At 49.1% G+C, this 136681-nt stretch overlaps 10 protein-coding genes and 1 non-coding gene across 30 annotated transcripts in view; 6 read left to right on the forward strand and 5 right to left on the reverse strand.

Moving 5' to 3' along the window:
* The window catches only part of ogdha (oxoglutarate dehydrogenase a), a 27687-nt gene extending 21730 nt beyond the window's left edge, over positions 1 to 5957 (forward strand). For all 4 annotated transcript variants that reach the window (XM_008419418.2, XM_008419416.2, XM_008419417.2 and 1 more), the window contains 16 exons: positions 16 to 106; positions 218 to 397; positions 505 to 633; positions 926 to 1105; positions 1179 to 1331; positions 1433 to 1535; positions 1620 to 1748; positions 1832 to 1982; positions 2128 to 2255; positions 2318 to 2496; positions 2571 to 2642; positions 3739 to 3864; positions 3940 to 4012; positions 4117 to 4280; positions 4830 to 4984; positions 5064 to 5957. In XM_008419418.2, the coding sequence (XP_008417640.1) occupies positions 16 to 106; positions 218 to 397; positions 505 to 633; positions 926 to 1105; positions 1179 to 1331; positions 1433 to 1535; positions 1620 to 1748; positions 1832 to 1982; positions 2128 to 2255; positions 2318 to 2496; positions 2571 to 2642; positions 3739 to 3864; positions 3940 to 4012; positions 4117 to 4280; positions 4830 to 4984; positions 5064 to 5181 (2131 nt within the window). In that variant the 3' untranslated portion in view covers positions 5182 to 5957. The remainder of the gene's footprint in view (positions 1 to 15; positions 107 to 217; positions 398 to 504; positions 634 to 925; positions 1106 to 1178; positions 1332 to 1432; positions 1536 to 1619; positions 1749 to 1831; positions 1983 to 2127; positions 2256 to 2317; positions 2497 to 2570; positions 2643 to 3738; positions 3865 to 3939; positions 4013 to 4116; positions 4281 to 4829; positions 4985 to 5063) is intronic.
* Positions 5958 to 10197: 4240 nt separating this feature from the next.
* On the forward strand, positions 10198 to 25265 carry LOC103470759 (zinc finger MIZ domain-containing protein 2-like). Of its 2 annotated transcripts, none has more exons than XM_008419410.3 (21): positions 10198 to 10594; positions 16853 to 16941; positions 17037 to 17151; positions 17281 to 17477; positions 17563 to 17722; positions 18113 to 18319; positions 18488 to 18629; positions 18707 to 18816; positions 18885 to 18977; positions 21901 to 22084; positions 22189 to 22330; positions 22399 to 22477; positions 22548 to 22679; positions 23241 to 23346; positions 23416 to 23573; positions 23654 to 23721; positions 23807 to 23875; positions 23993 to 24276; positions 24344 to 24621; positions 24695 to 24862; positions 25033 to 25265. In XM_008419410.3, the coding sequence occupies exons 2-21, from the start codon at positions 16892 to 16894 to the stop codon at positions 25135 to 25137; spliced, it is 2847 nt and encodes a 948-aa protein (XP_008417632.1). In that variant the 5' UTR covers positions 10198 to 10594; positions 16853 to 16891; the 3' UTR covers positions 25138 to 25265. The 2 variants fall into 2 exon arrangements, with proteins under 2 accessions (XP_008417632.1, XP_008417633.1); XM_008419411.3 differs by having other exon boundaries at positions 18888 to 18977.
* A 2567-nt stretch (positions 25266 to 27832) lies between these two features.
* Positions 27833 to 30793, forward strand: ppiaa (peptidylprolyl isomerase Aa (cyclophilin A)). The gene is made up of 4 exons (XM_008419409.3): positions 27833 to 27994; positions 29981 to 30100; positions 30169 to 30341; positions 30399 to 30793. The coding sequence occupies exons 1-4, from the start codon at positions 27926 to 27928 to the stop codon at positions 30529 to 30531; spliced, it is 495 nt and encodes a 164-aa protein (XP_008417631.1). The 5' UTR covers positions 27833 to 27925; the 3' UTR covers positions 30532 to 30793.
* A 1906-nt stretch (positions 30794 to 32699) lies between these two features.
* LOC103470795 (uncharacterized) lies at positions 32700 to 36452 on the reverse strand. Its single transcript, XM_081611064.1, has 3 exons — positions 35497 to 36452; positions 33743 to 33854; positions 32700 to 33676 (listed from the first exon to the last, which is right to left on the reverse strand). The coding sequence occupies exons 1-3, from the start codon at positions 35617 to 35619 to the stop codon at positions 33363 to 33365; spliced, it is 549 nt and encodes a 182-aa protein (XP_081467190.1). The 5' UTR covers positions 35620 to 36452; the 3' UTR covers positions 32700 to 33362.
* A 4036-nt stretch (positions 36453 to 40488) lies between these two features.
* slc18a1 (solute carrier family 18 member A1) lies at positions 40489 to 48942 on the forward strand. Its single transcript, XM_081611042.1, has 16 exons — positions 40489 to 40647; positions 41278 to 41507; positions 42266 to 42390; positions 44022 to 44080; positions 44158 to 44241; positions 44459 to 44551; positions 44646 to 44735; positions 44811 to 44854; positions 44953 to 45013; positions 45214 to 45309; positions 45384 to 45462; positions 47399 to 47450; positions 47552 to 47615; positions 47698 to 47817; positions 47896 to 48029; positions 48623 to 48942. The coding sequence occupies exons 1-16, from the start codon at positions 40491 to 40493 to the stop codon at positions 48740 to 48742; spliced, it is 1608 nt and encodes a 535-aa protein (XP_081467168.1). The 5' UTR covers positions 40489 to 40490; the 3' UTR covers positions 48743 to 48942.
* A 1709-nt stretch (positions 48943 to 50651) lies between these two features.
* On the forward strand, positions 50652 to 57151 carry tti2 (TELO2 interacting protein 2). 3 transcript variants are annotated; one of them, XM_081611044.1, is made up of 11 exons: positions 50802 to 51019; positions 51122 to 51306; positions 51431 to 51914; positions 51992 to 52158; positions 52246 to 52303; positions 52638 to 52766; positions 52970 to 53062; positions 54812 to 54993; positions 55918 to 56061; positions 56135 to 56294; positions 56790 to 57151. In XM_081611044.1, exons 2-11 carry the CDS (start codon positions 51260 to 51262, stop codon positions 56877 to 56879), a joined length of 1554 nt encoding a protein of 517 aa, XP_081467170.1. In that variant the 5' UTR covers positions 50802 to 51019; positions 51122 to 51259; the 3' UTR covers positions 56880 to 57151. The 3 variants fall into 3 exon arrangements, with proteins under 3 accessions (XP_008417624.2, XP_081467170.1, XP_081467169.1); XM_008419402.3 differs by lacking the exons at positions 50802 to 51019; positions 51122 to 51306 and adding an exon at positions 50652 to 50791; XM_081611043.1 differs by having other exon boundaries at positions 50802 to 51306.
* On the reverse strand, positions 56657 to 66558 carry LOC103470755 (uncharacterized). 8 transcript variants are annotated; one of them, XM_081611052.1, is made up of 15 exons: positions 66421 to 66547; positions 62982 to 63129; positions 62809 to 62897; positions 62127 to 62234; positions 61958 to 62062; positions 61058 to 61158; positions 60708 to 60816; positions 58595 to 58697; positions 58431 to 58531; positions 58291 to 58355; positions 58080 to 58209; positions 57801 to 57868; positions 57600 to 57740; positions 57441 to 57504; positions 56657 to 57376 (listed from the first exon to the last, which is right to left on the reverse strand). In XM_081611052.1, exons 2-15 carry the CDS (start codon positions 63109 to 63111, stop codon positions 57269 to 57271), a joined length of 1422 nt encoding a protein of 473 aa, XP_081467178.1. In that variant the 5' UTR covers positions 63112 to 63129; positions 66421 to 66547; the 3' UTR covers positions 56657 to 57268. The 8 variants fall into 8 exon arrangements, with proteins under 8 accessions (XP_081467178.1, XP_081467172.1, XP_081467177.1 ...); XM_081611046.1 differs by having other exon boundaries at positions 56657 to 57504; positions 62982 to 63139; positions 66421 to 66558; XM_081611051.1 differs by having other exon boundaries at positions 56657 to 57504; positions 62985 to 63129.
* Positions 59407 to 59479, forward strand: trnaa-agc (transfer RNA alanine (anticodon AGC)). The gene has a single exon. It is a non-coding gene; the product is annotated as a tRNA-Ala (tRNA).
* Positions 66559 to 74883: 8325 nt separating the features above from the next.
* On the reverse strand, positions 74884 to 97377 carry c5 (complement component 5). 2 transcript variants are annotated; one of them, XM_081611008.1, is made up of 42 exons: positions 97038 to 97377; positions 95948 to 96143; positions 95000 to 95153; positions 94848 to 94918; positions 94673 to 94770; positions 94516 to 94598; positions 94354 to 94444; positions 94171 to 94279; positions 93957 to 94089; positions 93777 to 93892; positions 93384 to 93572; positions 92193 to 92396; positions 91906 to 92118; positions 91676 to 91825; positions 91458 to 91584; positions 91327 to 91392; positions 90786 to 90989; positions 90631 to 90712; positions 87032 to 87117; positions 86798 to 86937; positions 86408 to 86641; positions 86260 to 86320; positions 86085 to 86174; positions 85800 to 86012; positions 85641 to 85716; positions 84161 to 84320; positions 83056 to 83157; positions 81966 to 82137; positions 81314 to 81438; positions 80741 to 80821; positions 80496 to 80648; positions 80353 to 80415; positions 80188 to 80281; positions 80059 to 80098; positions 79887 to 79989; positions 78572 to 78646; positions 78160 to 78265; positions 76979 to 77062; positions 76811 to 76900; positions 75664 to 75753; positions 75218 to 75356; positions 74884 to 75137 (listed from the first exon to the last, which is right to left on the reverse strand). In XM_081611008.1, exons 1-42 carry the CDS (start codon positions 97259 to 97261, stop codon positions 75005 to 75007), a joined length of 5220 nt encoding a protein of 1739 aa, XP_081467134.1. In that variant the 5' UTR covers positions 97262 to 97377; the 3' UTR covers positions 74884 to 75004. The 2 variants fall into 2 exon arrangements, with proteins under 2 accessions (XP_081467134.1, XP_081467133.1); XM_081611007.1 differs by having other exon boundaries at positions 74884 to 75140.
* Positions 97378 to 104031: 6654 nt separating this feature from the next.
* On the reverse strand, positions 104032 to 109493 carry prdm12b (PR domain containing 12b). 3 transcript variants are annotated; one of them, XR_014089072.1, is made up of 7 exons: positions 109212 to 109493; positions 108410 to 108475; positions 108161 to 108285; positions 106800 to 106955; positions 105322 to 105436; positions 104333 to 105213; positions 104032 to 104276 (listed from the first exon to the last, which is right to left on the reverse strand). XR_014089072.1 is itself a non-coding variant. In XM_008402802.2 (6 exons), exons 1-6 carry the CDS (start codon positions 109453 to 109455, stop codon positions 104699 to 104701), a joined length of 1191 nt encoding a protein of 396 aa, XP_008401024.2. In that variant the 5' UTR covers positions 109456 to 109493; the 3' UTR covers positions 104032 to 104698. The 3 variants fall into 3 exon arrangements, 2 of the variants coding, with proteins under 2 accessions (XP_008401024.2, XP_081467193.1); XM_008402802.2 differs by having other exon boundaries at positions 104032 to 105183; XM_081611067.1 differs by having other exon boundaries at positions 104032 to 105213.
* A 3672-nt stretch (positions 109494 to 113165) lies between these two features.
* On the reverse strand, positions 113166 to 130114 carry LOC103460562 (far upstream element-binding protein 3-like). Of its 4 annotated transcripts, none has more exons than XM_081611069.1 (19): positions 129988 to 130114; positions 124665 to 124773; positions 122295 to 122328; positions 122010 to 122056; positions 121867 to 121938; positions 121737 to 121794; positions 121492 to 121654; positions 121321 to 121419; positions 121060 to 121161; positions 120875 to 120977; positions 120588 to 120688; positions 120379 to 120517; positions 118811 to 118971; positions 118651 to 118721; positions 118014 to 118093; positions 117809 to 117877; positions 117503 to 117574; positions 116648 to 116745; positions 113166 to 116569 (listed from the first exon to the last, which is right to left on the reverse strand). In XM_081611069.1, exons 1-19 carry the CDS (start codon positions 130075 to 130077, stop codon positions 116561 to 116563), a joined length of 1677 nt encoding a protein of 558 aa, XP_081467195.1. In that variant the 5' UTR covers positions 130078 to 130114; the 3' UTR covers positions 113166 to 116560. The 4 variants fall into 4 exon arrangements, with proteins under 4 accessions (XP_081467195.1, XP_081467194.1, XP_081467196.1 ...); XM_081611068.1 differs by having other exon boundaries at positions 118014 to 118120; XM_081611070.1 differs by lacking the exon at positions 117809 to 117877.
* Positions 130115 to 136681: the final 6567 nt, after the last annotated feature.

Here is a 136681-nt window from a genome sequence, read left to right on the forward strand (position 1 = left end):
TCTCGGTGTTTCCAGGGGTCGGCTGAACGTCTTGGCCAATGTGATCCGTAAAGAACTGGAGCAGATCTTCTGCCAGTTCGACTCCAAGCTGGAGGCGGCCGATGAGGTAAAAACCCGAAGCTGCTGATCTCTAATCCGAGTTTCAGTGGTTTCAGGGATTATGTCGTTGGCTTCAGTATGTTACCACATCCTGTGTGAACCTGCTGCGATTCCTCAGGGCTCCGGAGACGTGAAGTACCACCTGGGCATGTACCACCGTCGGATCAACCGGGTCACGGACCGGAACATCACCCTGTCTCTGGTGGCCAACCCGTCCCACCTGGAGGCCGTGGACCCCGTGGTCCAGGGCAAAACCAAGGCGGAGCAGTTCTACTGCGGAGACACCGACGGAAACCGAGTGAGTCTGAAAGCAGGAAAGGCCTGCAGCACCGACCCAAACCGACCCGACCGGCCTTATCGATCCGATCGGTCTGACGCCGATCTACCTGTCTGCTCCGTGTCCAGGTGATGTCCATCCTGCTGCATGGAGACGCTGCCTTCGCCGGCCAGGGCATCGTCTATGAGACCTTCCACCTGTCGGACCTGCCGTCCTACACCACGCACGGCACCGTGCACGTGGTGGTCAACAACCAGGTGAGGCCTGCCGGCCAGCGGGGGGCGCAGCGCGAGACCGGCCTCCTGTCGCTGCAGCGCGAGACCGGCCTCCTGCCGCTGCAGCGCGAGACCGGCCTCCTGTCGCTGCAGCGCGAGACCGGCCTCCTGTCGCTGCAGCGCGAGACCGGCCTCCTGTCGCTGCAGCGTGAGACCGGCCTCCTGCCGCTGCAGCGTGAGACCGGCCTCCTGCTGCTGCAGCGCAAGACCGGCCTCCTGCCGCTGCAGCGCGAGACCGGCCTCCTGTTGCTAACCGTCCCGTCTCCATCTGCAGATCGGCTTCACCACCGACCCGCGCATGGCCCGCTCCTCTCCGTACCCGACGGACGTCGCCCGCGTCGTCAACGCCCCGATCTTCCACGTCAACGCCGACGACCCCGAGGCCGTCACCTACGTCTGCAAGGTGGCGGCGGAGTGGAGGGCCACCTTCCACAAAGACGTGGTGGTCGACCTGGTGAGTGTCCCCGCCTCCCGCAGGGCGGCGCCGCGGCCTGACCTCTGACCCTGTCGCCGTGCCTACCGCCCAGGTGTGCTACCGCCGGATGGGCCACAACGAGATGGACGAGCCGATGTTCACCCAGCCGCTGATGTACAAGCAGATCAAGAAGCAGAAACCGGTTCTGCAGAAATACGCAGAGAAGCTGATCGCAGAGGGAGCCGTGAGCCGGCAGGAGTACGAGGTGAAGCCTGGACCGGAACCCTGGACCGGACGGTCACAGGTTCTGTTGGAGCAGGATAAAGGTTCTGCAGAACCTCTGATGGGTTTTGTGTCTGAACGCAGGAGGAGATCGCCAAGTACGATAAGATCTGCGAAGAGGCGTTCGCTCGCTCCAAAGACGAGAAGATCCTGCACATCAAGCACTGGCTGGACTCTCCGTGGCCCGGTGAGCTCGGGGGGTTCTGGGTCGGTTCCGGGTCGGCCGGCGGTGCAGAAACCAGAACCTTGACGTCCTGAATGTCGTCCTCAGGTTTCTTCACGCTGGACGGGCAGCCCAAGTCGTTGAGCTGCCCGAGCACCGGGATTTCTGAGGAGAACCTGAACCAGATCGGACTGGTGGCGTCCTCCGTCCCCGTGGAGGACTTCACCATCCACGGAGGTCCGCTCCAGAACCGGAACCGCAGCAGCCTGTGCTGGGCGGAACCGGCCCCTAAACGGACTCTGTTGTTGTTGTTGGCCCAGGTCTGAGTCGCATCCTGAAGGGCCGGGGCGAGATGGTCCGGAACCGGACCGTGGACTGGGCTCTGGCCGAGTACATGGCGCTGGGCTCCCTGCTGAAGGAGGGCATCCACATCCGGCTGTCGGGTCAGGATGTGGAGAGAGGAACCTTCAGGTGGGAGGAACCTCCGACCCAAACAGAACCAGGACCGGACCGCAGCGCGTCTGTAGGCTCTCCGTTGGTTCTGGTCGGGTCCGGTTTGTTCAGAGCAGCCCTGGTTCTGTTGGATGGGTTCTGTAACCTTCTTGTTCCCTCTCAGCCACCGTCACCACGTCCTCCACGACCAGAACGTGGACAAGAGAACCTGCATCCCCATGAACCACCTGGCGCCGGACCAGGCTCCCTACACCGTCTGCAACAGCTCGCTGTCCGAGTACGGAGTGCTGGGTGAGTCGCTCGGGTTCTGCCGCCCGGTCCTGCGTCTGAGGTTCTGACCCGGTTCCCTGCAGGCTTTGAGCTGGGCTTCGCCATGGCCAGCCCCAACGCGCTGATCCTGTGGGAGGCCCAGTTCGGAGACTTCCACAACACGGCGCAGTGCATCATCGACCAGTTCATCTGCCCGGGTCAGGCCAAGTGGGTCCGGCAGAACGGCATCGTCCTGCTGCTGCCGCACGGCATGGAGGGCATGGTGAGGCTCCGGAACCACAACCGGGTCCGGCCTTCAGAACTTCTCCTGAAACGCCGCTCTGCTCGCTTCCGCAGGGTCCAGAACATTCCTCGGCCCGGCCCGAACGGTTCCTCCAGATGTGCAACGACGACCCGGATGTCATGCCGGTGGGTTTACAGAACACGTCAGCAACGAGGCAGTTCAGTTCGGTTTGGTTCAGTTCAGTTCAGTTTGGTTCAGTTCAGTTCAGTTTGGTTCAGTTCGGTTTGGTTCAATTTGGTTCAGTTCAATTTGGTTCAGTTCAGTTTGGTTCAGTTCAGTTCAATTTGGTTCAATTCAGTTCAGTTCGGTTCAATTTGGTTCAATTCAGTTCAGTTTGGTTCAGTTCAGTTTGGTTCAGTTCAATTTGGTTCAGTTCAGTTTGGTTCAGTTCAATTTGGTTCAGTTCAGTTTGGTTCAGTTCAGTTTGGTTCAGTTCAGTTTGGTTCAGTTCAGTTCAGTTTGGTTCAGTTCAGTTCAGTTTGGTTCAGTTCAGTTCAGTTTGGTTCAGTTTGGTTCAGTTCAGTTTGGTTCAGTTCAGTTCAGTTTGGTTCAGTTTGGTTTAATTTGGTTCAGTTCAGTTCGGTTCAGTTTGGTTCAGTTCAGTTTGGTTCAGTTCAGTTTGGTTCAGTTCAGTTCAGTTTGGTTCAGTTCAGTTTGGTTCAGTTCAGTTTGGCTCAGTTCAGTTTGGTTCAGTTCAGTTTGGTTCAATTTGGTTCAGTTCAGTTTGGTTCAGTTTGGTTCAGTTCAGTTCAGTTTGGTTCAGTTTAGTTCAGTTCAGTTCAGTTTGGTTCAGTTTAGTTCAGTTTGGTTCAGTTCAGTTCAGTTTGGTTCAGTTTAGTTCAGTTTGGTTCAGTTCAGTTTGGTTCAGTTTGGTTCAGTTCAGTTTAGTTCAGTTTGGTTCAGTTCAGTTTGGTTCAGTTTGGGTTCAGTTTGGTTCAGTTCAGTTTGGTTCAGTTCAGTTTGGTTCAGTTCAGTTTGGTTCAGTTCAGTTCTGTTCAGTTCAGTTTGGTTCAGTTCAGTTCAGTTTGGTTCAGTTTAAAAACACTTTTGATCCCAAAGGAAATTAAAGGTTCAAAGATCTTCAAACTGGGAAACAGGAAATAAACATTACATGGTTCTGATAACAGAACCCGAACTGGTACCGGTACGGCGTTTGGGTCGGCCGACTCTGGTACCGGTACAGTGTTGGGTCTGTAGGTTCTGACGTTGGTTCCGTTCCAGAACCTGACGGAGGACCTGGCGGTGCGGCAGCTGTACGACTGTAACTGGATCGTGGTGAACTGCGCCAGTCCGGGGAACTACTTCCACGTTCTGAGGAGGCAGATCCTGCTGCCCTTCAGGAAGCCGGTACCGCCCACAGCCTTCACTTCCTGTGTGGGCTTTTATTTTGAAAACTGACCTGTTCTGTTCCTGTTTCTTCAGCTGATCGTTTTCACTCCCAAGTCTCTGCTGCGCCATCCTGACGCCCGCTCCAGCTTTGACGGCATGCTGCCCGGTAACGCCGCCGCCGCCGCTCATGGTCTGATGCTAGCAGCTAGCCACTAGCCCGGGTTGCTCAGCCTGACCTTCGGCCCTCCTCCTCTTCCTCCCTGTGTGCAGGAACCCACTTCCAGAGGCTGATCCCGGACGACGGGCCGGCGGCGCAGCGGCCCGACGCCGTGAAGAGGCTGATCTTCTGCACCGGGAAGGTTTACTACGAGCTGACCAAAGAGAGGAAGAGGAGAGGCCTGGAGGAGACGGTGGCCATCAGCCGCATGGAGCAGGTACCAGGACCGGCCCGCTGACCCCAACAGAACCCCCTGGACCTCCAGTGTGCCTGGGCCGGGTTCCAGCGCCAGCATGCAGGCTCTGCAGGCTGTAATGTGAAATCTGCCTGGGATTCAGACAAACACCAACCGGAGCTCAGGAAACGGGCTGGTGCTTCCTGGTGGCACCAGCAGGGGGCAGCGCGTCTCTTCAAAGCTGTTAGCAGGACTTTTATTTATCTTTGATCAGATTTCATTTAAAACAACCAGAACATGATGAATACAACAAAATGAGAAACAGGAGGATGTCGTACAGTTAGCGTGTAAATAAACTACAAAACCGTCACAAACTCAGACAGTTTCATATTTATCCCAGATCTGTTCATCCAGGGAAACTTTGAGTCTGAAAAATCCAAACGAATCTTTAATCCCACTTTAAAGGAACCTGCTGGAGGTTCTGCATCCGACCCGAATCAAAGGAATAATAAATGTTTCCGGTCATAAAGGTGGTGTTTTTGCTGAGCCAGCAGACGGTAAGCCCCGCCCCTCCCTCCCTCTGCCCTGCAGCTGTCCCCGTTCCCGTTCGACCAGGTGAAGGCGGAGTTTGAGCGTTTCCCCAACGCCGACCTGGTGTGGTGTCAGGAGGAGCACAAGAACCAGGGTTACTACGACTACGTGAAGCCGCGCATCAGGACCACCATCAACAAGGCCAAGAACGTCGGGTAAGCGCCGCGCCGCCTCGGTCACGGCCGGCGGCTCTGACTCCGCCCCCTCTGACTCCGCCCCCTCTCTGTGCCTCAGGTACGCCGGCAGAGACCCGGCGGCGGCACCGGCCACCGGAAACAAGAACACACACCTGGTGGAGCTGCGGCGCTTCCTGGACGCGGCCTTTGACCTGGAGGCGTTCAGCGAGCAGTAGACCGCCGCACTGGACTCACACACACACACACACACACACACACAGATTAACACACACACTCAGTCTGCAGCAGGTTCATCGTTTCCTCGTCACGATTCATGCAGAATCGATCAGATTTATCCATAAATTCAGTAATTATTGAGTTGAAGTCGAAGCAGCAGAAACATTCGGTTTGAAGTTTCCTCTGAAATCGGCTGATTTGACGTCGTCACAACAAACTCCACACACACACATCCCTCCGTCCACACACACACACACACACACACACTCCAGCTGCAGATAACCGTCAGAGTGACGCCTCCTGTTTCCTCCACTCTCTCAGAGGATCGGAGCTGCTTCTTCTTCTCCTGAGTCGTTTTATTTTAGCTCTAAGGCTCTTTAGCATCGTTAGCAGAGATCAGAGGGGGTTTGATGGAGCTTCTCTTCTTTGTAATTAGTCACCATGGTAACGCCAATCACTGAGATTTCCCTGAGGGTGTGTTTGGGATGAACCAACCACGCGCCGCTGATTTAGCCCCGCCTCCCACGCCGGTCTGCGTTCATCTCGTGCCAAATTGCGCCGCCGTCAGTTTTTCTGTTTGGTCATTTTTCTGGTCGCAGCTGAACCGACGGCGGAAACCGGAAGAGTCGTCAGCAGAGGAGGAAGTCGGCTGCAGGTGGCGATCCGAGCTTCTGACACACAAAGATTAAAAATCATTTATTTATTTTCATATTGGGGGTGGAAGTCTGCTGCGTTGTTTTGCTTCATTCAATAAAGAAATCTGTGCTGAACAGACTGCCTGGTTCAGGTTTTTATTTCAATCTTTGTTCACCTTTAAATCAGATGTTTCCGTGGAGACCAGAGCAGCAGGAGGTCTCCCTCTTTTCTTCATTCTTATTAAACGGCACATCTTCACGCCTCCCTTCAGAAAGAGACCCCTAGTGGCCACCGGAGGGAAGACAGGAGCTTTAAACTGGGTCAAACCGCCTTAAGTTTATTTCTAAAGCCCATTTCAGCAGTGAGGCAGTTACACTATAAAAACATAACCAGTTATGTTACCACTTATTTAAACAGCTGACTTTTAAAGGGTTTTGCAGTTTTCTGGAAGTTTGTTCCTGAACATCCAGATGTTAACTGAGCGTCTCCTCCAGAGCTGTGGAGGATTTGTGAACATCACAGACCGACAGCAGAACCCAGAACCGATTCAGACGGTGGAGAAAAACACGGAGCTTCATTAACCTTTGACCTTTCTACATGCCGTCATGGATGAAGCCAGAAACTACAAGAAGCATAAAAAGCTACAGGCTGATCAGTCAGCAGCGATGACTGGACAGACTTCAGACAACACGATTGTAGCAAATTATTTTCTGATATATTGTCTTAATCTGGGAATATATGATCAATATGACTGCAGGATTGTTCTGTAGGAAACCCGGCGGTGGAAAAAGCTGTTCCGGAAACGGCGTCCGGGAGTCTGACGCTCAAGTCTCTGGACGTTTCAAAGTTTCGTGGAGGGACGGCGTGTTGGTGAGGCGTCGGCCGCGGATCGGACTCTCTAGAGAAAGAAACTGGAAATGATTGAACGGATATTTGGGAAGAATTCAGAGAAATTCACCGTCATTGTTTTGACTGGAGGAGCCATCCTGAAGATTAAAGACCTCAGAGGAAACTGCAGGACGTCTGATAACGACGGCAGAGAACCGAACACAAGAGCCGCCATCAAAGATCTACACCAACCAGATGCTGCAAAAAGCTGCAGCTGCTCGTTGCCTAAGTATTACATGTCCATCCGCTAGGGGGCGCCGTTCTGCCAGGAGCTCCTCAAAGCAGAACTGGTCTGGGCCAGATGTGGCCCCCAGCTGGTACTGACATCTGGCCCACATGGTGCAATGAATGACGGCCCCCTGGTCCAGTGCTGGTTTGCCAGATGTGGCCCATGTGCAGCCAGAACCGGGCCAGATGTGGACCGGTTGAGGACACCAGCGGGCCCATTAACTGCTTCATCTGCGTTTGCTTGAGTTCCTGGCAACAGCGAATCAGCTGGTCTTCACGTCCAGGCAGATGTTCAGATACAGAGACGCACCAGGATGTTTGTGTGAGTAACGACGCGTCGTTTGATGGACGGACGCGTCGTTTGATGGACGTGTTGTTTGATGGACACGTCGTTTGTTGGACGCGTCGTTTGATGGACGCATCGTTTGATGGACGCGTCGTTTGATGGACGCGTCATTTGATGGACGCGTCGTTTGATGAAGCAAAGGAAAATGAAATGAGAAGCTGGAAACAGAACCAAGTGTTTGAAGAAATTGAGGACAGAAGTGTCTCCACTCGTTGGTGTGAACTCAGGGACTGAACATGAGGCAGGTTGGAGATCCAACCTGCCTCAGAGTCGCTGAGGCTCCTGGTGGCAGTTATATGTCAAAGTCCATGGGAACTTCACTCAGTGGACATTAAATCTCCCTTTACAAGGAATGGAGCCGTCATTTTCATCAAACCTGCCCCAACAGCACAGGCTTTGGAAATGTGTGTCTGGTTCAGCTGATGCTTCGCTGTGTTGGGGCAACAGGGTAAAAAGCATCATGACTGCAGGCGTCACGTCTCAGGCTGACCTGCAGTTTCCTATTGGCTGGATGAGGCCAACAGTGCGGCTGTCATTTCATATGGGCTGCATCACACAGTCCGTCACCTGAGGTCAAAGTTTAATGTCGGTCGTGAAGCACACATAGTTTTTCCTATGTGGATCTTGTTCCTGAAGGTAGGAAGGTTGAAATGCACCAAGAGTCCAACATTCAGCTCCTGCAGCAGGAGCTTCACTTCTGACCGAATGGAGACGGAGCAGCTCAGGTCGCAGATGGAGCAGCTGCAGTGTGTGGCAGGACAGCAGGCCTGGTGTCATGTCTGATGCTAGTGATTTAGCATCTCGTCTCAAACAGGCTACAGTCCAGACCATCCATGAAGCAAACAAATTAAATTTTCAACATCTTGGAGATGTTGCTTAGTGACCGTAAGTTGGTTACGGTCACTCATGCCGTAACCATGAGTGACGGCATGAGTCTGGACCCCACAGATGTTCTGGGTCTGGTTCTGCTCTGCATCCCCAGAACCAGAACCAGACGAGGAGAAGCAGCACTCAGTTTCTATGCACCACAGATTTGGAACAAACTTCCAGAAAACTGTAAAACAGCTGAAACACTGAGAGCCTTTAAATCTCAACTTAAACCCACCTGTTTATAGTTGCTTATGGCTAAATTAGGGTTAGAGTGGGTTTTGATGTCTTCCATGTTTTTATGTCTTTAACGTTTTTAATTTCTTCTTCTTTCTTTTCGACGTTTTAATGATGTAATGTTTTTTGTTTTTTTGTTTTTATTTATTTAAATCTCTCTCTTTCTCACTGTTTATATTTTTATTTTAATTATGTAAAGCACTTTGAAATGCCTTGCTGCTGAAATGTGCTATACAAATAAAATTTGATTGATTGATTGATTGATTGATTGATTGATTACGGCCGTAACCAACTTAAAGATGGTTACGGTCACTCATGCATGTTTTGTGAATCTTTCAGATGGGGTCACTCTGCGCTGGTTGTTGGATGGGGGGCAGTGGGCGGCTCTGGCCCACTTCACAGCAGCCAGTCGAGGTCAGAAACACTCTGGCAGTGAAGCCGTGTCTCAGGGGGTTGATGCCGTTTTTCTTTCCACTCTTTTCTAACTCGGTGCTGGCAGCATCAGTTCTACCTGCGCTGATCATTTCTGTCTTGCTGATGCTCTTCAGTCTGTTGCAGAGAAAAGTTGCACCTTACAGAGCGGATTCAAACTCAGACAGTTGATCAGGTGCTGAGCAGCTGGGAGCCTCACTGCTGGATGTCTGGGTTGCTCAGTGATTCATCCACATGTTTCACAGTGAAGCTGTTCTCACTAAACCCTTAACGGTTTTATCAGGAGTCTCATCAGACGTTGGAGGTGATTCAGATTCAAATGTTACGTCATCATCACTGAATGTTAAAGCAGCTTATTGTGTTTTGGTTCATTTATCTCTTTATCTTTTTGTAAACGTTGTTGAACTTGTTTGGTTAAAAATGATTAAAGGCAGTGGAAACAAGCTGTTTGAAAATGTGTGTTTTTATCTTATTAATTTCATCCTAACCAGAAAAGCATCATCACCATCCTGTCAGCAAACAGCTGAAACTTTCAGGACCTAAAATAATTTCAACAGAAATCAGAACTTTTGTCTCATTAAAATGTCACTTTGTTGGTTTATTAATGAGGAAATGTGAAGAAAATAATAATTTACAATGAAATTATTCTGAGTTTCCATAATCTCTGATCCGTGGTGAAAAAATGAGGCCATCTAGTGGCCAAGGCAGGAAACAGCAGCACGAACAGAAACGATCCGGCAGAACCGGAACCCGCTTCGTTCCTCCGGGTTCCGGTTCTGCTTATTGCGTCCTGACATAAATCCATTCTCCGAGATCTCTGACGTCATATCCCAGGGTCTGAATGAGCAGAACTGATGACGTGTCCGGTTATTCCAAAATGACCATTTAATGCTTGAATTTGATCATCTGTGATCAGATCAGAGTAACACGTCATTCTGATCAAATACAATCTATAAATCATGCTGATCATTTAAACTCCACATGTGGGAATGTTTTCAGAGTCCTGCTTGAATTTTATTCAAAAAGCACAACTTTTTGAATAAAATTAATAAGTGCTAGATTCTTTCCTTTTTGTATTGCGTCACAGACAACAAATGTCCTGTCAACCAGTTTAGTGAGTTAGTGACTCTGCTCCATTTACATACTGGCGCGGCAGGCGGAGCGCCTGGTGGGCGGGGTTTGGACGCCGCTCTAATTCCCTGTTTCAACTCCAAGATGAATCATGTTGTAAACTGACTGAACCTGCTGAAAAACATCCGGTTAGCAGCAGGTTACAGGAGGCGGGTCACTGCTCTGATTCACCGTCCTCATGTTAAACCGGAGGAACTCCGCCCCTGTGGCTTTAACCGGATCCTTCTCCGGCGGACTGCTAGGGAGCGAACCCCCACACACACCGTGAGCAGTGAAGCAGAGAAGGAAACGCTAGCCGCTGCTAACCTGCTCTGTGGTTAACCCTCGTTGTTCCGGTTCGTTTCTCTGGATTTCTGTGTGAAACTCAGCCAGAGCTCCAGCGGATTGCGGTTCCTTCCGAGGCCGGATTATCAGCCGCAGAAACCGGCTACAAGCAGTGTGAACCGGCCGGAGCTGAATCTCTCGATCCCGGATCTTTACTGGATTTATTCTCTGAACATTTTGGGATCTTTCAGGGCGCCCCGCGTCTTCAGTCGGTGCGACCGTGAAGGCTCATCGGGCTCTCGGTTCTTGATGCCTCGGAGGCCCCGAAGAACTCAGACTGCGGAGCCCCGGAGCAGGGCTCGGACACCGGGGAATTAAAGGAGGTATGTCCGCTGTGTGACCGGAGTTCTGCCGGCTCCTGGGTGTGTGTGATCGGAGTGTGTGAGGTGTGTGTCCGGTGGACCCGGGAGGTCTGCTCGATGGAGGCTAACTGGGAGACCCTCAGCTGAAGGTTTCATGCTGGAGAATCGGCTGCTGCTAACCTGTTAGCATTCCATTGTCACCGCTAGCTGGGCTGCCATGCTAACTGTAAAAATACAATAATTGTATGTAGAATATGTCAGGTTGAACGTATAAACAGGTGTTATTGTGGATATTTAAACCACATAATTTTATGTAGCATTTATCGGTCGTGAACTTCCGGTTGTTGTTGTTTTTCTGTTAGCATGCTAATGCTAATGTTAGCATGCTAGTCCTAGCTTCCATCAAAATGTCTCCGGTGGCCGTCATTGTTCCTGGGGGAGCCGGAGGCAGAGGGGCGGCTCACGGAGGAGACACGGCCCGCTTTGGACACTTTCCTGTTTTCATTATTAATTAAACGGTTGTTATTAATAACATTAATGTGTCACGATCGCGCTGGCAGTGGGGTTGGTAGTTTAAAACCCGTCCAGGGAGCAGAGCAGTAATGAAATGAATTCAGCTTTTATTCTCCGTCATTACGCGCGTGGTTTCACACTCAGATACACCCACGGCTGCTGTCTGACCTCTGACCTTTACAGTGAAACATGCTGACTGATTCCTGGTGAGGCAGCCCAGGTTACCCAGCAGGAAACTAGTTAACAACCTTAGCTGGTCAGGGTAACCAGCTATGGACCACTAACCCGTAACCATGGGAACCAGTTAAGGACCACTAACCCGTAACCATGGGAACCAGCTAAGGACCACTAACCCGTAACCATGGGAACCAGCTAAGGACCACTAACCCGTAACCATGGGAACCAGCTAAGGACCACTAACCCGTAACCATGGGAACCAGCTAAGGACCACTAACCCGTAACCATGGGAACCAGCTATGGACCACTAACCCGTAACCATGGGAACCAGCTAAGGACCACTAACCGGTAACCATGGAAACCAGCTATGGACCCTTAGCTATGGTTAGATATTCCTGCAGTTCAGCTTTTGCCAGCGTTGCTATGGAAACATTCCTATGCTGGTTCTGGTCAGAGTGGATGGTGTCGCAATCCGGTTCTGTTGGACCTGCTGATGGCCTGGTTCTGGTTCTGATGAGGCTTCAGTGTCTTCCTGGTTTTACTGCAACAAAGTTAGTCTTAAACCGTCTATTTTACTGCAGCAGGACCTAGTTTTAAATTGTTTGTTTGTTTGTTTGTTTGTTTGTAAAGTGTCAGTTTTTTATTGTTGTGTTTTAATGTCCAGCACTTTGCATCAGCCGGTTGTTTTAAAGTGATGTACAGATAAAGTTGGTCTGGATTGAATATTCATCTGAAATGTTCTGGTTCTGACGAGAAGAACCTTGAGAAGCCGGGAGCGGTTCTGGTCTGTCTGAGCGGTTCTGGTCTGTCTGAGCGGTTCTGGTCTGTCGGAGCGGTTCTGGTCTGTCTGAGCGGTTCTGGTCTGTCTGAGCGGTTCTGATCTGTCTGAGCGGTTCTGATCTGTCGGAGCGGTTCTGGTCTGTCTGAGCGGTTCTGGTCTGTCTGAGCGGTTCTGGTCTGTCTGAGCGGTTCTGGTCTGTCGGAGCGGTTCTGGTCTGTCTGAGCGGTTCTGGTCTGTCTGAGCGGTTCTGGTCTGTCTGAGCGGTTCTGGTCTGTCGGAGCGGTTCTGGTCTGTCTGAGCGGTTCTGGTCTGTCTGAGCGGTTCTGGTCTGTCTGAGCGGTTCTGGTCAGTCGGAGCGGTTCTGGTCTGTCTGAGCGGTTCTGGTCAGTCGGAGCGGTTCTGGTCTGTCTGAGCGGTTCTGGTCTGTCGGAGCGGTTCTGGTCTGTCTGAGCGGTTCTGGTCTGTCTGAGCGGTTCTGATCTGTCTGAGCGGTTCTGATCTGTCGGAGCGGTTCTGGTCTGTCTGAGCGGTTCTGGTCTGTCTGAGCGGTTCTGGTCTGTCGGAGCGGTTCTGGTCTGTCTGAGCGGTTCTGGTCAGTCGGAGCGGTTCTGGTCTGTCTGAGCGGTTCTGGTCAGTCGGAGCGGTTCTGGTCAGTCGGAGCGGTTCTGGTCAGTCGGAGCGGTTCTGGTCTGTCTGAGCGGTTCTGGTCTGTCTGAGCGGTTCTGGTCTGTCTGAGCGGTTCTGGTCAGTCGGAGCGGTTCTGGTCTGTCTGAGCGGTTCTGGTCTGTCGGAGCGGTTCTGGTCTGTCTGAGCGGTTCTGGTCAGTCGGAGCGGTTCTGGTCTGTCTGAGCGGTTCTGGTCTGTCTGAGCGGTTCTGGTCAGTCGGAGCGGTTCTGGTCTGTCTGAGCGGTTCTGATCTGTCGGAGCGGTTCTGATCTGTCTGAGCGGTTCTGGTCTGTCTGAGCGGTTCTGGTCTGTCGGAGCGGTTCTGGTCAGTCTGAGCGGTTCTGGTCAGTCGGAGCGGTTCTGGTCTGTCTGAGCGGTTCTGGTCAGTCGGAGCGGTTCTGGTCTGTCTGAGCGGTTCTGGTCAGTCGGAGCGGTTCTGGTCTGTCTGAGCGGTTCTGGTCAGTCGGAGCGGTTCTGGTCTGTCTGAGCGGTTCTGGTCTGTCTGAGCGGTTCTGATCTGTCGGAGCGGTTCTGATCTGTCTGAGCGGTTCTGGTCTGTCGGAGCGGTTCTGGTCTGTCGGAGCGGTTCTGGTCAGGCTGGGTGTGAAGTACAGCTGGACCGGGTCACAGGGTTGGTTTGTTTTAGAACCAGGAAGACTCTTGGTTTTATTTCCTGCTTCTCAGAGCTACTTCCTGTTTCCTGCTTCCTGCTTCCTGTTTCCTGCTTCCTGTTTCCTGCGGTTCCACCCAGCAGAACTTTGATCTGTTGAGCTGCTGGACCTGTTTGGCGGTGAAACTGGAAGCAGGTCGGGTTCCGGTCCGGTCCGGTCGGGTGACTCGGGTGAGTCAGCTGCAGGTGTGATCGGGCGGCGCCGGTTCTGCTGTTGGACTGGTTTTAACGTCGCTGTTCTGGTCAGAACCTCCCTGAGGGACAGAAAGGTGATTGGACTGGACCGATGGGAGAACCAATCAAATGCCTGCAGACAGAGACCATCAAAGCTCCTGTGATTGAGGAGGTCTCACTCCTCCCACTGGTTCTGATCCGACTCCACCTGAAAACATCCTGCAGGGCGGCTTCCAGCTGGATCAGGAACTTCCTGGAGGCGGAGCCTCCGTTGTTTACTTCCTGTCCTCAGCCTGCAGGTGAACAGGCTCACCTGGAGATCAGGTGACCTTCCAGGAACAAGGAAGAAATCGACCAAAACAGCTGATAGTTTCTCCAGATTGAGTTGATGCTACCAGCTAGCTTAGCTAGCGCTGACAGGTTGAGCATCTAAAGCTTTTCCTCTGCCTACATCTCCCAGAATGCTGTGCGGTTCTGGATCAGAGTTCAGTGAAATATTCCATTAGACGTATTGATTGATATTAATCGTATTGATATATATATATTGTTATTGATTTATTGGTCAGCCCCACTTCCTGTTTTGTTTCTGTCATTTGATCTTAAATCAAAGAAGTTTGTTGAACTGACAGTAAAACTCTTTCCTGCTTTAGACAGAACTGAAACTTAGATTTAATAATTTAACGTCATATAAAGTCCTAACAGCAGATTAGTGTGAATGTACCTTTATAAAGTTCATAACGGAACAACAGATTAATAATAATAATGTCTGGCTGTTGATAATGAAACATTTATTACTTTATTTATTAGGCCAATAATTTTACACAGTTTGTGATTTTAATATTTTATGAGGTTCTCAGTTTATGAGCCAAAATGATTCCTAAAAATGTAACTTCATTTATTTACTCTACTAGATTATCATTAATGGTTGTTATAATAGAATAATATACTTTACCAAAAATCATGAATTTTATTTAATTACAGTTTATAGATTATTTGGTAAAACTTTATTTGAAGGGGGTGAATAAGACTGTAATGACACTGTAATAAACATGTCATTAACATGAATAAGCCTTCATGAATATTTATGATTGTTGTCATAAAGCTTCAATCGGTAAATTATGACACTTTTATTACAAAGTTGACTTTATTCAAAATGTCTTTATGACAACTTGACATTAACCAATAAATCATTACTGATTAAACTTTACCTTTAATAACATAAAGTTACCTAATTTTTAAAGTGTAATCAGTAATACTTTTATTACAAATTTACATCAGTTATGATTTATTGGTTAATGTCAAGTTGTCATAAAGACATTTTGAATAATGTCTTAATAACTTTGTAATAAAAGTGTCATAATTTACCGAAGGACACTTTATGACAACAGTCATAAATATTCATGAAGGATTATTCATGTTAATAACAGGTGTTATGACATGTTTATGACATGTTTATTACAGTGTCATGAGTCTTATTCCCCCCTTCAAATAAAGTGTTACCTTTATTTTATAGTAGATTATTTAATTTTATAAGTTCAGGTTCTTCAACCCCTTTACTCTAACCCCCTAAATCACCAAAATGGCTGAAAAGAAAAACCCAAATGAAATGAATTGAACAATTTGGAGTACAAACAAAACCTTGATCTCTTCATGAAGAAGACAAGATAAATTTTCCATTTTTGCTGCCAAAAATACTGTAAGTAGTTTGTAGCTATTATGTTTGTAACGCACAAAAAATGATTTTGCTTATTTCTTGTAAATACACGTCGAGTTTTGAATGCATGGACTGGAAAACACAATAAATCTGTAGAATAAATTATTCTGCTCATGGATTTCAAGATTGATCGAAATGGCACAAAAAGAAATGTCATATATTTCTTTATGAGGATGTACAGGTGTTGTCCAAGTGGCCATGTGGACAACACCTGATGACCTCAGTCATCAGTGAGGCTCTAATGAAAGATGATGACCACAGGAATCCTCTGGTCAGGTCATTTTATTTATACAGCACATTTTCAGCAACGAGGCAGTTCAAAGTGCTTTACATGATTTAAAAGGAAATGCAAACAAAATAACAAACCTAAGAAAAGAGTAAAGGACACATTAGAGATTCAGACAGAACAAAGACACGAGTGAAGGCGGTGACATCACAGGGCCATGAAGCCACGTCTGATGAAGGTGTTGCTATCCAGGAACGTCCTTGGGACCCTCAGCTCCATGGAAACAGCAGGGGGTGAGGAGGGAAGAGCGTCATGTTTACATGTCTTCAAGGAGATTAGAGATATGCAGCCCTTCCAAGGCCACACGGGGGAAGCCGATTCAGAGACAGAATGTCTGACGTCGGGAAGATTATGAATTTCAATCTTCCCTGAAGTCTCTCCGATGCATCTCAGTTCCCAGTTATCCAAATTAGTTTGATGGTTCCACTGAACCAAAACTAGCAGCTTCTCCAAGATCGATTCCATCCGGTTGAGTTTTAGATTCCTCAGCTGGGCAGCGAGTCTCAGCAAGACTCACATCCAACTCGACTCTGTCCACCAACAGTCTGAGTGTTCGCCAGTTCAACCAAATCCGTCCCCAATCCGTCCGCCTCCGTCCACCTCTGTCCCCAATCCGTCCCCAATCCGTCCGCCTCCGTCCACCTCTGTCCCCAATCCGTCCCCAATCCGTCCGCCTCCGTCCACCTCTGTCCCCAATCCGTCCCCAATCCGTCCGCCTCCGTCCACCTCTGTCCCCAATCCGTCCGCCTCCGTCCACCTCTGTCCCCAATCCGTCCGCCTCCGTCCACTCTAACGCTAGTCGGTGGCTTTAGGTTTAGTTTCCGAGTTGACCAGTCAGAAATATTCCAGGAAGAATACAGGCATGTCAAAACGAGCTAAAGTCGCTCCCTGGACATTATAGGCTTGGAAAAAGCCATTTCATAACATCATTGGTCGAATGCGATGTCAATCAAAAGTGGGGGCGGGGCTCCAGGCTGCCCAATAAACGCGTCATAATGGACACCGGCAGAGTTTAAATATCCTCCCAGAAAAGAAAAAAGGAAAAACGTCACGCAGGCATTCCGGTTAAGGCTTATTGATCTGTGATCAGGATGATTTGTGACATTTTAACTTAAATTTACAGTAAAATGTTTAGTTCTGAGCCCTGAGGGACTCCACAGGTAAATATCAGCAGGTTGAACAGACAGTTTCCAGTTTCCTGTTTTTATCGTAGCAGAAACTGGTTCTGGTTGTTGCTGAGCGGGACCCAGGTGGCTGATGGGAAACGTAGTTTGACACGGCCTGTCTCTGTGCGCCAGGGTTCTGTTTGCTGGATCGGGCCGCCGGTTCCGTCTGCCATGAACCCGCTGAACCAGATGAAGAGCGGCCTGGGCGCCAACCCTCACAGGTAGGTCCGGTTCTGGTTCTGGTTCTGGTCGGAGCCCAGACCCGGTCTAACGTGTCCCGTTCTGGTTGCCATGACAACGCTCTCCGTCTCCACAGTGACGGGTCGTACACCTACGACCCAGCCAGCTGGCAGCAGCCCCCCAACCAGCCCACCGGGTCCCTGTCGGTGGTCACCACCGTGTGGGGCGTCCCCAACCCGCCCACCAGCCAGGTATGACATCACCAGGCGTCTGTGACATCACCAGCAGGCGTCTGTGACATCACCAGCAGGCGTCTGTGACATCACCAGCAGGCGTCTGTGACATCACCAGCCTGGTCTGATCTGTGTTTGTGTCCCCAGGGCCTGGGCGGAGGCGGGATGGGCCCCGGGGCCAGCGCGGCCGGGGGCCCCATGATGCAGGGCTCCGGGGGCCCCGGTATGTCGGGGGGCCCCGGGGCCTACCTGGGCCAGCCGGGCTACGGGGAGCCGGGGAAGGGCTACCTGTACGGCCGGACCGGCGGGGGGTACGGCGGGGCCCCGGGGGGCTACTCGGGCAGGTGGGGCCCTCATTGATCGATTGATTAATTGATTTTTGGTTCCAGATCAGCAGTAACCCCCCCGCTGCGGTTCTGTCGTCCCCAGCTACCCCCAAACCCCCGGAGGGTCCAGAGGCTCCGAGTTCACCCAGGCTGCTGCCGCCGCCGCCGTGGCCGCCGCCGCCGCTGCCACGGCAACCGCCACCGCCACGGCAACCGTAGCCGCCATCCAGGAGAAACAGAACCAGGAGATGAACTACGGACAGGTGAGCGGGCCGAGGCGCCCCTTCTGGACGCTTCGGGTCACCAGAACCAAAGTTTTCATTAACTGGAATAAATAAAAACTGTAACTGACTGGAACTTTAATGTCTATAAAACTAAAACACACTGGAAGACAGATATGACACGCTGAAGCTGATGTTTACGTCAGCCGCCGGCTGCTTACGGCTCCTCCTGGTGCTTGCGCTAGGCCGCAAAATGGCGACAGCAGAACTCCTTAGAATGTGCAGACAGCTGCCTGTTCAACGCCAATGTGAACATCTGATCAGTCCCATCAACGTAAAATGATCAAGAAGAACCAAAGAATCAAACCCTGAACAGAACCAGAGCTGGTTCTGCTGGTTCTGCGTGTTGAACCCGTTTCCTGTCCGTCTCAGATGGCGGCCCCCGGCTACAGCAGCCAGTTCATGGGCCTGTCGGGCCCCCGCGGCCCCGGCCCCACCAGGGGCCCGCCCTCCATGGGCTCCATGTACGGCCCTGGGGCGGGCCAGCAGAGGGTTCCCCAGCACCCAAACTACGGCGCCGGCCCCCAGCAGGGACACATGCGGCCCCCGCAGGGCCTGAAGCGGCCCTACAGCGCCGAGGTGAGACTGCATGACGAGCCGCCAGGTGGCCGGTTCTGTTGGCTAACTGACCCGGTTCTGTTGGTTCTGTTTCTAACTGACCCGGTTCTGTTTCTAACTGACCCGGTTCTGTTGGTTCTGTTTCTAACTGACCCGGTTCTGTTTCTAACTGACCCGGTTCTGTTCCAGTCGTTCCCAGGAATGTCCCAGCAGTACGGCGTTCCCCCCGGGGTCAGCGTGATGAGCGGCCCTGGAGCAGCCGGGGCCTCTGGTGGAGCCGGACCCGCGGGGCCCGGTCCGTACTCTGGACCCAACATGCAGTACCACCCAGGTATCGATCATTCAGAACCGTTTTCAGTCGATTTGGACCGAAATGCTGAAGTTAAACCGGCTGGTCTTCCTCCTCAGGGCCCGGCGGTCCAGGCTCCGCCCCCCAGTGCTCTGGCTCCGCCCCCTCCTATAAGATGCCCCTCCCACAGTACCCGCCCTCGGGAGGCCCGAACTCCCAGTTCTACAAGGTGAGCTCCGGGTGTGATCCTCAGAACCGCTGGACCGGACCACATGGCTAATACTGGGTTCTGTTCAGCAGGACCAGTTCAACGGCCCGACTGGGAACCTGAACGCTCTGCCAGCAGGGGGCGCCGCAGGCGGCTACAACGCCTTCAACCAGCAGGCAGGGGTGAGACGCTTCACACTGACCCAAACCGTTCTGGTTCTGGTTCTGGTTCTGGACGTTTTCAGTAAAGCAGCTATAATGTCTAATTGGTTTAATCGATCTGAAGGATGGGTCCGGTGAATCCTTCACGGCCCACCATATCCCATGATTCATTGCGGGTCCAGAGCGAAGAGCGACCGATTAGCTACGATGCACTTTAACTGACCCAGCGTGGTTTGGTACAACGCTTTCCCCAAAGCGGCTCCGACGTTTCCGGACCCGCTGCGTTCACAGCCTCTTCTTGTAGAACATTTTAGAATCAGAAATCAGTAATGCATGAGTGAAAAACGAACTCCGGCTCCGTTGTTTTCCTGCTCCGCTCTCTGCTTCACGCCGTCACGGTTGCTAGGCAACATGAGCTACGCCGAGGTGGGGGCGGGGACAGTGGGTGAAGGCTCACCTGTCCGAATCTTTTCCCTGCGGGTCGGCGTTCCTTCGCGGCCTGTGAAAGACCCGTCCTTCCTCCACCCTGAATTCAGACACAGCTCATGTTTTAAAAACATTAAAAGTCGACAGGAAATATGAAAATATGTGTGATGGGAAGACATTATTGATAAGAGACACAATAAAATACATTTTATACATTTCAGTTAAATCCTAATTATTTAGTCAGCCAGTTGATCTTCAAACAGTTTGATTTATATCTCCAGTAACTCCCACCTGCAGGGGGCAGCACTCCTGACGGTCTGATCGATGTGGAGAGAAGCAAAAACGACATTTACCTCTTTGAATGAGCGCAGAGCAAATTATCCCGCTAATATTTCTGCTTGAGACTGGTTTCCATAGCAACAGATTTGATCCGGGTTGAGACAGAACCGTAGAGCCGGTCTGGACGAACTGATCCGGTCACGATGAACTGATCCGGTCTAAATGAACTGATCCGGTCTAAATGAACTGATCCGGTCTAAATGAACTGATCCGGTCTAGATGAACTGATCTGGTCTAAATGAACTGATCCGGTCTAAATGAACTGATCCGGTCTAGATGAACTGATCTGGTCTAAATGAACTGATCCGGTCTAAATGAACTGATCCGGTCTAAATGAACTGATCCGGTCTAGATGAACTGATCTGGTCTAAATGAACTGATCCGGTCTAAATGAACTGATCCGGTCTAGATGAACTGATCTGGTCTAAATGAACTGATCCGGTCTAGACGAACTGATCTGGTCAAGATGAACTGATCCGGTCTAAATGAACTGATCCGGTCTAGATGAACTGATCTGGTCTAAATGAACTGATCCGGTCTAAATGAACTGATCCGGTCTAGACGAACTGATCCGGTCTAGACGAACTGATCTGGTCAAGATGAACTGATCCGGTCTAAATGAACTGATCCGTCCTAGATGAACTGATCTGGTCTAAATGAACTGATCCGTTCTAGATGAACTGATCTGGTCTAAATGAACTGATCTGGTCTAGACGAACTGATCTGGTCAAGATGAACTGATCCGGTCTAAATGAACTGATCTGGTCAAGATGAACTGATCCGGTCAAGATGAACTGATCCGGTCAAGATGAACTGATCTGGTCTAAATGAACTGATCCGGTCTAGACGAACTGATCTGGTCAAGATGAACTGATCCGGTCTAAATGAACTGATCCGGTCAAGATGAACTGATCCGGTCTAGATGAACTGATCCGGTCTGGACGAACTGATCCGGTCTAAATGAACTGATCCGGTCTGGATGAACTGATCCGGTCTAAATGAACTGATCCGGTCTGGATGAACTGATCCGGTCAAGATGAACTGATCTGGTCAAGATGAACTGATCTGGTCTAAATGAACCGATCCGGTCTAAATGAACTGATCCGGTCTAAATGAACTGATCTGGTCTAAATGAACCGATCCGGTCTAAATGAACTGATCTGGTCTAAATGAACTGATCTGGTCTAAATGAACTGATTTGGTCTGGATGAACTGATCTGGTCTAAATGAACTGATCCGGTCTAAATGAACTGATCCGGTCTAAATGAACTGATCTGGTCTATATGAACCGATCCGGTCTAAATGAACTGATCTGGTCTAAATGAACTAATCTGGTCTAAATGAACTGATCTGGTCAAGATGAACCGATCCGGTCTAAATGAACCGATCCGGTCTAAATGAACTGATCCGGTCTAAATGAACCGATCCGGTCTAAATGAACTGATCCGGTCTAAATGAACTGATCCGGTCAAGATGAACTGATCTGGTCTAAATGAACTGATCCGGTCAAGATGAACTGATCCGGTCTAGATGAACTGATCCGGTCAAGATGAACTGATCCGGTCTGGACGAACTGATCCGGTCTAAATGAACTGATCCGGTCTGGACGAACTGATCCGGTCTAAATGAACTGATCCGGTCTGGATGAACTGATCCGGTCTGGATGAACTGATCCGGTCAAGATGAACTGATCTGGTCAAGATGAACTGATCTGGTCTAAATGAACCGATCCGGTCTAAATGAACTGATCCGGTCTAAATGAACTGATCTGGTCTAAATGAACCGATCCGGTCTAAATGAACTGATCTGGTCTAAATGAACTGATCTGGTCTAAATGAACTGATTTGGTCTGGATGAACTGATCTGGTCTAAATGAACTGATCCGGTCTAAATGAACTGATCTGGTCTAAATGAACTGATTTGGTCTGGATGAACTGATCTGGTCTAAATGAACTGATCCGGTCTAAATGAACTGATCTGGTCTAAATGAACTGATCTGGTCAAGATGAACTGATCCGGTCTAAATGAACCGATCCGGTCTAAATGAACCGATCCGGTCTAAATGAACCGATCTGGTCTAAATGAACTGATCTGGTCTAAATGAACCGATCCGGTCTAAATGAACTGATCTGGTCTAAATGAACTGATCCGGTCTAAATGAACTATTCTTTCTTCCCAGCCGGGTCGAGGGTTACCCGGTTACCCGTCCTCTCCCGTTCCCGGAAACCCGACGCCGCCCATCACCCCCAGCAGCTCCATGGCTCCGCCCTACATGTCGCCCGGCAACACCGACGTGAAGCCGATGGCGTCTTCCTACCTGCCGGACATCAAGCCCAACATGGCGGCCCTGGCGCCTCCTCCAGGTAGACTCCGAGATCAGCTGATCAGTCATTCAGGACGGTCCTCCAGCCGTCCTGAATGACTGTGATGTCACAGGAAGGGCTCAGATGTGTGACTTCCTGTCTAGGTAACCCTAGCGACGACCTTCGGCTGACCTTCCCGGTGAGGGACGGCGTGGTTCTGGAGCCGTTCCGGCTGGAGCACAACCTGGCCGTCAGCAACCACGTGTTCCAGCTGCGCGAGTCCGTCTACAAGACGCTCATCATGAGGTATTGGTCCGGTTCTGCCCCGGCTCTGACCCGGGTCCGGCCAAATTCTGACCCGGTTCTGTCTCCAGGCCCGACCTGGAGCTGCAGTTCAAGTGCTACCACCACGAGGACCGACAGATGAACACCAACTGGCCCGCCTCCGTCCAGGTCCGACCTCGCTGCTGGTCCTGCCCTCCCTGTGGAGGTCAAAGGTTAACGGTGTGTGTCCGTCTCTCAGGTCAGCGTCAACGCCACGCCGCTCACCATCAAGCGCGGAGACAACAAGACGTCCCACAAGCCGCTCTACCTGAAGCAGGTCTGCCAGCCGGGCCGGAACACCATCCAGATCACCGTCACCGCCTGCTGCTGCGTAAGATCGCCGATCAATAACAGCCGATCAATAACAGCCGATCAATAACAGCCGATCGATAACAGCCGATCAATAACAGCCGATCAATAACAGCCGATCAATAACAGCCGATCGATGGGTGACACGTTAACCCTTTCCAACCCACCAGTCCACAGGAAACGCCTGATTTCACTCTTCATGATGCTACTTCCTGTTAGCACGTTTATTACAAACAAGTTAGAAACGACAGAAACGGGAACAAAATCAATTAGGCAAGAGAGACGAGGGCCTTTTGATATGTGGGCCCCTGTGGCCCCCAGCCTAACGGCCCTCTCTCCCTGTGGCCCCTAATCTAATGGCCCTCTCTCTCTGTGGCCCCCAGTGTAACGGCCCTCTGTCTCTGTGGCCCCCAGCCTAATGGCCCTCTCTCCCTGTGGCCCCTGTGGCCCCCAGCCTAACGGCCCTCTGTCTCTGTGGCCCCCAGTCTAACGGCCCTCTCTCCCTGTGGCCCCTAATCTAACGGCCCTCTCTCCCTGTGGCCCCTGTGGCCCCAGCCTAACGGCCCTCTGTCTCTGTCCCCAGTCCCACCTGTTCGTCCTCCAGCTGGTCCACCGTCCCACCGTCCGCTCCGTCCTGCAGGGCCTGATGAAGAAGCGGCTGCTGCCCGCTGAGCACTGCGTCACCAAGAGTGAGTCCTCCTTCATCGCCGGGAGCCTCTGTGTCCTCCTGACCTCTGACCTCTGACCTGTTCTCTCAGTTAAGAGGAACTTCAGCAGCGGCTCGATTCCCGGGACCCCCGGGTTGAACGGAGAGGACGGCGTGGAGCAGACGGCCATCAAGGTGTCGCTGAAATGTCCCATCACCTTCAGGCGGATCCAGCTGCCCGCCAGGGGCCACGACTGCCGACACATACAGGTGAGTGCGGCAGCCAATCAGAGCTCTGGCTGTGCTGTGATGTCATCGCGTGCCCACCCTGCTGCCGTTTGTCTCCGCAGTGCTTCGACCTGGAGTCGTACCTGCAACTCAACTGTGAGAGAGGAACCTGGAGGTGTCCGGTGTGCAAGTAAGGAGCTCGGTCCATCAGAACCCGTCCAGAGTTCTGCTGACCCGACCCGACCTGACCCGACCTGACCCTGTCTGTGTTTCAGTAAAACGGCTCTGCTGGAGGGACTGGAAGTGGACCAGTACATGCTGGGAATCCTCATCTACGTCCAGAAGTGAGTGACTTCTTCTCCTCCTGTCCTGTCGGCGTCCGGTACCGGGTCCTGTTTGGTTCCGGTGCCTGGTTCGGTACCGGCAGAACCTGACTCTTCCTCTCTGCTCCTCTTCCTCAGCTCCGACTACGAGGAGATCACCATCGACCCGGTCTGCAGCTGGAAGCCGGTTCCGGTGAAACCCGACATCCACGTGAAGGAGGAGTCGGACGGGCCGGTTCTGAAGCGCTGCCGGACCCTCAGCCCGAGTCACATGGTGCTGCCCAGCGTCATGGAGATGATCGCATCACTAGGCCCCGCCCCTTCGTCCTCCATGACGGCGCCTCCTGCCTCCTCTTCCTCGCCGATGCCCTACCCCTCCCTGCCACCAGGAGGCAGCAGCACACCAGACTTCCCGGCAGCAGGTTGGTCACGTGACCCCCTCTGATGCAGGTTCTGACCCGGTTCTGATCCGTGTCTCTCGTCCCTCAGCTCCATCCTTCCCCGCTTCGTCTGCCGCCTTCTCGGACTTTGCCGGGCCCGGTTCTCCCAGCATTCGGACCTTCACCGCCGGGCCCGGTTCTCCCAGCATTCGGACCTTCACCGCCGGGCCCGGTTCCCCCAGCATTCGGACCTTCACCGCCGGGCCCGGTTCCCCCAGCATTCGGACCTTCTCCTCCCCCGGCCCGCCGCCGCTGTCCTACCAGCCGGACCTGTCCAGCGCCCTGCTGACGCCCGACAAGGCGCCGCCTCACCAGCTGGGCCCGCAGGTACCGCTGCTGGTTCTGCTGGTCCATCAGAACCAGTCGGTGTTCTGGTTCTGACTTCCTGTCCCTCCCTCAGGTGCCGGCCCGTTTGGACTCCGTCTCCCATGGTGCCTCTCTCTCCCAGCAGCAGCAACAGGGTCTCCATGGCAACGGTCAGATGATGCAGCGCGGCAACCCTCGTCTCCAAGGCGACGGCTCCTTTGGGCTCGGCGGGTCCACGGATGTTCCAGAACCTTCTCTGGATGTGAGTAGAACCGAGTCGGTCCAAAATGTTCAGAATCGGGGTTTTTAAAACTCTGGACCATGTTTGATTGACCGGGTCGGATCAGAACCAGCTTCAGCTAGCAGTAAATGCAGGGTAGACCAGAACTCTGGTTCTGGTTCTGACCCGCTTCCCAACCCGTTTGTCTGCAGCTGCTTCCGGACCTGACGAACCCGGACGAACTGCTGTCCTACCTCGGACCTCCGGACCTGCCCAACAACAACGACGACCTGCTGAGTCTGTTCGAGAACAACTGAGGAGTCCAGAACCGGACCGGACCGGACCAGAGGAACTGCTCCCTCGCAGACGGAACCGCACAGACTGCAGAACTTTAAATCGTTTGGACCTGGTTCTGTGTGTAACTGAAGTCGTTCTCATTTTACTGGTGTTATCTCCTGGTTCTGGTTCTGACCCGTCGGCCCGGCTGCAGTGCCGTGGACTGGTTCTGGACCTGAGGCTGGTTCTCGTTCTGACCCATTGAGCTACAGAACCAAAATGAGGTCCAGTTCTGGTTCCAGAACCTGGGATCTGGTTTAACTGTTAACTGGTTCCGGTACCGTGGACCCGCTCAGAACCAGCGCCTGCTGGCTGCTCTCAGCCAATCAGAGACTCTTCCAGAACAAGCCCCGCCCTCTGGGAGCTGATTGGCGGGGCGTCTGTGTGTTGCCGGGGCAACAGCTGTGATCCAGTAACAACATTAACATAAAGAGTCATGAGACGAGTTCATAACCTTTGTAATTTAATAAACGCTGGAAAGACGCCAGTCTGCCGAGTGTTTCAGTCTGCAGGTCAAAGGTCACCAAAGGTCTGGGGTTCTGGGAATTATACAGTTTCCCTTTGGGTGCGTGACTGGAGGGGTGTAACCATGGCAACACAGAACAACCAACAGGATCAGCAGGAACAAGGTAACAAGTCCTGGTCTGCTCCGGTCCAAGTCCGGGTCCGGTTCTGGTCCAGGACCGGGTCCGGTCTGGGTCCGGTCTGGTCTGGTTCAGGTCCGGTCCGGTTCTGGTCCAGGTCCGGTCTGGATCCGGTCCAGGTCCGGACCGGTCCGGTTCTAGTCCAGGTCCGGTCTGGATCAGGTCTGGTCTGGATCTGGTCCCGGACCGGTCCGGTTCTAGTCCAGGTCCGGTCTGGATCCGGTCCGGTTCTGGTCCAGGTCCGGTCTGGATCCGGTCCAGGTCCGGACCGGTCCGGTTCTGGTCCAGGTCCGGACCGGTCCGGTCTATTCTGGTTTTCATGGTGTTTCAGTTTAACTCAGAGTTTATAAATTCCCAGATTCTTTTCTAAAGTGGCTCCGGTCAGAGGCGCCTTCAGGTGTGCTGTAACACAGACTGCTGCAGGAGATCCATCAACATGTATTGTTCCTCTGGGATTATTTTTAATTTGAAAGGAAATATTATATGATGTATATAATGTTAGTTACTGCAGTTGGATCATGTTTCAGTTTCCAGTCAGGATTATGTTAGAATTATGGATTAAAACCCTGATTTTAACCCTTTAACTGGACCGTTCTGGACCTCGCTGCAGGATGTCAGAACCTGAGCAGGTTGGATCACTGGGAGGAGAATCGAAAATGGCTTTTCCTCTTTTCGGGGTACAAAGTTCTTCCTTCCACTAAATCATCTGGATTTGGTTCACCGTGAGCTCATACCTGAAGACCTTTGGGTCAAACGGAACCGCATCTGTCTGCTAAAGCTGCTGCTGGTTCAGTGGCGTCCTCTGGTGGCGAAGAATAAATACTGCAGTTCTCTCTGAGCATGCGCAGATCATCCTGAGGTTCGAGTCAATGCAGCGGAAAACCTCAATGAACTGATGACCTGAACTGTTTGGGATTTTTAAAGAAACTTTATGGCAGAAACAGACAAATCTTACAAACAAACATCCTTCTTGTTCCAGTATGTTGAGTAACAACTCGGTGGTTAAGAGAAGAACCAGAATAACATGAAAGTCATGAGAGACGATCACTGATTGACATTAGAAAATACAATAAACACAAAGTGTAATAAACTGAAAGCTGGAGTTTGATGGGTCAAAAGCCAAACAGGAGTGAACTTCAGCTGCCTTACCAGGGGAACCTGCAGAGCTACGGGGTTCCATTGGTCCCAAACATAAAGTCACGTGTAACTCGCTGCTGACTTGCAGCATTTCTAAATAAAGCCTTAATTTCTTCAAGCGTTCAGATAAATACCTGGGAATATTTAGTTTCTATGGAATGAAAAACATTCAGTTCAGCTCAAATTACCATTAATTTGAATAACAGTGTAGGAAAAGTATTCGCCCCTTTGGATGTTATACCCTCTTACTGCTTTACTAAATTAAATAATGATTAATAAAATGTGGCTTTTTATCCCAGTTCTGAGTGGTTCTGTCCTGGTTCTGGGCGGTTCGACCCGGTTCTGGGTGAATTTATCTCACCCAGAATGCTCTGGGTCTTTAAGCCCCTGTGTTTCTCTTTCCCGGTGCTGTCTGATTGGCTGTCGGTGTTCTCTGTAATTTCCCGGTTATACCGGGACGCGCGCACTAACTTTGTTCTAATTGAACCGGGCCGACCGACCGACCGACCGCACCCTGAGCGCGTGACCGAGCAGCCACATTTTCGCCCTGGCACCGGGCGCGCGCCTTCACTGCGGGGCTCTGCGTGAGCGCGCACACGTCTGTGACGCTTGGCGCGCATTGCCCGCTCTGCTGGGAGTTTAACTCTGCGACCGGGATGTCTCAGCGGGGCGGGGTTTGACGGGCACGTTTGAAAACGTTAAATGCGTCTCCGAGCCGGTGTACGCCGTCATAACAATGCAACACACTCAAAAATGTGCGTCGCTATTAAAACGCTCGCGTTTACTGTTGCGGATGCTGATTAGCTCAAAAACGTGCCACTCACTACGTCCCCATAACTGATTGGCTGTCTGAAACTAAGTCCCGCCCACCAGGGTCTTATATAAATTTGCTCGGAGCTCGGCCATCTTTTTCGGTTTCCTGTGGCCTGCCTCGTCCTCTCGCCGGAAAACTCCTTGGTCCAGCCATTCCAGCCAGCCTGCAGACATCATGGCCAAGCCCAGAGTCTTCTTCGACATCACCGCTAACGGCTCCCCTGTGGGCCGCATCGTCATGGAGGTAAGGCGGCTGGCAGCCGGCGGATGCCGCTGGCTGGTGTGCGTGGGTGAACCTGGTGTTCATCGGGGGTTCGCTCGGCTTCACGCCGTCCTCCAGCCGCCTCTGTCAGGCAGCCTTTTCCGGAGCTTTCCGCGGCGGCTGAACCGAAACCGGAGCCCGTCGCGGCTCCAGCCGCGGATGCTGGCGCTCGGTTCCGGTGTCGGTCATTTTAGACCCGCGGATATAACGGGACCCGTCGCCGTCACGCGCAGCCTCACGAGGCGCGCGAGTCTTTGTTGCAGGGTCGCGCGGCCTACTTCCCGCGGCTGGAGCTGCGGTGCGCGAGGGCCGCTGCGGTGGTTTTTCCCGCGTGTGATCTGGGCGGGACCTCAGCGGCACGACACGCTCGGCGTGCGGGTCGGCAGGCGCGGCCGCTGCGGGCCCGGCCCGGTTCTGGAAAGTTCCACTGAGCTGGCGCGGTGCGGTGCGGGAGGGGGAGGGGCGCCGACTGAACGCTGCGAAATGCGGATGTAAGTAGGAAGATCCAGTTAAGCCCCCGTTCGGTTCGGGGACACGGAGCGGTTCAGGAACGTTCTCGCGGAGCCGGTCTGACTCATGAGGTCCGCTGCTGTTGAGCCAGGCTCTGGGCGTTCCTGACCCTTGACCCTTGGATCCTGCTGAGGCTCCGGTTACCTCCCGGGCCGCAACCCGGCCTCCTGCAGCTGCTGCAGCCATGCGGCGCTGCAGCAGCTGCAGCAGCTGAAGTTGGCCTCCGATTCGGCGATGGGAACCTAATCTCCTAATCTGCTCAGGATTATTCTGCTCTGGGTGCAGAATATTTAAAACGCTTTATGGCCAATTATCTTTTTCTGGCTTTTCACCAAATTAGAAACTCCAGGAAAATTTATTATCATTTAGTTAAAAATCTGAAGTTTAAAAACGGGCACAAGTTGAACTAGACGGAGATGCGAGGAAGAAAGTTTATGTTGGAATAAATTGATAAACTGTCATTTTGCTTTGTTGCAGATTAAAACATAAAAAATCTAAAACACAAAGTTAAACACCTGAACTGGACAAACCTGGTCTGGATTATTCTGCAGAATGTTTCAGGTAGTTTGTCGTTAGACACTAAGAAGGAAATGAGTCTGTTTTTATTCCTCTGGACCAGATTAGAAAGAATCCAGACCTACAGCAGCGAGACTCTTATAATCTGGACGGGATTATTCTGCACTGACTGCAGTGAAACGTTAAAAGTCAGATTAACGGGTTAATTTCTTTACATGTGGATCAAAGCAGAAAAGCTTCAAAAAGCACAAACTGCCTTTTATTGACGTTTCAGGATCTTTTTAGAATGTTCTGCTGTTGGTGTAAAATAATCCCGTTCAGGTTTTTAACCTGAAGCAGGTGAAAGACGCTCCAGGTGAGTCGACCAATCAGAAGCTGACTTCGTCCAGAACCTCTGGGTTTGAATGAAGCCGAATCATCTGGGTTCTGATCAGAGACCTGGGTTCTGGTCGGGCTGCAGAGGTTCTGGTTCTGTTGGACTTGATCCTTCAGGGTTAGATGGTTCCTCCATGTGAAACTTGAGGCCCGTGGGCCGAATCTGGCCCTCCATGACTCTGACCTTTAGACCTGGAGCCTAAAGCGGCAGGAAAAACCATCGTTTTCTCTCCGCACTAATCAGTTTATCATCTTACGCTGTCATGGCTTCTGGTTTTAGTTTCCGGGATGATCCGACCGTAAACTTGTTAGCCTCTCGCTACGCTAGCGTAAAGAGCGAAACGGCTAGCTACCAAGTCAAAGATGAACATGGAAAATAACTTTCCAATAAAGTGTTAAAGCTCATGTTTGATTGATTAGCATTTGTTGTAAATGTAACGTTTTGTCCTCTAGGCGCCCCCTGGTGGCCATCGCTCTGAAAGGTTTAACCTCTAGACTCAAAGGAAACGTTGATCGGTTTATTGGGTCGTTGCTAAGCCGTGTTGCTAACTCTGCGCCGCTCCGCAGCTGCGCGCTGACGTGGTTCCCAAGACGGCGGAGAACTTCCGGTTGCTGTGCACTGGAGACAAGGGCTTCGGCTACAAGGGGTCGTCCTTCCACCGCGTCATCCCGGAGTTCATGTGCCAGGTGAGGCCGCCGCTCCGGGTCGACCCGGGTCGGTCCGATCACGCCTCTCACCTCTGTCTGGCCTGCAGGGCGGCGACTTCACCAACCACAATGGAACCGGCGGGAAGTCCATCTACGGCAACAAGTTCGCCGATGAGAACTTCAGCCTGACGCACACCGGGCCGGGCATCCTGTCCATGGCCAACGCCGGGCCCAACACCAACGGCTCGCAGTTCTTCATCTGCACCGCCAAGACCACATGGTACGGCGCCGCCCGCCGCGCGCTGGGCCTCGGCTAATCCCTGCTCTTTGTCTGCAGGCTGGACGGGAAGCACGTGGTGTTCGGCAGCGTGGTGGAGGGAATGGACGTCGTCAAGAAGATGGAGTCCTACGGAAGCTCTTCAGGGAAACCCCAGGCCAAGCTCGTCATCGCCGACTGCGGCCAGCTCTGAGCGCCATGGCGACCACCCCACACGCCCCCTGCTGACCCTGTAGTCTGGCCCCGTTAGGCTCCGCCCCTCCATAAATCAACATTCCTATCGATGGAGATTCAGCAGATTTCGTCCTGTTTGTGTTCAGTCGACTGATGATGTTGCTGCATCTGTGACTTTGCCTTCCTGAAGTTTCTTTTGCATTAACGTTTTTCCACAAAGTCCTGACGGTTTTTTTGTTAAATCAAATGAGATGAATAAATAAAAGATGCCTTGATAATTACACCGGTCTCTGGGTTTCAATGCTGCTGATGCTGCCGCCTGCTGGAGGTTTCCTGGAACTGCACCTGAACGACGCAGTGACGTCAGCGGGTGTCTGAGTGAATCTTGGTTTCTGATTTCGACCCGAGTCGGTTTCCTCACAGGGGTGTTTCTGCCGCACTGCATCCTGGGTAAGTGGAGAGCGCTAGGCTAGCTCCGTCCAGCTGGAGCAGTGATTTTATTGTAACTCAGTTTGAACCTGAGCCTTGAAATGAGGATGAAGAGGACAAACGGAGGAAGAGGAGGGAGGAAGAAGCTGGCTGGAAATGCTAATGGGACGGCTAGCTGCTAAGAGGAGCTGCTAATGGGACGGCTAGCTGCTAACGGGACAGCTAGCTGCTAAGAGGAGCTGCTAGCTGCTAAGAGGAGCGGCTAGCTGCTAAGAGGAGCGGCTAGCTGCTAACGGGACGGCTAGCTGCTAAGAGGAGCTGCTAGCTGCTAAGAGGAGCGGCTAGCTGCTAACGGGACAGCTAGCTGCTAAGAGGAGCTGCTAGCTGCTAAGAGGAGCGGCTAGCTGCTAACGGGACGGCTAGCTGCTAAGAGGAGCTGCTAAGAGGAGCGGCTAGCTGCTAACGGGACAGCTAGCTGCTAAGAGGAGCGGCTAGCTGCTAACGGGACGGCTAGCTGCTAACGGGACGGCTAGCTGCTAAGAGGAGCGGCTAGCTGCTAACGGGACGGCTAGCTGCTAAGAGGAGCGGCTAGCTGCTAAGAGGAGCTGCTTCCAACCCTCCATGTTTACGGTAAACGGGTTAAAACGTCACCTGTTCACAGCTGAACACTAAACTGACTGAAACTTATGCAGTTTCTGATAAATTTATGTCATTTTGTAAACTAAACTTTTCATTTTTAACCCTTTCATGCACATTGGTCACTACAGTGGACAGCTGAAGTGGAAACTAATGCGTCATAAAATACACCATAAACTACTGGACATCAACTGCAAATCCAATATGGCCGACCGACCCAGTCCCTCCTTCTACATGACAGGTAAAAAAAATATTGGTAGAGCTGCTGCCTTGCAGCCAGAAGGTTCTGGGTTCGATTCCCGGTCTTTCTGCATGGAGTCTCCATGTTCTCCCTGCATGGTGGGTTTTCTCCAGGTACTCCGGTTTCCTCCCACAGTCCAGAACCACGTCAGGTTAACTGGCCTCTCCAGATTGACCCTAGGTGTGAGTGTGTCTCTGTGTTGCCCTGCGACAGACTGGTGACCCGTCCAGGTGACCCGTCCAGGTGACCCGTCCAGGTGACCCCGCCTCTCACCCAGAACGTCAGCTGGAGAGGCAGCAGCTCCTCCTGACCCCTGAGGAACCAGGTGTAGGAAAATGGATGGATCAGATACTGTAACCCCTAAAGAAAAATACTACTGATATATTTTTCAAATAATAACTTTGTATTTGGTGAAAATTAAAATTGATCACCTAAAAAAAACATTTTTTTTTTTTTACAAAAAATGTTTTTTCCTACGTTTTTTATGCCTTAAGAAAACTTATAAAATAAAATAAAATAAAAACTTATAAAAAAATCCTGACGCAGGATCATAATTCATGCATGAAAGGGCTAAAAAAAGTTTATATTTTTATAAATCAAAATATAATTTTTGCTCCTGATTCATAAAATCGAGTGAAACATGGAAGGAGTTGAACTTTTTACAGCCTCTGAGTTTAATCAGAATCAGATCAAAAATATTTAAAATCAGAATTTAATCGATTAGAATCTGAGATCAAAACAACCTTTAATTATTTACTGTTGTAGAAAAATTAAGTTTATATTCATTCAGTTTCTGACTGGAGTTCAAAGGTCAGCAGCAGTCGCTCCGCTCCTCCACCAGGGGGCAGCATTTACATGTTTTCCGCAGAAAAAGTCAGATATTCAGATTTATAACAAATTAACTTTTATTGAGATTTAATCAGAAAAATAACAGGACGATGCGAGTCATTTCTATATTTACAGGTGACCTTTGACCTCTGAATGACAGGAAAGTATCCCTGGTACCACCAGAACCTCGATTTGTTCATCTGAAACCGGGATGAACGCTCCCACAGTTTATGTTCAGATGGTGACCTTTGACCCCCAGCTGAGTTCTGGTTGGTGGTTTTAGAACCGTTTCCTCCGCAGTTTCAGCCTGGACCCGAGGTTCTGGTTCCGGTTTCATTTCTGGGTCCGACCTGCAGATTCACAGGTCAGCAAAACCAGAACCGGGCCGATGCTGGAGCGAAGCCGTTCTGCTGAACAGAACAGAACCGCTGTGTTTAATCCGGACCAGAACATCTTAGCCTTATGCTAACTGGAAACAGAAGAAAGGCTTCATGGTTCAGTCCCGTCTGGAACCAAACGGTTCTGGTTCAGCTCTGGTTCTGCCAGGTTGGACCAGATCAGGTGTTTGGGTCCACTCTGAGTTCTGATCCAGTTTTTGAGCCGCTCATGTGAACGTTTATTGGGTTTTCCCTAAAGAGGAGAAGAAGACGGTGTCCATAAGGTTGAACGGAGGGCCCGGTCACGGTCCCCAGGCCTCAGTTTGGACCCCAGTTCCCTCAGCAGCTCCGCTCTGCCGTCCTCTTCTTCTTCCGGCCGGAGTGTCTGGTCTTCCTCTGGGCCGGTCCGGACCGGACCACGCAGACTCCCTGCCGCTTGCTGCCGGCCTGGTCGGCGCCGCCCGCCGCGGCGCACGCCAGGCCGGCGGCGCAGTCGCAGCGGCCCAGGTTGCGGCGGCGCTTGGTGGCGCCCCGCAGCAGGCAGGCCTCGCCCTCCAGCGGGATCCTCTGGCACCGCTTCCCGGTCAGGTACCGGACGCAGCAGAGGCCGGCGGCGCAGTCCCCGGATCGGACGCAGCTCGACATCTCTGGAGCTAAAACATGCTAGGTGTTAGAGCGGGGCCGCAGGGCATGCTGGGAGTTGGAGTCCAGCCACCTACCTTTGGTTCTGTTGAAGCTGTCTGTGGTTCTGTCTTTGACTTGCTGTCGGTCCAGCTGTCGGTCGGTGTGGGAGGAGTGTCTCCTCTGAGCTCTGTTGCTGCAGCCTCCCCTCTGGAGAACAGAAGCGCATCGTCAGCATATCGACTGATGGCGGAACATCCGGCAGGTCGCTGATTAACAGCCGCTTTGGATTTAAATCAACACGAGCTGCTGAAAATAACTAAACTTTGTTTTATCCGGACAGAAAATCTGTTTACATGAGAAAAAGTAGCATCAACTAAGCTAAGCTAGGCTAAAATGAGCTAATAGAAGCAAAAATAATATGAGCTAACCTAAACTAAGTTACAAAATGTGCTAAACTAGAATGGCTAAACTAAAACACCAAAATAAATATCTATAATGCAAAGGTAGGATAAACACTGGGCTAATTACAAGTTGCTAACTGAAACAACAGAATTTAGTTAAACTTTGTTAACCCATTTAAAAAATCTAAGTTGGACAAACTAAGATATTCTAAATACAGACAAATAAATGAAGTCATGAAGAGCAAACAGGCTAAACTGAGTTAACAAGGCGAAACTAAAGCATGTTAACTAGAAAAGGTCAACTAGGGACACAAAAGACACAACCTTAAATAAACTAAGCTTAGCTTAGCGAACCAACGTTGCTAACTAATTAAACTACACAAAGCTAGAAAACGTAAAGTATCAAACACTGAGATAACAAGCTAAGCTAAATGAGGCTCGGTTAGGAAAAGGAGAAAAACTGGAAAACGTAAATGAAGCTAAGATATATTCAGCTAAGCTAACCCTGAGCTAAGACACGTTAAGCTAGGAAAGCTAAACAGAAACCCCGAACAAAAGCTGGCCTGATTAAAGTTAAAATGAATTTGTAATGTTTTTGTGTCGTTGGCTGGAAACGAGAGCTTTAAAAATAAACGTGTAAAAAGACGTCCAACGTTGTTGGAGCTAAAATCTCCTCTGACTCTGAATCTGTTTCATCTGTGGGATTTTCTCCAGATCACAGCTGTTCAAAGTGGATTAGATTTAATCCAATTTAGGACAAAACCACAACTTTTAAATTAAAATCTACTGACAAAGCTGCTGAATTAATGCGACACACGGCGGCCATCTTTTCCAGGCGCTCTTTCCTCTGGTTGCCATAGCAACTAGAAACGCGTCCTCATTGACTTATACTCTAAATTTCACCCTGGTTCTTCGGATCTGCTTTTAATTTCTGTATTTGGTTGATTTTGGCCCTGGAAGCTAAACGTCTGGACTCCTGCTTTAAATGAGCCTTGATGACTAAACTTTGAGTCTGAAACTGGATCTTTGATCATGAATCATCTTTGAGTTTAGCAGCTTTTCTATGAAAACACAGACAGAAAGCTGGATGAATCTCAGGGTTTTCCTTAAATTAATTGATTCATCTCCGTTTTCTCTGTTTGATTTGCATCTCGAGGACATTTGACCCGAATCGTTTTAAAATGTCTCAGCAGGAAGGAAACGAGTCTGGACTGCAGAACCACAAGAGAAAAAGATCATTTCTGGTGTTATTTGCAGATGGATTTGATCTGAGATTCTCAGCATCATTAGATGAATTTTTAATCAATTTTTACCTCGAATGATAAAAACAGGAACGAGGAGTCAGAGAATGTAAATACAGAGAGCAGTAAGATGAGCTGACAGCAGATTATCGGGCAGAAACTCCTCAGTTTGATTCCAGACTGGAGGTGTGAATACTTCAGCCTCACCTGCTGCTCGGCGCTCTGCAGCGCCGCCTCTTTGGACGACCGGATGGTGTTGGAGTCCAGCGCCAAACCGCAGACCAGCGACGCGCACAGGAAGCTGCGGTAGATCCACATCCTGTGATCCATCAGCCCACGCTTCCTCTGAAGACACTCCTCTTCCTCAGGATCTTCTCCTCTTCCTCAGGATCTTCTCCTCTTCCTCAGGATCTTCTCCTCTTCCTCAGGATCTTCTCCTCTTCCTCAGGATCTTCTCCTCCTCCTCTCTCCCAGCCAGCCAGGTGAGTGCTGCGCTGCCTTCAGGAGCCGTGGGGTTTTATAGCGCCGCGCTGCCTCTGATCCGTCTCCGCTGAGCCGGCAGGGCCTCAGAAGTCTGGCGTGGCTTTTGAAGCTCGACCGCATCAGTCGGCGGGACAGCGCCGCCTTCGCTTCCTTCCTGGAAGGCCTCAGGTGAGGCGGCCGTTTGAAACCCGACACCACAGAGACCGCAGAGAGATTAAAACACACCTGGGGAGCCGGGCAGGTAGCACTGCTGCGTTTGAAGGCGTGTGTGGTTTTCCCTTCATGTGGTCCTGAGGTCACCATGGCGACTCATCAGGCTGGAGCTGCGGCGCTCCAGCGGCGGATGTGCGGCTTTTTGCGGGCGATTAAAGCCGAGTTAACCGATGATGAAAACAGATTTAAACCTCAGGAGCTCTTCTAACGGAGTGAGGAAGTTTGTTTCTGTCAGCAGAGAAGAAGAAGAAAGGAGCGGAGCTTAGACGGGATTACAGGAAGCTGCTTTAATCTCCAGATTTAAACACAAACTCATTTAAATTAGCTCAAAAAACTGGAAAACGTTTCATGAAAGAACAGGATCAGAGAGAAAATCTGACATCCGTCCGTCTGGACTCAGAGATGAAAGAATGAAACTGAAGCTCTGCTTCTCCCAACCTCCTGCCTTTGACCTTTGACCTGATGAAAGCCTGAAGTAACGTTGGCTTGCAATATGATCTTGTTAAAACAACAACATTGTAACACTGACACACACACACACACACACACACACACACAATTACTGAACCTTACTGCAAAATATACACGCTGTTGTTGGTGTGATGTCCATATGGCAGCGTCTCATCAGGTCTGACCAACAAATCAACCGTCCAGATGCAGCTGATCCAGAAGCTGCTGCTGTTCTGACCAGAACCAGGGAGTTGGAGACATGACACCAGATCTACATCACCAAATCTACATAACACCAGATCTACATCACACAGATCTACGTAACACCAGATCTATATCACCCAGATGAAACACTGAGCTCCTGGTTAGTTGATCAGAAACGCATCGACTTAATGTGATGTTTTGATTATCAATTCTATGCTGCATGCCTTGGTGCTGAAATGTGCTGTGCAAATAAAATTTGATTGATTGATTGATTACATTTTGTTTATTTAGTTAATTTCATTAAACAAATGAAACTCACCATTTCATTAATATTTAGCCTTCACTACTTGTAGATATCTTTGAAAAATCTCCACAGTAACTTATTAAAACAGTGGTTGATGTTGATGCTCTTATTTTGAAATTTAATTAACAGATGTTAATTTTGTCCAATCAGATGTAGTCACTGAGAAACATCTATGATGACAAACCCAACTGGCCAATTGTTTTGACTTCGTTTTGTTCATCCAATCAGGTACAGCCTTTGAGAAGCGTCTTCCTTTGGCCCCGCCCACTTCCTCTGCAGATGAACCTGCAGAGGAGCCGGTTCTCCTCTGGTCTGGTCATTATCAGCAGCTCAGAACACCTGCTCTGTCAGGCTAATGTAGCTGGAGGCTCCTCAGTGCCCTGTTGTCTGGTTGCTGGGTGCCCCGGTGGCCCCCTGGTGGCCCTCCTGGTGGCCCCCTGGTGGCCCTCCTGGTGGCCCTCCTGGGGCCCCCGGTGTTCTGGGGCTTCCTGACATTATCTCCAGCCCTGTACCGCTGACCCAAACGGGGCTGCTGCCAGAAGGATGAGCAGTAGTGGACGATTTGGAAACTGATCAGTGCTGACGTTAAAACAGAGACATACTCGTCATCTGGATCACATCTGACCTTTAACCTTCTGCTACATCTCTTTAATCTCTGCTTGTATGTGGATCGTGTGCCAACACAACATACATGAAGTGTGTCCTGCTGCTGTGTAAGCAGAGCGGCAGCGTGTTGAGAAGGGAGCCGGAGATAAGATCTGAAGCCCGCAGGTTGTTCCAGGACTTCAATAAGAGAGGAGCAGACGTTCGCAATTACAAGCACACACACACACACACACACACACACACACACACACACACACACACACACACACACACACTCTGTGTCTCTCTCATACAAACACACGTTTGCGTGACTATCTTTGTGGGGACTTTCCATTTACTTCCATTCATTTCTATAACCTAAACCTTATCCTTACCCTAATCATTACATACCTAACCTTAACCAGAATTAAATTCACACCTTAGTCCTAAATCTAATCCCTGACCCAAAAGCAGCGTTTCCCCTTGTGTATGTGTCAGGAAAAAGGTATTACAAATGCATACACTCTCTCTCTCTCTGTCTTTGTCTCTCACACACACACACTCACAACAACACTGACACACGTCAGCCAGCCTCCTCTCTGTGGCTCTGACCCAAACATGGTTCTAATCTGAACCATGTTTCACTTGTTTTAATTCTGTGGCTGTACAGCACTTTGGTCAGTGGAACTGATTTAAAGTGCTATATAAATAAACTTGGCTTGGCTTGGCTTGAACCTGAAATGGAGTCGGACGTGTTAAACATCCTGAATGTCCCCATAATTCACAGAATCCTCACAACGACTGAAAAAGTCCCCATAAATGATGAAAGCAAGATTGTGGGGAGTTTAGATTTTGAGACTGTTTGTCTCCATGATTTCTGAGTGTATCCCGATCAGAATGAAAAAGAGGAAACATCCACCTCATCTCCTCCTCCCCCACCTCCCCATCCCCTCCTTTCTGGGTGGGTTTATAGCCGGACGTTCAGCTGCTGGACGGAGAATAAAAGAGCATCTCAGCTTCAGGTAGGACCACCTGTTTGCTTCTGACTCAGTGTTTAAACCTTTAATCTGTAAATAAAGCGTTAACAGACTGCAGAACATGTTTGTATTATGGCAATAAATAAGATTTTATTCTTTTTAAAAATCAAATTTGAAGGTTTCATTTTGACAATTTTTTAATATTTAGTGGATTTAAATTTTTTCTTGGTTATTTTATCTCAGGCTTTTTAACAGTTTTTACTTTAAATTGTAATGTTTACATTTATTTTAAAATGCTTTTTTCCATTTTAAGTTTATTATTATTTTTACTTTTAATTTTATTTGGATTTTCTACTTTAGTTAAATGTTTCTAATTAATTTATTTTAAAATAGTCTTTGCTGGTGTTATTTCTGAATCCATCATTTGTCTGTTAAAGGAAAGGTTTCTGTGAAGTTCAATTTCTGGAAAATCTTTAATTTCGTGAAACTCCAGCAGATGATCCGCTGTGTCCTCTTGTACCCAACAAATAACTGGAAAGAAAAATGAAATTTTACATAAATTTTGTTGTGTAACCAGGAGAGCAGAGGTAGAGTTGGGAAATGAGATGGAGGGCGATAAGAGAAGAAGGCGGCATGTGGATGTGGGATAATTACATTACGGAGGCAGGAAACAGCATCTGAAACAATCAGCAGACCCAAAGATCAACAAACCTGCTGCTGACGTTATGAGAGTTCATTTCTGGGAATAAAGTCATAATGTCACAATTTAGTTTTTACCCTCAATGTTTTACAACCAAAGATATTTAATTACTGCTTTTAACAGTTTTTAAATAGTTTCTTCATCCGACTCGTTATGATCCAGAGGAGTTTAATCAGAATCTGGTAACTATGATAGAAACTACCAAACACTGACGGATGTGCAGGAATAAAGGGCTGTGCATGATTTAAAGCTGGTTTTACAGTTTGTCTTTGAAATCAGATCAATGTTTGAATGTTTTCTCTGAACATTTTTAGCCTGGTGGTGAGTTGAAATCTGTAAATCTCCAATCTGGTTCTGGAACATTGCCACTGAAAAACACTTCAGCTGTAGAGAGCATTCAAACCCGACAATGAAACACGGAGGGAGAGCAGGAGGAGAGGAGGGTGATCACAGGACGTCAGACGCACCGAGTGAGAAATAAAGGACCAAAGCTGCTGACCGTCCAGCGTGTCGGGTCAGGCGCCAGGCGGAGCGGCTGCAGACGCGGGATCAGACTAATACCTGGATCCTGCATGATAACAGCCTGGCTTGGACTTTATTAAAGATCTGATGTGATATGCAGGAGCAGCACAAGCGATATGAAGGCAGCATGAATGGAAATAAAACAGAAATTCACTTTCATCAAATGATAATCTGACAGAAAACCTGGTGAAAAACAGGAAATGGTTCAAATTACACTGTAAAAACACAGTTTGTTATTATTATTGTCATTATTGTTGTTGTTTCCGCAGTGACAGGTTTTGATGTTTCTGTGTTGGTTCTGGTGTGTGCGCCTGCGTGTGTGTGTGTGTGTGTGTGTGTGTGTGTGTGCGTGTGTGTGTGTTTGTGTGTGTGCGTGTGTGCGTGCGTGTGTGTGTGCGCCTGCGTGTGTGTGTGTGTGTGTGCGTGTGTGCGCCTGCATGTGTGTGTGTGTGTGTGCGCCTGCGTGTGTGTGCGTGTGTGCGCCTGCATGTGTGTGTGTGTGTGTGTGCGCCTGCATGTGTGTGTGTGTGTGCGCGCCTGCATGTGTGTGTGTGTGCGCGCGCCTGCATGTGTGTGTGTGTGCGTGTGTGTGTGTGTGCGCGCCTGCATGTGTGTGTGTGCGCGTGTGTGTGTGTGCGCGCGCCTGCATGTGTGTGTGTGTGTGCGTGTGTGTGTGTGTGCGCGCCTGCATGTGTGTGTGTGCGCGTGTGTGTGTGTGCGCGCGCCTGCATGTGTGTGTGTGTGTGTGTGTGCGCGCGCCTGCATGTGTGTGTGTGCGCGTGTGTGTGTGTGTGTGTGTGTGTGTGTGTGTGTGTGTGCAGGCATGGCGTGGCTGCTCCAGAGCCGTGGCTCTCCCAGGTTGGTGCTGGTGGTGGTCTGCGTTGCTCTGCTGCTTGACAACATGCTGCTCACCGTCGTCGGTGAGGGAACGACGACACACTCTGAACTTTGACTAGGACCAGATCGACGGCTTCTGAAATCTGCTTTTCCATTCAACCCTCTGAGTCAGAACTACAGGTCCAGTCAGGTTGGATGCAGAATATCCCATTTAATGTCAGATTCAGGTCCAGACTTTGACTAGGCCGTTATAACCGCTGATCTGAACCATCCCAGGCTGGTTCTCCTGCTGAACTTTGACCCCAGTCTCAGGGATGAACTTCTATCTTTCACAAAGCATTCACCTTTAAATCTCTTTCCCCAGATCAGATAAATTTTTATTGCTCCAGACTGAAACATTTACTGTTTTATAAAATTCACCTGACTGAAATTTCCCGTCATAAATCTGATAAAAAACTCAGTTTTCTCTTTTCTGACGACTTCATTTAACCCGGCTGGGCTCCTGCAGAACCGCGCTCTGACCTGGCGGCTCTGCGCTGTCGCTCTCTGTTAGCCGCAGCGGCGCTCAGGTTCTGCAGGGGTCAGAGGTCACACACTCACATGTTTCCCCTCCTGAGCCTGAACTTTAGATCGGACTGTTCGGGCTCAGACCCGTCTCTCTCTCTGCTGGTTCTGGTGCCTCTGTCATCATCAGAACCGTTTTCCTCTTTCAGTTCCCATCATCCCGACCTTCCTGTACGCCATGGAGCATCCGGAACCGCAGACCGCCGCGCCCACCCGGACCTACAGCAGCAGAACCGCCGGCCCGGGTCCAGAGGCGCAGCAGAACCCCCGGCCGCCCCCCCTGGTGTCTTTATTTAACAATGTGACCTTTGACCTGCAGGAGAGCCGAACTGAGGTGACTGCAGAGCTGCTGCTGGCCAACCAGACCTCCAACTCGTCGGTGGGTTCAGCCGGGTCGGCTCCGAGTCCGATACGGCTTCATTCATTTAAACATCATGTTCCTTCAGCTCGCCAGCTGATGACCTTTGACCCGACTGAAACCTGACGTTCTAATAATTTGTCTCTGAGAATCTTACAGTAAAAATCAGGAATTAAAATTCTCCACTATAACCACTTTATAACGGTCCTTCCCTTCCTTCCTTCCTTTCCTCCCTTCTTTCCCTCCCTCCCTCCTACCCCCCCATCCCCTCCTTCCCCTCCTCCCTCCCTTCTTTCCTTCTCTCCTCCCTCCTTCCCTGCTTCCTTCCTCCCCCCTCCCTCCATCTTTCCCTCCCTCCCTCCTACCCCCCCATCCCCTCCTTCTCCTCCTCCCTCCCTTATTTCCTTCCCTCCTCCTCCCTCCCTCCTCCTCCCTCCTTTCTTCCCCCCCTCCCCCCTCCCTCACTCCCTCCTTTCCTCCCCCCCTCCCTCCCTCCCTCCTCCCTCCCTTATTTCTTTCCCTCCTCATCCATCCCTCCCTCCTACCCCCCATCCCCTCCTTCCCCTCCTCCCTCCCTTCTTTCCTTCCTTCCCTCCCTCCTTTCCTCCCCCCCTCCCTCCCCCTCCCTCCTCCCTCCCTTATTTCCTTCCCTCCTCATCCCTCCCTCCCTCCTACCCCCCCCTCCCCTCCTTCCCCTCCTCCCTCCCTTCTTTCCTTCCTTCCCTCCCTCCTTTCCTCCTCCCCCTCCCTCCCCCCCCCTCCTCCCTCCCTCCCCCCAGGCCTCCTCCTGTCTTCAGGACAGTGTTTTCCTGGAGGAGGAAAATGTTCGTGTTGGTTTGTTGTTTGCCTCTAAAGCTTTGGTCCAGCTGCTGGTCAACCCGTTTGTTGGTCCGCTCACCAACAGGTATTATTATCGCATTAATAAACCCTTTATAAATTGTGGAAACATTTATTATCAAGCTGTTATTAAGCTTAATAATAAAGCTGGTATTAAGCTGTTTATTAGCAGTTTATTAATCATTTTTCTGCTGTTCATCATCTGCTGCTCATTATCTGTTCATTATTGTTGATTAGCTGGTTATTAGCTGGTTATTAGTCGTTTATAATTCTGTAGAAACCTCCCAGTATTGGCTCTGAATTTTTGTTCAGATTGACGGAAACTGGGTCGGTGTTTGTTGATGATGTCGTTGTGTGTTTGCGTTTGTTGATGATGTCATTGTGTGTCTGCAGGGTCGTTTGTTGATGATGTCGTTGTGTGTCTGTAGGGTCGGTGTTTGTTGATGATGTCATTGTGTGTCTGCGTTTGTTGATGATGTTGTTGTGTGTCTGCAGGGTCGGTGTTTGTTGATGATGTCGTTGTGTGTTTGCGTTTGTTGATGATGTCGTTGTGTATCTGTGTTTGTTGATGATGTCATTGTGTGTCTGCGTTTGTTGATGATGTCGTTGTGTATCTGTGTTTGTTGATGATGTCATTGTGTGTCTGCGTTTGTTGATGATGTCGTTGTGTGTCTGCGTTTGTTGATGATGTCGTTGTGTGTTTGCGTTTGTTGATGATGTCGTTGTGTATCTGTGTTTGTTGATGATGTCATTGTGTGTTTGCGTTTGTTGATGATGTCGTTGTGTATCTGTGTTTGTTGATGATGTCATTGTGTGTCTGCAGGGTCGTTAGTTGATGATGTCGTTGTGTGTCTTTAGGGTCGGTGTTTGTTGATGATGTCATTGTGTGTCTGCAGGGTCGTTTGTTGATGATGTCGTTGTGTGTCTGTGTTTGTTGATGATGTTGTTGTGTGTCTGCGTTTGTTGATGATGTTGTTGTGTGTCTGCAGGGTCGGTGTTTGTTGATGATGTCGTTGTGTATCTGTGTTTGTTGATGATGTCGTTGTGTGTCTGCAGGGTCGTTTGTTGATGATGTCGTTGTGTATCTGTGTTTGTTGATGATGTCATTGTGTGTCTGCAGGGTCGTTTGTTGATGATGTCGTTGTGTATCTGTGTTTGTTGATGATGTCGTTGTGTGTCTGCAGGGTCGGTGTTTGTTGATGATGTCGTTGTGTGTCTGCGTTTGTTGATGATGTCGTTGTGTGTCTGCAGGGTCGGTGTTTGTTGATGATGTCATTGTGTGTCTGCAGGGTCGGTGTTTGTTGATGATGTCATTGTGTGTCTGCAGGGTCGGTGTTTGTTGATGATGTCGTTGTGTGTCTGCAGGGTCGGTGTTTGTTGATGATGTCGTTGTGTGTCTGCGTTTGTTGATGATGTCGTTGTGTGTCTGCAGGGTCGGTGTTTGTTGATGATGTCATTGTGTGTCTGCAGGGTCGGTGTTTGTTGATGATGTCATTGTGTGTCTGCAGGGTCGGTGTTTGTTGATGATGTCATTGTGTGTCTGCAGGGTCGGTGTTTGTTGATGATGTCGTTGTGTGTCTGCAGGGTCGGTGTTTGTTGATGATGTCGTTGTGTGTCTGCAGGGTCGGTGTTTGTTGATGATGTCGTTGTGTGTCTGCAGGGTCAGTGTTTGTTGATGATGTCGTTGTGTGTCTGCAGGGTCGGTTACCACATCCCGATGTTCGCAGGATTTATCATCATGTTTGTTTCCACCATCAGTGAGTTTTTCCTCTCAGACTCAGACCCGCCTGCGGTCCAGTGTTTCCGCGTGTCTCTGACTCCGGGGTCCTGTCAGTGTTTGCTTTCTCAGGGACGTACGCGCTGCTGTTCTTCGCCCGCTCGCTGCAGGGAATCGGCTCGTCCTTCTCGTCTGTGGCGGGTCAGAACCAACAAACACGGACAGAACCTGTAATCAGTCGACACGCAGCGATTAGCTTAAGTTAAACTATAAAACATTTGGGATCCGTTAAGGCAGAATCAGATGAAACCACAGGTCAGAGGTCACAGAACGTTAGAGACGGCTGCAGTTCCCACCCTGAACACTAGATGTCAGCGTTGGTGCCGCAAACGTCTCACTGCTCTGGTTTCACCTTCAGGTCTGGGGATGTTGGCCAGCGTCTACACCGACGATGACGAGCGAGGCGTGGCGATGGGCGTCGCCCTGGGAGGGCTGGCCATGGGAGTCCTGAGTGAGACACACACACACACACATACACACACACACACACTGCGACCAGGTGTGTGTTCCTCTGCGTGGGTTCATCATGTCCGCCTGTTTTTCAGTCGGAGCGCCGTTTGGCAGCGTGATGTACGACTTTGTGGGGAAGAGCGCCCCCTTCCTGATCCTGGCCTTCCTGGCTGTGTTTGACGGAGGTAAGAAGTGGCAGGAGGGAGTGGAGCCCCCTGCTGGTGGGAGAGCTGATGATCAGGTGCTTCTGTGTATTGCAGCGCTGCAGCTGTGCATCCTGCAGCCCTCTAAGATCTGCCCTGGGGTGAGTCCAGCACTGATGCACCAGATCCACCATCTGGGCTTTTCCCAGTTCAGTTCTGGTTCTGTTGGTTCTGACCCAGTTGGGTTTGTGTGTTTCAGAGCGTGGAGGGAACGCCGCTACTGACCCTGCTGAAAGACCCGTACATCCTGATCAGCGCAGGTACAGAAGCTCTGGTGCTTCACCTGGACCTACGCTGGACTCTGTCCAACTATCTGTCCAACTGTCCGTCCAACTGTCCGTCCGTCCCCCCGTCCCTCTGCTCCTCCATCCCTCTGCTCCTCCATCCCTCTGCTCCTCCATCCCTCTGCTCCTCCATCCCCTCTACACCTCTGTCCCTCCGTCCCCCCGTCCCTCTGCAGGCTCTCTGTGCTTCGCCAACATGGGGGTGGCCATCTTGGAGCCCACGCTGCCCATCTGGATGATGCAGACCATGTGTTCCCCAAAGTGGCAGCTCGGTACGACCCTCCGGCCAATCAGAGCTCAGCTTGCGGCCGGAGAGCTCTGATTGGCTGTCCTCCGTGTGTTGCAGGAATGGCCTTCCTCCCAGCCAGCGTCTCCTACCTGATCGGAACCAACCTGTTCGGACTTCTGGCCAACAAGATGGGACGGTCAGTACCTGAACTCCTGGTTCTGGTCCAGAACCTGAGCTGCTGGTTCTGATGGTCAGAGCAGAAGTATTTCCTGAAACTGAATCTCAATCAAAGTGATCCGACCCATTTCTGACCCGGTTCTGGCCCAGTTTTGACCCAGCTAAGACCCTGTTCTGACCTGGTTCTGGCCCTGTTCTGACCTGGTTCTGGCCCAGTTCTGACCCTGTTCCGGCCTGGTTCTGACCCTGTTTTGACCTGGTTCTGACCCTGTTCTGACCTGGTTCTGACCCTGTTCTGACCTGGTTCTGGCCCTGTTCTGACCTGGTTCCGGCCTGGTTCTGGCCCTGTTTTGACCTGGTTCTGACCCTGTTCTGGCCTGGTTCTGACCTGGTTCTGACCCTGTTCCAGCACGGTTCTGGCCCAGTTCTGGCCCTGTTCTGACCCTGTTCTGGCCCGGTTCTGGCCCGATTCTGGCCCAGTTCTGGTCCTGTTCTGACCTGGTTCTGGCCCTGTTCTGACCCTGTTCTGACTCGTTTCTGGCCCGGTTCTGGCCCTGTTCTGGCCTGGTTCTGGCCCTGTTCTGACCCTGTTCTGACTCGTTTCTGGCCCGGTTCTGGCCCTGTTCTGGCCCGGTTCTGGCCCTGTTCTGGCCTGGTTCTGACCCTGTTCTGACTCGTTTCTGGCCCGGTTCTGGCCCTGTTCTGGCCCGGTTCTGGTCTGGTTCTAGCCCTGTTCTGACCCTGTTCTGACTCGTTTCTGGCCCGGTTCTGGCCTGGTTCTGGCCCTGTTCCGGCCTGGTTCTGACCCTGTTCCGGCCTGGTTCTGACCCTGTTCCGGCCTGGTTCTGGCCCTGTTCCGGCCTGGTTCTGGCCCTGTTCTGACCCTGTTCTGACTCGTTTCTGGCCCGGTTCTGGCCTGGTTCTGGCCCTGTTCCGGCCTGGTTCTGACCCTGTTCCGGCCTGGTTCTGGCCCTGTTCCGGCCTGGTTCTGGCCCTGTTCCGGCCTGGTTCTGACCCTGTTCTGACCCTGTTCTGACTCGTTTCTGGCTCGGTTCTGGCCTGGTTCTGGCCTGGTTCTGGCCCTGTTCCGGCCTGGTTCTGGCCCTGTTCTGACTCGTTTCTGGCTCGGTTCTGGCCTGGTTCAGGCCCTGTTCTGGCCTGGTTCTGGCCTGGTTCTGGCCCTGTTCTGACCCTGTTCTGGCCCGGTTCTGACCTGGTTCTGACCCTGTTCTGGGATGGTTCTGGCCCTGTTCTGGCCCTGTTCCGGCCTGGTTCTGACCCTGTTCTGGCCTGGTTCTGGCCCTGTTCTGACCCGGTTCTGACTCGTTTCTGGCCCGGTTCTGGCCTGGTTCTGGCCCTGTTCCGGCCTGGTTCTGGCCCTGTTCCGGCCTGGTTCTGGCCCTGTTCTGACCCTGTTCTGACTCGTTTCTCGCTCGGTTCTGGCCTGGTTCTGACCTGGTTCTGGCCCTGTTCTGGCCCTGTTCCGGCCTGGTTCTGGCCCTGTTCCGGCCTGGTTCTGGCCCTGTTCCGGCCTGGTTCTGACCCTGTTCCGGCCTGGTTCTGGCCCTGTTCTGACCCTGTTCTGACTCGTTTCTCGCTCGGTTCTGGCCTGGTTCTGACCTGGTTCTGGCCCTGTTCTGGCCCTGTTCCGGCCTGGTTCTGGCCCTGTTCCGGCCTGGTTCTGACCTGGTTCTGGCCCTGTTCTGGCCTGGTTCTGACCTGGTTCTGGCCCTGTTCTGGCCCTGTTCTGGCCCTGTTCTGGCCCTGTTCTGACCCGGTTCTGACCTGGTTCTGGCCCTGTTCTGGCCCTGTTCTGGCCCTGTTCTGGCCCTGTTCTGACCCGGTTCTGACCTGGTTCTGGCCCTGTTCTGGCCCTGTTCTGGCCCTGTTCTGGCCCTGTTCTGACCCGGTTCTGGACCGACCCGGCCGGTTTCAGGTTCTGTGTGTGTCTGCAGGTGGCTCTGCTCCATGGTGGGGATGTTCATCGTCGGAGTCAGCCTGCTGTGTGTGAGTCCAAGCCCCGCCCATCGGTTACCATGGCAACAGCCACTTTCATCAACACAGACACACATTAACCGTCTCGTCATCCATCTTGTCTCGTCTCCCAGGTTCCCTTCGCCACCAGTATCTACGGTCTGATTGGTCCAAATGGCGGCCTGGGCTTCGCTATCGGTGACCTTGACCTCCTGACCTCCTGACCTGATGCGACCTGTCTTGGTGTGGCGCTGTGATGACGTGTGTTTTGCTCCTCCAGGGATGGTGGACTCCTCCATGATGGCCATCATGGCGTACCTGGTGGACATCCGCCACGCCTCGGTGTACGGCAGCGTGTACGCCATCGCGGACGTGGCGCTCTGCATGGGCTTCGCCATCGGTAACGGCACCAGGAGGACAACATGGTGGAGCGTCAGACTTCCTGCAGAACTCACCGTCATTCCCTCTGCTGTTCCAGGCCCGTCCACCGGGGGCGCTCTGGTCCAGGCGGTGGGCTTCCCCTGTCTCATGGTGTTCATCGGGGTGATCAACATCCTGTACGCGCCGCTCTGCTTCCTGCTGCGAAACCCGGCTGTTCGGGAGGAGAAGATGGTAACTATGGCAACCTGAGATGGAGGTCTGCGATTGGTCCAGATTAGATGGAGGTTTGTGATTGGTCCAGTGGGTCTGGCCCTACCTGGCCGATTAGCTGTAACCCTTCTGGTTCTGGTTCTGGAGGTGATCCTCAGGGATGACCCCCAAGCCTCTCCATGTTCCCTGATTTAGTGATGACCAAACGTCAGACCGTCCAATCAGCAGTCAGCCTGTTTTTCAACTGTCCAATCAGCAGAGAGCCTGTTTTTGGACTCTCCAATCAGCAGTCAGCTTGTCTGTGGACTGTCCAATCAGCAGTCAGCCTGTTTGTGGACCGTCCAATCAGCAGTCAGTCTGTTTTTGGACTGTCCAATCAGCAGTCAGCCTGTTTGTGGACCGTCCAATCAGCAGTCAGCCTGTTTATGGACCGTCCAATCAGCAGTCAGCCTGTTTTTGGACTGTCCAATCAGCAGTCAGCTTGTCTGTGGACTGTCCAATCAGCAGTCAGCCTGTTTGTGGATCGTCCAATCAGCAGTCAGCCTGTTTATGGACCGTCCAATCAGCAGTCAGCCTGTTCTCTGTCGCTGCAGCTGAGTGTTGTTGTGTTTCAGGCGATCATCGACCAGGAGTGTGTGATGCACAGGAAAAGCTACAATACGACCAGAGACAGCCGCGAGTTTCCTCTCAGCGACTACAGCGAAGAAGAAGACGAAGACGAGACGGAGGAGTGAGACGCTCGCGTCCCGCCATGGCGTCTCCCTAAGACACGTCTTCCCACTTCCTGTCCAGACAGGGCGGCTCGGTTCCGGCTGGAGGACATCCTGCAGGGTGTGAATACTTTAAAGACGCCTCAGCGGCTTCAGCTGCCGCTGCTTCTGGTTCCTCATGTTGTTCTGTGTTTGTGCAAAAATAACAGGACGATTCAACAGGCCTCATGTCTCCTGTCGTCTCTGAGCCGATCGTGTCTCACCGGGGTTCAGTCTTCACAGAAATGTCCTCTAAGTCCAGCAGAGGGACATCAGGGACAGCAGCAGAGTGAAGCCAGAGGAGGAGATCACAGATTTATACTAAAATAGTAAAAACAGGAAACCATTCACGACTGAGCCGCAATCTGCTGCAGCTGAACTGGTCCGGTTCGGTTCGGTTCGGTCCGGTTCGGTTCGGTTTGGTTCGGTCCGGTTCGGTTCGGTCCGGTTTGGTTCGGTTCCTCTTAAAGCGCTCACCGGACTCAGGGTGACCTGGTGAAACGTTTCTACTGAGGATAAAAATTATTTATGTTTTTAAAACCAAAATATACATTTTTTAATGATAGAAACATTTTAGTGACATTCGGGTTCAAAGGTCGGCATGTTGTGATTGGACAGGTCAACTGTCCCTTCATGACACCAGTGTGTGTGTGTGTGTGTGTGTGTGTGTGTGTGTGTGTGTGTGTGTGTGTGTGTGTGTCTGTGTGTGTGTGTGTGTCTGTGTGTGTGTCTGTGTGTGTGTGTGTGTGTGTGTGTGTGTGTGTGTGTGTGTCTGTGTGTGTGTGTGTGTGTGTGTGTGTGTGTGTGTGTAGCACCAGATTAAATGATCTGGATCCTCTGATTAATGATGAATCAGCATCAGATCTGCAGCCTGCAGCGACCAAAGCAGCCGCCTTGATGGAGCCGCTGACGGCTGGTTGAAAGGAGCAGGAGCCTCTGAAGCTGCTGACACACACACACACACACACACACACACACACACACACACACACACACACACACACACACACACACACACACACACACAGGTTCCTGCGACACTCGCTGCCGCCGCAGAGCCGTAAAAAGATTAAATGAAGAGATAGATTGTTGATACCACAGGAAATGAAATGAAACTCATTGTTTATTGCAGATGGTGAAGGTCCGGTTCGTTCTGAACCGAGTTCATGCTGATAAAAACCAGAATAATAAAACTTTGACCTCAGTCTGAAAGAAGCGGCTCTGGATTTCTGTTTACAATAAATAATATTTTTATTTGTATATTTCTACTTTAAAGGCGTCTGATGTTATTTTCAGGTCAACATTAATCAGATTTACTGAACACAAATACTCAAATCATCTCATTAAGCATGAAGTTGGTTCCGACAGGATCCAGCGGTCAGCAGCAAGAAAAACTTAAAATCTAAAAACGTTTAGTTCCCATTTTTAATGAATCAACAGGAAATTATTGTGATTTGACTCAGCCGGACTGTTCCTGCTGGAAGGAGCGCCACCTGCTGGACAGACAGAAGAACTGAACCCAGATGGCTGGAAGACGGAATAAAAAGGGAATTTTTAAATTTTATTTTAGGTTCATTTGAGGACTATAAAAAAAAATCAACTTTTGACTAAAAATCCATGTTTTCTGGTAACCTGCATTTATTCAGAAAAGACAAAATGGTTTAAAAATACAAAATAAATATTCACAGATTTTCTTCATGGATATTAAATACGTTAAAATTTACATTTTTCTGTTTGTTCAGTTTTTTATTTTTTCATAATAATTGTTATCAGCTGGACCGTCTTTATAAAGGTTCTGTTTAAATCCTGACCCGGTCCGGTTTTCCTCCCTGAGGTCCAGATTCTGGTTCGGTACCAGCAGGACTCCAGTTCCTGCTCCGTGTTTCCTCCGGAACACCAGGGGGCGGCACGGCGCTCCTCTTTAAGCCGGAAGTTTTCACCGGAAGTTCCCGCCAGCTGTACGCATGTTCGGCTCGGCCAGCAGAAACCGAACTGAAACCGAACCGGAGCGGCTTCTGGTTCCGCGGATCCCAGGTCAGTTAGTCCAGCAGGGTCCGGTTCATTTCGTTCCTTTGAGCAGTTCAGTTCTGACTCTTCAGATCCGGACCGGTACCGCCTCACGCGGGAAGTTTGGTACCGAGCGGCTGGAGGTTTCTCAGACCGGTTCCGGTTCTGGTTCCGTCAGAACCAGTGGGTCCAGTTCAGACTGTAAATCGGGTTCGAAATGAAAACGGTGTTGGAGTTCATTAATTTCTGTACCAGGTCCGTTTACCAGAACCCGACCAGAACCCCTCAGTGTAAATCACCTTGAGAAATAATGAGATTTGGTTAAACATGAAAACGGGATTTAAACATGTCATCCAGATGGATCGGAACCAGAGCTGCATTCCGTCCAGCTGGTCCACTGAGCTCCTGCTGGACGGAACCAGGCAGAGTCCAGTTCTTCTACACATAAACATGGTTATATAAGCTGCAGCGTGTGAGTGTAAGCAGTTCAAAAAGATGGAGGAAGAGAAACGCAGCATGAATCAGCTGTTTGGCTACTTCCGGTCAGCGGATCGGTTTCTCCTGTGTTTTATGGTTTATGTTTATTCATTTTGGTTTTTTTCTCCTCTTCAGATGACGATTTTTTTCTTCCTGCATCGTTTTAATTTTTCTTCTTCTTCTTATCAGGATGGATCTTTCACCTCTTCTTCATGACCTTCATCTCTCCTCCTCCTCCTCGGAGAAGCCACGCCTCTCTAATCCCCTCCCACCAATCACAGAGCTCCTCTCTGAGCTGCAGAAGAAGCTGATTGGTGCGGCTGAAAGCAGCCCTCTGATTGGCCAGGTTGAGCGTCTGTTCCAGGCTGCAGATCCTGATTGGCTGTTCCCTCCGCTGTTGGAGGACCAGGACAGCAGGTGGGCGGAGCTTCAGGCAGCGTACAGCTCAGTGATCAGTGCTCTGATTGGCTGTGCCGCGCTGCCGGTCTGCGAGGAGGACTGCGGTTCGTTAGACGCCTCAGCCTATCAGAGCGTCCCGAGGCGCGCTGCCGCCGTAAGCTCCGCCCTCACAGCACTGCTGGGGAACTGGGAGGAAGGGGGCGGAGCCAGAAGAGCCAGGCTGCTCCTCGCTGTGGCTCCGCCCATCTACCTGTTCTCTGTTACACATTTCCAGGTAAGTTGCTGCTGACATCAGCAGTGGTTCTGGTGGTTCTAGTGGTTCTGGTGGTTCTGATGGCTCCATCTCTGCAGGACAAGGTTTGGACCAGCGCCGCCTCCAGAACCGCAGCGCGGCGCCTTCAGGGGGCGCTGCTGAGGGCGGGCGGATGGAGAGACTCCGCCCACCTGCTGGCGGGGGAGGAGGAGGACAGGTGCATTCTGGGTGGAGTCCTGGATATCCTGCAGCCTCAGCTGACCAGGTAAGACCAGAACCTGTGACCCGGTTGGTTCTGTCGGAACCTCACCTGGCCGCTCGCCGTTCCTCTCACTTCCTGTTTGTGTCTCAGGGAGTCATGGCGACGGTGTGCCGCCCTGAAGCTGCAGTTCTCCTGGACGCTGCTGCAGGTTGGTCATCGCGTTGCCATGGCAACAACCCTGTGAACGTTAATGACGTAATGTCGTGGTGCTGAATATTATTGAACATTTTTCTTTGTAAAATAATAAAACTCTTAACATGAATATGTTTCTGAATAAATCAGCTGCTGTTTATTGGCCAATCAGATTTATTATAGATTCGTTAAGTTTTTCTTATGGGCGGAGTCAAAGCTAATAGCATTACGCCACCTGCTGGTAGGAAGCGTTTCCTACATAAACGATTCCATTAAAACTCTCGTCGACGTCAGTTTTCCTTTAAAGTGTCTGACGTGTGATCGGCCAATCACAGCTCTGGTTTTCACAGGTGACCCGCCCCTTCCTCTCCCCCTTCCTGCCTCGCCTCCTCCCCCCTTCGCTCCTCCTGAATGACGACTACAGGCCGGAGAACTGCATGCTGGGAGTTCGCTGTCTGCATCACGTCGTTCTGAACACGGTCAGAACTTTTCCACCTATAATTAGAAATTAATAGGAAAAGTTTTGAGAGCCTCACGACACACAGAGGGTTGAGTGTAGCTCGTTAGCATTAGCTTCCGCTGAATAGCGCCTTAGCGTATCTCAGGTTTATGGTTAACGCAGCTAACTTCAGCTTGTGGTGATGATGATGATGATGATGATGATGATGTCGTCCATGTCCAGCCCGCTGCAGACCTTCGTCAGTTTAACAGAGCCGAGGTTCTGTACCAGGCTCTGTTCAGACACCTGTACACGAGCGAGGCCGCCGTCATCCAGGTAGCGCACACACACACACACACACACACACACACACACACACACACACACACACACACAGTCGTGTTTTCATGTCTTGTGGGGACTTTACATTGACTTGGTCTGAACTCTGTAAAATTAACTAAAACAAAATACATCATCTATGTACCTGAAACCTGTAGACAAAATGGAAATTAAGGAAATGATTAATCAATATAACAATAAAAAATCAATGGACGGGAATGGAATTAAAATGTCACCTATAAAAAACATAATTGGTGATATTACATCTGCATCTTGTCATTCATAACTGTTTGAAAAATTGCAAAGGTTATTAAAATCTAGCGATGAGCATATTTTAATTGGTCTACCGTAGTCTAGCAACTAGCCGCCGACTGAAGAAGAAGCTAGCGGTGCATGCTGGGATAGTTGTCAGAACGCTGGTTTGTTAATAAAGTTTGACTGACCCATCTACCTACGACCTGATAATCAGGTCGTCTGCAGGTCACTCAGCACCACGGAGAAGGGTCACCATCGTCCACCTCGGCCCAGATTGCTCTCCTCGCCGACCCGAATCGGACTTTAGTGCAGCTCCATCTAGTGGATGCATAACGTAACTCCAGCCTCGACTGTAGCGTCTGTTCTATGCGCCTTATAATGCGTAAAATACTTCATATTTGCAGATGATACAAGGATCTCCTGTACTGGAGGAAACGTTCAACACTCAATACAGAAATAAAAAACCTACAACGTTGGTTCAAAAACAGTAATAATCAGTAAATTTAGATAAAACTAAATTCATGGTATTCGGAAACAATAAAAAACAAGAAAATAATCCAATTAAAATATCAATTGACAGTTGATTTACTACAAGTACATGACATTAAATTCTTGGGTGTCGTATTAGATAAGTTTATCTGGAACCACAGATCAGTAAAATCTAAAGTGTTGCTGTTCTGAGGGGAATTAGATTCATCCTGAACTGTAAATCTTTATTCTATATAACACACTCATTGTACCACATCTAGCATGTTGTGTGGAAGTTTGTGGAAATACATTCAAAACAAAGTTACAGCCATTATAAGTCTTACAAAATAAATCAATCTGAATACATAAAGTGGGACGTTGGGAACACAAACCAGTTATTTATTAAATCAAATAAACTGAAACTCTGGGACCTGGTAACATTTAAAACTTCACAATTCATGTTTAAGGTCAGAAATCAGCAACAACAAACAGGAAATGTTTGGTGACAGAGAGGAAGTTATAATTTAAGATGTGGAGGATAAAAAACAACCAGGAAGAGTTTGTGATTAAATGTGTGGAATGGATGATGAGTTAAAAAAGGTATAAATATAAACCAATTTAAAAATTATTTCACAATATGTTCTATAAGATGGTCCATAAATGCTATTGATGATATAAATAATAGGACATTATAAGACATTATATCTTCTACCGGCTCCTTTTCAAACAGAAAATATAACATTTGCAGGTCACATGGGCAGAATCATCTGTTTTACCTGTTTGTTTTATTCTATTTTATTTTTGGGTTTTTTTCTTTCTTGATTGTTTTTTCTGTGTGTTTGAAATAAAATAAATAAATAACCTCTGACCCCTAACCCAAGAACAGCTTCTCCCTCATGGGGACCAAGAAATTGTCCCCACAAGCAGCAGAGGGTTCAGAAATAGGTCCTCACAAGGATATAAAAACCTGGTTCACACACACTCTCTCTGACCCACTCTTCACCTCTGACCTCTGACCTGCAGCTCGTCCTCTCCTGCCTGCTCGACCTGCTGCTGGTTCTGGAGAAGCCCCCCTCCTCCGACTGCCGCAGGAAGCCATGTCGCCATGACGACGTGCTGCATCTGGTTCTGACCCACATGGAGGCGGAGCATAAGGTGGAGCTGCGGCGCGTCTACGCCTCGGCCCTGCCGCTCTACGTGGAGAGGTGCGTTTGATTCTTACACCTTGACTCCAGATCAGAACCAGAACCAAACAGTGGCCTCATGATGTGTTCAGGGTGGGCGTGGCCTCATGCTGTGATGTGGTCAGGGTGGGCGTGGCTTCATGAAGTGTTCAGGGTGGGCGTGGCCTCATGCTGTGATGTGTTCAGGTGGGCGTGGCTTCATGCTGTGATGTTTGGAGTGGGCGTGGCTTCATGTTGTGATGTTTGGAGTGGGCGTGGCTTCATGCTGTGATGTGTTCAGGGTGGGCGTGGCTTCATGCTGTGATGTTTGGAGTGGGCGTGGCTTCATGCTGTGATGTGTTCAGGGTGGGCGTGGCTTCATGCTGTGATGTGTTCAGGTGGGCGTGGCTTCATGTTGTGATGTTTGGAGTGGGCGTGGCTTCATGCTGTGATGTATTCAGGGTGGGCGTGGCCTCATGCTGTGATGTGTTCAGGGTGGGCGTGGCTTCATGCTGTGATGTGTTCGGGTGGGCGTGGCTTCATGGTGTGTTCAGGGTGGGCGTGGCCTCATGCTGTGGTGTGTTCAGGGTGGGCGTGGCCTCATGGTGTGATGTGTTCAGGGTGGGCGTGGCTTCATGCTGTGATGTGTTCAGGGTGGGCGTGGCCTCATGCTGTGATGTGTTCGGGTGGGCGTGGCTTCATGGTGTGTTCAGGGTGGGCGTGGCCTCATGCTGTGGTGTGTTCAGGGTGGGCGTGGCCTCATGCTGTGATGTGTTCGGGTGGGCGTGGCTTCATGGTGTGTTCAGGGTGGGCGTGGCCTCATGCTGTGGTGTGTTCAGGGTGGGCGTGGCCTCATGGTGTGATGTGTTCATGGTGGGCGTGGCTTCATGGTGTGATGTGTTCAGGGTGGGCGTGGCCTCATGCTGTGTTCAGGGTGGGCGTGGCCTCATGCTGTGATGTGTTCAGGGTGGGCGTGGCCGTGTGCAGACACCTGAGGCTGCTGGTGCCGGTGCTGTTGGGTTACCTGGAGGTCGGGGATCCGCCGGAGGAGTCGGTTCGGCTGAAGATGCTGGAGGTTCTGCAGTCAACCATCAGGTTGGCGTGGCCACGGTAACGGGAAACCTGCCGGAACCAGTTCTCTCTGAAGCGCCTGACCCTAAAGTCTGACCTCTGACCCCGTCAGGATGGCGAGCCGCGCCGATGCGCTGCTGCGCTCTTTGCTCCGGCTGCTGGTCGACGTCTCTGCAGACCCGGGACTCAGCGACTCGGTCCGGCTGCAGCTGATGGAGGGAAGCTCCGCCTCCCTGCGCCTGTTGGACGCCGCTACGCAGCGACGCGTTCAGGTGAGTCACCTGGTGGTGGCGCTGCAGCGACGCGTTCACGTTACAGCAATTAAACATTTTTGTTAGCCTGTTTTGATCCATAAAAATAACAAAATTGATGTGGAAAGATGAAAATATTCATTTATATGAAAATGTAATTAATTTTTTTTTGTTTTGTTCTTTTGCGCCAATTTACACCAAACTTTGACTGAAAGTACTTGGCAAAAATAATATCAATTCAACCGAACAAAACGGTGAAAAGATCAGGGAAAATGTGAAATGAGCAGAAAAGTGAATTTAAAATGTTCTAAAGAATAAATAAATATCCATTTAAACATCAGATGAACAAAATGAAACCATTAAAAACTAAATATAAACTGATGCACAAAGTAAAATGTTTATTTTTATCTATCATTTGTGTAAAAATGTTATTGTGTGCAATAAAAATACATTTAACGATAAATCATTTAGTAAATCCACTGAGCTGATTATTGATTCAGGTTTCTCTGTTTGCAGCGGCTCCTCCTGCAGGTCGACAGCCGCCACTGCAGCCCTCAGGTTCTCTGTTGCCTGGCAACCGTGACAGCAGAGCGAGAGCACACCTGAAGCACCTGGAGGCGGAGCTTTAAGAGACCGAGCAGCACAAACACCTGAACCGAGCTGGAGCCGAGTCCGAAGGTCGGCCCACCAGAACCGGAACAAAACGGAAGGCTGGGGACTCACTTCCTGCTGGGTCACTTCCTGCTGGGTTTTCAGAGTAAAACCCTGAAGGTCAGATCAGTCCTGGGGAGGCAGAAGGACCCAAACAGGCCCAGAGGATCAGCTGCACAAATCGAATGTTTTTTGGTTTCACGCAATAAAGTTTTTCTGTAGATCTTCCTCTTCGTCAGTCTTTTATAACCCCGCCTCTTCCATGTAGCTCCTCCCTCCAACGCGATGACCTTTTGTAGCTCCTCCTCCACTGTGGCTCCGCCTTCTTCTGCAGCTCCGCCCCCTCAAATGATGAAGGGCGGACAGGACGTTCTGGTCCCAGACCTGTCAGTGCGTCTCCTCCTGCCCTCCAGCTCTCTGCTGCCCCCTGGCAGCCAGACGCTGCGCTGCTCCTGCAGGAGAACCCGAGCTGTAAACGGCGCCCCCTGCTGAAGGTTCTGAACCTCCAGCAGTTACCTGACCGGTGAGAGAATCCAGGTGCTCCTGAGCCTCCTGACAGTCTGACAGCAGATCAGCTAGTCTGCACACACACACACACACACACACACACACACACACAGTGAGCCCGACTCCTGGCGGTTTTTATTGTGAAGGAGCTGCAGGTGCTTGCCTCACCTATTTGCAGCCCTGGTGACCTTTGACCCCAGCTGCTGCAGCTCCTCCTGTCGGCTCCTCAGCTCCTCCTCTATCTTCCTGAGGTGCTGCTCCTCTTCCTCCCTCTTCCTCCTCAGCACCTCCGCCCCCTCCTGCAGCTCCCTGAGGGGACATTCCAGCATGAGGAAGAGGAGGAGGAGAAAGAGGAAGAGATTAGTTTACCTGAAGTGCCATGTGGCCTCCAGCAGACAGGTGGCGCTGTCGTCCAGTCGGTGCTGCAGCGAATCAGCCTGACAGGAACAGAGCAGGTCAGGAGGTTCTGGTGCTCAGTGTGTCCTTGTACTTGATGCTGTGGGAACCAAACCTGGGCCCCACAAGGGGAAACGCTGTTTTTGGGTTAGGGCTCAGGTTTAGGACTACGGTGCGAGTTGAGTTTTGTTTAGTAGAAAAGAATGAAAAGTCCCAGCAAAGATAGAAAGACAGGTTTGCGTGTGTGTTTACGTCTCTCCTGGCCGTCCGGCGGCAGCTCTGAGCCTCCAGCAGCAGCCGGTCGGCCTGGCGAAGCTCCGCCCGTCTCTGCAGCAGAGTTTCCTCCAAACACACCAGCTCATCACACACCTGCAGCACACTCCTACACACACACACACACACAGGTCTGTCTCTATAGTTTCATCAGTCATTTATCAGCAGATGATCAATGTGAATCTGGGACCTGTGTCGCCGCAGGGACCGTTGCATCTTCTTCTCCATGCAGTCTGACACACATCTGCCTCCCTGCTGACACACACACACACACACACAGATGAAAACAAGCGCTCAGTGACATCATCTGTGCTGGTGTGAGACCTTCACCTCATCTCTACGCCGCGACATCCTGCCCCCTGCTGGAGGACCCTGGGAGGTCCCAGCAGAGACAACTTCAGTCGGGTCATGGGGTGCCGGACGAATTCGTCCTGCAGGAAATGCATCATCAGCCTGTGATCCCACTCTGCACACAGTGTCTGAGACACACCAACCTCCTGGAGGAAGCTCTTCCTGGTGTCGCCCCCTGTCGGGAGAACTGAGGTACTGCAGCTCCAAACCGGAGTCCTGAGTCCCTTGAGAGGCCAGACTGGGAGCCTGAGACACAAAGCTGAACTTTAACCTCTCAGCAGATAAAACAACACAAATAACTCTTGAACAAGTTTCTGAAACTGAGAGACGTTGGACAGCTGGAGTTAGTTAGTTGGGATAAAATGTAATGAATCGCAACTAAAAATAAAATAAATAAATAAAATAGATCAACTAAAAGTACAAAAAATTCCAGATATAATCAACGTGGTTCTGCTCTCTCATTCTAAGGTCCTGATCTATTTCTGTAGCTCTGCTGCCGTAGACCAACGGAGGACAACCTTCTCATCACTTTCTTCTCCTGCTACAATCCAGTTTATATATTTATTTAAGCTGTTAACTTTTTGTTTTCAGTTATTTTTCTGAGAAAACCAAAACACATAACCTGGCATAATGCTGCCATCACCTAATTGGTCTCCGTCTCTTAACTTTCCTTTCATGAACACAGAATGTACTTCTGGTTCAGTTCTACTTCTCTCTCTTCTCAAACCCCAGTTAGTCGTGGCAGATGGCTGCTGGTACCGAGCCCGGTTCTGGTTCTGCTGGAGGTTTCTTCCTGTTAAAGGGGAGATTTACTCTGTCTCCCCCTGCTGGTCCAGTTCCTTCTGCTGAAGGACCAACAACATCCCAGCTGACGGAAACAAACTGAACCCAGAACCTGTGGGTCCGATCCACCATGGCTGCGGTTCTGTTACCGGCCACCAGCAGAACCACAGCAGGGGAATTAGCTCAGATGGTAGAGCGCTCGCTTAGCATGTGAGAGGTAGCGGGATCGATGCCCGCATTCTCCAGTGACCTTTTGACCCCTGCTGGTGCAGCCTGAGGACCCTGGATCAGCCCGACGTCCTGCTGGAGAACCACAGGAAGGAGGAATGTCCCGTTTCCCATGATTCAGGTGCTTCTGTGGCTCCCGGCTCTCTGAAAAGCCTTCAGGGTTATTTTTAGACTCAGCAGGAACCTGATGCTGCCCCTGAACTGAACCTCCTCCAGGATTCATCTCCGTTTGCTGTGAGTTTCTAATTCCACTGCAGGAAAAACTGAAATCAAACACAAAAAACTCTTCCATGGCTTTTAGTCTTGAGGTTTAATCTGGAATAGAGTTAATCTAAAAACCATGTTGATACATCGGTGCGCCATTATTACACCTGTGATTCTGACATCTTAAGACTGATTCACTAAATGCATCGCTAAGGTAACTCAAATTATGACATGCTAATACGATAAGGTAACATAGGCTAAAATATGCTAATGTCACACGGCCCAAAACATGCTAAGCTAAAGGGGGCTAAAGTAAATTATCATAATCTGAAATATGCTACACTAATCCATCCATCCATTATCGGTACCTGATTTTCCTTGCAGGGTTGCAGAGTTTGGGGGGGAGGGGGAGCTGTGTCTGTCTCCGGCGTCCATCGGGTCAGATGTCCTGTGATGTCCCCTCACCAGTCCATCACACAACATTTTATTATGTTTGTTTGATGCTTTTACACTTTCTTGTTCATTTTTATGTTAATTCTTTTTTCTATAAATTGAAGCATTTTATCTGAATAAAACTGTTTTACTGACTTAACGCGCAGCGCCTAAAGGTACCGTTTCAGAACCTTTGCCTGGGTCGGTTCTGGACCGGCATGACGTGAAACAGCAAAACCAGAAAACTGAAAGACTAAAGCAGAAAACCAAAGGCTCAGATCAGGTTCTGGTTCTGGTCCGGTCAGGACCCGGGATTATGTGGACCTGCTCTACGGTCTGCATGCTGACAATAAATCCCTTTTTAAATCGTCGTGATTTAAATTCTAGAAAACAGATTTGAACTGAGCTGAAATGAAAACATGGAGCGTTTCCTCCTGAGTCTGTGACCTGACCTGTGGCAGGGGTCAAAAGGTCACTGGAGACCGCGGGCTTCAATCCCGCTCTACTAGAACCGGACCTGTGACTCAGATCCAGCATGGAGTTCTGAGCAGACGGTCCGGTTCGGTCTCTGGCTGTTGTTATAAGTGGACACACCCAGCTGGTACTGACCAGGTTCTGCTCCACCGTGTGGTTCTGGCCCTGTCGGACCTCCTGCCTGCTGGTCCGGTTCTGGTGGGCCGACCCGTGAAGCCGCTCGGCGCTCAGAGAGTCTGTAGAACTGGAGGAAGCAGACATGAAATCAGGTTCTGTTGACTGACCGACCAGAACCAACCAGAACCTGAAACATCTCCAAAGGAGAACCCGATGCTGCTCTGCAAACTAGACACAGTCAGAACCAGAACTTCATAGTAGTCGGAATCTTCGGTTCAGAACCACAGATCCAGACGGACCGGTTCAGGTCCAAAAGACTCCAGACTGCTTCACAGTAAATCTGCTGGAACCAGCAGCAGTTCTGGTACCTGGCTCCGTCCTGTGGTTCCGTCTGGTTCTCTGGTTCTGGTAGACTGTCGGGAAGCCGCTCCAGCTGGATCCGAGTCGGGTTAAACTGGTCCCGTTGGACCTGCAGACAGACAGAACCCAACTGGGTTAACTCTGGTTCTGGTTCTGATGGATTCTCCTGCTGGTTTTGGGAATAAAACTCAGCTGCAGGAAGGAGCAGAACCGGGTCAAGCATCAGAACAGAACCACACATGGAAATATCACATCTGCACTCCGGGACTGAAGGGGGCGCCGTTTCCTACCGCAGCTGTGGTTTTATGGTTCTGGCACCATAAAAGATAATTTCTCTGATGAAACTAAAGCAAGTAAAACAAAAGGCTGAGTTTACATCCGTGTATTTATTTATTTGATCATGTGAGGATCGTATTCTTCTGCGTAACTCGTTTATTTTCCCCTTTTGCTAAATTAAGTTTTTTGAAGAATCAGATATTTGTTGACTGTAAATGCTGCTTTGTTTTACAGTGCTGCTTTTTATCTAGTCTATAATTCCTCCTGTAAATATTATTTATAAATCATGACTGATTATGAGTGTAGTTTATGTTCTATTTCTATTGTTAACGTTTTATTTGAATAAAAAATGGCTGGCCCATGCAATGTGGAAGTGAAGGGGGCGCTATTGCCATATTAGCTGTGATATTTCAGAAAACATTATTATAAATATACTTACAACTAAACCGATCATGCATTTTGTATTAATCAATATGTTGATTTATTCAACAACGTAACATAAAATATAATTAAGGAATTAACTGTGGTTAATATAGTAAATGGCGCCCCCTTCAGTTCAGGAGTTCAAATGTGATATTTCCATATATGGTATGGTTCTGACTCCGCCCCTTCCTGGAACCTCCCAGTGTCACCTGGTGGTCTGGCTCCGCCCTCAGCTGCCGAAGCTCCGCCTCCAGCTCCGCCTGTCGGACCCTCAGAGCCTGAACCTCCGTCCACAGCGCAGACAGCTCCTCCTGCTGGACACAGAGGGGATTAACACCATGACTTCATGAGACAGTGACCTCTACTCGACCTTCTGACCTGAGGGTCCTGCACCATCCTGCAGTGTCTGTGGGAATCCTGCAGGAGGCGCCGCAGGCTCTGATTCTCCGCCTGAAGAACATGGACCTGCTGCTGAGAGCGCCGGGCCTGAAACACACAGAGAGGATGGGTGAACCGGGTTGACCCCCAGGTGAACTGAGATGACCCCAGGTGAACCGGGATGACCCCCAGGTGAACCGGGTTGACCCCAGGTGAACTGAGATGACCCCAGGTGAACTGAGATGACCCCCAGGTGAAGCAGGATGACCCCCAGGTGAACTGAGATGACCCCGGGTGAACCGGGTTGACCCCCAGGTGAACCAGGTTGACCCCCAGGTGAACTGAGATGACCCCAGGTGAACCCGGTTGACCCCAGGTGAACTGGGTTGACCCCCAGGTGAACTGAGATGACACCAGGTGAACCGGGTTGACCCCAGGTGAACCCGGTTGACCCCCAGGTGAACTGAGATGACACCAGGTGAACCGGGTTGACCCCAGGTGAACCCGGTTGACCCCAGGTGAACCGGGATGACCCCAGGTGAACTGAGATGACCCCAGGTGAACCGGGATGACCCCAGGTGAACCGGGTTGACCCCAGGTGAACCCGGTTGACCCCAGGTGACCTGAGATGACCCCCCCTGCCTCCCCGGTAGCCCCTCCCTCTGCAGCCCTCCAGGTGTACCTGCTGCCTCAGTCCTCTCAGGTACTCCTGCAGTCCAGCAGTCGCCTCCTGCAGATCCCTCTGCTGCGCTTCGTTGGCCAGAATCTGACCTGCAGCAGGACAACACGATGTTGTTTAAACACCCAATCAGAAGGCTGGAGGTCCGGAGCAGCTCTGTGATTGGTTGTCCTCACTGCTGGTCAGCTGCTGCTCCAGCTCTTTGATCTCCTGCGTCTCCATGGCGATGCGTGAGAGGAGGTCGTCAAGGCGACCCTCCAGCTGGCCGTCCTTCCTGCTCATGGTGCCGGGTAGCCGGACCCTCATGTGGTTCTGCAGCGGGTTCTGATTGGACCTCAGACACAAGCAACGAGTCACTGGACTGATCTGGATTTAAAGTCACAGCGTTTAATCTGAGCGGCACCAGACGACCCGGTTAACGTCTGAGATAAGAGCCAAGTTACGTCTCACGGTGAAGACGGACGCTCTTCCCTCCGGTTCCTCCTGCCCACCATGCTGTGGGACGGAGGCGCCAGTTGGATTCAGAACTGGCGAATCGCAGCTCAGGAACCCAAAACTCACCAGCTGGATGAAATCGATCTTGAAGAAGTTGCTAGTTTCAGTCCACACTAATTTTATATTTTATTATTGGAATGAGCAGAGATGCATTGGTGAGACTGTAGGGAGGATTGAAATGTAAAATCCACCTGACGTCTGTTCTGGCTCCCCCTGTCAGCCTCGGCTGGATGGCCATCTCAAATCTCCTGGAGGAAACGTAAGCTTGACGCTCCTTTCTGAAGTCCACTCCCAAGGACCATCATAACAGAGGCTGCAGGGAGAGCTAGCTCCTACACAGCAGACTCTCACTTATTGTTTGCTGCCTGTCGCTGCCTCATCTCACTACATGTGCCTGATGTTGCTATTTCATCCTGCTTATTCTTTACTTTTAGAAATGGTGGCATTTAGCTTTATACTATTAACATCGAAGCAAGACCTAGAGAAACTCCTGTTAGCTTACTTAGCAACCCAGAACCAACATTTAGCTTTATGCTGCACAAATCCAGAACTCACTTTTTCCTCCCGGTGGGACCTGAACTCCTCACCAGGGAGGCGTCCAGGAGGCATCCTGACCAGATGCCCGAGCCTCAACTGGCTCCTCTCGACGTGGAGGAGCAGCGGCTCTACTCTGAGTCCCTCCCGGATGACCGAGCTTCTCTCTCTAAGGGAGAGCCCAGCCACCCTGCGGAGGAGGAAACCCATTTCGGCCGCTTGTACCCGTGATCTCGTTCTTTCGGTCATGACCCAAAGCTCATGACCATAGATGAGGGTGGGAACGTAGATCGACCGGTAAATCGAGAGCTTCGCTTTTTACCGGTACAGCGCCCGCTTCACGGCAGACGCTGCCCCAACCCGCCTGTCGATCTCCCTTCTTCCCTCATTATGAACAAGATGCCCAGATACTTAAACTCCTGCTCTGTTCGTTTCTGAGGTGCAGCAATAATGTTCCTGGTCAGTTTGACCCGCGGAGAGTTTAATCATGCAAGAGTCAGAAACCAAAAAATTCCTCCCAAACATTTTTATACCTGATTATTAACTCCAATACTAACCATTTCAATCAATATTTGTGCAGTGATGTTTTTTTATTTCTCACAAATAAAGGATCAATGACAACAATTTACTCATTTGGACATAAAAAATATTTACTGAAAAAAAACCTACAAACAAAAAACAATCTTTTGTAAATTTTTTATATTATATTTTGATTTTTTTACCCTTCACCTTGACTACCAGGCCAGATTGACCTGAACAGGATCTATGTAATATGTAGACAGGGGGGTTGCAAATGTGTAAAATGTAACATTTATATTTAGGGTCCACATATGAAGACAAATAGAAAAAGTTTCATACAAAAGAGATACTTTCAACAGTTTTTTTTGTAATTTTAAACTTTAAAACGGGAGGGTTGAAGTGAACTGTCTGACTGCGACCTGCAACCAGCCCACATACTGAGGCCTTGGTCCTCGTGGCAGTGGGTCGCAGGTTCGATTCCCGGCTCGGTGACATTTGCCGCATGTCTTCCCGTCTCTCATTAACTTCTTTCCTGTCTAAATACTTTCAAATAAAGGCCACCAGAGCCAACAAAACCTTTAAAGAAAGAAGCTGCTTACAGATTTAAATTAAAGAATACTTACAAACATCATGAATGTCCTCAGCTTTAATCTAAGCCATGTTTATAGAAAGCGGGTAAGAAATAATCATTTTGTGATTCCTGCTCGTCCCGCGTTGGACCAGCCTGGTTTAGCGGACAGACTCACCGCGCAGTAATGGCGCCTGCAGGAGCGTCGCTAGCGTTAGCGGCTAACAGGACGTCCAAACCAGTGATGTATACGAATGAAGAAATCCTGCAACCGCTAAAAAAGGCCTTCTTCAGAGGCTTTGTGTCTTCAGTAGTCAATGGTGCAGCGCCCCCACAGGCGACGGGGGGAACAGGGTTTCCAGCTAGTTTTAGTCGTTTGACTGCAGTGTGAATGCGAACTACAGTCCTGAAAATGTAACAAATGTTGCAGTTTTAGTTCCCAGTCGAACCGAGTCTGAATGCACCCCAAGACAAATATCTGGCCACTAAACTAAATATTCTATTTTGTGTCAAACTAAATAGTTAGCCATCAAGTTAGATATGTAGCTAAATCTTTATTTTAAGCTAAATAATATATTGAGCTAGCATGCTACATATTAAGTTCTAAATTAACTATTTAGCAAGCAAGCTAAATAATTAGAACCAAAATAATATTTAATTGTCAAGCTGAATATCTAGATAAATATTTAGTTTGAGGATAAATATGAATAATTAACCAAATTATTGCTGTCGGCCTTTTATGATGACATCATCACATCAGATTAAAGACGTCAGATTCATGACTCCAAATGGAAACACATCCAGAGCTCCATCAGAGGTCAAAGGTCACCACCTGTAATGTAGAGGCAATCTGTCTTCATCTTTCAGCCAATAAAACATCAAATTATTCCGATCAGAACCAGAACCGGTTCACTCTGGGTTTGGACCAGAACACGGAGTGAATGGAGGATGCTTGGGTCGAACTTTAGCGTATTATTGTAGTTCATAGGTTTGAATAGTTTATCTTAGGGTGTTGAAGGCGTCGCGACGTTTGTGAAGCCGCTCACAGTAAATCTCACAATTTACTCAATTTAGCTCAACTGATGCCTAAACATTAAACACAAACCTGCAAAACATTTTAAGTTTAGGATCATTTACACACCTTCCAGCAACAAGTCCAACTAATTTACCTGTTTAATTAAATATTTTAGTGTGTAGTTTAGTGGTCGTTTTGGCCCGGATGTTGTTTGGACTCCAGTTCTGGATGATTTTTATAAAGTCAGTAAGATCTTCAGATGGTTCTGTTCTGTTGTTTTATTATCGATTTATGAGTTTAAAATTAAATTCTTCACAATTCAGTCTTAATGTGAAAAGCATATAACAGACACAAAACAGTCTGGACTTCCGGTCGGAAGCTCCTCCTCTTTCTGATGAGGTCAGGTTCGGTTCTGAACTTCTGGATCAGAACCGAGTTTCTGCAGTTTTCCTGAGGAAGATCCAGCTGCTCTTGTTTTACTCACAGCGTTCAGCTCTCTGTCCTCCTCTCCTCCATCTCCTCCTCTCGTTCCTCCATCTTCTCCTCCTTCTCTCCGTTACAAACTTCTGCTCCTCCCTTCACTCTGTTGAATAAAAACAGGAAATCGCTGTCTTTCTCAGCCAATCAGAGAAGAGTCTGCGGGGTACCATGAGCTGCTGTCCAATAGGAGCACAGAAAAGCCAGAGTGCGTCAGAACGTCTTAAAGAGACAGTGACCTGATTCGATTCTCTACTTCGGAGATTCATGGAAGGAGGAATAAATTACTAAACTATTAATAAAAAGCAAATTTATTTAAGGAATTTTGACCCCTAATCAAACACACTAAATAGATTAACAACACAGATCAATGTTTGAAAGCTTTTATTTCTGTAAATTATTTTTTCCCCTTACAGCTAATAGAAATATGTAATTTAAAAATATATATTACATCCTGTATATTAAATAAGACACTGATAACAAAAATGAAAGATGAAACTAAAATAAACATGTTTTATTTTTTAAAGATCTCCACTAAAATATTAAAAACAGCCATTTTCTACTTTATTCTATAAATCAGGACTTAGCTCCCAGAATGTCTTGTTGTCAGATTAAACTTACCTGTTTCTGTCTATTGGAGCCAATTATGTGTACCTTTGTTTTCGGTCACTAGATGGCGCTGTCAGCTCCAATATATAAATCAAGAGGTGACAGGTAGCTGTCAGGTGTTGAACCCGGAAGGGCATAAAAGTTTTTGACCGCTATGGCGGAGTCATTGTTATCATTGTTGCCATGTACTATCAAATAAATGGATATGTTTCACCAACGTTTATCTGTCTGGACCAAGTGTGGAGTTTGGACCATTACAAGATCGGGGATTGATTTTACACGCGATCAACAGGTACAATGTTAGCCGCGAAGCGCGTCATAAAGCAGCAACGGGTCAACGCTTAAGCCAGTGCAGGTTGAACTGGCGTCTACACTGTCAAAAACTTGTCCCTTTTTGGACTCTAATAAACTCGGATGTCTTTGAGCAAAGTGATGGAAACTATGTGGAGCAGCTGAGACCGTTTGGACTGTGAGGAGATGTCGTTTGGTAACTGGACGCTACGGAATTAAAAAAAAAAAAACCCATCAAGCTGCGAAGTCGGCAGAAGAAGGATCGGATGGACGCGGTGGCAGACAATTTGTGATTGAAAGGACGTAACGCATCGGACCAGACTGCGGCAGCGATGGATCGGAAGGACGCCGTGGCAGATGGGCGCTGATTGAGGAGGATCAGATCGCTGGTCTTTGAAGGTCGTTGTGGATTTGAACATGGAATGTCAACTGGCGCCCAACGAGGTATGTGTAGCGCTACACCTTTCATGGCCATTACTCTTTATTGTGTGCACACATTAAAACCAATGCATTGGTAATTGAGGCGTTTAAATTATAATATTGGGCATTGCCTCTTTGCGTTTGAGGCTCATTTAATAGCTTTTGCGCGTTCGTCTTTCAAGTGGATTTTGACACTATGGAAATGGACGAAAATACAGAGACTGAGCAAATGGCTGTCGGTGGGGAAACTCAAAAACGTACTGTTAAATTAACAGAAAAGGCCTTGGCTGAAAAACTTGAAACATTACAAAAAGAACGAAAATCAAAATTAAACAAAATGGGTAATATAAGACATGAAATTCATAATTCAATGTCTAAAGGTGAAAAAACAAAGGTTTTAAGTGCGTTTGATATGTTGATTAAGTTGTGTGATGATGCCAAATGTTTGCATGAGTCTTTTCTGGGGTTTTTGCCGCATGATGAAAAAGAAAATCATGAGGTATGGTTTAAAGCAAAAATGATTCCTAATAATGAATGCATTTCTAGTGTAAATAAGTGGCTCTCTCAAACTGCAATTAGCAAAAATGATGATGGTGATGATGGTAAAGATGATGGTGTAAATCCCACAGACAGTGTGTCAAATGTTGGCAGTGGACATTCACAAATGAGTGTTAAATCCAGCATCACTTCATCTGTAAAGTTAAAGGCAGCAGCTAAAAGGGCCTCCGTTTTGGCTCGTGTGAAAGCTGTTAAAGAAAGACATGCTATTGAAGAAGAGGAGGAGAAACTGAGGAAAAGAAAAGAAATGCTCGCACTGGAAACTGAGTTGGTTGAATCTGATTTGCAAATGGAAATGTATAATTTAAATCTGGATTCAAACTCAATGAGCTCATTTTATAAAAGGAAACCAAAGGCAAAGGGATTAAAGCAAAGTTTGGACCCCTCTGTGAAAGAGTTTCTTCCTAAATTTGATATGGAAAATCCAACAACTCAACAGGACGATGTAAACCAGACTACACAAAGAAATGAATTAAAAATGGCACCAAAGGAAAATAAACCTATGGATGTGAGACCGAAGAGAACCGTAGCAACAACCAAGCACCCTGTGGGGGGTCAACAGAAGGCCAGTGGAACCCAAGTACAATCAAAAGAGCATTTTAAACATGAGAATATAACCCAACCATCAAACAGTTTACAATTGCCTGGAGAGCTTCTCACCATCATGAGCAGACAAACTGAAATCACAGCAGCCTTGGTAAAGCAGCAACAGAGCATGACTCTCCCACCACGGGACATTCCTATTTTTGATGGAGATCCTCTGCAGTATAGAGCCTTTATTAAAGCCTTCGAACAAGGAGTTGAAACCAAAGCAACCAATGCGGACTGTCTGTACTACCTGGAACAATTTACTAAAGGTCAACCTCGTGAGCTGGTGCGCAGTTGTCAGCATATGGATCCAGATTATGGCTACACTGTAGCAAGAACTTTACTGCAGGAACATTTTGGAAACCCTTACAAAGCTGCAACTGCATATATTAACAAGGCTTTGTCTTGGCCAACAATAAGAACTGAGGACATTAGGGCATTACAGAGTTACTCTTTATTTTTGCGTGGCTGCTGTAATGTAATGGAAGAGCTCGAGTATGTTCAGGAGCTGAATATGCCCGTAAATATGAGGGCAATCCTTGCTAAACTGCCATATAAGTTACGAGAGTGTTGGAGAAATAAAGCTTATGATATAATGGAGACAACTGGATACCGGGCAGGATTTAGTGATATGGTTGCATTCATTGAGCGACATGTTAAGATTTTGTCAGATCCTTTTTTTGGAGAATTACAAGATTACAGCTTCAGTACATCATCAATCAGTCGTCAACGGCAACAATTTGGGGTTAAGACCAAGGGAAATGTAGTGGCCAGCACTGTAACAACTGTGAGTGCTTCAGGAGAAGTTGATCAGCAACATGTTGCAGCTATAGGAAGTGATGGCTGTTGTGCTTGTTGTTCAGAAGCTCACCTACTAGAAGACTGCAACCAATTTAAAAGAAAACTTCACAAGGACAAAGTATTTCTGTTAAGAAGAAAAGGATTGTGTTTTGGCTGTCTGCAGTGGGGTCACATCAGCAGGAATTGTGAAGCGCGATCAACTTGTGAAATTTGTAATGAAAGTCATCCAACTGTGCTACATATAAGAGGGACAACTTCTGCTGAGTCTGGAATATCAGAGCTCCCATCAATTGTGAATGCAACATGTGGCCATACAGGGGCCGGTAAGGACCGTGGAAGCCTATCTGTGCTCCCTGTAAAGGTTAAAGCAATGAAAGGACAATGTGCCATCCAAACATATGCCTTCTTGGATCCAGGAAGCACTGGAACATTTTGCTCTGAAAGGCTGATGCACCAACTAAAGCTCACTGGAAAGCAAACACAAGTCCTTCTTCGAACAATGGGCCAATCTAAAATAAGTCCAGCATTTTCTCTGTGTAATCTTGAGGTGGCTGGTTTGGAGAGTAATACATTTTATCCTCTGCCAGAAATTATCACACAGAGACAAATGCCTGTGACCAAAGACGACATGATAACATCTGAGGATCTAATAAAGTGGCCATATTTGTCCAGGGTTCACATGCCATCCATAAATGCTGAGGTTGATCTGTTAATTGGTACCAATGCTCCAAAGTTATTGGAACCCTGGGAAGTCATCAACAGTCAGAACGATGGTCCATATGCTGTCAGAACTGTACTTGGCTGGGTGGTAAATGGGCCCTTAGATAGCAACGGTGCTCAAGACGTTTCATCTGTAACAGTGAACAGAATCTCAGTGAGTAAGCTGGAAGAACTTCTCAAACGCCAGTATGACCATGATTTCTGTGAAGGAACAACTGATAAGCAAGAAATGTCCAGAGACGACCAAAAGTTTCTCAATATTATGGAAACATCTGCAGCAATACAGGATGGAAAGTATTGTTTGAACCTGCCATTTAAAAGAACGGATGTCTGTTTACCAAATAATTTGGCAGTAGCCAAACAGAGATTACAAAGTCTCAGGAAAAGATTCAAGTTTAATCAGAACTTTCATCAGGAGTATGTGGAGTATATGAATAACGTCATTTCATGCAAATATGCAGAACGTGTACCTGAGCACCTTTTGCATTGTGACAATGGAAGAATTTGGTACATTCCCCATCATGGGGTTTACCATCCAAGAAAGAAAGCTCTACGTGTGGTGTTTGACTGTGCTGCAGTATTTAAAGGAGTGTCTTTGAATAGTGAGTTGCTACCAGGCCCCAACCTCACTAACACTCTGCTGGGGGTTCTTATGAAATTCAGAGAAGAGCCAATAGCCATAATGGGAGACATCAAGGCTATGTTTCATCAAGTGCAGGTGCCAAAAGGAGATCGAGACTTCCTCCGCTTTCTCTGGTGGCCAAATGGGGATATTACACAGGAACCAGTACCTTATAGGATGATGGTCCATCTATTTGGAGCTGTTTCATCCCCAAGCTGTGCAGCCTATGCTTTAAGAAGAACTACCCAAGACAATCAGAATGAATTTCCACCAGAGGTCATAGAAACTGTAAGACAGAACTTTTATGTTGATGATTGCCTCAAAAGTGTAGCCACTGAAGAGGAAGCTATCCATTTGATGAAAGATCTTGTTGATCTGTGTGAAAAGGGAGGCTTCACATTGGAAAAATGGATAAGTAACAGTCGTGTTGTTCTGCAGGCCATCTCAGAAGAGAAAAGAGTTAAAGATTTGAAGATGTTGGATCTGGATATTGATAAGCTTCCAATGGAAAGAGCTTTGGGTCTGCAGTGGTGTGTGGAGACTGATGCCTTCCAGTTTAAGATAAAGCTGAAACAGCAAGCCCTGACCCGGCGTGGAATGTTATCTGTGAATAGTTCTGTGTATGACCCTTTGGGTTTCCTGGCTCCAGTGACGTTGAAAGCAAAACTGATGCAGCAGGAACTGTGTAAAAGAGGCTGTAGCTGGGATGATGCACTGCCACAAGATATTTTACACAAATGGAGAAAATGGCTGGAGGAGCTTGCGCTACTGTCTACATTTAGTGTCGGCCGCTGCATAAAACTTGTGGGCTTTGGAGCCATAAAGCATGCACAATTACACAGTTTTTCAGATGCTAGTGAAACTGGATATGGAATTGTTGTGTACATTCGGATGATAAATCATGAAAACACCATTCATGTTGCTTTTCTTATGGGAAAGGCCAGAGTAACACCACTGAAAGTCATCACCATTCCCAGGCTGGAACTTTCAGCTGCTGTGTTAGCGGTGAAGGTGGATGCTATGGTCAAAGCAGAACTGAATATACATCTGGAAAAATCGATGTTCTGGACTGATAGCACATCTGTGTTAAAATATATCAACAATGAAGACAGACGATTTCACACGTTTGTGGCAAATAGAATTGCAACTATTAGAAATTTGTCTGAACCTATTCAGTGGAATCATGTCAGCACAAAAGAAAATTCAGCTGATTATGTATCTCGTGGACTGAAAGTTTCAGACTTTCTGAAAACCAGAAAGTGGCTTGATGGACCAGAATTCTTGTGGAAAGATGAAGAAAGGTGGCCTAAAGGGGTGATTGATGTAGAATTGGACGTCGGTGACAAAGAAGTTAAGAAGGAGACTGCAGTTCACATCATTGGCCTTGATACTCCTGCACCTACTGACCAGCTTATTGCACATTTCTCAGATTGGAGAAGACTTAAAAGAGCAGTGGCTTGGTACCTAAGGCTGAAGTGTGTCTTAAAGGAAAAATGTAAAGAAAGAAAACGGCTGAAACCTTTAATGGACAAGAACCAAGTTGTGCATCAGATGAACACAAGAGGGTGCCAAAGGACTGCTGATGACTCAAAAAGTGGAAATTTGTCATTGACAGAGCTCCAAAGTGCAGAGTTCTTTATTATTTTGTACTGTCAGCAGCAAAAATTCCAGCATGAGATTGAAGCTCTGTCACATAACTCTAAAGTAAGCCATACAAGCTCTATCTACATGTTGGATCCAGTTTTGGAAAGTAACATTTTAAGAGTTGGAGGCCGACTTCATAGAAGTGCAATGCCAGAGGAAGTGAAACATCCGATAATTCTGGCCAAAGAGCAACACATCTCCAAGTTAATCCTCAGGCATTTTCATCAAGCTCTTGGACATGCAGGACGGACACACACACTGTCAGCTGTAAGAAAAAGGTTCTGGATTACGAAAGGAAATTCTGCTGTGAGAAAAGTCATTGGTGAGTGCAGCATCTGCAGGCGATACAACAGCCAACCCTTAACGCAAAAAATGGCTGACTTACCTGTTGCAAGGATTCTCCCAGACCATCCCCCCTTTTTTAATACTGGGGTTGATTATTTTGGGCCTTTCGAAGTTAAAAGGGGAAGAACACGCTGCAAGAGATATGGTGTTTTGTTTACCTGCCTGGCAAGCCGAGCCATTCATTTGGAGATTGCAGCCACACTTGACGCAGATTCTTGCATCAATGCCTTGAGGAGATTTATCAGCAGAAGAGGTCAAGTTAAACAGCTATGGTCTGATAATGGAACAAACTTTGTCGGTGCTGAGAGAGAACTCAAAGAAGCACTTGCTGATTTAGACCAGCACGCAATAAAGTCATTTTTGGCACAGGTGGAAATTAACTGGATTTTTAATCCACCTGCTGCTTCCCATTTTGGTGGTGTTTGGGAGCGAATGATTCGTCTGGTGAGAAGAGTACTCAACTCAGTGCTGCGACAGCAAACTCTTGATGATGAAGGGCTAAATACAGTAATGTGTGAAGCAGAAGCCATCTTGAACAGTCGCCCTATTACAACCCTTTCAGATGATCCAAATGATCTGGAGCCACTTACCCCCAATCATCTGCTCTTACTCCGCGGAAAGCCTTCGTTTCCCCCTGGAATATTCAAGCCAGAGGATCAGTATGCAAGGAGACGATGGAAACAGGTGCAATACCTGGCTGACCTGTTTTGGAAGAGATGGGTTCGAGAATATTTACCTTTGCTTCAAAAAAGGCAGAAATGGAATGAGAAGAGGAAAGGTCTCGCTGTTGGAGAAATTGTGGTCATCATGGATCCTTCCGCACCTCGAGGATCCTGGCTTCTTGGAAAGGTTTTGGAAGTGTTTCCAGACAGTCATGGTTTTGTGAGGTCAGTGAAGTTAAAAACTAAGTCCAATATTATTGAGAGACCAATTTCAAAACTTTGCATGGTGTATGGTATTTAAATTAACGAGTTAATGTCACATTTGCGTCACATATTGTCTCTTGTATTATTATTGTTTTGGAATTGGCATATTTATTTATTATGCCAATTAGGGGCCGGTGTATTGGAGCCAATTATGTGTACTTTTGTTTTCGGTCACTAGATGGCGCTGTCAGCTCCAATATATAAATCAAGAGGTGACAGGTAGCTGTCAGGTGTTGAACCCGGAAGGGCATAAAAGTTTTTGACCGCTATGGCGGAGTCATTGTTATCATTGTTGCCATGTACTATCAAATAAATGGATATGTTTCACCAACGTTTATCTGTCTGGACCAAGTGTGGAGTTTGGACCATTACAAGATCGGGGATTGATTTTACACGCGATCAACAGGTACAATGTTAGCCGCGAAGCGCGTCATAAAGCAGCAACGGGTCAACGCTTAAGCCAGTGCAGGTTGAACTGGCGTCTACACTGTCACTCTGGTAAAAATAAATAATGTCATTATTTCCAGATACTATGAAGGTCCAGGATAAAGAAGATCATTTATCCTTTTTATCCTGGACCTCATTATTTTAAGATAATTTATTATTTTTTCACCAGATGGTGGAAACAGGCTTCCACAGATTTTACTCCAGATTTAACTCATTTACATCCATGCAGGTTTCCTCTGTTTTCTTTTCCTAACCAGAAATCAGGAAGCGTCTGGAGTTGACTCTTGATCTGCTACACGCCCCTCCCCCACATGTTGCTGCTGCAACCTCAGAATAACCTCTGAGCTGCTGCAGAACCTGAGCCTCCAGGTGACCTCTGACCCCTTCAGAACCTCGTGATAATCCGGATTCATTTCGTTCTCCACCATCTTTTAGCAGCAATGAGAGCAGAATAAAAACACTGCGATGCTTTTAAGAGACATTTTTGTTTAATAACTTCATTTATTTTCCAACACTAGAAAAAATACATGTGTATTAATAATGAATGTTTAATAAATGCAGAGTTCTGCCTCGGACCCGTTCACGTTTAAACCGGGTCCAGAAATGACCCGGTCCGCGGGTCAGGGGCAGCCGAACAGCTGCAGGTCCACAGCGTAGCTGGTCAGCTGGGAGTTGTAGTCCTGACACTCTGGAGAACTACAAGCCGCGGGCCACAGCTCCACCAGCGCCTCCGAGTCCAGAGGCAGCCGGTACCTGCTGGTCCAGAAACACCACAGGTGAGACTCTAACCGAGCTGAGCAGAACCGGGGCAGAACCTTAGCAGAACCACCCACCTGGAGCCGCCACCCTGCGTGACCTCTGACCCCCCGGAGCCCAGCACCAGGTACTGCTGGTTGTTCTGCAGCTCCACGCTGCTGCAGGTCGCCTTCTTCACCAGGTCCAGGTAGCTGCCCGGACCGGCCGCTTCCAGCGCTGGGACCAGAACCAGAACCAGAGTCAGAGTAAAGTCAGGAAGGACCCGGTTCTACTGGACCCACAGAGCCAGACCAGATCATCTCAGTCACAGAACCAGAGCACCGTCTGCTGGGTCAATTCCTGTCTGACTCTGCGCTACGCTGCATGCTAGCTCCACTTAGCGCCTCGTGAAGCGTCACAAGAGGAGAAAGTGAGTAGAAAAACTAAACTTCAGTCTTTCTTCCTCCATACGGATGTTAGTGACTGAGGGAAAGACCATGCAGTGGTTGCTACTGCGTTTCCATGGTAACAAGCTGGGTCTCACCTTCAGACTTCTTGAAGACCTCAGCTACGGTGGCTGTGTAGGTCATGAAGTCTCCCTCCGCTGCCGAGGATTTCACCGTCACCTTGAAGGCTGCAGAGGAAGCAGGCAGACCAATCAGAGCTCCAGGTCACCTGCTGCTCATCCAACCATTTAACACAAACTGGGAACAATGGTCTGATCTGGAGCTGGGATTCCTCACAGCAACAACCAACAGTCAGTTCTTACAGAAACACAGAGAGAAACATGTTTTCATGAAATGTGCATTTATTTTTCAGTCAGTGGAATCAGTGTAGGAAATGTAGTTAGCTGTAATAAGGTGATTTATGTAGCCCTGCTAGCAGTTAGCTGTTAGCAGTTAGCTGTTAGCAGTTAGCTGTTAGCAGTTAGCTGTTAGCAGTTAGCTGTTAGCAGTTCGAATCACCAGATCAATAATCAGTGAAAGATCCGATCCAGTGGAGATGGGAAGTCCGATTCTCTGATATTACTTTATTATCTGCTTAACTTGGTAAATATTAACGTTTGAACATTAATAAATCCTCTTGCATTCAGTGTTTTAATGAGAAGCCTCATATTTTAATGTATTTGTTCTTTTATTAATGCAGTGATTATTACTTTTCTGTAATATTTTAATCAAACTTTTAATATTAAAACAAAAACAAACTGAAACACCAAATCTACCAAATAGACCCATGATCATTTATTATGATTATAAATAACATCTTTAAACATCCATTATATTTCTGGGTCTCCTGACCTCCATCACCTGGCTGTTTGTCGGCCCCCATCTGTTTTGATCCCAAATCCTCACATGTGATTGGCTGCATGGCAGCCTAGTGGCCAATCAGATCAAAGTTCTGCTGTGAGGAGGGCGGGGCCAGTGAGAGGGAGAGCTGAGGACCAGATGCAGCTCCTCCAGGAGCCTCTAGGGGGCGTGTTGGGGGTTTTCCAACATAATAATTAAACCATATCAGATTATTATTGCCTCACAATTCCTTTAACTTTACCTGTAAGAGATTATAAACCCTCCAGGTGAGTTTAGACCAGATCATTTCACCTTTAACCTCCGATAACGATCCGATCTGAGAACCTCCATCTGTTTTTAACAACACTGCAGCTAAAAGCATCCAATCAGCTTCCAGCCTCTCACCGTATTTGATATGCGGCTGGCAGGTCTCCTCGATGCGTTTGGCTGCGGTCAGAGTGGCGTCCATGCTCCCTCTGTAGGTCGCACACGCAGCTGCAGGGTCACACAGCGCTCAGCTTATTAAGGTCAGCCGCAGCTGCAGCAGCCATTCAGAACAGAAACCCGCCTCACCTGCCATGCACTGGCACTGTTCGCCCACACAGAGGCGCTGCAGCCTCTGCAGCTCGCTGGAGAACTGCTTGGTGCACAGGCTGCCTGGAACAGAAAGGTTGCAGGTAGCAGCAGATTCTCATCAACATGGAAACAGAGACAAAAGATTTGATGAGATTTGCTCAGTGAAAACATGAGGACCGTCCCCAGGAAGGGCCAAATCTTAACGGCCCGAGTGGGTTTGGTGTAGGACCACTCTGGGAGAACAGTGGGACCCAAAGACACAGCAGACCTTAAGCCAGAGTTTCTCCTCCCTGGTCCTCAGGTCCTCCATGTTTCAGGTGTTTCCCTTCTGTATCTCTGGGTGATTAACAGACCTGATGGTCATGCAGCCATTTGGATCAGCTGTTCTGAACAGAGGCTCATCTAGAACATGCAGAGCAGCGGGGCTGAGCACCAGGGGGGGAAACTCTGGGTTAGCGCTTTGCTAACGGGTAACTTTCAGAGCACTTAGATTCTCCTAAAGTTATTTTCTGTATAAATTCTGAAGCGCTAATTTACTTGGCTGTTTTGTAAACTTTCAGTTGAAGAAAGTTTGACATTTTTATTGAAGATACTGACTGTTATCTTTATATTCATGCTCTTATTTTGGAGTCTGTTTACACAGCAATTTCATTTCCTGTCTTCACATTCTTTTTGTTTTCCAAGAATCTTCAGTAAATAAATGGAAAATATACAGCAAGCCAACAAATGAGGTAAACAGAAGAAAACAACTCTTACATAAAAACCAGGGATGTTAGTTAAACTGTTGCTCTGCAGTAAAAATGTCCTGCTTCTTCCTGACCGGAGCTGTACCGCGGCTAATCAGGCTAAATCAGCAACAGAGTTAGCAAAACTCAACAAATATAAAACTGAGAGCGGGTTCTGATCCGACGAATCACTTCCTGAAGCTCGTCATCAACACATGGAGGGCAACATGGGTGAATTTAGCATTTTAGCATTAGCCACAAATAAATCCCACGTAAGTTTTACAGCTGGAGCTTTAGCATTAGCGTAGCTAGCTTTTTAGCTAGCGGTGCTCAGATCAGAATAATCCAGTTTAATCTGAAAAATGTGAGCAAAACATTCAGTTACTGACTGACAAGAAGACGGTTCAGGTCCAAACGTAAGACTACATATCCCAGCATTCACTGCAGGCTCACCTTTGTCCTGAGGTTCTGTGACGGTCATCAGGGACTCAGCAGCACCAATGACCCTGAAGCTGGTTCTGACCCGGAACCCGACACACAGGAAGACCTCAGAGGGAACCTGAGGGTCAAAAGACAGAGATAACAGAACTACTGATGGAGGCTTCATCATCATCATCATCATCATCATCATCATCATCATCATCATCATGATGATGATGGTCAAATTGGATCATTCCAGAGAGGAAACGGTTTCAATGTTCAGCTCGGGGTCAGAGGTCAGAGCATGAAGCTCAGAGAGATGAGGAGCTCCATCCCTGACGCTACAGGCCTCAGTCAGAAGGTTAAAGGTCACAACCCTGAACCGGAAGAAGCGAGGTGCTGCAATGGCCTAGTCAAAGTCCAGAGCTCAGGGTGAGGTACTCACAGAGTCCATCTGGATGACGACGGTGTCTCCCTGGAGCTGATAGTGGGAGACAGACGGGTAGTCTCCGTCTGTGAACTGAAGACCAGAGAAAAGTTCAGCAGAAATTCATAAAACCAAAAGATGAGATGACAGATTTATGGTAAACTTGGCCTGATCACAGCCTGTGAGACGTTCTGGATTCAACTCTACAGACTCTATAGACTCTACAGACTTTACAGACTCTACAGACTTTACAGACTCTACAGACTGTGAAGACGCTGCAGGGATCAGAGCCACTGCAGAGAAACGCCTGGATGAGTTTCATCAGGCCTGGAAACGTTCTGCAGCTGGGAGAAGGCTGAGAGGTCAGAGGTCAGCCTGACCTCTGGTTTACCGCTGGAACAACTGCAGCTGACTCAAGATCTATAACTCTAGATCTATAGCTCTATAACTCTAGATCTATAGCTCTATAACTCTAGATCCAATAGCTCTAGATCTAGAGTTATAGATCTATAACTCTAGATCTATACCTCTAGATCATATTGCTATAGATCCTATAGCTCTAGATCTATAACTCTAGATCGCTCCTCTTTAGGTCCAAAGATAATAATGTTCAGCTGAACAAAGTTTCGTCACATCCTCACATTGATCTGTTCTAAGCATCTGTTCAGTGACTGGATGGGGTCAAAGGTCACCTGGTGACATCATAATGTAGAGCTGTGTATCATAGTTATGGTAGCTGATCTTGCTTCCTGTTATAACCTGAGCCAGTGGGACATTTAGATATTGAGTATTAGGGGTCCTAGGACTGAACCGTGGGGAACCCCACAGGTGACCTCTGACCTCTTTGATGAGAAGTTCCCTATTGAAACAAACAAATCTCTGTCCACTCACTCCAGCCCTGTTTAGTCCAACTCCATTAAAGACGTTATAGAAAGTTCTAGAAATTAGAAACTCCAATCCCGTTGGTGAGGTGTGAATGCTAACCAACCTCTGACCTCTGACCTCTGACCTCTGGTCCTCCAAACCTCAGTATCGCTTCTGAGGAAGTGAACTCTGGTTCGGTCCAAAAGCAGGAAGTGGACTACGGCGCAGGGCATTCTGGGTAAATCCAACCGCAGCGCTAGCAGCAGCAGGTTAGCGTTCCAGTTGTTTCAGTAACTGTCATGGTCAACACAGAAGCCCAACAGAACCAGAACCAGAACCAGCACTTCTTCCATGATTTGTATTCACGTGGACGTCATTGAACAGTTTGACGGTCTCCGTGGTAACCATGGAAACCGGACTGAAAGACGTCACAGCGGTTTGCAGGCCGTTCACCTGCCGTGCTGATTACCTGTCTCAGGTCCTCCAGGTACGGCTCCACGCCTGTGGGCAGCTGGATCTTCATGACGGTCAGAAGCGACTCGGTGTAAACCTCGGTGGGTGGAGGTCGGTACCTGGAACACAAAGGTCACAGCGTCCACCACTGAGGATCCGGGGCAGCGGGTCAGGTTTTACCTTCTTACTTCACGCAGGCGACCAGGTGAGGAGCCTGCATGGTTGGATCTGAGGGGCAGAGCAAGAGCATGAGGTGGAAAGATCAAACAGTTTCCTTAAATCCAGCAGGGGGGGCGAGGGCCCTGGGGAGGACGTACTGGTGGAGACGCCGGGTCCGACCAGCTCGATGGTCAGGTCAAAGTTACAGGAGGTCTGGGTGGACGCCGTGGTCTGATAGTAAACCGTCTTCATCTGGAGACACAGTCAGACCGTTACTGGGAGGACAGCTCACCTGTCAGGTGACCACAACAAGCCCCGCCCACCTTCACACTGGACACGCCCCTCCCATAGCCGGTGCTCACGATGATGTCATCATTCTTTGTTATCTTTGACAGAAACAGAGAAGGAGAAGTGAGTAGTTCTGCTGGGGCTGTGGCCCCGCCCCTCCAGGTGGGCTCGGCCTCACCTGGAGGGGCGTGGCCACCGGGCGGCTGCGGCTCAGCTGGACTCGGTTCAGCTCTTCCTGCCTGCTGTTGCGGATGTTGATGTCCTGGTTGAGCACGGCTTTAGGAACGACCTTGCTGTACTCGGTCAGGGCCTCCAGGGTCAGAACCAGGTCCTGATGTCACACACCACCACAGAAGAAGAAAAGAAGCTGAGCTGGGTGTGGAACTCAGCGTCACCACCGCTGGAGGAGTGGAACCCGTTTACCTTGATGGAGTAGAATCCTTCTCCGTAGTGCTGATCCTGAGTCAGCCAGGAAACCACGGGGTTGGCGTAATGGATCCTCCCCTTTCAGAGACAAACCACATTACTGAGGCAGCAGCGCCCTCTACAGGCAGAGAGAGGAGCTGCAGACACACCGCCCTCTACAGGCAGAGAGAGGAGCTGCAGACACACCGCCCTCTACAGGCAGAGAGAGGAGCTGCAGACACACCGCCCTCTACAGGCAGAGAGAGGAGCTGCAGACACACCGCCCTCTACAGGCAGGGAGAGGAGCTGCAGACACAGGCAGAGAGAGGAGCTGCAGACACACCGCCCTCTACAGGCAGGGAGAGGAGCTGCAGACACAGGCAGAGAGAGGAGCTGCAGACACACCGCCCTCTACAGGCAGAGAGAGGAGCTGCAGACACAGGCAGAGAGAGGAGCTGCAGACACACCGCCCTCTACAGGCAGAGAGAGGAGCTGCAGACACACCGCCCTCTACAGGCAGAGAGAGGAGCTGCAGACTGTGATATTATAAAAGTGTTTTTATCAGCCTTATGAAGGGGAAGCTGTTTGCACCTTGAGCAGGACGGTCAGCAGGACGTACGCCGTCATCTCCACCGTCTGACCGCTGGATTTATCAGGCTTCAGCCAATCAGCCGTCACGCTGGGCTCCTGCCAGTACCGCAGCACAACCGGGTTCCCTGGACACAGAAAGCAGCATCATGACACCTCTGGTATTCTGGGGTGTCACATGGTGCCATGGCAACAAAACAACAGATTTAAACACAAAACAAATACATCAGAAGAAGAGCTGCACAGTGGTGCAGTTGGTAGAGCTGTTGCCTTGCAGCAAGAAGGTTCTGGGTTCGATTCCCGGCCTGAGGTCTGTCTGCATGTTCTCCCTGTGCATGGTGGGTTCTCTCTGGGTTCTCCGACTTCCTCCCACAGTGGACTGGTCACTTGGTTTCTCTAAATTATCCCTCGGTGTGTGTGCATGGTTGTCTGTGTGTCTCTGTGTTGCCCTGCAGCAGACAGGTGACCCGTCCAGGTGACCTCTCCAGGTGACCTCTCCAGGTGACCCCGCCTCTCGCCCAGAACGTTTGCTGGAGAGGCAGCAGCTCCTCCTGACCCACTGAGGGACTGAAGGAGTCAACAAACCCAAAGATCCCTCAAACAGGAAGCGGGAATCTTGGTTTGAATAAATGTGAAACGGTCATTTGAAGGTCACCTTTCTGCCGCGCCTGCTGCTCCAGGCGGGTCAGCAGCTGCGCCGCCTCCGGCCTGCTGGCGTCCTGCAGCGTCAGAGCGTAGGTCGCCACCGCACGCACGTACATGCTCTTCACATTCAGGGCATGCTGGGAAAGGTAGTTTGCTGCTGAACGCTTGCTGCTGTCATGGAGCTGAGAGGAGGAACGACAAGGAGACGAATCAACATGGATCAGAACCCAGTTAGAAAAATCTACTTTTATTGCAGCTGCAGCTTCTCAGGAAAATCAAAACTGAATCTATTCATAGGCGATTCAGCGAAAACCGAAGAACAAACACGTGAACCAAGACTTCTCGTTTCCAGGGAAGAAAATAACGCGACACTCGGGAGATGAAGACGAAGACAGCGAGACGTCTGCCGTCTTCATCCTGCAGCAAATTAAACTTTCAACCAACTGGACAACTGACAGACTTTAGTTTCCACCACCAGTCTCCATGGCAACCACTCAATGCAGACTGCATGCTGGGTGTTTGGTAGTGATGGGAAGACGAGGCGCCATGAAGCGTTTCGCCCCAAAGCAACTGGCACTCAATACTGACACCTGCTGGACATTAAAAATCCCTACAGGCAACGTAGTGATTGGATGACCAGGTCCAGGTCCAGTCCTGGTCCAGGTCCAGGTCCAGGTCCAGTCCTGGTCCAGGTCCAGGTCCAGTCCTGGTCCAGTCCAGGTCCTGGTCCAGGTCCAGTGGTCCAGGTCCAGGTCCAGGTCCAGTCCTGGTCCAGGTCCAGGTCCAGTCCTGGTCCAGGTCCAGGTCCAGGTCCAGTCCTGGTCCAGGTCCAGTCCAGGTCCAGGTCCAGGTCCAGTCCAGGTCCAGTCCTGGTCCAGTCCAGGTCCTGGTCCTGGTCCAGGTCCAGTCATGGTCCAGGTCCAGTCCTGGTCCAGTCCAGGTCCAGTCCTGGTCCAGTCCTGGTTCTGGAGGGCCAGAGACCTGCAGCTCTTAATGTCTCCCTGGATCCAGAAGCTGAACCTCCTCCTCAGTCCAGGTTAATTCGTGATTATTCCCACTGTGACCTTTGACCTCTGACCCTGATGTTAGTGCGTTCTCACCCGGAGCTGCAGGACGGGGTCTCTGATGCTCGTCGCTCGGTGTAAAGCCACCAGCACCAAGGAGGTGACGAAGACCGACTGCTCCTCATCGGACCCGAAAACCTGGAACACAGACTGACCGTCACAGAGGAGCTGACCGCCAGAGGAGGACGGAGGAGGACAGAGGAGGACGGAGGAGGACAGAGGAGGACGGAGGACAATAGAGGAGGACAGAGGAGGACGGAGGAGGACGGAGGACAATAGAGGAGGACAGAGGATAGAGGAGGACGGAGGGGGACGGAGGACAATAGAGGAGGACAATAGAGGAGGACGAAGGAGGACGGAGGAGGATAGAGGAGGACGAAGGAGGATAGAGGAGGACGGAGGACAATAGAGGAGGACAGAGGAGGATAGAGGAGGACGGGGGAGGATAGAGGAGGACGGAGGACAATAGATGAGGACAGAGGAGGACGGAGGAGGACGGGGGAGGATAGAGGAGGACGGAGGACAATAGATGAGGACAGAGGAGGACGGAGGAGGATAGAGGAAGCTGGAGGAGGCCAGAGGAGGATAGAGGAGGACGGAGGAGGACAGAGGATAGAGGAGGACGGAGGACAATAGAGGAGGACGAAGGAGGACGGAGGAGGACAGAGGAGGACGAAGGAGGACGGAGGAGGACGAAGGAGGATAGAGGAGGGCGGAGGAGGCCGGAGGAGGACAGAGGAGGCCGGAGGAGGACAGAGGAGGCCGGAGGACAGAGGAGGCCGGAGGATAGAGGAGGACGGAGGAAGCCAGAGGAGGACGAAGGAGGACGGAGGAGGACAGAGGAGGCCGGAGGAGGACGAAGGAGGGCGGAGGAGGCCGGAGGAGGACGAAGGAGGACGGAAAAGGACAGAGGAGGCCGGAGGAGGACAGAGGAGGCCGGAGGAGGACAGAGGAGGCCGGAGGATAGAGGAGGACGGAGGAAGCCAGAGGAGGCTACATGAGGACGGAGGAGGATAGAGGATGACGGAAGATGATAGAGGAGGCCAGAGGAGGACGGAGGAGGACAGTCGAGGCTACAGGGGGCCAGAGGAGGATAGAGGAGGCTACAGGAGGCCAGAGGAGGCCCACCGACCCCACTGACCATGAGCCGGCTGTTCTTGGAGGAGGCCCGCTCCACGAAGGAGCCGTCAGGCTGCTGAGTTTTGCGGATCAACCAGCTGACAGAGTCTGAGAGCGACTGATGGTCCACGGAGACGAACGGGTCGGCCAGAGACAGAGTCCTGACCACCTCGGCTGTGACCCTGCAGGACAGAAGGTCATCAGCCCCCAGACACAACTTCATTCAGACAGCACTTTATAGCAACACCACAGGCCAAAGCAGTGCATGACAAAAACACAGAAAAACCATAAATAAAACATTAAAATCAACATCTAGAGATTCTGCCTAAAAATCGATTCATGTAAGAATCACAATTCTCATTTACTACGATTCAGAATCTATTTAAAATGTCCCAAAACTGATTTTAAAAAATAGAATCAATGCACCATCTGTAGGCCTCCATTTTGTAACAAAACGGGACGTTCTGACGTCGCCATGGAGACGGACAGCGGAGCTGGTGCAGCTTTAGCTACAGCGGAGCTAAGCTACAGCGGAGCTATGCTACATCAGAGCTAAGCTAAAGCTACAGCGGCGCTAAGCTACAGCTACAGCAAAGCTAAGCTACATCAGAGCTAAGCTACAGCGGAGCTAAGCTACAGCTACAGCGGAGCTAAGCTACAGCTACAGCAAAGCTAAGCTACATCAGAGTAAGCTAAAGCTACAGCGGAGCTAAGCTACATCAAAGCTAAGCTACAGCTACAGCGGAGCTACGCTACATCAGAGTTAAGCTAAAGCTACAACGGAGCTAAGCTACAGCTACATCAGAACTAAGCTACAGCTACAGCGGAGCTACGCTACATCAGAGCTAAGCTAAAGCTACAACGGAGCTAAGCTACAGCTACATCAGAACTAAGCTACAGCTACAGAGGAGCTAAGCTACATCAGAGCTAAGCTACAGCGGAGCTAAGCTACATCAGAGCTAAGCTACAGCGGAGCTAAGCTACATCAGAGCTAAGCTACAGCGGAGCTAAGCTACATCAGAGCTAAGCTACAGCGGAGCTAAGCTACATCAGAGCTAAGCTACAGCAGAGCTAAGCTGTGTGAGGCGGGCTGTGATTGGTCAGAAGTTTGTTACTGTATTGCGTTGATATTTTTCGTCCACCATCTTTTCTCTGCATCTTTAGGCGCCATGATTACTTCTGTTTATGGTTCATCACTAAATAACTCCACAGGCTGTCAGATGCTAAAAACCCCTGGATGGAAATGTCCGGCCTGCAGAAAGGTGGCGCTGTTTTTCTGACGCTTTGTTGAAACAAAGTGGAGGATGCAGGGAGGAAGTGATTCACAAAGGATGGATTCACATTTAAAACGCCTCGATTTCACGGATCGGCCTGGAGCAGATCAGGAGGGTCTTTGGACTCGGACAGACTGACGAATCGTTTTGAATGAAAAACCTGGATAATCAGGTAGTAAAGTAATCGGGTCGGTTCTGTGGAGCAGTGGGAGGTTCTGGTCCACTCACAGGGTGCTGGGTTCAGAGTTCATCCACATGCTGTAGCTGCTGTCTCCGTTCCTGAAGGACGTGAGGCCGACCTGACCTGCAGACACATCACCACCATCATCATCATCATCATCATCATCATCATCTCCAGAATGAACCGCCGCCGGCGCCGCCACCCACCGTCTCTGATCTTCTGCCTCAGCTCGCCCGAGTTCTTCTCTACGTTTTCTCCCAGGACGTCCCAGATGCTGTTGGTCTCCAGGTACTGGTACACCTGGATGAGTGGGAGGAGCCTATCGACCTCTGCTACTGCTGACCCAGGAGGAAGGCTGAGGAGCCGCTTGAGGCCCTCGGGGTCCAGTATGACTGACACGACTTCGCCGGGAAGCTCGCCTGCCGTTAGGAACAAACATCCTGATCATTTCTGCACCTGAAGAAGCTCAGCGGCTCGGCGCCTCGTCTCACCGTTTATGGTCAGCAGTCTCTCCACAGCCGAGTTGGGAACCATGTTCTCTGGCAGGATGTTCTTCAGCACCACAGTCCGCTTCTCTGAACCTGCAACAGGAACCCAGACCGGCGCAGGTGAGACGACGATGACGATGGCGAGGATTCGAGGTGAACCAAGATGGCGTCCACAAACCGTAGAGTCCCTGCGGATCCAGTCTCCCCCCAGAGTTCACTTCCTGTCTCACTCCTTCAGGCTGCAAACAACCACAGCAGAAGTAATGTTTAGCCAAGCTGGAGCCGACTAACGGCGTGAACAGTTCAAACTGTTAGCGTCCACCTACCACCACACGCAGCGTCTTCTTCACAACGTCTCTCACCCCTGACTGGACGGTCAGGGTGAAGGTCAGGGTGTGCTCTCCAGGCTCCAGGCCCAGCAGGGTGAAGGTCACTTTGCCCACCCCCCCCGCAGCGAGGCGGCTCCAGCTGCAGGCCGTGGTGTGATGCCCCTCCTGCCTGGGCGTCGGCCGGGACTTCAGCAGGCAGAGCGCCGGGCCGGCCGTCAGCGTCACGCAGTACTGAGAGGAGAGAGCAGAGGTTAGAGCTGCCAGGTGTGCTGGCCCCGCCCCTTCCTGTGGAGAGGAACACAGGAAGTGATCTCCTGCTGCTCATGGGAACAATCAGCTGTAAACTCAGCCAGCAGTGTTTATGATGGGATGTGTGGTTGAACTGACGGTGATGACGTCGTCCTGCTGGTTGTAGACGGAGCCCTGCAGCTCCAGCTGCTCCCCTCGGACCACCTGGTAGGGCAGCGGGACGTCCACGCTGAGCGGCTGGTTGACCGACACCTTCACAGGATCCGACACACACATCCCTGGCAGAACCAGACAGACTCGGAGGTTAGCTTGATTCCTGCAGGCCACTGAGGGGACGGTCTGAACCGATAGACGCATGGAGGGCAGACCCACCGCCCTCTGGAGACATGCCGACGGCTTTCACCACCCAGGTGGTCAGAGAGTCCGGCAGAGCCCTGCTGATGGACAGCTGACCTGACCTGAAGAGACAAAGCCGGATTAGCTGCTACAGGGGACGACACAAGGGTTGGTCAGGCCGTCCACAGGACGACACAAGGGTTGGTCAAGCCGTCAGGACGTCCACAGGACGACACAGGGGTTGGTCAGGCCGTCAGGCCGTCCACAGGACGACACAGGGGTTGGTCAGGACGTCCACAGGACGACACAGGGGTTGGTCAGGCCGTCAGGACGTCCACAGGATGACACAGGGGTTGGTCAAGCCGTCAGGCCGTCCACAGGACGACACAGGGGTTGGTCAAGCCGTCAGGACGTCCACAGGACGACACAGGGGTTGGTCAGGCCGTCCACAGGAAGACACAGGGGTTGGTCAAGCCGTCAGGACGTCCACAGGATGACACAGGGGTTGGTCAGGCCGTCAGGACGTCCACAGGAAGACACAGGGGTTGGTCAAGCCGTCAGGACGTCCACAGGACGACACAGGGGTTGGTCAAGCCGTCAGGACGTCCACAGGACGACACAGGGGTTGGTCAAGCCGTCAGGACGTCCACAGGACGACACAGGGGTTGGTCAGGCCGTCCACAGGAAGACACAGGGGTTGGTCAAGCCGTCAGGACGTCCACAGGATGACACAGGGGTTGGTCAGGCCGTCAGGACGTCCACAGGAAGACACAGGGGTTGGTCAAGCCGTCAGGACGTCCACAGGATGACACAGGGGTTGGTCAAGCCGTCAGGCCGTCCACAGGACGACACAGGGGTTGGTCAGGCCGTCCACAGGAAGACACAGGGGTTGGTCAAGCCGTCAGGACGTCCACAGGAAGACACAGGGGTTGGTCAGGCCGTCAGGACGTCCACAGGAAGACACAGGGGTTGGTCAAGCCGTCAGGACGTCCACAGGACGACACAGGGGTTGGTCAAGCCGTCAGGACGTCCACAGGATGACACAGGGGTTGGTCAAGCCGTCAGGACGTCCACAGGATGACACAGGGGTTGGTCAAGCCGTCAGGACGTCCACAGGATGACACAGGGGTTGGTCAAGCCGTCAGGACGTCCACAGGAAGACACAGGGGTTGGTCAAGCCGTCAGGACGTCCACAGGAAGACACAGGGGTTGGTCAAGCCGTCAGGACGTCCACAGGATGACACAGGGGTTGGTCAAGCCGTCAGGCCGTCCACAGGATGACACAGGGGTTGGTCAAGCCGTCAGGACGTCCACAGGATGACACAGGGGTTGGTCAAGCCGTCAGGACGTCCACAGGATGACACAGGGGTTGGTCAAGCCGTCAGGACGTCCACAGGACGACACAGGGGTTGGTCAAGCCGTCAGGACGTCCACAGGATGACACAGGGGTTGGTCAAGCCGTCAGGCCGTCCACAGGACGACACAGGGGTTGGTCAAGCCGTCAGGCCGTCCACAGGATGACACAGGGGTTGGTCAAGCCGTCAGGACGTCCACAGGATGACACAGGGGTTGGTCAAGCCGTCAGGACGTCCACAGGATGACACAGGGGTTGGTCAAGCCGTCAGGACGTCCACAGGATGACACAGGGGTTGGTCAAGCCGTCAGGCCGTCCACAGGACGACACAGGGGTTGGTCAAGCCGTCAGGACGTCCACAGGACGACACAGGGGTTGGTCAAGCCGTCAGGACGTCCACAGGACGACACAGGGGTTGGTCAGGCCGTCCACCACAAAGACACAAATATTAGATGTCTCACTGGGCGCTGAGGCCCAACAGTATCACCATCTTCTATGGCTCCTTCAGTTTTTTGCTGCATTTCAACCGTTTTATGAAACAAACTGGATTCATTCAGGATGAAAGATCAGAATCACTTTGCAGCCAGAAATTCGCTTCTCAACAACCGGAAAATATTTCCTATGTATTGTCAAGTGATAAATCAGTCATTTATCAATATTATACAGAAAAATAAATACAAGAAAATTATTTGTTTCTTGTCTTGAAACGTTAAATGTACATTAAATTATAATTATGTAAATATATTCTTTAATAAAACACTGTAAAAGTGTCTGTTCATCAATTCAATATAAAAATGATCAGAATCTATCAAATCAAACATTGAGCTCTTTATTCAGAAAACTATTAAATAATCACATCAAAAGTTAGAAACTCTCTTTAGTCATTTCTCTGATTGCCAAATATATTAATGTGTGAGAAAATGTGTCAATAACAGGAATTAACTTAAATACTTTGTAGAACGGCACTTAGTGAAGTTCGGTCCATTCACCTGTATTAGCTACTGGCAGAGATGCCACATTCAATATGGCCGACACTGTTACGTATCGCAGCAACGGGCCGCCCCGCTCCATGACCTCTGACCCGCTCCATGACCTCTGACCCGCTCCATGACCTCTGACCCGCTCGTGACCTCTGACCCGCTCCGTGACCTCTGACCCGCTCCGTGACCTCTGACCCGCTCCGTGACCTCTGACCCGCTCCGTGACCTCTGACCCGCTCGTGACCTCTGACCCGCTCCGTGACCTCTGACCCGCTCCGTGACCTCTGACCCGCTCCATGACCTCTGACCCGCTCGTGACCTCTGACCCGCTCCATGACCTCTGACCCGCTCCGTGACCTTTGACCCGCTCCGTGACCTCTGACCCGCTCCGTGACCTCTGACCCGCTCCGTGACCTCTGACCCGCTCCGTGACCTCTGACCCGCTCCGTGACCTTTGACCTGCTCCATGAGGCGTCTACTATTCATGCCTGTGGTTAAAACCTGATCTGTCTTCAGCCTCTTGTCCGTCTCTGATCCTCCAACAACTGCAGAGAAATCTGAGTATTTCTGCAGATGACAGACGTGTGGAGAGAAAAGTAACGGTGAGGGTACAGAGCCCTGTGGAGCCACCAGCCGGGTCAGACTCTCTCACTGTGGTCGGTCCGGTGGCCACCGATCTGCTTCCCTCATCAACTCCTGGCTCACTGCTGACCTGAAAGAGGTGCAGAAACTGCTGCCTTGCCAAGAGGAGGTCCTTCAGAGGACGCATTTCAGAAACAGCTGAAACGTTTTAAGAGCAAAGAAAGAGACGTGGCGGCGGCACCAGCTGACGCTGGGACTCTGCTGCTCTGGAAGCTGAGGAGGTGAACTGGCCCATCAGCCTGATGCTGACGAGCTGCTGTTGCTCCACCCAGGCAGGAGTCATGGGAGCCACAGCTCATTTCTAAGCCAGAACAAATGATCACATCTTCCAGATTCTTCTGCTGGGATCCTGTCAGGCCCATCAGGAGACCTGGTCCTGGTCCTGGTCCTATCAGGACCTGGACTAATCAGGAATGTCCTGGATGAAAACGACCCCTGAATGTGTCCGATCCGTTCAGGAGACGAAATGAAACTCATCTCAATCTGGACCCCTAGAATATGGAGGCTCTACTGCATAATAACTCAATGAAAATAAACTAATATGGCTGCAATAATGAATAATCTTTGCACCGTGATTCATTAACATCAACAGAACTGAAGGCCGTGTTGTTCCTCTCAAACGCCAGACCATCTGTTGAGGTGCGTTTGATTCGTGCTACCTGGCCCGCTGCACCTCCCACAGCCAGCTCTCTGGGAAGTAGCTTCTCACCAGCGGCGCCTGATCGAAGTCTGCGCCCAGTTCTGGAGAGAAACACCAAGTCAGGCGTCAGGCGGGTCCAGACTGAAGGAAGGGACCAGAACCGGCCGGACTCACCGTAGCGTCCCAGAACCAGCCGGTCGCCCTGGTCCAGGTGCTGCTGGTAGAACTGGCAGCACTGCCTGAAGGCCGCCTTGCACTCCTCGTTCGCCACTCCGAGCCTCTGGAAGGCCTGGTCTGCGTACTGCTGGCAGCTCACGCTCTTCGGGATGTACTTCATCCCCGCCAAGCAGCAGCTCTTCCTGGAGCCGAACGTTCTGGCTGCAGAGACGGACCCGGACAGAACCAGAACCAACAGCAGCAACTGTTTTTACATCACTGCTCGTTTCTGTGGTTTTATGTTTTCAGTCACGTTGGATGTTTGAATCTTCACGGCTCTTTGCAGGGAGATTTGATTTTTATTATTTAATCTTTGATTGTTACAACAAACATTTTAATATGTGAAACTTATTTCAGACAGTAAAATCAGCCAAACATACAGACCAACCAACCAACCAAATCATTTATCTTTAGTTACTTATCACACACAGATGTGACCGAGGACTAAACTCTGCCACAGACGGAAACGTCAGACGGACGTAGCGACGGTGGATCGTACCTTTAGCTTCCTTTTGTGCGTCGGTCAATCCTCTCTTTGGACGAACGGCGGCTGTACACGGCTCACCTGAGGAACAAGCCGCCGTCAGATGGTGATTGTTTCTGATTCCTTACTCTGAGTGACGGACGTACTGCTGGACGACGGGGCGGCGTTGGCATTGGTCATAAAGGTGAGGCCAGCCAATCGGAAGACGTCGGCGTTGTCTTTGCCGCCGCCTCCTCCACAGCCCAGGTCGCTGTGCTCGAAGTGACGAAGGACCTGCGGGCCACCGTACATCCTGTCAGAGCGCCGCCCGGCCGCACCGCTCAAAGCAACACAACAAGCAGGCTGAGGTCAAACTGACGGTTACCATGGAAACAGGGTCCCTGTAATTGGGCCGCAGGCTGAAGACAGCAGAGTCTACCGCCGACAGAGCCACCATGCCGCCCTGATTGGTTCTGATGTCCAGCTTGATGTTCTCCTTTGGCTTGTAGAGTCTTTCCTGGAATAAGATGTTGGTCTGACAGACAACAACATGTCAGCCGACACGTTCAGATGAATTCCTGCTGATGAACCAGAGAGGCAGCCAGACTGCAGCACCTGCAGGCCGTTGACACACTTGTCTTTGACGTCCATCCAGACGGAGTCCGCCACCAGCTCAGTCGTTCCTTCTCCGTCCAGGATGTAGTAGACCAGCAGCCTGATGGACGGCACCATGGAGGTCGTCACCAGGAAGTTCAGGTTCTGTTTGCCATCAACGCTGGAGGCAAAGTCCTGACTTTTAAAGAACACCACCTTCCCTTTAGACAGCACCTACAGGGGAGCAGCGGCGAAGCCATCAGTAACTATGGCAACAGGGGAAGCAACAGGTGCGACCGCTTCCTCACCAAGTAGTTGAGAGTCCTGATGTTCAGGTAGGAGGGAGCGGCGGTGTACACCTGGATGTTGGCGTACTGGTTGACCCGCAGGGTGTGGCCGAACATGGGCGTGTCGATGTAAAGGTACCGCTGGTTCGGGGAGTGATAGGCCACGGCCTCCAGGGCCAGACTGGCCTGACTCTGAGCGGTCAGGCTGGGGTCCGCCGTCTCAAACTGGGTCAACAACAACCAGACCAGTCACACCAAGAGTACCGAAAGACAGACCTGCTGTTTATGTCCCACCTAACGTTTCAGATCATCAAGCTAACGTTCATCAAGCTAACGTTCATCAAGCTAACGTTAACATCAAGCTAACGTTAACATCAAGCTAACGTTAACATCAAGCTAACGTTCATCAAGCTAACGTTAACATCAAGCTAACGTTAACATGAAGCTAACGTTCATCAAGCTAACGTTCATCAAGCTAACGTTCATCAAGCTAACGTTAACATCAAGCTAACGTTCATCAAGCTAACGTTAACATCAAGCTAACGTTAACATCAAGCTAACGTTCATCAAGCTAACGTTAACATCAAGCTAACGTTCATCAAGCTAACGTTAACATCAAGCTAACGTTCATCAAGCTAACGTTCATCAAGCTAACGTTAACATCAAGCTAACGTTAACATCAAGCTAACGTTCATTAAGCTAACGTTAACATCAAGCTAACGTTAACATCAAGCTAACGTTCATCAAGCTAACGTTAACATCAAGCTAACGTTCATCAAGCTAACGTTAACATCAAGCTAACGTTCATCAAGCTAACATTCATCAAGCTAACGTTAACATCAAGCTAACGTTAACATCAAGCTAACGTTCATCAAGCTAACGTTAACATCAAGCTAACGTTCATCAAGCTAACGTTAACATCAAGCTAACGTTCATCAAGCTAACATTCATCAAGCTAAAGTTAACATCAAGCTAACGTTAACATCAAGCTAACGTTAACATCAAGCTAACGTTAACATCAAGCTAACGTTAACATCAAGCTAACATTCATCAAGCTAACGTTAACATCAAGCTAACGTTCATCAAGCTAACATTCATCAAGCTAAAGTTAACATCAGGCAAACAGAACCTGAATGGATATGAAAAGCACCTCAATAAACCTGCTAGGGGGTAAATACTTTTCACAGCCCGGCAGTGGCAGATCTTCCTCACCTTCAGCTGCGCCCTGACTGCATTTTTCTGGGGGTTGCAGATAAAATACAAGAGGCCATCAGATCCACTGCTCCTGCTCTCCCCACAGGACATGACCTCCGTTCCTCCTGTGTTCATGACCAGCTGACGCTCCACCAGACGCACCTGCACCAGGCTCACCGGCTCGTCCAGGTGATCCTTCACCAACACCTGCAGAGACAAAGGGCCTGTGCAGCTGAACAAGGTGTGGGCCACAGGGGAGTCAGAAGGTCCAACCAGATGTTGCCTCTGGTTCTGGAACAGCTGGAACGCCTCAGTGGAGGTCCGTTTTCTGGACACGTCTGGGATTCATGCCAAAGGAGCCCAGACCAACTAGTGCTAAACACTTTTCAGGTGGGACTCCATGATGCATACCTGGATGTTGTAAGGAAGACCCGGTTTGATGAACGGAGGCGTCGAGATGAGGCTCAGACGGTACGGCGACCTGACGAACTTCACAGTAGCAAACTCCGCCTCCTGGGTGATCCCACCTGCAGGGCGACAAACGGTGAGAAGGGGAGCACCTGGTTTCAGGGTGGTATGATGTCAGCGTACCTGTGTCCTCCTTCACCAGCACCGCTACATACAGGTAGCTCCCCACCAGGCTGTCCAGGTCTCTCGGTCCATCGTGTTTGTGCAGAACCTTCTGCATGTTAACAGTCACATCCAGTTCACCTGTCGGAGAGAGCTGAGAGAAGGACCCACGTTGTCTCTGAGGAGTTTCATCAGCCGCCGACAGAGAAGTCTTTGCTGCGTGTCAGGGCCTTACTCTTTCTCTGGTCACTGATGTGGGAATGATGACAGGAGCGTTCTTCTCCCTGACGTATCCATAACGCAGGAACAGCTCTCCTTCAGCCACCGGCGCGCCATGGAGATACCTGCCGAAGGCCAGAGCACCGCAGGGTAAACATCAGGTCGAACGGCTGAGCAGCTGGAGGAGATCAGGCCTCACCTGGCTGAAATCTTGAAGTGGAACTGGCTGAACTGACTGTGGCTGATGAAGTTTGTCCGTGGGTTCATTTGGATGGAGAAACTAGGAAGAACTGACAGAGGAGGAGAACGTCACAGATCATCACCTCCACCAGCGGGGCTCATATCCAACCCCAAGACGTACCGTATTCTTTAACTTCAAAATCCGTCTTTGCTTTTGTTGTGAAATCATCTGTGTAGGAAGCTTCTATTGTCCAAATTCCCAACCTGCAAGTACAGAGAACTCCGGAAAACCATCTGGGAATAACCCGAATCTTCCCGCCTCGGCAGGTCTTCCTTACTTTGGCTTGATGGGAATCCTGAAGGGGTTCTGCATCGACGGGATCCCATTGTTCACATCAACAATCTCCACAACGTCTACCGTGATGTGATCCGGATCCTGTCGGGAACAAAGATGTTCATCGACATGGCAACCGAACATCAACTCATCTATGGTCCTGGGCTCATCGGGCTCACCTTGAAGGTTAAGAAGACGCTGCGATTGGCTGGTCTCAGCTCCTGGTTCATGGAGAACGCCCTCACTTTGACTGAACACATCACAAACAGTTTCATTCTGCTAACCTGAACAGTCCATGTTCAACCTGAGTGAAGAGCCAAGAAGGCCCGACCTTTCTGATGAGGCGTGTAGAGCGGTTTGTCTGTTTGGAGGAACAGGAAGCCGTTGGATCGGGAAACCGGGATGGACAGGTGACGGTTGATCCCGTTTGATTGGACGTGAAGAATCACATGATTCAAATCCTTATTCTCTGGAAGTGGCAGCAACTGAAGAGACACAGAAGCACAGGAATCAACACCCAGGTGTTTCCAGGTACACTCCATGTCGGGCTGCGGTTGCCACAAACTGCTTCCAGCCATGTTGTTATCTGACCGCGGTAAAGCTATCCGGCTCAGAGTCCAGCCGGCCCAGCGCACGATTTACAAGTGCGCCGCAGCTCCAGACATTATGGTACACACATTTACGTGCTGCTTTCACAATAAAAGCGCACATCCGGTCCATGTTTGAGCTACTCGAAATAGGTTTCCAGCCGCTGCATTTGAAAACAGAAAATATATGCTGAAAAACTAATGCAAATATATATATATATATATATATATATATATATATATATATATATATATATATATATATATATATTAGTTTTTATTTTGTATTAGTTTCTTAGCATATATTATTTTCTGTTAGCAATGCAGCGGCTGGAAACCTATTTTGAGTAGCTCAAACATGGACCGGATGTGCGCTTTTATTGTGAAAGCAGCACGTAAATGTGTGTACCATAATGTCTGGAGCTGCGGCGCACTAGCATATTGCTGGACGCTGAGCCGGATAGCTTTACCGCGGTGTTTTCTGTTGCTATGGTTTCTCGGTTTTCTGTAGTTTTTTTTTTTTGCTCTTGTTCTGCAGGTGTGGAGGCAGACTTCTAGGATCTACTGTCCCTTTAAACCTTTCTCTCTTTCGTTTCCATTTCTGTGTCCATTACATTGGAAATATACATTTTATTTATACGTATTTGACATCAGTCAGGTGAGTGATGCAGAGCTTCAGGAGGTTTTCTCACCCGGACTTTAGCGACGCCCTGGTGGTTGTTCTGGCTGTGGAGCCGCAGGGAGGCCCTGGACAGCTCCCTGCTGTCCGCGGCCATGGACGTCTTCAGGAAGACGTAGACCGTTTCCTCCGTGGAGGAACCGAACAGCTGGACAAACACCGTCTCCACCGCGTCCAGCCTCACCGACAGGGGCGCTGTGACCAGGAAGCTGACAGAAAGAGACGCCATCACTGGTGGTGAAATACCACAGAAGAAGAAGAAGAGTCCGTTCACCAGCTGGACTCCGTTATGAATCTGTTTATTATGATAAATCACAGAAATCCTGACGAATCAGAGGCCAGTTAGACCAGAAAGCTGCAGGATTCAGAAATAAATGTTGAATAAAAGCATCAGAGTAAATCTGACAGAAGGAAAAGTTCTGGAAACTTGAACGTGTTTCAAGGTTTCTGGGTTCTGAGTTCGTCTGGACTCTGATGTTCGTTCAGCAGGTGACCCGCCGGCTGTGTGTGCGCCCCCTGCTGCTGGTCAGGTAGAAGGCAGATGACAGCCTGCCAGGCTGGTTCAGCTGGAAACATGATCACACATCGGGCTCGGTTCTGGTTCGGTTCGGTTCTGGTTCTGGTCCATCCGTCAGATGATAACAAACTTTCCTGAAGCAGGCCGTCACCCAGCAGAGGAAAACCAACCTTCAGGAAAATAACGGCACATTTGCTGAGTTTCCTCCTTTGGTCTCGTCTGTTCTGGATCAAAATGACCTCAAAGGTTCAGACAGGCAGTCAGAAACAGGTGGGGGAGGGATGGAGGCTGACAGCAGCACTGGAGGAGCTGCGGGGTTTCCAACCCGTTCTGGTTTGGTTCTACAGGAGGTTCGGACCACGGCGTCGCCTTGCAGAACCATTCGCTCGGCCGCCGTCCCAAACGGACCGATGAGGTGAAACACGGCGGTGTGAGCATCATGATGTGGGGTTTTAAATGTTCTTACATTTAAATTTATTTAATTTTACTCCATAACAACCAGCCAGCAGCTTCTGATCATTTTAATCTGTTTTATCTCCAAAATAAAACAACCAATCATCACGCAGACGACAGGAGCTTCACTTACGACTGAGCGTCCGTCCTCCAGCACAGAACCCAAACCCAAACCAGCAGAACCGACGGCTTCATGCTGAGCAGCAGGACTGACGGCTTCATGCTGAGCAGCAGGACTGACGGCCAGAAGCTCCGAGCCTCTTTATCACTTATTGATCGGTCAGAGGACGGACTTTTCCTCTGGGACGGTGTGAGTGTCCCAAAGGTGAGTTTACTCAGCCTGCTGTGTTTTCCCATCTTACCCAACACCGACACAGAACAGCTGCTGGGACAAACACAGTCTGGGTTTTACAGAACCAGAACCTCCAGAAGCTGCTCTGGATCCCTGAGGAACGTGAGACCATTTACCTGGAGGGTAAGATCAGAACCAGGCGGATCAGAACCAAGATGATCAGAACCAGACGGATCAGAACCAGGTCAGAACCAGGTGGATCAGAACCAGGTAGACCAGAACCAGGCTGATCAGAACCAGGCTGATCAGAACCAGGCTGATCAGAACCAGGCGGACCAGAGGAGGACTGTCCAGTTGGACCAGAACCTGGAGTGAAAGGGAACCAAACGGTTCCTGGTTTTATCCAAGTTGATTTCCAATCAATCGACTGAGCTGCAGTGGAAGGAACCTCCTGTAGTAACTGGACCTCCTGTAGTAACTGGAGCTCCTGTAGTAAATGAACCTCTTGTAGTAAATGAACCTCCTGTAGTAAATGAACCTCCTGTAGTAAATGAACCTCCTGTAGTAACTGGACCTCCTGTAGTAACAGGAGCTCCTGTAGTAAATGAACCTCCTGTAGTAACTGGACCTCCTGTAGTAACTGGACCTCCTGTAGTAAATGAACCTCCTGTAGTAAATGAACCTCCTGTAGTAACTGGACCTCCTGTAGTAACTGGAGCTCCTGTAGTAAATGAACCTCTTGTAGTAAATGAACCTCCTGTAGTAAATGAACCTCCTGTAGTAAATGAACCTCCTGTAGTAACAGGAGCTCCTGTAGTAAATGAACCTCTTGTAGTAAATGAACCTCCTGTAGTAAATGAACCTCTTGTAGTAAATGAACCTCCTGTAGTAAATGAACCTCCTGTAGTAACTGGACCTCCTGTAGTAAATGAAACTCTTGTAGTAAATGAACCTCCTGTAGTAAATGAACCTCCTGTAGTAACTGGACCTCCTGTAGTAACTGGACCTCCTGTAGTAAATGAACCTCCTGTAGTAAATGAACCTCCTGTAGTAACTGGACCTCCTGTAGTAACTGGAGCTCCTGTAGTAAATGAACCTCTTGTAGTAAATGAACCTCCTGTAGTAAATGAACCTCTTGTAGTAAATGAACCTCCTGTAGTAAATGAACCTCCTGTAGTAACTGGACCTCCTGTAGTAAATGAAACTCTTGTAGTAAATGAACCTCCTGTAGTAAATGAACCTCCTGTAGTAACTGGACCTCCTGTAGTAACTGAACCTCCTGTAGTAAATGAACCTCCTGTAGTAAATGAACCTCCTGTAGTAAATGAACCTCTTGTAGTAAATGAACCTCCTGTAGTAACTGAACCTCCTGTAGTAACTGGACCTCCTGTAGTAACTGAACCTCCTGTAGTAAATGAACCTCCTGTAGTAAATGAACCTCTTGTAGTAAATGAACCTCCTGTAGTAAATGAACCTCCTGTAGTAAATGAACCTCCTGTAGTAAATGAACCTCCTGTAGTAAATGAACCTCCTGTAGTAAATGAACCTCTTGTAGTAAATGAACCTCCTGTAGTAACTGAACCTCCTGTAGTAACTGAACCTCCTGTAGTAACTGAACCTCCTGTAGTAAATGAACCTCCTGTAGTAAATGAACCTCCTGTAGTAAATGAACCTCCTGTAGTAACTGAACCTCCTGTAGTAACTGAACCTCCTGTAGTAACTGAACCTCCTGTAGTAACTGAACCTCCTGTAGTAAATGAACCTCCTGTAGTAAATGAACCTCCTGTAGTAACTGGACCTCCTGTAGTAACTGAACCTCCTGTAGTAAATGAACCTCCTGTAGTAACTGAACCTCCTGTAGTAAATGAATCTCCTGTAGTAAATGAACCTCCTGTAGTAAATGAACCTCCTGTAGTAACTGAACCTCCTGTAGTAAATGAACCTCCTGTAGTAAATGAACCTCCTGTAGTAACTGAACCTCCTGCTCCCTGTAGTAACTGAACCTCCTGTAGTAAATGAACCTCCTGTAGTAACTGGACCTCCTGTAGTAAATGAACCTCCTGTATTAATGAACCTCCTGCTCCCTGTAGTAAATGAACTTCCTGTAGTAACTGAACCTCCTGTAGTAAATGAACCTCCTGTAGTAAATGAACCTCCTGTAGTAATTGAACCTCCTGTAGTAAATGAACCTCCTGTAGTAACTGAACCTCCTGTAGTAAATGAACCTCCTGTAGTAAATGAACCTCCTGTAGTAACTGAACCTCCTGTAGTAAATGAACCTCCTGTAGTAAATGAACCTCCTGTAGTAACTGAACCTCCTGCTCCCTGTAGTAACTGAACCTCCTGTAGTAAATGAACCTCCTGTAGTAAATGAACCTCCTGTATTAATGAACCTCCTGCTCCCTGTAGTAAATGAACTTCCTGTAGTAACTGAACCTCCTGTAGTAAATGAACCTCCTGTAGTAAATGAACCTCCTGTATTAATGAACCTCCTGCTCCCTGTAGTAAATGAACTTCCTGTAGTAACTGAACCTCCTGTAGTAAATGAACCTCCTGTAGTAAATGAACCTCCTGTAGTAACTGAACCTCCTGTAGTAAATGAACCTCCTGTAGTAAATGAACCTCGTGTAGTAAATGAACCTCTTGTAGTAAATGAACCTCCTGTAGTAACTGAACCTCCTGTAGTAAATTAACCTCCTGTAGTAAATGAACCTCCTGTAGTAACCGAACCTCCTGTAGTAAATGAACCTCCTGTAGTAAATGAACCTCCTGTAGTAAATGAACCTCCTGCTCCCTGTAGTAAATGAACCTCCTGCTCCCTGTAGTAAATGAACCTCCTGTAGTAACTGAACCTCCTGTAGTAAATGAACCTCCTGTAGTAACTGGACCTCCTGTAGTAACTGGACCTCCTGTAGTAACTGAACCTCCTGTAGTAAATGAACCTCTTGTAGTAAATGAACCTCCTGTAGTAAATGAACCTCCTGTAGTAACTGGACCTCCTGTAGTAACTGAACCTCCTGTAGTAAATGAACCTCCTGTAGTAAATGAAGCTCCTGTAGTAAATGAACCTCTTGTAGTAAATGAACCTCCTGTAGTAACTGAACCTCCTGTAGTAACTGGACCTCCTGTAGTAACTGAACCTCCTGTAGTAAATGAACCTCCTGTAGTAAATGAACCTCTTGTAGTAAATGAACCTCCTGTAGTAAATGAACCTCCTGTAGTAACTGGACCTCCTGTAGTAACTGAACCTCCTGTAGTAAATGAACCTCCTGTAGTAAATGAACCTCTTGTAGTAAATGAACCTCCTGTAGTAACTGAACCTCCTGTAGTAACTGGACCTCCTGTAGTAACTGAACCTCCTGTAGTAAATGAACCTCCTGTAGTAAATGAACCTCCTGTAGTAACTGAACCTCCTGTAGTAAATGAATCTCCTGTAGTAAATGAACCTCCTGTAGTAAATGAACCTCCTGTAGTAAATGAACCTCTTGTAGTAAATGAACCTCCTGTAGTAAATGAACCTCCTGTAGTAAATGAACCTCCTGCTCCCTGTAGTAAATGAACCTCCTGTAGTAATTGAACCTCCTGTAGTAAATGAACCTCCTGTAGTAACTGAACCTCCTGTAGTAAATGAACCTCCTGTAGTAAATGAACCTCCTGTAGTAACTGAACCTCCTGCTCCCTGTAGTAACTGAACCTCCTGTAGTAAATGAACCTCCTGTAGTAACTGAACCTCCTGCTCCCTGTAGTAACTGAACCTCCTGTAGTAAATGAACCTCCTGTAGTAACTGGACCTCCTGTAGTAAATGAACCTCCTGTATTAATGAACCTCCTGCTCCCTGTAGTAAATGAACTTCCTGTAGTAACTGAACCTCCTGTAGTAAATGAACCTCCTGTAGTAAATGAACCTCCTGTAGTAAATGAACCTCCTGTATTAATGAACCTCCTGCTCCCTGTAGTAAATGAACTTCCTGTAGTAACTGAACCTCCTGTAGTAACTGAACCTCCTGTAGTAAATGAACCTCCTGTAGTAAATGAACCTCGTGTAGTAAATGAACCTCTTGTAGTAAATGAACCTCCTGTAGTAAATGAACCTCCTGTAGTAAATGAACCTCTTGTAGTAAATGAACCTCCTGTAGTAACTGAACCTCCTGTAGTAAATGAACCTCCTGTAGTAAATGAACCTCCTGTAGTAACTGGACCTCCTGTAGTAACTGAACCTCCTGTAGTAAATGAACCTCCTGTAGTAAATGAACCTCTTGTAGTAAATGAACCTCCTGTAGTAAATGAACCTCCTGTAGTAACTGGACCTCCTGTAGTAACTGAACCTCCTGTAGTAAATGAACCTCCTGTAGTAAATGAACCTCCTGTAGTAACTGAACCTCCTGTAGTAAATGAACCTCCTGTAGTAAATGAACCTCCTGTAGTAAATGAACCTCCTGTAGTAACTGAACCTCCTGTAGTAAATGAATCTCCTGTAGTAAATGAACCTCTTGTAGTAAATGAACCTCCTGTAGTAAATGAACCTCTTGTAGTAAATGAACCTCCTGTAGTAAATGAACCTCCTGTAGTAAATGAACCTCCTGTAGTAACTGATTCTCCTGTAGTAAATGAACCTCCTGTAGTAAATGAACCTCCTGTAGTAACTGAACCTCCTGTAGTAAATGAACCTCCTGTAGTAAATGAACCTCCTGTAGTAACTGAACCTCCTGCTCCCTGTAGTAACTGAACCTCCTGTAGTAAATGAACCTCCTGTAGTAAATGAACCTCCTGTAGTAAATGAACCTCCTGTAGTAACTGGACCTCCTGTAGTAACTGGAGCTCCTGTAGTAAATGAACCTCTTGTAGTAAATGAACCTCCTGTAGTAAATGAACCTCCTGTAGTAAATGAACTTCCTGTAGTAACTGAACCTCCTGTAGTAAATGAACCTCCTGTAGTAACTGAACCTCCTGTAGTAACTGAACCTCCTGTAGTAAATTAACCTCCTGTAGTAAATGAACCTCCTGTAGTAACCGAACCTCCTGTAGTAAATGAACCTCCTGTAGTAAATGAACCTCCTGTAGTAAATGAACCTCCTGCTCCCTGTAGTAAATGAACCTCCTGTAGTAACTGAACCTCCTGTAGTAAATGAACCTCCTGTAGTAAATGAACCTCCTGTAGTAAATGAACCTCCTGTAGTAACTGAACCTCCTGCTCCCTGTAGTAACTGAACCTCCTGTAGTAACTGAACCTCCTGTAGTAAATGAACCTCTTGTAGTAAATGAACCTCCTGTAGTAAATGAACCTCTTGTAGTAAATGAACCTCCTGTAGTAACTGAACCTCCTGTAGTAACTGGACCTCCTGTAGTAACTGAACCTCCTGTAGTAAATGAACCTCCTGTAGTAAATGAACCTCCTGTAGTAACCGAACCTCCTGTAGTAAATGAACCTCCTGTAGTAAATGAACCTCCTGCTCCCTGTAGTAAATGAACCTCCTGTAGTAACTGAACCTCCTGTAGTAAATGAACCTCCTGTAGTAAATGAACCTCCTGTAGTAAATGAACCTCCTGTAGTAACTGAACCTCCTGCTCCCTGTAGTAACTGAACCTCCTGTAGTAACTGAACCTCCTGTAGTAAATGAACCTCTTGTAGTAAATGAACCTCCTGTAGTAAATGAACCTCCTGTAGTAACTGAACCTCTTGTAGTAAATGAACCTCCTGTAGTAAATGAACCTCCTGTAGTAACTGAACCTCTTGTAGTAAATGAACCTCCTGTAGTAACTGAACCTCCTGCTCCCAGGTCATTTTCATGCTACATAAAAGTTGCATCTCTTCAGGAACATTCAAAGTGTTAAACCTCCTGCAGGTTCTCCCTGGTTCAGGTTGGACCTCAGAACTCGTTTCTCACCTGCAGCTCCAGACAGAACCTCTCCAGAAGACGACTGGGTCGGCTCACATGGGGACCCAGGAATGTTTGCGTTGAGCCAGAAGGGGATTGAAATGTTCCCAACAGGATCTGGAGGAAAATCCCTCTGTGGTTCAGGCTGCAGACATTTAGTTCTCAAATCTGGACCTCCTGTTTATGTTAGACCAGGAGGTCCAGGTCCAGTCCTGGAGATCTACCACCCAGCAACTTCATCCAGCAACTTCATCCAGCAACTTCATCCAGCAACTTCAACCAGCAACTTCAACCAGCAACTTCAACCAGCAACTTCAACCAGCAACCTGAATAAAATGAATGGGTTGCTCTTCCCTCATCTCCTCTGCAGAGCTCATGAGGGAATTCAGCCATTTGATTCAGGAATGATGGGGACGCATCTCAGGATGTTTTCCCTCCTTCAGTCAGTTGACCCGGTTCTACTGGAACCAGAACATCTGCTCCACCTCCAGCTGCTCTGAGTCAAACCAACCTGTTCCCCTCCTGGCCTGTGGGGGCGCTGCACCAAGAACCACTGAAGGAAACGACACAAAAACCTCTGAAGACACTGAGAGCAACTTCCTTCTTCACCAGATGGAAACAAGATGGAGGATTTTAGCGGTTGGAGGATTTCTCTTTAGGCTAAAGACCAGGAGCCATTTCTGCTGCTAGCGCTAGGCTAGCATGTTAGCTTCGGTTACCCAGAATGCCCTGCGCTGTGGTCCACTTCCTGCATTTGGAGTGGTCTCTGGTCCACTTGGCGTTCACATTCAAACCAAACCCAGACCTGGACGATCAGAGGTCAGAGGTCGATTAGCAGTCATACCTCACCAACCGGACTAGACTTTGACTAGGCAGACGGACTGGACTCGCTCATCCTGTGTTGGAGGTTCTGTTCTGGTGGAACCTCTGAAGCGCCAGGAAAAGTCCAGAGAACCGAGTCGAGGAGAAAAACTTTATTAGGACTTTATAATCGTTTATAGAAGTCATAACATCCTTTATGTACAGATACAGTTTGATACATTTCATGAAATAAAGTGACGGCAGAGTTCATCTCATGTTCTTCCACAAGCTGAGCCGTTTCAGAACCGACGTCCAGTAACTTTGTGTCAAAACGTCTGAAAGGTTCTGGCAGGAGAATCTGAGCCTGGAGACCCGGCAGCTCAGGCCTCCTGGACCAGACGTCCTGCGGGTTTGGACCTGCGGTTCTGGACCTGCGGTTCTGGACCTGCGGGTTTGGACCTGCGGTTCTGGACCTGCGGTTCTGTCTCTGCAACATCACGACCTTCAACAGGAACCAAGCATGCAACGCAAACACAACATCAACAGAACTGGTCATCATGCAGCTGGGCGGTCGGAACCGGGTCCGGACTCTGAGCGTCTGATAAATATTAGTTTATAGGAAAATGATTAATAATCAATAAAAGGAGTTTATTTATTCAGTTCTAGGATTTTATGGGCTGATCATCATTTGATCTGTTTTAACGTTTTAATCATCAAACAGAACCGGGCTCATCAACACCAACTGGACCTGTGTTTGTGCAGAAATCTTCGGTCAGCTTGTGCTCGATGATTGGTCAGCTGACCACATCGCCGGCCCTGATTGGCTCACAGCACCATGGCGGGGATGTGGTGGACCATGGAGGCGGGGTGAGGCACCGCGGTCAGCTGCGGGGGGTGGGCCGGCGGGGGCGAGTGGACCCCCGGGCCGCCCACCACCACCACGCCGCCCACCGGCGCGCCCGCGTCCCCGCTGGGTCGGTGCCGCGCGCTCTTCTGGTGCGCGCGCAGCCCGGCCAGCTGGGAGTAGGCCGACTGGCAGACGTGGCACTTGTAGGGCCGCTCCCCGGTGTGCAGCCGGACGTGGTTCCGCAGCGTGGACGACTGGCTGAAGCGGCGGTTGCAGAAGCGGCAGACGAACGGCTTGTCCAGCGTGTGAATGCGCATGTGCGAGCGCAGGTTGCTGCGGGAGTTGAAACCGCGGTGACAGATGACGCAGCGCATGCGCCCTAGACTGGAGGAGGAAGCGGAGGAGGAAGAGGAGGCGGAGGAGGAGGAGGAGGAGGAGGAGCCTTCACAGGTGTGGAAATCATCTGGAAGCAGGAGAAGAAGAACATCCAGACCTGCTGATCATCAAAACCTGACCTGCCGGAACCAGAACCAGACCGGCGGTTCCGGTTCTGGTTCTGGTTCTGAAATGTCGTCCGAGCTCATCTCTACTGTTCAGTTACCGGTTTTGGTTTTCTTTCCCTGCTCCTCGTCGGCGCCTGGAATCCCAGGAATTCCCAGGAATGTGTTGTGGGAGTTTCCATACCAGACCAGCAGCTCCTGGTCCGGAGGGATGGTCTGCGCGCAGATATGGATTATTATTCAAATACAATATAATATGGATTATTATTAAAATATAATAATATGACTTATTATGAAGCTGAAACATACTCTGGGTAATTTCATAAATATTCTATTTGGTGAATTTAAATCATTTCAAATCAGGTAAATTTCAGGTTTTCAATGTTTTTCTGTCTGCGGCCAGCAGGTGGCGCCACCGACCAGCGGAAGAACCGTTTCGGTTCCAGGCGTTCACCTGTCCTGATCCGATCCATGCGGGAACGTTCTGGATCTGCTCTTAATTTCACCTTTTTCGTTTTAAACATTTCACCGTAAAAATGTTTTCATATCATTTTATTTCCGTTTATTCAGATTTAAATCTCTTTGTCAGTAATTATTTCTAATTTAATTACATTTTGCTTCTTAGGATCTAATTACAAAACAATTAACCACTAATTTATTCTTTAGGCTGTTTAATTTACTTTGACTTTTGTTTTCTTTTTCTTATTTATTTGTTTTTTATTTAAACATTTTTTTATATTTTTATTTTCAAAAATCAACTAAATGTATTTTATTACATTTTAAATTTAATTAGAATAATTTAGTGACTTGATTTATTAAAGTAAGTTTTTTGTGTGAATGAATGAATGAATGAATGAATGAATGAATGAATGAATGAGTCGGAATTCTCTGGACTTGTTGTTAAATTAAAACATTTGATTTGAAGTAAAAATGATTTTCCTGCAGCTTCAAACCGACTGAATTATTTATTACTTTTATTTCTGTAATTTACATAATAATAATAATAATAATAATAATAATAATAATAATAATAATAATAATGATGATGTAATATTTTTCTATAGTGAAATTTAAACGCTGCTCTTGATTTTTTCCACTGGTTGACAATAAACAATATTTCTATAATATTGTTATAAAATTAGCAATAATAATGATATTATTAATAATAATGTTATTAAGTTATCCCTTACATTCCCAGGTTGTTTGCTGATGTTTAATAAATAATTCATTTCCCAGATTTGTGATTAAATCAGTTTTATTAAATTGTTTGATTTATTAAATTTTTACAGAAACCAATAAGAGCCAAAAATCACCAACATGTTGAATCTAAATCAACTCGTAAATAAAAAACATGTTTTCACAGATTAAAAAGCTAAAAAATGAAAACGATGCCATATTTATAGATTTACATTTAGAAGAATGAAAATGATTTATTTTTAAATTCCAAACAGAAAAACGTTTCATTTGTTTTATTCTAATTATTATTTCTTTATTAATGTTTTGGCTCCAAAAGGAAAACACTGGAATAATTGAGTGTTAGGGTTATGGTTAGTAATAATATCGGTATTTGCTTCCTGACCTCCACCGCCTTGTAGAAAACGCTGCTGCCGACCTGAACCACCTCCAGGTTCTGCTCCTGCTCGTTCCGGGCGCATTTGATGTACGTCATCCAGCTGCGCTGGTCCTCCTGACTGGCGTCGATGAAGAACCGGACCGACCCGTCTTCGTTGAACACCTGGAGACCAAAACGGGCCGATCAGAAAACCATCAGAAACCGATGATAAACCGATGATAAACCGATGATAAACCGATCGGTCGGTTTGTGTTCCAGATGTTTGGATTTTAATGAGATAAATATTTTAGTCATAACATGAAACGTCCCCAGAGAAACATGTTGAATTAAACACATAATTTATTTAGTTTCACTAAAATCACTTTTATTTATTTACTTAGTGGCTGAAAGTTTTTTCAAGATTTTCTGACGGCTGAGAAATTAATAAAAATTAAAAATGTCAAAAGTTTGTTTTTTTAGTATAAAATTATTTACAGTCAATTACTGCAACAATTTCATTATTAATATAATAATAATAATAATAATAATAATAATAATAATAATAATAATTATTATTATTATTATTATATTTATTATTATTATATTTATTATTATATTTATTATTATTGTTGTTATTATTATATTTATTATTATTATTATTATTATTATATTTATTGTTGTTGTTGTTATTATTGAACTGTAGTTTATTCTGTAGTTTGTTGCTGAAATGTTCATAAAGTAAAATCAGTTAAATCTTTTATTTCATCTGAATCGTTTTAATAACTTTAAATATTAATTTTTCTGCATTTTGTTGCTGATTCTTTGTGTTTAATTATTATATTTATTATTATTTATGTTTACAGAAACTTTTTAAATAAAACATGTAAATAAATTTCGCACCGTTTTTTGACTTGACTGATATTTTTATATTCTGATGTGATGAAAGTCCAGAACCGGTTCCGATCGCTGCTGCAGCGGGAAGAACCGCGGAAGATTCGGCTCATTTAAAGAATCTTTCCGGAGCTGGTTCGGTTCTGTCTGGTTCTGGTTCGGTTCTGTCTGGTTCTGGTTCGGTTCTGTCCGGTTCTGGTTCGGTTCTGTCTGGTTCTGGTTCGGTTCTGTCCGGTTCTGGTTCGGTTCTGTCTGGTTCTGGTTCGGTTCTGTCTGGTTCTGGTTCGGTTCTGTCTGGTTCTACTGGAAGTGTTGAGATGTTCCGAAAAGCCTGAAATTCGCCAACAGAACCGGAGGTTGGGGTGTGTAGGACGGACTGGACCGAGCCTCACTGGACCGAACCGAACCAGACCGAACCGGACCGGCCCTGACTGGACCGGGCCTAACTGGATCAAACCGAACCGGACCAAACCGAACCGGACCGAACCGGGCCTCACCTCCCACATCAGGTTGTTGTTCTTGTACAGGTCCACATGTTCCGGTGAGACCAGGCGGCCGGTAAATGGACCCATCTCGGTTCCGGCTTTGATCCAAGTCTTGGAGAAAATCCCGAGTCCTTCTCCTGCAGCACACAGAGGTCCAATCAGCCTGCGGACGGACCGAACCGAACCGAACCTCCACATCGTGTAATTTCATCTCTGCTTCGTTTCACGGAAACATCAAATGTTCCTCAAAGTTCTGCTTACCCGGAACCGAACTCTGCGCGATGATGACCTCGCTGGGCAGAACCAGGCTGGACAGCTTCTGGACCTCTGAACACAAACAGAACTTCACTTAGATCCGGTTCTGTCCGAACAGAACCAGGTTCGGCTCTGGCTCAGCGGCACCAGGCCGCCCCGCTGCTCGCCGAACCCAGTTCAGGAGGTTCGGAACCAAATGACAATAACTGGAAAAAACAAGAATAAAACTGCAAGACAAGTTCGGTTTCTGTGGATCTCAGGGTTCGGTTCGGTTCGGTTCGGTTCGGTCCGCGAAACTAGCAGAAGCAGAAAAAAACATTTGGATTGTAGAAAAGAAGAACGGAACCGGAACCGGAGCGGCGGGTTGAGCCGGAACCGCCTTTAAGCAGAGAAACAGAAATAATTCCGTCAAAATGACAGAAAACGATAAAAATGACGAAATGAAACTGAAACATTTTATCTGGAATTTTTTCTAACGAAATTCAGCAAAAACCAAAACGAATCAAACACGAAATGAAATGAAAATGAAGCAGAAATCAGAGGAAAAAATCATCTTCATGCTGAGAAAAGTTTCAATATCTGATCAAATCAGAAAATATTTTCCTTTTTTTTCCATTTAAAATCAAATTATGATGTTTAAAAATAAATACAAAATAAAAACGGAATTAAATGTTTATCTAAAGTCCCGAAAATATGAATTGGCCGATCAGAGTATAATTATAATTATTATTATTATTATTATTATTATTATTATTATTATTGTTATTATTATTATTAACTCTTTGGTTCTCCGGTTCCGGACTCTCACCTCCAGAGAAGGACTGGGCCAGCACCTCGGCCGTGAAGGCGGTCTTGGGGCTCGCGCTCGGCCCGGTTCGCTCCTCGTGCTGCAGGTGATGCTGGTGCGCGTGCGGCGGCTGCTCGCCCAGCACGTGCCTCCAGCGGCCGTACAGGAAGCTGTGCAGGATGTCTGAGGTGATGATGTCCGCCAGGGAGAGCGGCTGCTGCGGCTTCAGGGCCAGAGAGGAGCCGGCGGGCAGCACGGAGCCCATGGCGGCGGGGGAGAGGAGGGACCGGGCGGAGGAGGACCGGGCGGCGGACGACCGGGGCGGCGGGGGACCGGGGCGGCGGGGGACCGGGCGGCGGAGGACCGGGGCGGCGGGGGACCGGGCGGCGGAGGAGAGGAGGGACCGGGCGGAGGAGGACCGGGGCGACGGGGCAGAGGAGGGACCGGGCGGCGGAGGACCGGGGCGGCTGGGGACCGGGCGGCCGAGCGGAAGTTCCCTGTCTGGGTTCACCGGTGAAGAAGATCCAGCCACTTGCAGCCCGGGAGACGCTGGCAGGAGTCGAGAGGTTCTGCAGGAAAACCGACCTGAGGGAGAGTGGGGGGGGCCTTTATACCGGAGCCGCTGAGGAAGAGGAGGGAGAGGAGGAGGAGGAGGAGGAGGAGGAAGAGGAGCAGGAGGCCTGTTATTGGCTCCGCTGCGGTCTCACGCTCAATTAGGACGGACAGAGCCGATGTGACCCAGACCAGCAGGTAGACGCAGCCCAAACACGCAGCGCTGACCGGGGGGTCACGGCCCGCCGGGGGAGGCTCCGTCATGCTCTGGGCTCCAGATCCGCCTGAAAATGGACCCGCAGAACCTCCCGGAACCAGCAGCGCTGGAATCCAGGCTGAGTGACGGAGCAGAACATGAGATTAGAGGCCAGATTAGCGAGAAACAGCTGCTCTTCATCATCATCATCATCCTCCCGACATGATTCCCGCTTCCACTGTGATCTGTATTTATGAGCTTTTAAACATTTATTACCCCCCCGAACACACACACACACACACACACACCAGACACACACACACACACACAGAAACACACACACACACAGAAACACACACACACCAGACACACACACACACACACAAACACAAACACCAGACACACACACACACACACACAAGACACACCAGACACACACACACACCAGACACACACACACACACACACACATTTCTGTCGTCCGTCACTGAAACATCGCTGGATGTTGAATCTGATTTTGACCCGTTTTAAATCGGAACCGAACCTGGACGGACCGGATCCAGAACCTGTGGAAACATTCAGCGTCTCGGTGTTTTATTTAAACTGCAGGTTTTTATTTTTGAAATAAATATTTTTATATTTCAAATAATGTCAGGCGACACAAACCAAATAAAAACTCAGGATAATCTTTTATTAATCAGTAAAATATATTAAATAAATATACACTTTAAAAATTCCTACAAATAAAACCTAAAATAATTTAAACATTATAAATTTTCCTCCAGCAGCTCCGGGTCACCGAGCCCTGCAGCCGGGAATCACGGCTCCTCTCCCGGCCCCGGCTCCGCCCCGCCGGCCTCTGCGGAGCTCCGTGCGCCCCGGAGCGGGCCGAACCGGGCCGAACCGGGTCGGAACGGGCGCTTTTGTCCTGGGAGTCTGAGGAGAGAAAGGGGAGAAAATCCGGGAATAAAAGCAGATTTGCAAATGTTTTCAGTTCGTTAGAGAGAGAAAGGCCGGGTCCTCCTTTCTCTCCCGCCTTTCTTTGCGGGGCTCCCCGCACGCGGATCCGGGCGGTTCGGTTCCTTAATGGAGAGGCGCGTCTGGGCCGCAGGAGGACAGACACGCTTAATGAGCTTCCCAACAAAAAGCTCCGCGCCGCCGCGACAACGAGACACTTCAGCCCGAAAAGACGCCGGGAAGTCAGAGGCGGAGGGAGGCAGGTGACTGGCACGCGCACAGAGCGGGTGTGTGTGTGTGTGTGTGTGTGTGGGGGGGGGGTCAGGGGGTGGGAATCGGCCCAAATGGCGCAACATTGTTCCGCTAACGTGATTAAGTGGCGCAGCGCCTCATTAGTATTCATGCGGCGGACAGACGCAGCGCGCGCCGCTAATAATCCGCTTTAAAAACCTTTTAATGATCATCAGTCAGCTGCACGAGCCGAACCGAACCGAGCCCACCTTCCTCACGACCAAGGGGAGGAGGAGGGTTCGGTCCAGAGCTTCAGCTTCTCTCCGGAACCAGCAGAACTAGAGAAACTAAAACCAGAACATCTTCAGGGTTCTGCAGAACCGGACCCAGAGTCCCCGGTTCCGGACGGTTTCTCAGGTCCCGTTTTTTTTAAATCTCACTTTGGAAAAAGTTCTGCTGAGGTTCTATGACCCAGATCCGCAACATCGGCCTCGGTCCACAAATGTTCCCGAACCTGTCCTGGTTCCGGTCCGATGAGCTTCAGGACATTTCCAGGAGAACTTGGTGGTTCCGAAATGTTCTGCTGGAACCGAGACCCGCAGAAACCCAGAACCAGGGAGACGTCACCGACCAGCAGAGAGAAAATATAAAAAATAAAAAAATAAAAAATATAAAAAATAAAAAATAAAAATATAAAATCTAAAAGTCATAAACAGAAAAATAAAAACGTTCCGGTTCCGGTTCGGTTCGGTTCCGTCTGGCGGGACAAATTCACGAGAGAAATCAAAGATTCATTTCTCAAAGCTCATAAACCCGGTTCTGCTGAGCCGATCAACCCGCCCGGTTCCGACTGGACCTGGACTTCAGCTTGAACCAGGAATCCGGTTCTGGTTCCGGAGGAATCCCTCCAGGTCCAATCCTGGGTTCTGATCCAGACGGTTCTGTAATCTCAGACAGAACATTTGGGTCAGAACCGCCCCCCCTTCAGGGAACCATTTGGACCGGGTCCAGATCCCCATCACGTTAATGTTTAATCAGGTCATCGGTACTTACCGAACCCCTTCCGGTACTTTATGACCGCAGAGCTGCATGCATTAGCCGAACCGGACCCCTGGGCCCGACCAGAGCTGAAACCACAAACAGAACCGGCCGGTTCCGCCGCTCCATGAAGCTTCAGCCATCAGGAAAACATCCAGAACCGGACCGGACCGGAGCCGAACCGAACCATCAGAACTTCTGATTGTTTAATAAATTCATCAAAATCAGATTCAGTTGTAGGAACCAGAACTACGGACCGGAACCAGAACTATGGACCGGAACCAGAACTACGGACCGGAACCAGAACTACAGCAATAATTTATTATTTCCGTTTCTGCCCGTTAATCCGATTCCTGAATTTAACCACCGGTTTCATCAGGAACTGGGTTCTGCGGGGCTCCGGCCTGGTTCTGCTGGCCATGGCTCGGTTCTGCGGGGCTCTAGGCCTCGTCTGGAACCGGTCCAGACTCTTCAGAACCTCCTCGGTCCCCACGAGGCGTTCATGTTCCTGTAAATATCCGTTTCCACGGTGATGCGTCCTCCTCCTCCTCCTCCTGCGGCCCCCCGGCGGCCCGCGGCCCCCCGGGGCCGGTCGGCGGTGATTACAGGAACGTTTTAGCGACCCGATGACATCACGCCGTTATTCGGACCAGAACCATCTGCGCCGCTCAGGGAGCATCAATAAATGATCAGAACCATGTTCATGTCTCTGAGGGGCCCAGCAGCGGTCCGCGGGCCGGTTCCGACCCAAAACACACGAGTTTGGTCCTTTGAAGCCAAGCAGGAATTTTATCCATAATTTTCATAAAAACAAAATGAGTGTAAATGTGAAATCTAAAGGTTTTTCCTTCATTTTGATGCTTTTCTATGGTTTCAGTAAAATCCTCATGATGATTTCAACATCCGGCTGCAGGAGGGAAATGAACCATAAATCTATAGATCTGTGTTGTCCTGTAAAGGTAAAGGTGAGTTTCATCACCTGGACTCAGAAACAGACACGGTCAGAAAGAAGGAGCCGTTTATTAGCCCGCAGTGATCATCGCGTCCGCAGCGGTTCATCCATCCGCCAATAGAATCTAGAAAATCTGCAGGTTACAGTTAGAAAAGCAACAGAAACCGGAAGCTGCCCTCCGGAACCAAAGTCTCCGGATCAGGAAGCCGGACGCTGAAGCGGGCCGGTGCTCACAGGTCCGGTTCTGATCGCAGCTGTCGGAACCAGAACCGGACACCCGGCATGAATCCACTTCAGCCGTTTTAACAATGCGGCGCCGCCCCATCTCCGGCCCAATTCCAGGCGGGTCAGAACCGAACCGAACCGCCGGGGGGCGGGGCGCCTAGCAGTCTTGAGGAAACGCAGATCGGTTAAACACAACATGTGAATTAAACAGAACAGAAATCATTTTAACTGGAGAGCAGTGGAATTTACACAAACTGAATATTTATACGATTTAAATAGACCTGAAGAGGAGAACTCATTATTATTGTCTTTATCATCATCATCACATACAGAAAGCAGAACCATTTCAGCCAGATCTCCGGAAACAAGACAAACCTCTCTGTGGTCCGACAAACGTGGTTCAGCTAACAGAGCAGCCGCCGCGGCTGGCCGCGCCAACATGGCCGCGCCAACATGGCCGCGCCAACATGGCCGCCAAGCGAACCGTCCAACTGCAGCTTGCTAGCATGATCTGAGGACAAAGCATGCAGCTAGCATGTCGGCTAACGAATCTGAAATACTGCAACAGGTGGAATTAAACTGGTAGAAAAATCTCAAGATTTCAAAAAAACAGACATAACTAAAAACTTCAGGACCGACATCTCTTAAAAAATAAAATGAACAAGTCTTTAAATTTTACCAAATTCGCATCAAATAAGCTTAAACAGTAAATTAGCTGAGTTTCGATAAGAAAAGCCAAAAAATATATTTACATTTGTGCAAGTTGATGAAAACAACATAACTTTTTGAGGAACATTACCAACCCTTAAACACACACACACACACACGCACACACACAAAGCATAAATCAGCACCGCACGAATACACACAATGTTAAGCTAACGGGTTCTGGTAGCTAAGCTAACGGGTTCTGGTAGCTAAGCTAACGGGTTCTGGTAGCTAAGCTAACGGGTTCTGGTAGCTAAGCTAACGGGTTCTGGTAGCTAAGCTAACGGGTTCTGGTAGCTAAGCTAACGGGTTCTGGTAGCTAAGCTAACGGGTTCTGGTAGCTAAGCTAACGGGTTCTGGTAGCTAAGCTAACGGGTTCTGGTAGCTAAGCTAACGGGTTCTGGTAGCTAAGCTAAAACACTTTCAGCTAAATTGTTAACGCGGGTAAAGCAGGCAGGAAAATGTCAAAACTCAAGCAGGTTCGGCAGCTTATCAAATTAAAACGGATCATTTTGGAGTTAATTAATATTTAACCATTTTCACCATCCTTTTCTTTGGAGCCTTTAATTTCTGGTTTTGTCCGTTTTTCCTAACCATATTTAAAACATCTTTAGTAGCTTGTTAATTTCATGTCCACAGCACCAATTTCAGAGAATCAGACGAGTTCTTCCTTATGCCAACTCCAAGGTTTAAAAATAAATCATCAGAACTGAAATCTGGACCCATTTTTAGTTGGAAAATCAACACTAATAATGTGCGACCTGGTTTAGATGTTTAAATTGTAATTGCACATGCAGGGTTAGAGTCTGGGGTTAGCGTGAAGCTAAGCTAATTACTCAGTATTTAAGTTTTTGTTCACATTGAATCCAGTTAGGATGTTAAAAATGAAACAGCAAATATCAAAATACTGATCGACTGTGTTGCTTCCCACTATTTTATTAAATTCAAAGTCGTCATTTTTCTCCTGTAGTTTAACAAGATTTAACGTTTTTGAGATTAAAGTCTGTTTTTGATGTTGGCTGTAAATCTGACCTTTAACCTTTGAGCTGATGACATCACAGGTTAGCATAAATTTGCATATTGAGAGGAGAGATAAAAATATGACGGTTTACATGTGAATACTTTTTGTTTAAAGATTATTCAGCTAAAGCTCAAATATCAGCAAGTTTAACAGATACTTAAAAAATGGATTTTTATTTCCGTTGCAGAATATTCACATTATTTCTTTGCTGAAAGTGACTAAAGGTTTAACTTTGCTTGCATTTCTTAATGTGTTCAAACGTTAGTGGAGAGAATCAGAGGGACGTTAAGTTAGCTGGTTAGTTAAGTTCTGACTGCTGTTACTTCAGTTCCTGTTAACAACTCAAATGTTGCGCCAACATGAATATTTCATGCAGATTTACTGAGCTTCGGTTGTTAAAACAGAAAAGTTGTGCATAGAGCGCCTGGCAGTTTGTTAGCAAGTTAAAAAAGAATATCAGTAAATGTCAAAGATCAATAGCTTTTTATTCTGTCAGCTCTTAAATTGTCAAGGCAGAACAGTGTTCACACGTTAAAACCATCAGGCTCACCTGATTACTTGGTTCAGGACTTTTGATAGAACGTCCGTTCATCTCCCACATCCACTCAGCTACATCCAGCTAAAACATTCATTCAGCAAACACCCGCTGAGGTAACACGGACCAGCTTCAACGTTTCTCCACTCAAACTAAGCACAACTAACAGCAATAATTCAGTTTCACTGGAAGAAAACAGGCTAAGCTCCTGTTCCAACAACAACTGGTGCTGAACTGCTGAGGTTCTTCGACCACAGAGAGATCTGGCTTTAGACAACAATATGATCACCACTTGTTTCATCGTTACATAATAAAACCGAGTTCACTATCGACAAACAGGAATAATCAAACCAAAGAAAACAATCGTGTCATTGCACCTCCAAGATGGCGACTACAGGTGAAAACAGACCCAGCGAGCAGAAATTTAGTACAAAATACAGTTTTATCTCCGACGGTAAAACATCACATTTCCATCCAACGCTATTAAAATATTTCTATGCCAAAATAAAAAAGATAACTGAGAGTCAACACACAATCTGACGCATGCTTTAAAACATTATCATGAACAAAATAATAATATATCTGATTTTCTTACTCAAGACTGCTAAGCCTTTTACCGTTTATCAGAAAAATAAAACTAGACAAAATATAGATTATACTGGATTTGTTTTTGTTCAAAGCCACACTGATAGATCTTTAAGTTCAAGTTTGATAAAAAAAAAAAGAAAATCAGGTCTATGCTGTGGAGACCAGAGGCTAGTCCAAAAAAACCTGCCTGACAAAATATCAACTCTGTAAGGTTAAAAAACAGAAAGACAAGAGTTTGTGATTTTTCAGTTAATCCTTAGTTTTTCTCTACAAAAAGGAAGAAAGAAGCGGCAGAGCGTTGCTTGGAAACCCCGTTTTGGTTGCTGTCAACGACCGTCCGACGCCTGGAGCCGAGACGAAGGAGCCTCTAGTGATCCTGGCAGAAACAAGACGACACGGTGGATCAGCGGGTTCACCGCGGCCCGGCGGAGGAGGGCGGAGCCTCGGGTGTTACCTGGATCTGGGCGGGGTTCCACAGGTAGGGCTGCTGTCTGTAGTATTCTGCTAACACTGCAGTGTAGTCTGGCACCGAACTCTGCTGAGACGACTGACCTGCAACAGCAAGACCACAATGACACCATGAACCGCTCATGTTACAGCGCAGCCCCGAGTAGCGCAGCCCCGAGTTAGCGCAGCCCCGAGTTAGCGCAGCCCCGAGTTAGCGCAGCCCCGAGTTAGCGCAGCCCCGAGTTAGCGCAGCCCCGAGTTAGCGCAGCCCCGAGTTAGCGCAGCCCCGAGTTAGCGCAGCCCCGAGTTAGCGCAGCCCCGAGTTAGCGCAGCCCCGAGTTAGCGCAGCCCCAAGTTAGCGTAGCCCAGAGTTAGCGTAGCCCAGAGTTAGCGTAGCCCCGAGTTAGCGGGTTCTGGATCTATAGAGCCAAGTTAGCGTAGCCCCGAGTTAGCGCTGCCCCGAGTTAGCGCAGCCCCGAGTTAGCGCAGCCCCGAGTTAGCGCAGCCCCGAGTTAGCGCAGGCCCGAGTTAGCGGGTTCTGGATCTATAGAGCCAAGTTAGCGCAGCCCAGTTAGCGTAGCCCCGAGTTAGCGTAGCCCCGAGTTAGCGTAGCCCAGTTAGCGTAGCCCCGTTAGCGTAGCCCCGAGTTAGCGTAGCCCCGAGTTAGCAGGTTCCTTATGGACGGAACGCCGTGTTAAGAGTCGGACCTCCATCCTAATTGATTATATTTCTGGTTCTGTTTAGCGTGACCTTCCCTGAAGGCAGCTGCCACGGTTTCGCATGTCAGGCAGTGGGAAGCGGGCCGACCGGATCAGAACCGGACTGTACAGTGAGCAACAAGTGAGCGTTCATGCAGCCGTACTCTGTTTCTTGTAGTAGTCCTCCCAGGCCTTGCTGTAGTCCGTCATCATGTTCTGAGGCTGGTTCTGCTGACCTGCACACACACACACACACACACACACACACACACACACACACACACACACACACACACACACACACACACACACACACACACACACACACACACACACACACCGTCATCCTGTGTCCGTCCAGCAGCCGCTTCCTGCCAGGTGAACTCTCCCTTCCTCAGAAACTGCACCGTGTGTGTGTGTGTGTGTGTGTGTGTGTGTGTGTGTGTGTGTGTGTGTGTGTGTGCACTTGCCTAGCTTCTTATAGTACTGCTCCCATGCTTTGGAGTAGTCCATCTGTCCTGTCTGAGCCAAACTGTGACCTACACACACACACACAGCTTCAGCCGCTCGGACCCCCAGCCTGACGCTGCCCTGAACTCACCACTAACCAGGCAGGAGGCTGCAGCCAGAGCCGTGTGTGTGTGTGTGTGTGTGTGTGTGTGTGTGTGGGCCCACCTGGGTCCTGCTGGCCCGGGTTCTGCCAGCTGGTCTGGTAGGTGTTCCCCCAAACGCCGGTCACAAACGGCTGGCCGCTGCTGCAGACACAGACACCTGGTGAACACCTGCTGACAACCGGCCAATCACGTCGTCAGCTCACATTCAGCCTAATCAATAATCTGAAACTGATCAGATTATCTGACTGTAATCTGAACAAGATGGGATTTCAGACGAAAATGTAAAAACGGCATTTTGACCCGTTGACCCCAAACCTGTAGAACAACAGATCTATAGAGCTAGAGATCTATACAGGAGGATCTATGTAACAGGATCTATAGATCTATAGATCTATACAGGAGGATCTATGTAACAGGATCTATAGATCTATAGATCTATACAGGAGGATCTATAGATCTATAGATCTATAGATCTATAAAGGAGGATCTATAGATCTATAGAGGAGGATCTCACAGTGTTTCCAACATTCTGAAATAAACATGAACTTTTTTTCTTCTGTTTTATAAACAACCAGGACGAGACGCTCTGGACGGATCCATTCAGCTCCTCACTTCCTGTTTAAACCTGAAGACGGAGCCTCTGATTGGCTGGGAGGCTGCCGTGAACAGCTCAGGGGTCAGGGGTCAGAGGTTCTTACTTCTGGTGGGCGGCAGGGCCCTGGGTGAAGGGGCTGAAGCCGAATCCTCCGTTGCTCATGATCCCCGATCCCTGCAGGGAGACGAGACGGAACCGTGAGCGCGGACCGGGCCGGCTGGAACCCGGGCCGGACCCCCAGCGGGGCGCGTTCGGCCGCTCACCCCGATCTTGTCGTCGATGAGCTGGCGGGCGACCTCCATCTGCTGGGCGGAGCCGCGGATGGTGAAGACCCGGGTGTTGGGGTCGGTGGAGGGCGGAGGGTTCCTCTGCAGCTCCACGTGGGCACCAGACTGCTGGTTGATGCTCTTGATGGTCTCACCACCTGCAGGGAGGAGCACGCATCACTTCCTGCTCGCAGCGCGCCACTTCCTGCTCTCAGCGCGCGTCACTTCCTGCTAACACGCATCACTTCCTGCTCTCAGCGCGCGTCACTTCCTGCTAACACGCGTCACTTCCTGCTAACACGCGTCACTTCCTGCTTGCATCACTTCCTGCTAACACGCGTCACTTCCTGCTTGCATCACTTCCTGCTCTCAGCGCGCGTCACTTCCTGCTAACACGCATCACTTCCTGCTCTCAGCGCGCGTCACTTCCTGCTAACACGCGTCACTTCCTGCTCTCAGCGCGCGTCACTTCCTGCTAACACGCATCACTTCCTGCTCTCAGCCCGCGTCACTTCCTGCTCGCAGCCCGCGTCACTTCCTGCTCGCAGCACGCATCACTTCCTGCTTGCATCACTTCCTGCTCTCAGCGCGCGTCACTTCCTGCTAACACGCATCACTTCCTGCTCTCAGCGCACATCACTTCCTGCTAACACGCATCGCTTCCTGCTCTCAGCGCGCGTCACTTCCTGCTAACACGCATCACTTCCTGCTCTCAGCGCGCGTCACTTCCTGCTCTCAGCGCGCGTCACTTCCTGCTAACGCGCGTCACTTCCTGCTCTCAGCGCGCGTCACTTCCTGCTAACGCGCGTCACTTCCTGCTCTCAGCGCGCGTCACTTCCTGCTAACACGCATCACTTCCTGCTCTCAGCGCGCGTCACTTCATGCTAACACGCATCACTTCCTGCTCTCAGCGCGCGTCACTTCCTGCTCTCAGCGCGCGTCACTTCCTGCTAACGCGCGTCACTTCCTGCTCTCAGCGCGCGTCACTTCCTGCTAACGCGCGTCACTTCCTGCTCTCAGCGCGCGTCACTTCCTGCTCTCAGCGCGCGTCACTTCCTGCTCTCAGCGCGCGTCACTTCCTGCTCTCAGCGCGCGTCACTTCCTGCTCGCATCACTTCCTCCTCTCAACGCGCGTCACTTCCTCCTCTCAACGCGCGTCACTTCCTGCTCGCATCACTTCCTCCTCTCAACGCGCGTCACTTCCTGCTCTCAGCGCGTACAGAGTGTGTGCAGCCGCTTCTCATGGTGTCTAAATACGTCACATTAATCTCTGTGGCTTTTAGTTTGGAAGCTGCAGCTCAACCCTCTCAACCTCCACACACACACACACACACACACACACACACACACACACACACACACACACACACACACACACACACACACACACACACACACACACACACACACACACACACACACACACACACACACACACACACACACACACACACACACACGGTTCTCCTCTCTGCCTGATGAATCTGCGCCCCTCCGACTTTGTTCCCGGTTCTGACCCGATCGGGTCTGAGCAGAACCGGTGGGGGCGGGGCTTGTGCTCCTACCTTTGCCGATGACCAGGCCGCACTTATCAGCTGGGATTGTGTATGTGACCTCCTGCAGCGGGCCTGGAGAGCCCATGGTCCAGTCGCCGCGACCTCTGACCCTGGAGCTCCGCAGGGCCGAGCCGAAGCCGTCCCGCTCCTGGACACAGGAACGGGATGAGGGGAGGTTCTGACCCGGTTCTGGCTCCGCCGGTTCTGGCCGGGCTTACCTGGGCCGTCTGGATGAGCTCGTTGATGAGGTGGACGGCGTGCTGGCAGCGGTCCGGCTGGCCCATCACCATGGCAACGCGCTCGGGACTGATGCCGTCATCTGGACACAGCCGGGGTCAAAGGTCAGAACCGCTTCACTCAGCCGGTTGTTAAACATCACACAGAACCAGAACCGGCTTCCGGGCTAAAACCGAAACCTGATCAAGTATTGGAGCATCGATTATTATGGTCTGGAGGGATTTTATGGAGGACGACCCGGTTCCGACCCGGTTCCGACGGTTCCGACCTGCTTTGAACTGAACTCTGACCCCGGCGTCGTTCTGGATCTTCTTGATCATCTCTCCGTTCCTGCCGATAACGATGCCAACGGCGAACCTCGGAACCGGAACCTGTGGACGGATTGGACCTGGGGTTAGCGAGGCATGGGGACGGCGGTCCGGTCCCGGTTCTGGAGCGTGGGTCGGGTCTTACGTCCAGACTGGTTCCGCCCAGCCGACCTCCGAAGTCGCTGCGTCCGGACCGAAAGTCCCCGTCCTTCTCCCGGATCACCTCCAGAACCAGCTCCTTGGCCGCCTGTGGATCGGAACCAGAACCGGGTTTAGCATGGAGGACTCCAGGTCCAGGAAGGTTCTGGACCCGGACATCTAAACTCATCCTGATTCATGACCTTTGACCTCCTGCCACCTCATAAGGCCCGTGAACCGGGTCCGGGCCCAGAACCGGTTCTGGTACCTGGACTTTGTAGGGATCTCCAGAGATGCGGAGCGGCTTGTCGGCGCCGGTCGGCAGCGGCCCGTCCTGGATCATCATCATCTTGACCCCGGCCCGCTCCTGGCAGAACCAGAACCAGAGGCTGAAGCCGGGCCCAGCAGAACCCGTCCAAGGCGGTCCGGTTCGTCCTACCTGCAGCTGCTTGATGGTGTCGCCGCCGCGGCCGATCACCAGCCCCACCTTGCTGGCCGGGATCAGCATCTCCTGCACCGCGGCGCCGCCGTCACCGTCGCCATGGAAACCAGGCCCATTCCGACACCGCTCCACGATCTGGACCAGCAGCCGCTTCGCCTGCCTGGACAGAACCAGAACCGTTACGGAGCGGGGTCCACAGGAACCAGACCCTGAGGAACCGGGTCAGCGGCGCCGACACTCACTCGATGCTCTCTGGCGTTCCCGTCAGTGAACACGGCCGCTCCATCAGCCCTCCGCTGTCTGAGACGCAAAGCAGCCGTCAGCGGGTCAGAACCGGCTCAGAACCGGGTCCTGGGCTGGTTCTGGACTCACCTGAGGCGATCTGGATCTTACATCCCGACTCCAGCTGGATCCTGGTGATCTGCTCGCCGCCTCTGCCGATAACTGAGGAGCAACAAGCAGAGAGGTGAGCGGGCCGCCGCCGACCAGAACCAGAACCTCAGGGTGATACTCACTGAAGCCCACCATCCGGTCCGGGACCTTGTACTCCTCCGTCATCACCCTGCACACACACACACACACACACACACACACACACACACACACACACACACACACACACACACACACACACACACAGGTGATGGATCTATAACGATCTCATCTCACACTGAGCGCTATTAGCAAACAGAACATGGAGCTGAGAGCAGGGGATGATGGGAGCCCTGCTGTGTGTGTGTGTGTGTGTGTGTGTGTGTGTGTGTGTGTGTGTGTGTGTGATCAATAGCAGCTGCTCCTACCTCTGATGGCCCATGGCTGGAAGCTGGTTACCCACTGAGGAGAGAGAAGCTGCCGTTAGATCCCGTCTACTGATCCGCCTCACTGACTACAACAGGAACAACATGGCTGCTTCTGATAGGTCAAAGGTCAGAGAACAGACCTAAAGTTCCTGAGGAACACTGCAGACATTCTCCAGGTTCAGTAAAAGGTCCAGAAACTGTGCTAACATGCTAACATTGCTAACATGCTAATGGTGCTAACATGCCAACATTGCTAACATGCTAATGGTGCTAACATGCCAACATTGCTAACATGCTAATGGTGCTAACATGCCAACATTGCTAACATGCTAATGGTGCTAACATGCCAACAGTGCTAACATGCTAATGGTGCTAGCTACTCTCTTGAGCCCGTCTGGACTCGTTCACACTAGTTAACATGCTAACAGTGCTAACATGCTAATGGTGCCAGCTACGCTCTGGACCCGGTCTGGACTCGTTCACACTGGGTAGGGGTTGCACCAATTAGTCGATTCTTTTCTCTGCAATGAGTCCCAATCACGTGACTAAACAGATTTTTCCAAGGAAATGAAAGAAGGTGGACTAGGTGAGTTCGTCAGAAAGCTCAAATTGTATAAAAACGTAAATAATTTAACAAAGAGAAACTGTAAATTACAGCATAGGCTCCTGCATTGGGGCGGTGGCGGCGCGTTGGTTAGCGCGGCGCCCGCATATAGAGACTTCAGCCCGCGGTGGTCAGGAGTCCGACTCCCGTCCTCCATTCGCTGGGCCCATCGTGCCTCTCTCTCCTGCTTCGCTCTCTCTGCCCCCTTACTGTCAGATTGCTGTCAAATAAACTAGTGCCGAAAAAATCCTTAAAAAAAAAAAAGGCTACCAGAGTAACGGGCGTCAACGCGTCATGATGTCAGGCTTTTTATCCCCCAGCTGATCAGCGTCATCCTGCGTATTGAAGCTTCTAACCTGGCAGCTTTACGCTCTTATAGAAATATGGTTTGACTACATCTGGAAACTAAGTCCAAGCTTCACCCTGAGGGTCAGATAGAGGTCATCTCTGCCGCCGTCTGCATGTCGGTTCAGAGAGACGCTGCTGAGTCAGCAGAGCTTCCCGCTGCTCATCGGGCGGAGGAGCAGCGGGAAGCTTCGCTGGATTCAGCTGTAACCAAACGGGATCCGTTCATAATACGTTTGGTTTGTGAGGATCCAAAAGCGCCATGTGGTCAGTGTGGTAACTGGACTCGAGTATCCAGGGATCATCAGCATCAGCCGGTGTTTGTAAGAAAAAAAAAAAAAAAGGTCAGACCGACTTTGTGCAACGAACTTTTCTCCGCTGCTCACAAAGAATGATGTTTATTACTCTTTTAATTCTCCATAATAGACTTAGTGAAAGCGGGAGAAGAGTGTAGGGGTTAATATTAGCCGTGAAAATAGCTGATAAAGCCTCCAAGTAGTTGTGAAGGGGTTTGAGTTTACGTCACTCTGATGTCATCGCGACTAGTCGACATCGACTCGACTATTATGATGTAGTCGACCTTAAAAAATAGGTAGTCGTTCAACCCCCAACACTGGTTAACATGCTAATGGTGCTAACATGCTAATGGTGCTAACATGCTAACGGTGCTAACATGCTAATGGTGCCAACATGCTAATGGTGCTAACAAGCTAACGGTGCTAACATGCTAATGGTGCTAACTACGCTCTGGACCCGGTCTGGACTCGTTTATACTGGTTAACATGCTAACAGTGCTAACATGCTAACGGTGCTAACTACTCTCTGGACCCGGTCTGGACTCGTTTATACTGGTTAACATGCTAATGGTGCTAACATGCTAATGGTGCTAACTATGCTCTGGACCCGGTCTGGACTCGTTTATACTGGTTAACATGCTAATGGTGCTAACATGCTAATGGTGCTCTGGACCCGGTCTGGACTCGTTCATACTGGTTAACATGCTAATGGTGCTAACATGCTAATGGTGCTCTGGACCCGGTCTGGACTCGTTTATACTGGTTAACATGCTAACATGCTAACGGTGCTAGCTACTCTCTGGACCCGGTCTGGACTCGTTCCGGACCAAAGCGGATGTTTGCTCTAAACTGACGCGCCGCTGTTCGCCGTAGCCTAAGCCCCGCCCACACAGGAACGTTAAACTCAGAGTCCCTGTTGTCAGGGAGACGGTGTTTTAGGCGTGGAGGTTATATGGCCTTCTCCAAACTATGCTTAGCGCCACCTACTTGTCTGGAGGATTAAATCGATAATCTGGACGTTCATGAACCGTTACGACTTCAGAGCCAAAGATCTTCAGAAGCTGCCCAGCTAACATGAAGCATCATGGAGGCCAAACATGAGGCGCGCTCCCTGGTCCGGCTCACCTCCGTCCTCCCCGGGTCGCTTCTGTCCAGGGTAGTACAGCGTGGACTCCACGCTTCCTGAGGAGCTGTTGAGGTGGGACATGGCTTCTCCCCCCATTTTCCCCACAATCTGAGGCAAAAAGAGAAAACTCAATTTATCACCGTTGAATGTATCAAACCTGGAGATTTTACATAAACACCAGCGTTTTCCAGACTCGGTACTTTAGGCACCAGCTGATTCCAAGAATCAGAGAAATTATCAAGTTGGTGCTCATCACAAAATGACTTGAAAACACAAAAGATAAATTCACAGTTACATTTGTATGTTTTTCTGAACATAACTAGCAAACATCTGAGTCGCAGCGCCGCCCAGGAGGAAATCCGGCTGGAAAATGTCAAACTTGCTCTAAAAACGTTCATCAGTTCTGTAGAACGGCGAGTCGGATAAAAACCGGCCATAAAACCTGATCTGGGATATGCAGCCGGTCTGGCCAATATTTGGTGGTTAGCTGTGGCGGCTAACAGAGACGCACTGCTTCAGGTAAACATCCCATAATGCTATGCTGCATCGCTGTCACATGACCGTCGCCCCGGGCAGCCAATCGGAGAGCGAGGCGACCAAAACATGGAATCCAGAAAACAAAACGGCGTTCCCGGCGGATCGGGAAGCGATGGGATGGAGACGGCTTAGTTTTTCTGTTAAATATCGTTGCTGCTGCCCAGTCGGCCATGTTTGTTTATTATAATAATAATACTACAAGTTATTTAATTAACTTTAAATATGATAAACATAATTTATGAAATATTTAATATTTGAGAATTTAAAGAATTTGTTGTGATTTCTGGCTCAGAACTAAAAACCAAATCATTTGAAAACATCCTCTTCCTCTTTGAGCAGACGGCGACACGCCAGCTCAGCATCGCCCCCTATGTGCCTGCAGTGAAACTGCAGGTCTGAGTGGGAGGCTGCAGCCCAACAGAACCAGAACCATTACAGTCAGCAGGGAGGTTCTGGTCCAGTAATTTATTGTTTTATGATGTTTTCCATGTTCAGATGATAAACATGAAGATCTGGAAGTTTTAAATGGTTCCAGGTGACGCTTTGTTGCTCGTTTTTAAAAAGATTAATGAATAAAAACATTTCTTATTTGAATTTGAAAGTGTCTCTGTTGCTCTGAGCGTTCGACTGGCGGAGCAGATTTACCCTAAAAGATGTTTACAATAGATGCGTTTAAAGCCGGCAGAGCCGACCAATCACGGCGCTGCCCGTTGCCTCGCGCGCCGCTTGATCTCTGAAGTTGACCTCAGAGCCTCCTGTCACTCAAACTGGACTCAGGCTGACCTGATGGATATTTGCATCAACTTCCTGTGAGGAATTATGTTTCTGTGCAGAAATCACGGTAGGAGTCCAAACCCACCGTTAGCTCTGGTTGCGCAGCTCTATGTGAACCGCAGGAATAACTTGTAGTCGCTTTCAGAGGAGCGGTGAGAATGATTAATAATTATGCGGCGCTTCCATGTCACTGGCTGCCCAGCGTGTGGCGCCGTCTGCCCTGTGAAGTTCATGTCTGTCCCGGTCGGTCGGCGCGTTAGCGGCTAACGAACCTCATCACGCAGGTTCAGCCCGGTGAGGAGCTCCATCCTCTCCTCGGTCACTTCATGCTGGTTTTATATTATTATGTTTGGTATCATTTCCCGGTTATGCGAAGCATCAAACCGTATCGATGCTTAATGAGCGGAGAGATCAGAGAAACTCCTCCGATAAACTGGACGACCAAAACAGTTTCTGAGATTCAGACAGAAACGTTGGAGCTGCTAAAGCTACATTAGCATCATTTCATTAAATCTCCTGTTTGCTGCTCATCTCTGCCCAGTGCGGCAGGTTTAACTCATCCTGCAGGGCCGGTCCAAGGCTGATGGGGCCTGGGGCAGAATCTGACTGAGGGGCCCCATCAGCAGCTCTAACAGCTTCTGGGTTTAACTGGCCAACCTAAAAACCATCAGTTATAATCCAGTTTGTTAATTTGTATTTGTGAACAAACGGCTCAAACTCAAAGATTAAACTCACAGCACCAGATTGTTGCCATGGTAACTAGGGCTGAAACGATTCCTCGGATGATTCGAGTCCCTCGATTATTAAAATTCCTCGAGGAAACTTTTCCTGCCTCGAAGCTTCATTAATTTACGTTTTATCATTTAGCACCGTGTTCCGCCCGGAACATGATCTGCGTTGCACGGAGCTCTGACTTCCTCTGAGTCGTTGGCGGAAGCTACGTGTTAGCGGCATAACGTCCAATCTGCAGGTTCGGCCCGCTGGGATTTTACTGATTGGTGATAATTCCGGGTTTTCATGGTTTTCGGGCCCAATAAACATCCTTAAAATGCTGCTGGGAGTCCGGCAGCCTTTCTGCTCCGGAGCTGCTGGTTGGAGCCGAGGAGGATTTCTACAGGTGAGCGGAGAGACGGAGCGGCGGGAGGCTGATGCTAACAGAGCAGCTTTACGGACGAACCGCACAGCAAACTTAGATCATCCGGGTCCGAACAGACGGGAGGCGGAACATGGCGGGTAGATGAGCTTCTGAACGGAGGAGCTGTAAACATCCCGTGTTGCTCCCGGTCTGACCTTCACCTGCCCTCCGGTTTGACCTTCGCCTGACCTTCACCTGCCCTCCGGTCTGACCTTCGCCTGCCCTCCGGTCTGACCTTCGCCTGCCCTCCGGTTTGACCTTCGCCTGACCTTCACCTGCCCTCCGGTCTGACCTTCGCCTGCCCTCCGGTCTGACCTTCGCCTGCCCTCCGGTCTGACCTTCGCCAGGTTTGGGGTGAGGTCAGAGTTCATCTGTTAAACTGACTGAAGATGAACTGAAAGCTGGAGCATTTCTACATGTGAGCCTTTATCAGTAAATTCAGATCTTTGTGTAACTTTTCTTCAGGTTAACTCAGAAAATGAGCCGTTATTGTTACAGGTTAGTTCATAAACTACAGAAAAGTAACTTGGGGAGCCGATATCGATATCTGATCGTAACGCTGGAGTTATGGAAGATTTACCAATATTTTATATTAACTTTTTTATCCGATTACTGGATTAACCGTAAGAATAATCAATAATTACTAAAATATTTGTTTACAACAGCCCTAATGGTAACAGAACAATCCAACTGTGAATATTGAACTTTGAACTTTTACAAAGTAAAACTTGCCAGATCCTTAAAATCTCACATTTAAATGTTAAACCATTTATTTTATGTTTGCTGAAACCATTAAATCAAATTCAGCAGCATTGATCATAAACGTTACATTTATGTATCTGTTCAAATATCAGCATTTATGGGGCCCCTGAAGCCCTGGGGGCCCATGGAGCTGCTGAAGCCCTGGGGGCCCATGGAGCTGCTGAAGCCCTGGGGGCCCATGGAGCTGCTGAAGCCCTGGGGGCCTGATGGGGCCCCTGAAGCCCTGGGGGCCCATGGAGCTGCTGAAGCCCTGGGGGCCCCTGAAGCCCTGGGGGCTCCATGGAGCTGCTGAAGCCCTGGGGGCCTGATGGGGCCCCTGAAGCCCTGGGGGCCTGATGGGGCCCCTGAAGCCCTGGGGGCCTGATGGGGCCCCTGAAGCCCTGGGGGCCCATGGAGCTGCTGAAGCCCTGGGGGCCCCTGAAGCCCTGGGGGCCCCATGGGGCCCCTGATTTAAGTTGGATTAAACACAAGTGATTGATATTAATTTAAATGTGTTGTTTTTAAGGCCAGTCGTTTAAATGGCGTCTCACCCGCCATGTTTTCCCTTCAACATATTTTTACATTTCTACCTTTCAGCACAAAAACACGGTGGAGCCGATCGACACGGTTACTGAGGGAAACCGACATTAATAAACTGATTCACTCTTTAGTTTAGTCCACCTGATATCTGGGAGAACTTTTGCTTTTCATCCACACAAAATGTCAGTTTAATATAATTAAAAATGATAATTTGTGTGTTTCAGGCTGCAGGTCCCTCATGCTGCAGGTAATATTCACACGTTAACGTCATCTGGATTCTTCTTCTCTGAACGAAGCTCCAGGTGGAGCGCCGGGCGCCATGTTCAACTCCCAACAGGAAGTGGTGGTTGTTTAGAAGCCTTCTGATTGGCTGACAGGTGTTGGTGTGGCGCTACACTGCCCCCTGTGGGCCTGGCATGTTTCAATCAACAGATTCCTTCATGTGGATGAAACTCGGAAACGTTTGTTTCCATGGCGACCGGCTACATGAGGAGACGACTGACTGGAGTAAACTATTCCTGATGATAAATCTGGTTCTTGGTCCTGATGATAAATCTGGTTCTGGTTATAAATCTGGTTCTGGTTATAAATCTGGTCCTGATGATAAATCTGGTTCTGGGTCCTGGTTATAAATCTGGTTCTGGGTCCTGGTGATAAATCTGGTTCTGGGTCCTTTCTGAAGGAAACAGGACAGGAAGAAACTTTACTTCTGACTGAGCTCAGTTGGTTCTGATGTTAGTTCCCTGTTTGGTCCTGGAACCGATTCGGTTCTGGTTCCATTTTCGTGGTTCCAGTTCCGATTAGAGCCCTGTTCTGGTGCCCGTTTGGTTCTGGTTCCAGCTCGGTTCTGGTTCTCCTGGCCTCTGCCAGGCCTGGCTCCTGTTTGATGCTCTGGTTCTGTTTTCGTGGTTCCGGTCCATTTCCAGCTCCAGAACCTTCTCGCCCTCCTCCACAGAGCCCTGGTGAAAGCCCCAACCCGGTCCCGGTCCGGGCGGGTGGAGCCACCTGAGCAGGTGAGTCAGTGGGTGCAGCAGGTTCCCCTCCCCTCCCTGTTGCTGTTGCATAACCCAGCCTACTTTCTACCTCCCCACCTCACGGTAAGCAGCCGCCCGCACAGGGAGCGGTGCGGGAGGGGGGCTCCGTCCTGCTGGCCGGGTCTGGACCCCCTCCCCGGACCAGGACCGGTGGCTGGGTCCAGACGCCCACCGGTGAGCGGGGTTTCCCCTCCTCCTGCCCGCTCGGAACCAACAGGTTGCCCCGCAGACTCTCTGACACGTGTGGCCAAAACTTGAGTCCCGCTCCCCCCTTCACTTCCACCCCGACTCCCCCTGCGCTCCGCTCCCGCTGACAGTTCCACAAACTCCCCTCAAACTAACTCGGGAACCGTGTCAGGCCCGGTGAACCGGACCGAACCGGCCTCAAGTCCAACTCCGAGCACCTTTCTGAGCTAGTTAGCATGCTAAGTGTGTTTGTGTTGACGGAGCAGAAGTTCGGAGCAGCAACAGCTCAAACACCATGAAAAGTGCTCCGACTCGGTCCAAACAACGCGGCTCCGCCCGGAACCGGTGTGTGCTAAGCCCCAGAGGAGTTGTTACCTGCCGGGCCCTCTGTAAAGCATCGACCAGGCCGTCTGACTTGAGCCCCGGCTGGTTCATCGAGGCCTGTCCCTGCACCAGCTCCGCCATCACCGCCGCCGTTAGCCGGATTAGCCGCCGCTGCTAGCTGCGCAGAGAGAGGAAAAGCTGCGAGAGGGCTCACTCTGAATCCGTTTTCAGAGGCTCTGTGGGATTGTCAACATGGATGCACACTGTTCACTCAGTTATTCATTAAATGTCCTGGTTAAATTACATATATACATCATTTATGGTTATAAATACAGCAACTAAATTCAGAATACACATGTAAAGTAAACTAAAAACGGAAAACTAAGTTATTAATGAGAGGAAGGAAACAAAAATAAATCTAAAATAGAATGAAATATATGGTGATCATTATACATTTTAAAGCACAGGTTTCACACTCCAGTCCTGCAGGCCTGCTGCCCTGCAACTTTTACATGTGCCTCTGCTGCACCACCTGAATACAATAATTAGGTCCTTAGCAAGACTGTGGAGACCTGATGGACACCAGGAGGAGGAAATGAAGCCGTTTCATTCCAGACTTTTGTGGCACATCTAAAATCAGCAGGACAGAGGAGGACTGGAGTTTGACGCCCTGTAATTATTGTAAAAATAAATAAAAAGTATGATTAAGAGAATACTTGATGTGAAACATTATTTTTCTATGTAACTTGGACAAAAGTGTAGCAAAATCTCAGTATGTTTGATCACTTTTGCTTATTTTCTCTAGTCTATATGTCTTTATTATCTAATATTGATATATATTCTTATTTATGTGTATATAAAGGGTCATGTCTGAAGCTTTAGCTAAAGTGCTAAGTGTGTTAATATATTTTCATTAAAATGTGTTTTTGTACCTACATTTTGTGTGTTAATGCATTTAGTTTGTATATAATTTATATATAAACTTCCCAAATTTTAAAATCTATTACATATTTTTTAATATTTGTAATATTTCCATAACTGTTTGATATATTTCTAAATGAATTTTTAAACAGCATATTTTGGCGTGACTGATTTCACATTTTGTCAGCGTTTTGTTGAAATCACAAGCTTTTATTTATAAGCTTCAGTAATTTCAAAAGGGTCCAATAAAAATTCACAACAAAGCAAATGTTTGCGTTGTAATTTTTCACACATAGCTTCTGTAAAACGTAAAAGATAAAATATTGTTTTGTTTTTCAGCATCAAATGATGTGGACAGTTCATAACTCCCAGAGTGAGCAGGTGTTAACTAAAGAAATGGTTTGAATCTGTTAGTTAGTCTCTGGATTTGACTTGAAAATATTCATTTATAGCCCTTCAGCATTAAGCATCATCATTTATTGCTTATTTTTTATATTCATTTGTTTGTGTTTGGTTTAAAATTAAAAGCAGATATTTAAAACAAAATCTGTTTTGCTAAACTGTGGAGTGGGTCATTGTGTTCATAGACGATCTCTGTAATAGCTCAGCTGTTGACAACTCGTTGCGCTGTTTCCACTTCCGCGTCGAGTCACGTGTTCGAGCCAGCTCCACAGGTGGGGAGAGCAGAAGTTTGAGCAGCAGCAGAAGAAGAAGAAGAAGAAGGTCGGCCTCCATTCTGTGCGGCGGAGTCAGTCAGTCAGTCAGGCTGGTTGGTTAGCAGTCAGTCAGTCAGGCGGGTTGGTTGGTTAGCTGGTTATAGACCAGTTTGGAGGAACCGTCCAGTTTTTCCATCAGCTGAAAACATGATGAACTCTGAGGCAGACATCAGATCCAACCGGTCTGGAGACAGAAACTCAGCATTTAGGTCCAGAAAGAACCAACTAGACTAGCGGTTCTCAACGTGGGCGGTACCGCCCCCCGGGGGGCGTCCAGAGGACGGCAGGGGGCGCTGGCGGACATTTTTACAAAAGGGGGGCGCTGGGTTGCCTTTGGGGGGCGTTTGGTCGAAGGTAAACTTTACACCTTAAATCCACAACAATACCAGTTTAGACTTTGAGCAACTTGGTAAAACTGTATTGTGTAACATTAAATCATGCTTGGCTGCAGCTGTATCGATGGCAGCTCTTCTTCTACTCAGTGTTTGTTAGCTTCTGTTAGCTTCTGTTAGCTTCTTGGCTCCGCTCCTGCTAGTAGCTTCACCGCATCAGTTCAGCGTTTCACCGGCTGATGACGTTGCTGTGATTCACTTTGTCTGGTATTTTCATTTGTTTTTCCAGTTCTGTGATCATGTTAAGCAGCAACTTATATTAAAAAATGTTTTATTGTCCGTTTGAAAGCTGGACGCTTCCATGGAAGGACAACAGAAAATCGCTCTTATAAACATGTAATGACTAAAATCACGACACCCTCACTGTGTATCCCTCTGAACAATGAACACATTTAAATAAAGAAATCCCTCCATGGTGATACCTCGATAGAGAGCGTTCATTTTATAGCGTTAACACGGAGCTGTAAGTGGTCCGGTATGAAACGGGGTGATAGAACAACACAGCACTTTTACATTTCAATAATCAGGATGCAGAAATTGTTTCCATTGTTTTAAAAGGTTTATGTCAGTCTGCCTTTTCCCCATCGATACGCTTCCCCACCGCCCTGCACCTTAAGGGGTTAAAATAAGACGTTCACATTGCGCTAAACTCTGAAACAGGAGTAGCAGGACATAAAACGGAGCGACGAACTAGATGTGAATTATGGCATAAAAACAGAGAATCTGACGCTGAACAGTGAAAAATCAACACATGATGTGAAACATGACGATTAGGCGGCGCAGCAGGTGATGAGTGAAGATTACTGATGGTCAATAAACGATAAAATAAATGTAGCAGCAGGAAAGAAACTAAAGTGGACATAGCAATAAACCAAGAGAGGATAAAACTAATCAAAGGAAACTAAATGGAAATGAATGAAGAACAAAATGCAAGAATAAACTAAGAAACTAAAGTAAATACAGAGGAATAAGCTGGTATGGCAAGACCTTTAGAGCAATAATTAATACAGAGACTGTATGGCATTAAAGGAACTTTAGTTTTTCCACTGAAACCTCTGGTTTGCACAATAAATGCCATGTGGGTGAAGTTTTATGGATGATACTCTGATGTCCCATTCTCCTGAAGGCAGCACAGAGCTGCACCACCAGAAACCCTGAAGAGAAGAAGAGCTGTGATTAATGTAGTTACAGTTCTATCCATGTTTTAATGCTGCAGCTCAGTCGGTTGCTAATAGTTCAAAGTTTAAACTGGCATGTTGAACATCTTTTATCTGGTCATTTTGTGGAATATTTAACTACTAGAATCAATTTAAACTTTAAATGGGACTTTAAAAATCTCTTTAAAAATGAGGAGTCTTTTCCAACTATGTAGAAAGCAGAATGAAATGTTCAAACAAATACACTGTGGCTGTTTAGTAGCTGTGTGGTGTGCCACAGGGTTCAGTGTTCGGCCCAGTAATCTGTAGCCTGACTTGGTAAACAGGTCAATCTGTGCCTTATAACACAAACCGTTACAGGAACCGACCTGTTCTTTAGCATGCTAACTCCTCAGCTCAGATGTTCTTCATGTTTCCCATCAGCCACTCGGACTTCTGGATGACAGACATTTTTCAATATGTCTGGCATTTTTAACCTTTTAAACCAATTATTGTTTCCCATTTTCCCATCCTATTCAAGCAACTGTAACGTGACAATATGAAGCAAAAGAAACAGAACTTTGCTGTTAGCAAGTCTCACACCAGTCAGAGGCGATTTTAACGTTTAGCTTTAGCTTCTGTTGAGTTTTGTGTTCTGAGTGGTTCAGCGTAAATTTACACCAATTTTTTTTTAATGTGTTTAGTAGTTTAGCGTTAGCCTGGAGTCTCTGCAGCTGGATAATAATGTCTGGGTAAGAGCCTCTTGTTGGACGTCAACAGGAAACACTAACAGCCTTAAAGTGGCATTAAGACGAGGAGTGTGTGTGTGTGTGTGTGTGTGCGTGCGTGCGCATGCGTGTGTGCGCGCATGCGTGTGTGTGTGTCATTATTGCTTCTTGAGTGCAAGAAAAAGATCAATGGTGTGTGTGTGTGTAAGCTGTGTGGATGTCTGCCTCTGTGAGGACCGTTGTGAGTCTTGTGAGGACATGAGCAGCCAATCAGAGCGGCCACAGGCAGGCAGCAGCCAATCAGAGCGGCCACAGGCAGGCAGCAGCCAATCAGAGCGGCCACAGGCAGGCCACAGGCAGGCAGCAGCCAATCAGAGCGGCCACAGGCAGGCAGCAGCCAATCAGAGCGGCCACAGGCAGGCAGCAGCCAATCAGAGCGGCCACAGGCAGGCAGCAGCCAATCAGAGCGGCCACAGGCAGGCAGCAGCCAATCAGAGCGGCCACAGGCAGGCAGCAGCCAATCAGAGCGGCCACAGGCAGGCAGCAGCCAATCAGAGCGGCCACAGGCAGGCAGCAGCCAATCAGAGCGGCCACAGGCAGGCAGCAGTTGGAGGTTCTACTGGTTCTGCTGTAATGACCGGCCCGGTTGTGCCAGAGATTCAGGGAAGCATGAAACGATAAAACCAAAATGTTGCTGAAGGAGCAGAGTCTGCCTCTACCTGCCACCAATGTCTGGTAACCATGGCAACTGTGAACACACCTTAAAGCTACCAGCAGGTCTGGATGCTCAATAAAGATTCTTTTATTAAATACGATTAAATCCCCAAAGAAGAAAAACGTAACGTCTGGCAGCAAAGATGTCCGCCACGGCATCCTGTTTATGGATGGATGATGGATGGATGATGGATGGATGGATGGATGGATGGATGGATGGATGGATGGATGGATGGATGGATGGATGATGGATGGATGGATGGATGGATGATGGATGGATGATGGATGGATGGATGGATGGATGGATGGATGGATGGATGGATGGATGGATGGATGGATGGATGATGGATGGATGATGGATGGATGGATGGATGGATGGATGGATGATGGATGGATGGATGGATGGATGATGGATGGATGGATGATGGATGGATGATGGATGGATGATGGATGGATGGATGGATGGATGGATGGATGATGGATGGATGGATGGATGGATGGATGGATGGATGATGGATGGATGGATGATGGATGGATGATGATGGATGATGGATGGATGATGGATGGATGATGGATGGATGGATGGATGGATGGATGATGGATGGATGGATGGATGATGGATGGATGATGGATGGATGATGGATGATGGATGATGGATGATGGATGGATGATGGATGGATGATGGATGGATGGATGATGGATGGATGATGGATGGATGGATGATGGATGGATGATGGATGGATGGATGGATGATGGATGATGGATGGATGGATGATGGATGGATGATGGATGGATGATGGATGGATGGATGGATGGATGATGGATGGATGATGGATGGATGGATGGATGATGGATGGATGGATGGATGATGGATGGATGGATGATGGATGGATGGATGGATGGATGATGGATGGATGATGGATGGATGATGGATGGATGGATGGATGATGGATGGATGGATGGATGGATGGATGGATGATGGATGGATGATGGATGGATGATGGATGGATGGATGGATGATGGATGGATGATGGATGGATGATGGATGGATGGATGATGGATGGATGATGGATGGATGGATGATGGATGGATGATGGATGGATGGATGGATGGATGGATGGATGATGGATGGATGATGGATGGATGATGGATGGATGATGGATGGATGATGGATGGATGGATGATGGATGGATGGATGGAGGATGGATGGATGATGGATGGATGGATGATGATGGATGGATGATGGATGGATGATGGATGGATGGATGGATGGATGGATGGATGATGGATGGATGATGGATGGATGATGGATGGATGATGGATGGATGATGGATGGATGATGGATGGATGGATGGATGGATGATGGATGGATGGATGGATGGATGATGGATGGATGATGGATGGATGGATGATGGATGGATGGATGATGGATGGATGGATGGATGGATGGATGGATGATGGATGGATGATGGATGATGGATGGATGGATGATGGATGGATGGATGATGGATGGATGATGGATGGATGGATGATGGATGGATGGATGGATGGATGGATGGATGGATGATGGATGGATGGATGATGGATGGATGATGGATGATGGATGGATGGATGGATGGATGGATGGATGATGGATGATGATGGATGGATGATGGATGGATGGATGATGGATGGATGATGGATGGATGATGGATGGATGATGGATGGATGATGGATGGATGATGGATGGATGATGGATGGATGATGGATGGATGATGGATGGATGGATGGATGGATGGATGATGGATGGATGGATGGATGGATGATGGATGGATGGATGGATGATGGATGGATGGATGATGGATGGATGGATGGATGGATGATGGATGGATGATGGATGGATGATGGATGGATGGATGATGGATGGATGGATGGATGGATGGATGGATGATGGATGGATGATGGATGGATGATGGATGGATGGATGATGGATGGATGATTGATGGATGATGGATGGATGATGGATGGATGGATGATGGATGGATGGATGGATGGATGATGGATGGATGATGGATGGATGATGGATGATGGATGGATGATGGATGATGGATGGATGATGGATGGATGATGGATGGATGATGGATGGATGGATGATGGAT

Source organism: Poecilia reticulata, chromosome 9 (assembly GCF_904066995.2).
Source record: "Poecilia reticulata chromosome 9, P_reticulata-male-v2, whole genome shotgun sequence".
NCBI classification, from domain to species: domain Eukaryota; kingdom Metazoa; phylum Chordata; class Actinopteri; order Cyprinodontiformes; family Poeciliidae; genus Poecilia; species Poecilia reticulata.

Coding starts and splice junctions, on each gene's coding strand:
- LOC103470759 (XM_008419410.3), top strand. CDS start 16,892: ATGAACCCGCTGAACCAGATGAAGAGCGGCCTGGGCGCCAACCCTCAC. Junction 16,942..17,036: donor CTGGGCGCCAACCCTCACAG/GTAGGTCCGGTT, acceptor CCGTCTCCACAG/TGACGGGTCGTACACCTACG. Junction 24,863..25,032: donor TTCCAGAACCTTCTCTGGAT/GTGAGTAGAACC, acceptor GTTTGTCTGCAG/CTGCTTCCGGACCTGACGAA.
- ppiaa (XM_008419409.3), top strand. CDS start 27,926: ATGGCCAAGCCCAGAGTCTTCTTCGACATCACCGCTAACGGCTCCCCT. Junction 27,995..29,980: donor TGGGCCGCATCGTCATGGAG/GTAAGGCGGCTG, acceptor GCCGCTCCGCAG/CTGCGCGCTGACGTGGTTCC. Junction 30,342..30,398: donor TGCACCGCCAAGACCACATG/GTACGGCGCCGC, acceptor CTTTGTCTGCAG/GCTGGACGGGAAGCACGTGG.
- LOC103470795 (XM_081611064.1), bottom strand. CDS start 35,619: ATGGATCACAGGATGTGGATCTACCGCAGCTTCCTGTGCGCGTCGCTG. Junction 33,855..35,496: donor TGCAGAGCGCCGAGCAGCAG/GTGAGGCTGAAG, acceptor TCTGTTCTCCAG/AGGGGAGGCTGCAGCAACAG. Junction 33,677..33,742: donor CAGCTTCAACAGAACCAAAG/GTAGGTGGCTGG, acceptor AGCATGTTTTAG/CTCCAGAGATGTCGAGCTGC.
- slc18a1 (XM_081611042.1), top strand. CDS start 40,491: ATGTGTGTGTGTGCGCGTGTGTGTGTGTGTGTGTGTGTGTGTGTGTGT. Junction 44,242..44,458: donor GTCCTTCTCGTCTGTGGCGG/GTCAGAACCAAC, acceptor TTTCACCTTCAG/GTCTGGGGATGTTGGCCAGC. Junction 44,552..44,645: donor GCTGGCCATGGGAGTCCTGA/GTGAGACACACA, acceptor CCTGTTTTTCAG/TCGGAGCGCCGTTTGGCAGC.
- tti2 (XM_081611043.1), top strand. CDS start 51,260: ATGGAGGAAGAGAAACGCAGCATGAATCAGCTGTTTGGCTACTTCCG. Junction 51,307..51,430: donor CAGCTGTTTGGCTACTTCCG/GTCAGCGGATCG, acceptor TCTTCTTATCAG/GATGGATCTTTCACCTCTTC. Junction 52,159..52,245: donor CTGCAGCCTCAGCTGACCAG/GTAAGACCAGAA, acceptor TTTGTGTCTCAG/GGAGTCATGGCGACGGTGTG.
- LOC103470755 (XM_081611046.1), bottom strand. CDS start 63,111: ATGAGGGTCCGGCTACCCGGCACCATGAGCAGGAAGGACGGCCAGCTG. Junction 60,817..61,057: donor GAACCACAGGACGGAGCCAG/GTACCAGAACTG, acceptor TGCTTCCTCCAG/TTCTACAGACTCTCTGAGCG. Junction 58,356..58,430: donor TGTCGCGGCGTAGAGATGAG/GTGAAGGTCTCA, acceptor TGTGTGTGTCAG/CAGGGAGGCAGATGTGTGTC.
- c5 (XM_081611007.1), bottom strand. CDS start 97,261: ATGGGAAAACACAGCAGGCTGAGTAAACTCACCTTTGGGACACTCACA. Junction 94,445..94,515: donor TTTTGAAGTTAAAGAATACG/GTACGTCTTGGG, acceptor CTCCTCTGTCAG/TTCTTCCTAGTTTCTCCATC. Junction 92,119..92,192: donor TCAGGACTCTCAACTACTTG/GTGAGGAAGCGG, acceptor GCTCCCCTGTAG/GTGCTGTCTAAAGGGAAGGT.
- prdm12b (XM_081611067.1), bottom strand. CDS start 109,455: ATGGGCTCCGTGCTGCCCGCCGGCTCCTCTCTGGCCCTGAAGCCGCAG. Junction 108,476..109,211: donor GGCCCAGTCCTTCTCTGGAG/GTGAGAGTCCGG, acceptor GTTTGTGTTCAG/AGGTCCAGAAGCTGTCCAGC. Junction 108,286..108,409: donor CGCGCAGAGTTCGGTTCCGG/GTAAGCAGAACT, acceptor TGTGTGCTGCAG/GAGAAGGACTCGGGATTTTC.
- LOC103460562 (XM_081611068.1), bottom strand. CDS start 130,077: ATGGCGGAGCTGGTGCAGGGACAGGCCTCGATGAACCAGCCGGGGCTC. Junction 121,795..121,866: donor TAAGATCCAGATCGCCTCAG/GTGAGTCCAGAA, acceptor TTTGCGTCTCAG/ACAGCGGAGGGCTGATGGAG. Junction 118,722..118,810: donor TCATCGACGACAAGATCGGG/GTGAGCGGCCGA, acceptor GTCTCCCTGCAG/GGATCGGGGATCATGAGCAA.